The sequence below is a fragment of the Pseudopipra pipra genome, chromosome Z (genome assembly GCF_036250125.1).
Source record: "Pseudopipra pipra isolate bDixPip1 chromosome Z, bDixPip1.hap1, whole genome shotgun sequence".
In the NCBI taxonomy this organism is placed as follows: Eukaryota; Metazoa; Chordata; class Aves; order Passeriformes; family Pipridae; genus Pseudopipra; species Pseudopipra pipra.
This window is the reverse complement of record NC_087581.1, coordinates 58,707,748-58,851,926: the sequence shown is the minus strand read 5'-3', so window position 1 is coordinate 58,851,926 and position 144,179 is coordinate 58,707,748. Positions and strand designations below refer to the sequence as shown.

Genomic DNA, 144,179 nt, shown 5'->3' with positions numbered 1-144,179 from the left:
AGTAATATCATGGGAAGACATCCTTACAGTCTAAACAACGTGCAAAGCAGGGATAACTCCTTTTTCATAGCTTCATCTGCTGCTTTTCATTTTACAACAGGTGCAATTTTTACTCCAATGCTTTGATTTACCCATCTGCAAATATTTTGTAACAAACCTGGACTTTTAGTATTAAAAATTAACTACCAATCCTGGTAATCAGAGACAAGAAAAATATAGTCTGGAGCTTTGTACACAAATAAACATTTGCAGAGAGATTCACATCAGTTCTTATATATGTACAATCTGAGATCACTGTATTGAGGCTATTGCCTTGTTAGTCCTGGCAACATACTGCTGAAAGAAACACAGCAGCTGTAGGGAGGTTCATTCTTTTCCATCAAAAATGTAACCTAATTAAATGGAACCACTTGTGCTTTCATTTTACCTCAAGCCTCCATTTGGCAGGAAGAAATAAAAAATGGGATCTTGTACCATGACAGTCCTTTGTGCAACAAGATGAAAAAAAAAAAGCTTTCCATTTTAACCTAATCAACGATTCTGGTGTTTATAAGCACTACTCCCCAGGAGATCCATTTGACAACATGTAGTTCTTGGTCATAAAATGAGAGAATTTGATATTAATTGTTGCAGATTTTTTAGTCAACCCAAAGTCCTATTCTAAATGATGACTTTACAGGCAGTATGACATCTTTTAGTACAAAATATGCTCTTGCATTCTGGTGAGATCTCAAGTCTTTACATGTAATGTTTATTTCCTGCCGTGGCTTCAATTTACTTTTTCAGAGTGTTAGCAGAATTCCAACTGTGATTTCTTTGTCTGTTGCAAATGTTCAACAATTTACAGGAGAGATTTCAGGTCATGGGGTTTTTTAAACATTGAACATGTAAAGATTAAGAATGAATGTACAATCAGCATATAGAGAATCCAGCTTTTACAAGAATGAAATAGATGGTTCAGCTTCTTAAACCCCGATGGAATTCATAACATCTACATTCACTGTTACTGCTCTTTTGTGTCACCTTCAACTAAAAAGGTTCCTTAGAGAGATGGTTTGGTAAACTAGGAAATACAGTAATAAAACTTTATTTTTCTTTCTGGCATGACATGGAAAATGTCTAGGTACTTGCTTCTAATAAAAAATTTAACACTTTGTGTTATGGTTTAATTTTTCTCCTTACTGTTCCCAAAGGCAAAAACTCTTGCCTTTTTCAGTTTAAAGCAGGACGCACATCTAACCTCTGTTACAGAGAGTGGAGGTATTAGAAAAGAATCCCTTCTGAATGGTGTCTTCATGATGTGCTGTGCACAAGTGCGGACTTCTGGGATCCTGAGCAAAAGTCAAGAAATGGGTGTTTCCGAGCTTCTGAACTCCTCTGCATTTACATTTCATTACCCTGAAAAATCTTACTTGGCCAAGAAAACTCCTACCTGGGAGTGATTTAGAGAGGAATGCACACAGAAGTGCAGAGATTGGTTCTTGGTCTGCAAATTTGCCAAGCCCATTAGGGACCTCCCTCAGGACAGAGAAAAAAAGCTTTATTTTGTATTTTCATTTGTACTTTTGAGACTTGTCCATGACTATATTGGTTTATAGACTGTATTTGGCAATGGGGCAATTCCAAATCTCACTTCACTCTATTCTTCCATAAGCAATACCTTCTAGAATCTGAAAGTTACTTGGCCAGGACTTAGATCCTTATCCCAGCAGTTCCCTCTGAATCAAATGGTTGAAACTTTGCAAATCCAAAACCATTTTCCTTCCTGTACCCATATTCTGCAACAAGAAGGAGCCATTTTCACTGAGCATACCTGCAGGCAAAGTGCTGAATATATCCAATACACATAGCTAGTACAATAAAATTATTAAAAAATTATTTGCCTTTGCTATTTTAGGTGTATAACAATTTTTATGCATGTCTTGTAGTTATATACCAGCCTAGCTATTGTATTCTATATTAATTCTGCATAATCATAAAAGAACCACATGAACATCCCATGTGTAAGTTTTGATGCAGACATTCTAATATTATCTAATTCTAATATTATCTAATAATCTAGTATTATGAGGTGAAAGTGCTAAACTTCTTTTTTCCAAATCATGAGTTAAAAAATGTGTTAGAACAATGACAATTCGTGTATATGTGTGATTGTATGTAGTTCTGTTTATCAGCCTATTTATTTCCATTTTATTAATCATAAGATATTCAAATGTTTTATAATCCAATTAAAAACATGTTCATTGTTTATTTGACAGTAAGATTTATTCAGATTATATAAAATCTTAGTTAGAATTAGACATGAATTATGCACCTAAATCTACATGTTTGTTTCCCCTGCACTTTAAGAATTTTACTTAAAGTGATACACTCTCTGAAAAATTTTACAATATTAGGAAGTTCTATAGAGCTATTTTTGAAAATAAATATTCTGTGGTATCAGATATCATCCATTTAGAAGATATCGCCTGTTAGATTTTCTGAGATTTTATATATATAAAATCCATATATATAAAGTCCATGTATAAAGAAAATTAGGCAAAGAATCAGTTTCCTTATAAATGAATGCTATAAGCTTTATAAAAGGAGATATCTAAAAGAAACAAATACAACTTGTTAACTTCTGTAACTACTATGGTTATCGTAAAACAGCAGCAGTTACAGCAGGATGTAACCCACTGCCTCCTATTTTACAAAGGCAAGATATTCTTGCGATGATGAATATTACCATTCAATACTGCAGGAACCTGTAGACCATTTGATTTGAAAAGACAGGATAGCAGCAGACAAATATAAAAATATAAATAAGTTTGGAGTTGGTGACACTCTTCCTAATGAATTGCCTGGAGGTCAAGTAGTAAATGGTAGGTTTTTCTACTATGTTCTTGTGCTTGTGGCTATTAGAATTATAAAGCATATTCAAGAACAAGAAGAAAAATGAAGAGAGTAGGATCACCAAACACTTACAAAGCAAGCCCTCCTAACTAGAACACACACACATGCACTGCAATGCTATCTCATCAGGGAACCAATTGCATCCAGGAGCCTTTTGGAAGAAAGATGTAGGAACATATTTGCTCCTATTTGAGCAATGATACGTAGGGCTATTTTTGAATGATTAATTAAAGGGAATCAATCTTCATTGCATTGCCACTGACATGAAAAGCACCATAGCTGTGCAATAATCACATGCAATTATTCAACTACCCCTTTGGCAAAGACAACGTAATTAGTCCTGGTAGTGTCAAGAGATTTTCTTTATACCCAACAAATTGGCAGTTTTAATCAAATGTTGCTGAAAATTTATCATAACACAGGGAAAACAATAGGTAAAGGTATAAGGCCCCAAGCTGTGTGAATCCTATCTACAACAGTACAAATTTACAACACTAACAACATGATGAATGCTACCAATCTCTGAATAAGCTGATTATAATTGTGTATCAGTATCATGCAGCATAGTTCTTGACTGTTTGAAATTACGGACACAACCCTTTTCATGTGTTGTTACTTAGCCTGCTTCAGGTTTTTATACTTGTTATTGTGGTCACCTGTTATCACAGCTATCACAGGTGAATGTGAATACTGATTGAGATTCAAACTACAGGGAGGACTGCTCCCAGATCAGAGGAGCTGCCCTGAGAGGCCTAATCAGCTGACCAGGGCATGGAGCCGAGGTTGTTGCCAGCAGATTTAAACTGCTCCAGGAAGCGTGGTGTGGTGGTGAGTGTGTGGCAGTTCATGCAGGTAGGGTGAACAGGAAGGGCATAGCCACCCTCCCCGGTCTCTTGGGTGGGTTGTGATGTAGGTGGATATATATATTTCCCCCCCCCCCCAACTCAACCCCCTGCACTGGTTTCCAAACTAGCAAAAGCTGTTGCTGCTGCTGTCAGGAGGAATGTGCTAACCCAGACAGAACCCCCCAAGAAGGATGCAGCTGTTCAGGTCTCTGGCTGCACAGAGGGTCTGAGCCTGGAGCCTGTACCAGAGGACAGTGTGAGAGACATCCGAGTACAATTCGAGCAGGTGAATGATTTGCTGTGCCTGGTGGCAGAGCTCAAGGAAGAAGTGGAGAGGCTAAGAAGTATTAGGGAGAGTGAAAGGGAAACAGACTGATGGAGTCTTTCGACCCCAAAACAAGTCCAGCAGGAGATGGTGAAGCCCTGCCCCTCCTGCCATCAGGCAGATGGAGCAAACCAAGTGGATGGGTGGAAATGGAAACAGGTCTGTGACTGGAGAGGTAAAAGAACCCCCTCCTGACCCCCATCACCTCCCCGGGTGCCCTTAAAGAACAGGTATGAGACCCTGGACCCAGAGAGTCAGTCAGAGGGCAGTCAAGAAGAGTATCTGTCTGGAGGTTGCACCCTGTCTACCAGATGGATTACAGCCACAGCTATAAAGAAAAAAAGAAGGGTAGCTGTAGTCGGTGACTCCCTTCTGAGGGGAACTGAAGGCCCTATATGTCGACTGGACCCATCCCACAGGGAGGTCTACTGCCTTCCTGGGGCCTAGGTGGGGGATATTAGTAGGAGACTCCCTGAGCTAATTGGACCCTTTGATTTTCCACTGCTGGTGGTCCAGGCTGGCAGTGATGACATTAATGAAAGACGTACCAGGCTAATTAAAAAGGACTTCAAGGTGCTGGGTTGATTAGTTAATGGGACAGGAGCACAGGTGGTGTTCACCTCAGTTCCTGTAGTAGCAGGGATGAATGAGGAGAGGACTAGGAAAACCCATCTTATCAATAGGTGGCTAAAGGATTGGTGCCATTGGCAGAATTTTGGTTTTTTTGACCATGGGGCATATTCTATGGCACCTAGCCTGCTAGAGTCAGATGGGCTTCATCTATCTAGCAAGAGCAAAAGGACTCTAGACCATAAGTTGTCAGAGCTGATCAGGAGGGCTTTAAACTAGTTTTAAAAAGGGAAGGGGTTGAAACCAGACTCTCCAGAGATGAGCCTGAGGACGAGAAAGCCAGAGTTAAAAGTGAAATCAACAGCCCAGCCAAAGTGCATGTCCACCAGTGCACCCAGCATGGGCAACAAACAAGAGGAGCTGGAAGCCACTGTGCAGCAGGAAAGCTGTGATGTAGTCACCATCACAGAAACATGGTGGGATGACTCTCATGACTGGAATGCTGCCATGGGTGGCTACAAGCTCTTCAGAAGGGTTGGGCAAGGTAGGAGAGGTGGAGGGGTGGCTCTATGTGTCAGAGAGTCTCTTCAATCTGTAGAACTTAAAATCAGTAACAATAAGGTTGAGTGCATGTGGATCAGAATCAGGGAAAGGCCAACAAGGCTGACAGGCTCCCATGCATGGGAGTCTGTTACAGACCACCCATCCAGGATGATGAGGGTGATGACTTATTCTACAAGCATCTAGCAGATGTCTCAAAATTGCCAGCCCCTGTTCTTGTGGGCAACTTTAACCTGCCAGATGTCTGCTGGGAACTCAACGCAGCAGAGAAGAGGCAGTCTAGGAGATTCGTAGAGTGTATAGAGAATAATTTCCTTCTCTAGCTGGTAAATGAGCCTACCGGGGATGGGGGCCCGGTAGACCTTCTGTTCACAAACAGAGAGAGGCTGGTGGGTGATGTGGTGGTTGGAGGCCATGGGGCACAGTGACCATGAAATAATAGAGTTTTCAATACTCAAGCGTGCAAAGAGAAAACAAAACTTCTACCCTGGACTTCTGGATGGTAGATTTTGGCCTACTCAGAAGACTGATTCAGAGGGTACCTTGGGAAACAGCCCTTGAAAAAAAAGGGGTCCAGGAGGGATGGACATGCTTCAAGAAGGAAGTCTTGAACAGAAAGGAGCAGGCTGTCCCAGTCTGACGAAAGGTGAGCCAGCCAGTAAGACAGGAAATGTCACATAGGTCCAAGCCTTCAGACATTCAAAATCAACAGAGAGCTAGAAACTTTCGGAGTGTGTGGCAAAATGAAACTGGTTACACTAAGCTGTAACTTATGTTCTGTAGCCAGACTCTTGGCAGACTTTTAAAGACACTGATGTCTTAAATACTCTTGAGCTCCTATGCCATGGCACATTTTGTCAGATTGGTTTGTTCCTGCTGTTTGAATGCTTGTAGTCACATTCAGCTGCTAGGTCAGTCATGTTTCTGCTAGCTACAACAGATTTATGCCAGTACTGAATTTGGTAGCACCTCTTTCATTAGTATAGCTAGAGGAAGTGCCTTGCAAATTGCCATGTTACAGATGGTGGGTTCAGCATGTACGAAGTGTTGACATGAGAGAAATCAGATATGCAGAGGTAGCTGCTGGAAAAGACAACACATAGTAAAAATGATTGCACATCTGAGATAGTATTTGTCTCAAGTACAGACAGGTTCAGCTGTTTGTCACATACTCTTGAACGTGCATGCTGGTTTCTTTGCTAAATCTTAAACAGATATTGTATATTTATTTTTATATTACTTTCATTATAAATATTTCACTATTAGTTGTTACTATGCCAATAAGACAGACCATATAGATAGTCCTTGTCAATAAACCTGTGACAAGATTGTTTTTATTGTTACCTACCATTCTTACAGTGGCTGTTTACGAACTCTTTAATGGTATAAGTGAAAGAAAAGTGTGCGGTACAAATAGTTACAATCTAGAAAAACAGTCCCGTTCATCAAGTCATAATCTAGAAAGATAATATTTAGCCAACAGTTTTGTTCATCTTGGAAATTAAAATTTCTTTTAAGTGGGAAAATTTAACAAGGATCTGTGGTCCCTTCTCTACAGAGCAGATTTGGAGAGCTGTTAGTTCAGGTTATATAAATGTGTAGTACCTAGACCTAGACCAAGGGAAAGAAAAGCAGACTCTTCCCCCATAGCTGTGGTCTGTTTTTTCACCTGTTGTACACTGAAAAGAGGAAGAAAAAAGGTCTTTCCATTCCTCTATTTGTTTTCCTTTTCCTTTTTTTAACAGCTCTAAACACAGCTCTTACAAATGCTGCTGGCCTGTATAGTAACACAAAGAAATAAGTAAGATAATGGCAGAAGCATTGTTCTTTCTGCATTCAAGCACTGTGTTCAGCTTTATAAACTATTTCTGCTAGGTAGGTTGCCCAGTGCCTTCATACCTTCTATTTTTGCTTGTCTTTTTCTAAAGGAAGAAGTAGTATGTTGTCTTTTTAATATCCACTGTCTCTGAGATTAGTTTTGAGCTCAAAATGCAAAACTTTTCTTCAGACTGCATTTCCATTTTCAGTGTTTTATAACCTCATGAGTGGAACTGCACTTCACATTGCCAAAGGCATACATTACTTCTGGCAGTGTGCTGGTTTGTTGTGTTGTCTTGCATTGAGTTGAAGGAACATCTCCCTCCATGCCTCCACTCATCCCCCACTCCCTAGTCCCTTGGGAAAAAAAATGGAGGAAAAACAAGGAAAGAAGAGAGAGAGAGTAGAAAAGAAAAAAACATAGTTAACATACACAGGAGATTTTGCGTATAATCTGAATCACTTTTACCCCTGAAGAGGTCTCTTTTTTTAATGACTTTCCTAAAAATTGTCTTGTCAAATATATTTGAAAGCTTTTGACTCATATGAATGGAAGCGATTTGGTAACAGCATAGCACAAGATAAAGAAACTCCTGGTTTGGCAGAAGCATGCAAACATTGAACAAATATAGTTACTGATTGTCAAAGAATTTTGATTCTACAGCACTACATTTCTTCGAGCACACTCCATTCTAGAACTATGAGAACACTCATCAAAGCCTGATGAGTGCATGCAGTGTTCTCTTCTGAATTCCTATAAGACATCAATGCCACAACAGCAGTCAAAAAAAAAAATCAATTTCATTCTGCACAGATGTGCATAGAATATGTACGGACAAAATCCATCTTGCATTGCCTGATATATATGTGTACTTTAGCATGCTACTTGCATCAAACATGCTTTGTCATTCTTTTAGCGTCTTCTAAGTGAGTATTTCAAGAAGATGGGTAGTCACAAGAAACACAAAACAGAGATTAAAATTAAAGAATCATAATGTTGAAAGAAAGAGAAATGGGAGCAAGCAGAGTAGTAGGAGGGAAGATGTGATGAAATACGGAAGGAGGGAGACAGGGAGGGAGTAAGGATGTGAGGAACTGCTCTGAAGGAATAAGGAAGGAAAGAGGAGCCGACTGGAGTTTGCAGCTGTATTCTGTCCTACTGGGGCTGATGGCAGTAAATGATGGCTTAATGAACTTGTGAAGAACTGAACTGACAGTAGTGTAAGCAAAATATAATAAAAAGTAAAGGAAACATCAGCAAGCAAAGGAGAAGAAGCTGCAAGTAGAGATGTAGAATAGAAAGAGAAATGTATAAAGGGTCCAAAGGGTCCAAATCGCAAGATAAATATCTATATTATTTGCCCTTCTTTGTGGTTGGGTTTTTTTCCAGTTTTTTTTGATTGTTTGTTTTTTTAATACATGAGTGGAAGATCTGGGGCAGGAGTGCATGTGGATCAAAAGTCCAAGGGGTTATGGGTCCCCACAGGAATTTTGATGAGAGTAGGAAGCAGAGAAAAGTGCTTGCTTATTGATAGAAGGAGAAAAATGGATAAAGCTCAAACTACAACTCAGAAACCTGTAAAATCAAACTTGTATCTGGAATGTTTAGGTTGTCTTTTGGTCACTTTTTCCTATTTGTTTCTTAAAAAAACATCTTGAGGATGATGGTCATGCATGAGAACTTACGTAGAAATTTTTGATTAAGTACATCTGATATAAATACTCAAGAAAGAACATTTAGACATGAACTTCATCCTTATCAGGCAAGGAAGTGTACAGATGCTGAAAGCGCCTACCTGGGTATCCTATATTTAGGGTAGCCAATTACTCATTGGAAATATGACAAGGGAAAATTGAAAGTAAAGTCTTCTAAACAGACAATAAATCAATCATATATCTTCTTCTCTACTTTGGCCTGTAAGGACCTCAGGTATTTTAAATTTCAGGATTTCCAGATTCCAGGAAAACAAACAACAAACAAAAAATGTTCCAGGAAGAGATTTTCTTATCATGTTTTTTTTTTTCACATGTATTTTTTTAATGTTTCTCTCCTGTCAAATCCTCCTGATCCTCTATCTGGGAAATTGAAACCCAAGTGATTTCTGATGCAACTTGCTCCCATGTCTAAGGGTTTTAAAAACTGTATCACAGAAATTAGGTGACTAAACATAGATGTAGCAAGGCATACCACATATGAACAGTTCATAACACCCTCTCCAATACTATAGGTATTAAAGGCATGTGTTATCAGTAAACTATGAAAAATGAACAAATGAATAAAAACTAAGCTTGGCACTTAGGTGCTATTATGAAGTGAGAAATAAGATGGTGTAACAACATAGATCCTGTTTCAAAATACAACATAAGCACTTAGAGACTAGAATCATGAGGTCCTGAATTAGATTTGAAAATGCTTAGGTCACTTTTAGAGATTAGTCCCTGTCTTTTGAGTCACTGAAGGCTTCTAAAAAAATTCCTCAGAGCAAATTGCTTGTGATATGCTCAAATGTGACTGAAGGACTGAGTGCAACAAGACAGATTAAAGAGCATGGATGCGTTTCTGAATTGAGATCAGGAGAAATAGAGTACATGATTGTATAGGAATACAGGCTGGGATTGCAACTGTTTATATGCTCTCTCTAGCTTACCACCCCCCTCATGTCTATGTGTGGTTTGAAATTCTTGCTGTTAATTTGAGGGGTCTGCCATTAAAATGTTAAACTTCACATCACTAAAAATCCAGAGACCATCTTCGTATTCTCCTTTTCTCTCATCCCACACAAGACGATCCTGCATTGAATGAAAAGGTTCAGTTAATCACAAATTAAATCGTGCTTTACCCATTACTATATCATAGATTTTGTTTTATTGATGGAATTCAATTGTGCTTTGTCCTGTTTTGTTATTCTGGAGCCACACATGGGGCCCCAAGTATACAGTGTGAAGAGACAAACAGCAAAGCTTGATGTTGTGCAATTTAGCTAAGTGCATACAGTGAAATCCACTGGGGTCCTCTGAAGATTTTGTAGTCGGGTTAACATTAAAAGGGAAACACTCGGCTGTGGCCCCTTCCTGCTCACTTTCAAGGTAATCAAAGGATTGCAGTAACATCAGCTGGAGCAGGTTTAGATCCTTTTTAAAGATTAATCCTAGATGTTTTATGGCATGTGGTTTATCCATCATCTCAGTGCCAATTTTGTAAGAAAACATCCAGAAAGTCAGAATTTGTAAATGTAATTTTATCATTCACTGTGGGGTTTATTATTATGTGTCAGTGTTACAAATAAATGCCTCTAGGAAAAGTAAAATCTCATCTTCTCTCAGGATATTAATATTTACAAATATTTGCTTCAGTCCTTTGGAGATGATAATATCCTTCAGCTGTTATCTTTTGACAAGTTATAGATATAGGAAAAAAATTCATGAGATGAACTCTTCCTTCTTACTTTGCTATGGATTAGGACTAACTCCAGGAAGTCAAAGCATTTACATCAGAGTAAAACTGATCAACAAGAACAGAACTGAGCCCACAGTGAGACTCACACATAAGTGCAATCTGCAGCTAAGAATAAATGTGTTTAATGTAACCTTCATAAGTCGTCAGAACAGATTTCTTTAATTTTGTCGTCTATTTATTCATATTACAAAATGCCTTTGTTTAAATATTTCACTGACCTAGTTTAACAAAAAAGCACATCAATAATGTAAACTCCAACAACTGAGCTGATACATTATTTTTGTAAATAGTGGCATGTTTAATCAAATTGAACTGGATGACAAATTCAAGTGCTTTCTTTCTTTAGCAGGAAAAGTGAGCTCATGTTATATATTTGTTTTATTTATATTTAGCTATTTTAGTTTACCATCCTCTCTCTCCTCTCCTTCTCTTTTGTGCAGCCCACAGAATTCTGCACTTGCTGTTTGTATTTTCCCATAGAGTTTAAAGAAAAGTGGGGCCAAATAACAAAACAGGGAGATAACTTTTGAATGATCTTCATTATTTTTATTCTGGAAAAAAATTAATCAGGGTTTTGCATGAAGGTTTGACATGTCATCATCTGTCTTATTATCTGTTTATTTGTACTAATAGTTAAGGAACGTCAATGTAAATACCTATTCCTTACACTTACCATGATATAGGCCCAAAGCAAGGAACAGCATGTGACAGGAAGAGCTTTCCACCTAAACAGACAAGATGGATGGGAAGTCTTGAAAGGAATAAATAAGTTTGCCTTCACAACTTCTTATCGCTTCAAGATAGATGTGAGTAGCAGTGCTCCAGAGATGAGATGTTTTTTCTCAAATTTATTCAGAAAGTGTGGGGCACAGACAGGAGCTGCAGCTGCAGCCCACTCCATAAGCACCAAGCACAGAACTAGTCAGTGCTGTGCCTGCCCTTCCTAATCCCTTGTAACTGTCTTGCAAACATGGAAACACCAAAATTTGCAGCAGAAAATGAAACCAGGCCACGGAATGAGTTAAAGAAACAGATTCTCAATAGTATTAACATTAATATCTTGCCTGGTTAGGCAGCAGGTAATTCTAAAAAATACATCAGTTCTTACCAGAACTATGAATTTGGGGCTTAGTAGCAGGTAAACACTATAGTTAAGTTCTTACTGTTAGTTATAAAAAACATTTTTTTTTTTTACTTAGCTTTTAAACGCTATCTTGAGACAATATGTGTTTTAAGTGAGAAACCTAAGGTTCACAAATGTGAAAATTTTCAAATAATTTACTTTAGGCAAGAACAAGTAATTTTTTATTATTTCTCTGAACTAGAAACTCAAAAAAAAAAGTAATTTCTAACTTCAGTTAAAAGTGAATTTTGAAACATTTTATTTTTCTTGTCATCCCAAGATGGTTATTTGCTTACTTGGAAGATATTCATATTTGGGTTACTCAGAGGGTTATTGTATCCAAGTTTGTAGTTGAAACTTGGTTCTAGACCTAAACAAAACACACAGTTAAGGAACAGTGTCTCTTTTTAATGGTATTTTATTTAATCAATGCACATTTTTCAAAAAAGCCTTAATCAGTGTTCTCTAAAGAAATCAGCACTGATTTAGTAGTGACTTCCCTTCCACACACACATCCCAGTTTGACTAGATTACATAAGGCCAAGAAGCAGTTCTTTCACACCCTTTAATACAACCAGTCACAGATCCAAGGTTTGGACTGATATTTAGTCTGTAGTTATTACATTACACATCATTACTCATTAATTAAAATTAATGGAGCTATTTGCTTTAGTATGCTACAAATTAGGTTTAAAAATGGGCTTATCATAAGGAGATAGCTCCTTATTCTTACTGTCTGAAGAAGTTAAGGGATTTTCAAAGTATTTATCATTGCCTTAAATCAATGCTGAAGAAGACTAGAAAAATGAGCTTGCTATCTATAACCTGGATAACCACCACTGGCAGCTACAGTGAACATTTCCCATGGTTGAACTTGATGATACCAGCAACCTTACCCAAGTTCATTTTGCAAGTCATTAGTGGAGTCACATGAAGAGCTTGGGGTCTCACAAGCCACCTACAGCCTTCATCTTCCTCTAGCATCTAGGTAGATTAAAAGAGCACTAGCAAACTAATGAAATTAAATTTTTAGGGCCCTTCCAGTATGGATTTTTTTTTTTTTTAAAGCCAGCTTTAAGATCAGTTTTCTTTTACCAGCACAACCAAATACATTTTCTAGGGAGTCCATATAAATGGAAAATATTCCATGTATTCTGAAAATGAATCTCTTTTAATAAAAGTTAGCTGAGAGTTATGGGCTTATGTCGGGAGAAGATTTGATCCTTTTCTTCCATTCCCATAAAATGCAAGGAATCAAGACTTAACTGTCCAGTAAAATTGAATACAAAGTATGACTTAAGCAACCCCCTAAAGTTATACTTATTTTAATACTTTTTCTTTGTCCCCATGAAGAATAAAAAATAAAACTTGAGTTTTGATAAAGGATTCCCCTACTAAAAGCAGACTATAAACAAAAGCAATAGGAAGCTGTATATGTTCAGAATATTGTCTGCCAAATCTGCTGGAAAAGCAAGCCCAATCTATCTGGTCTTTGTGCAGCGCTCTGGTTGGAAGCTGGCATTGTTACTGAAGAGTATCAAGGGGTCTCTCACAGGCCATGGATTCCTGAATTCAGAACAGGTGCAGTCACACCCTCTCTACAAACAGAGCTACTTTGTTTAAATAAGCACAGCAGAGAAGAATGGGATGTATTAATAGCTAAATAGTGTCTTTATTAACAGCGGAACAGCTGGCAGTTCTGTATGACAGCACTCATTCCAATCTATTTTATCCAATTGCAAAACTATAAGCACACCACATCAGGGAACCGAGGGGACCACACACAAGTAATCAGCCATTCAACGGCACTATAATTGCTTCACAGTTGGAAGTTTGTTCTGCTCAGCTACTGTTATTCTTTTAGTTTGAATTGTTGATGCACTGCAACTATCTGGAATCTAGTGTTGTTAATGCAGATAAGCTTGCTCAGAAAAACTCCTTTTGTTTTACAAGCTAGCCTGCTGCAGGAACTACTGCTGGTCCTTTGAGGATCACAGATGACTAAAGTGCTGGGTACTAGGACGGACAGTCGGGCAGTCTCAAAATCATGGCTGTATCTCCCTCAAAATGGTTACCCTGACAAGAGGAAAAAAAAATCCCAATAAACTCATAAGGTGCTGTTAAACCCTACTTGAGAACCTCTACTGCAGACTTCCTACTGTGCAAAAGAACAGACTCTGTGAGTCACTCTGAGATGTATGAATGGCTGAAACTGTACTAGTAACGTTGATGCAGCAGGGAAGCTGTTCTAGAAGGAATAGGTTTCACGTACAAAAGGGTACAGAGGTAGTGAGTGTATATATGCACGTGGCTTAGTGTAGGTGTAAAAAAATACAGCAAGGATATTAGATTTACTAGGCCACAAAGAAAATTCAGCTTGATCCATTTATATTCATAAGCAACTAAGAGCTAGTAGAATTCCAGGTTGCAGTTTTCAAAACTACTGTTGATTACTATCTGATCTCCTACTTGTTTGCAATATGCAGTCAAGCTAATGCTAACATTGTTCATTGTAACTTGATTCTACAATTTCATCCATCTGCTTGCCCGCTAGTCACCCCACGCCCATATATGAACACTTTTTTCCCTTCTGCCATAGCATAATGCTTATTTGGTGAGCTTTCAAAGTATCCTTCAGGGAGAAGGTTAAAAACCTCTTGGCTGTAGCTAGGCTAGCAGAATCCATACAAAATTATAAAAACTTTCTAATTTACAGATTGTTTTGCTTTCTGTTTTCTATCATCTTTTAGGACTAATTTGTACTATTCTAAGTTTATTACTCAGTAGATCTGTCTCAAACTCTGTACACAACAGCACTTCGATATATTGTTGTGATTTCTTTGTTACCCCTTGATATATGGCTCTAGGTAATAAAAGCTTTGGATTGCCGCTGTTTCAGGATAACTTTCAGGCTGTCCTTTTTTTGATTCATCTCTACTGATGCACCTTGTGGATAAATGAATAGTTCTTTTAGGCACAATATTATATTTGTATGAACTGTAGATCACTGTTAAAACTAAAATTAGTCTCAGGAGAGCTTGGGAAATTCTGAGTAGTGAGGAAAATGTCATATAAAGAAATCACCAACCTTATGAATGGAATAAAATTTCAGTTGAAACTGAGTTGTGAACAAGAACGTGCAAATGAATGGTCAATAAATGTGAAAAAAACCACAACACGAAACGAGAATAAATAGGGAATCATCTTTTTGAGTCATCTTAAAAAAAATAAATTGCCAAATATAGGCATAACATGAAGGTGCAAGCTGTAATTGTACATACAAAATCAATTGGAAACAAAGTCACTAATAAACAACATAATTTTATTTGCTACTGGTGGAATTATCACATTAATAACCAAGACTGCAATTAACCACTAAATAGTCATTTTGCACATTTCTCGAGACTTTCTGCCATCTGCTCCAGGAGAGTCAGGTTTGTACTCCTCTAGCTTACAGTCTTTCAGGGCATCTTCCTTGAAGGTAAAGAACACTTTACACCCTATTTAAGAGGACCAAGTCCAGTTGGATCCCATGTACTTAATGTCCATTAGCATTGGAAGTGCATTAGATGCATTCAACATAATCCATATCATGTACTACAGTGCTGCTTCACCGCACTTCGCCTGGTAAATGAAAGAAAGCAGAAGATGTGCTTTCGAGCTGTGATTCAAATAAAATAAAATGGCAGTACAAAAGGTATTTACCATTATGATTAGCACCAACATTAAGGAGAATATTTGTAAAATTTTCTCTGCAAACCATACAGAATATTTATTTACTTAGGGGTATTTAATAATAAATGTTGCAGAAATTGAATTGTCCTATTGGCCTCAATAGAGATTTTAAGAGTCTTATCAGTTAAATCTGGACTGTCTCTGGTAATTATGGCTCAGTATTCCATTTCCTTAGAATGTCTCCAAATGGGCTATTAAGGAAATTACTGTTTGGTTTAGAATGCTTTACAGGTAATTCTGCAAGTGTAAAAAATTAAGCTAAACATATATTTGAAAATCAAAGGGCAGAGAAAGCCCTACAGTTATCAAAAGACAAAAAAAACAACAAAAAACAAACAAACAAACAAACAAAAAAAAAACCCAAACAAAACAAAACCGACTTGTTTCTTAATTGACCTGGGGGAAAGAGTCTTGGTGATGATAATCCCACAAATATCCCTCTGGCAATCTATCTAGTTAGAATAGTGAAAAAATTTCTCCACAGAACTCCAAGCGTTATGGTACATAAATGCTGTGTATCTGTGTGCCTGCTTAAGGAATATGTAAAATATACACAGATCCATTACATTCATGTGCAGTCACTGTTTAGAAAAAAATTGATACAAAACATGTATTTCATGTATGGCAAAATCATGCCGGGCACTCTTCTTTTTTTTTTTTTTCATATTTATCTCTGCTCTTGGTTTTCTAATGGTTCACACAGTGAAAGAAAATTCAAGGGGTGCACGGCTGTTGAAAAGGAGTTACTGCCACTGGCAGGCAGCAGCATATTGATGTGGATGTACTCCTCATGAAGAGTGTCGAATATAAATGTATGTTTGTGAGACACAGACTTATAACAGCTTCTATTTAGGTATCAACATAGATAAAAGATGCAGTATCTCCTCACAAGAGATTAAAAAAAATAAAAAAAACCCAAACCATCCCATTTTCTGACTGGACTGGGAAACTATGCTGCCTACTCATTAATGTAATTGATTTACGTAAAATCTAGGCTCAGAAGAGGTCTGTGCAGTCTAAGCTGTCAGAATATATTGAGAATGCAAAAAAAAAAGCAGAGTTTGCAATTTATATCTGCTTTTGAAGAGTCACTTAAGCACATTTTCGTGAGTTTTTGAATTCCCTCCATCTTTCAGATTTTAGTGGAAAGGTTTATCAGCTGTTTTTAACCATCTCCAGGTTTCCAAAACATCAATCAAACGGTTCTTTTCCTTCAGTTTTTTGGGGTAAGAGGCAACTTGCAGGTGTACAAATGTATTCAGGCAGCACAACTGAATTATCAATGCCTACTAGAACTCCTTGTGCTGCTGTCATTATCAGTATTATATTTGGTATTATAGCTAGTTGTCTAGGGCTGGTTACAACCAAAACTCTTATATAAGGTTTTGCTACAGAAGACAGATAAAGAATTCTCATTTGATTGCAAAATCAAAGGCATAGGTAGCATAGTAACACTCATCTGTCACTGAGGCCAGCATATTTTTCCAGTTTTGTTTTACTTTTCCTGGTCACTTTATCTGAGGTAGACCTTTAGAGACAACTTTTAGAAAACAGTAGCCTCTGACAGCAGAAAAATGGTCTGGAGCTACTGGCAGGAATAAGGTGGCTACTACTCATGCTACAAGAATATAGATAAGAAATTGAAAAGATGAGTGGCTTGTGCTTTCTAGAGCTGCACATTTTCTCCAGGTTATACTACATATTTTGCAACCCTCATCATACTGTTTCATGGAGAGGGGTGGATTCAGAAACCCATGTTGTGATCTCAGCTCTGAAAAAAAAGATACTCAGGGAATTTCAATAAAATATTCAGGGAATTTCTCATACCAGATAGGATGAACTACCAATTTAATAATCAAACATCTTGAAATTATTTACAGTGGGTAGTGGGACTGCTTCAAGGGTTTCTTCAGCCCCTCCCTCCCTTTTTTTTTCTTTCTTACCTGAACTTAAATCAGCAGACTGAGTGATATCTCTCTCACTTGTAGAAAAAACAGACCTACTCTGGATGTAGTCAGAAGGCCACTCTTTTACTGTTGCCACGAGAAAAGGAAAGAGAATTATTTCGGCTTTAGGGTTTCACAGATGCTATATGATAACCTAAGAGAAAAAAGCCAAGTTTTTCATGATCTTCAAAGACTATGGGCAAGCACTCTGTGTAACGACTAACCAGTATGACATGTGGAGGAGGATGAGGTGGAGCCCAGATATGAACGAGACACGTCCATCCTGAAGAGGAGAGGCCAAACAGAAAGCTTCAAACCCGTGCTTCCTCAGAAACCCAGGCATGGGGAGGTTAAAGAACTGATTTTTTTGAGCTTTCTGACTGATTATCTGTCTTTTCAAACCATCTTCTCCTGTAGATAGTGTAAAAAAATATCTCCTGAAATATCAGCAGTTCATTCTTCTACTCTATGCAGTTGACTTCAATTGTTATAGTACGGCAACAGAATTGTGCTGGTCAATGTTGTCTTGGCCTGAAGGAAGATCAAGTACCCACTCTGATTTTTTTTTTTAAGATTTCTCAGCTGCTTTCAGTACTGTTGACAGTATGGTTTTAAATTAATGGCATTAGACTAAGATGAACTTGGCCCACTTCCTTGAGCATAACAACATCCAGACTTAGCAGCACTTCTGGAGTAGTTATATGACTTGAAACTGTTCCTATCAGCAATTTGAATTGTGGTAAATTGTTTTTCTCTTCTTTGATTTAGATGCTTTGCAGGGCTGTAGGTTCATTCTCATGAGTGCTGCAAGAAAGTCTCAGGCATCTTTGTGGAGACCCTTGACTGAGAGGAGAAGCTTCTGGTGAAGCTCTGCAGCACCAATCAAAAGGTTCATTTATTGCACTGAATCTGGCTTTCACTAAATGTAATGTTCTGGGTAACATCTCTCCCTGAACTCTGAGAATGTATTTATGGAAAGATAAAGCCAAATTGATATTACAAATATGTTAGAGTTTAGGAAGCAACAAAGTAAAACGTATTGCTCAAAATCTTCTTTGCACAAAGGGGAGCTGATAGAAGCAGAAATGCAAATTATGTTGCAGCTATTTTGTAAGCTAAAAAGGGCTCTCCCCTCTAGGACATTCGGAGTTGATTCTTTTAAAAAGTAAGGCAAATAATAATGGTAAAAAATCTATAGCTGCCCCAAACACCAGCAGTTGAAAAAAGAGAGGTTATATGTGAATTTTAATATGCTGTCTAGCTATTACCCAGATGTATACATACAAAATTAGAATTGCATTTAGTTTAATACTGTATTTAGCATACGAATACAAAAAACAGAGACTCTTTCAATATAAATATAGATCACATGTGCAGGAGAAACAACTATGAAAAAGACATAGTCTTTTCAAACAATGCCAGAAATAGTGGGCTAACCCTGTGTTTTTAGGCATATGACCTTTGTCTCATTATGTGTACCTTTAACTGTGATAAACATCCATTTAAATGAACATAATTTCCTTACAATTACAGAAGGGTCATACATAATATACTAAGTTCCCCTAGCAGCATATGTGTTAGTCATGCATATTTCATGAGCAGTTTCATTCTCCCAGTCAGCTTCAAGCGATGATCAGGCTTATGGGTTTGGTGTGTAGGAAATTAAGGTCTTGTCCATAAAAAGATTCCAAGACAATGATTCTATTTCTGCACTTTATCCAGAAGAGCAGGAGAATGACCTCCTTGTAACTTCTGATTGGCATTGGTATCAAATTTCTTTGTGATACACATTAATTCCCCTTAATTGTCAGTTGCTATGGAAAAAGCATCATTTCCACAAGTGATTGAATGTAAAAACTGTGAGCGTAACTCAGCACAGAAGGGCAGTCAGAAATGTTGTAGTTGCACTGGAAATTGTGGAACAAAAGAAGAAGAGCGTGAGGAGGACTTAAATAAGTCAAATATGGTACATGCTAAACTTTTGTGGGGCAGTACACAAAAAATTTATTGTGATCCAACATACAGTCTGAGCAGGTAAAGCAACATCTGTTTGTACACTGTGATGGCTTTTCCGGATGCAAAAGGGGAAGAATATAAAGGGCTAGAGTGGTAAAGGGAATAAAAAAAGACTGTGGTATGAACACAAAGCTCTAGAAATTCTGAATACCACCCCCTTCTTTCTTTCCAAAAAAATCAATTTTATCAAGGCAGCTCTATCTAGTTGATATTTTTCACCCCGGTAAAGACACTGTTTGGAGCCGCATAAGTCACAGATGTCAGCTTAGACAGTGAACATATTCTGCTGTTGTAGCAGGACGGTTTGGTCTCAAGTCAAAAGGAAAGGTTATTCTCTGATAATCTTTAAAACAGTGCAGAGCTACACAAAATCAAATCCAGCAGAAGCCCCCCTCCCAAGTGTGGCTAATGCTCAGAGATCGTGATGCCATGCTTGATGCCCTGTGGTTTTGGGAGATATTTTTTGTTCCAGCAATTGCAGTGAAGAAAGCTGTTCTCCTTGATATGTTAAATTAATATTTATGTTGTTAAAATATCAGAGACACCACAGAAAAATATTAATATAAAAAGGTTATAATTATCTTTAAAAATAGGCAGCAATTGAAATGTAAATCCTAGTGAGCTGTGAGAGAGACTTGTTTGCATTGTGCCTGGGGCACCCTGCCTGCCTGCTGCAGCTGCCATTGATCATTTCAAATCAAAGGAAGCTGGAGATGTCTCTGGTGGCTCGACTGGGAAAAAAGCAAGCAGAGAAAGATGCTCTGTTCTGCAGGACTCTTATCAAAAAATGAGCTGGAATGTGTTTCAAATCTTGCTCCTGTTGAATATGGAGCCCTTCAAAGCTTTGCCACAATAAATAAAGTTTTCAAAACACATAGAATCTGAAGGATATGTTTAAAGTCCCTCTGAACTAAGAATTTTTCCCTTTCTTGTTGTTATTAGAAAACAACAGCATGAAACTAACGTGCATGTGTTGATTAAATCAGAAGACTAGGCAAGCAATCTGAAGCCATCATTTTAGAGTGGAAATTCGTGTTTTAAATTCCTGTGGATAGAAAAAAATATTTTCAGGGGAAGGAATGCAAAACATGAGAATGTAGAAATGCAAATTTATATCACTATTATTTCCAACCACAATGTCTCTACACTGTACTGGGCAACAATAAGCAATATGCCTTCAGCTGCCTACACTTTAATAATAGGAGATAAAACACATCTTCACTAAACCCTGAATATTACTATGTAGACATTTCTTGAGGTCCATTAAATTCTATTTGACGTACATTAAAAAGATTTAATCACAGATGCCAGTCAGCTAACCAACCCATTAATCTAGCTGTTTTTCCTATGAAAATTGTATTTAAAAAGGTCTTTTTTCCCCTCTCAATTTAATTTAGTCATCCATTTAAATTTCGTGTATTTATCATGTAAATGTGCCTTATTTGCAAAAGAAAAGCTCAGGACTCAGTGAAATAAATAGTTATTTCATTAAAATGGATACAAAAAACCCTGTGATTAGGGTAATTAATTTGCACACTAAAAGCTATCTTTCTAGTTCAGATCATTAATATTGATGGTGTTCGATTTGTTCTCAGTAATGTTCCTTGAAATACACTCAGAACTGGCAAGCAAGTATGAAGAAGCAGCCGCCTAAACTAGAAATGAGGATTCAATAAGCACTTGGCTACTTTCCCTCTTCCACCATTCAAAATTAATAACACACAGTCACGATGCCTGTGTCCCAAAGTGAACTGGATTATTTGGATTGTATGGGATTATGTGGTTCGTCACAACTGAACCTTATTCACATATGCAGTTCTCACTGCATTTCCCTGACTATATTTTTTTAAATTGTGAAATAACATTAGTAGAGATTATGTCTAGGTATTCATGCTGCTATACACATCCCTGCCAGATAACAAGGCAGGATTTGCCAATACACTCTTTTGTCATTAGCTTTTCATCTGCATAATATGCAAATTGTGTTGAACAGCTTCCCAGTTTGAGTCCTTTCTACCACAAGATTCAGTCAAGACTCATAGTTTGTTTTCCCACTGTACAGCAGATGTATTCCACAAAAGACCTTGCAGGATAGGTGTCACATCACTGTGGTGCATTATCAATTACAGCTGTAGGTGAAGTGCCATGAAAAACAAGTTCTGGAAAAATTTCAGACACGTTATGCTGTCTGTGCTACTCAGGTGTACTTTGTGGTGGAGAAGTCACACTTGTACTGCCATATGGGTGCTGTATGGTTTATCTGTGCATACAAATTATAAGGATACATGATATAGGTCAAGGCAATATCTATGTGAAATATTTACTTTCAGCCTGAGCGCACAGTCCACTCTCTTCTCATTTTCCTCCTTCGGCACCTATTCAAACCCCCCAAGGATCATCAGAAAGTTTCCATTGTTTGAAAACAGGTTATCAAAACCATTTTCCCCTCTTGTTTGCCAACAATGTTTTTTGTAGCCTCTCATCCATCTCCATAACTTTTGTCCTAGGTCAAAGACAGTTTAATGCTATCATCATGGCCAGGCTTTGCGAGCGAAGATTTGGGAAAGGTCATCACCCTTCCAGCCTGTGCAGTGGATTTTTTAGGTGAGACACAGTGTGCGCTGAACTGAGCCCACCCTTTAATCCTGAGGTTCATCTGCCGGGGCCGAGCGAGCTCGGACAGTGGCAGCGAGGTCCTCAGGACGTAGGTTTGTTTAGAGTGACCTTCTCTTAGATGGATGGCCTTACAGGGCTGACGAGCTCCATCTGCCCAGGGGAGTTCCCTGTCCGGGAATCGAACCCAGGCCACAGCGGTGAGAGCGCCACATCCTAACCACTAGACCACCAGGGGGCCCCCTTAATGCTATAGAAGCTTGTAGCACTAAGTCTGATGAGAAACTTGTTTGAACATGTCTTAGGATGGCTCTTTGTGGTCTCTTTGTAAACACGTGTTTCTTCTTCCCAACACCCCCCACAGCAACTGTTATCTCCCATGCAGGAATGTCCTGAGAAAGGTGTCCTGAGGTGTCCCATTGGTCCTTGTTAACCCCTTCCTGTGATTGGGTGTTCCTGTAAGCCCCTTGAGACTTCTAATTGGTTAACCTGTTATTCTCCCTAACCCTATAAATGTAACATCCCCAACAATAAATGCTCTCTTGCCTCCTCTCCACGCCCGGTGTGCTGTCTCTGTGCCTGCCATGGGGCCACGTGGGTGCTGGGGGGAGGGGGGAGCACCTCTCCCCTCCAGGCTCGGGGCCTGAAAAACCCTGTCGCTGGAGTCCCCTTTCCCCGTCCACCAAGACGTCGGAATGGTTCTTCAGATGGAGAAGGAACTAGAACTGGGCTCCCCCACGTCGAGGGTGGGGAAAGGGATCCAGAGAAGCTTATATATAAACACTTTTTATTCATGAAAGATTAAAAAAAGAATCTTATCTTATTAGGGAGAGTATTTGATTCACATCTGGTAAATTTAGTATATAGAAAAGAGTCTTCATAAATATTACATTTAAATAATTATTCAGTATAAATATGCGTATCCATATAGTTTTTACAGAAAAGATCACACAAGTTTTTAAGTACTTTGAAATATATTTTACATTTGCTAATTCATAATTATATAATTTGATGATTTCCTCATTCTCTGTCCTCTCTTAGGCACCATTTTTACACTCTTGACTTTCCAGGCAGTTGCATATCAAATCCCATGTAGTGATTTTAATGCCATAAATGGGTAATTTTTCTGCAATTTACATGTCATATGTATAACTAAGATGCTAAAATATAAAAGGATTTAGAACCATTTAATTATTCACAGTTTGTAAATTGTTTCACTACCAATGAGCAAGAATTAATTCTTAACTAATACAATAATGTCCTTTGTTTCTTCTGTATGTTTGAACATGGTATCCAAAACCAGTGTTTGATTTGGCAACCTGAATGTTGTGCTGCAAGTGACCACAATAGTACCATCTGAAAATCTAGCCCCATCAAAAAACAACTTCCAGAATTACTAGCTGCCTTTAAAACAAATCCATATATCTGCTACACGCAGGTTTGTGTAAATATGTAAATGCAAATATATATGTAATTTATATATATATAAAAGCCATCACATTTTTCGTTTATACTTTAAAACAGTTTATTTCATGTTAGGAGTTTGTCATTTTCCTAACTGCTCATCCTACTCACCTGATGCTTTTAAAATATGAATTCCCAATGTCTTTCATTAAAAAAAAAAAATAAAAAAAAATTCTAACTGTGAATAATGCAGCAAATACTTCCTGATTCTTCTGCTATGGAACTGGTTGAAGACCATAAGTAACTTCAAAAAATAGGAACTCCTGAGCTAAGCACTGTGAATTTCTCTAATATCTTTCTGTATTATTTATTGACAAAAGTATTTGCATTAACATTTAACCATCCATGATTTAGAGAGTACAGGTCATAAGACTGTCTCATTTCTATTCACTTTGGACAGTATCCAGCACACTCTAGATATTTGAACAATCATGATATTTTCATAGGAATTTGTTTTTAAAACCTGCTTTCTCTCTTATATACTTTGATGTCGATCATAACTCAGGAAGACACATTCTTTGTGCAGTAATGGAAATGGTTTGTGCATCTTTCTAGTGAGGATCCACTGCCAACTCTGCAGATATACAATCCCAGCACTGTCCCTTTTCCTAGATTTAGTGGAGCTTAGATGGACACATCTACATAGAACATGGTGGGTAGAATTCCTGGGACAAAGAACCTCAGAAGTGACAGATGACCCCTATGCCCATGTGAAAAAACATCAGGAGAAAAAATCTTTAATTGTGTGAGGACTTAATAAACTTAGTTAAAAGTCCCCAAATGGAATTTTTGCATGAATCTTCAACAACAGAAGAAATTTACTTTCGACTTAGCCATTCTATTTTACTCTTTGATATCTTTTAATGATTTGTTTATGTAATAAGTATGGTATGTATTATCTTGGAGAAGATATTTTCATGAATCTCTAGAAGTCTCCATTCGAAAGTGCAGCTGCAATCACAACATATAGGTTCCCTTTGTCAACCCTTTCTTTTCTTTATTGTTTCAATGCCTGAAGCTTCTGACAAAATTTCTTGTCAGTCTCCATTCTCCCTTTCATTCAACTATTGTTGTTATGTTTTTCTACTTTAATGTTACTACTGCTGAAATTCTGCTCTGTCTGGAATGGCTGTGAGAATTTTGAAAAACATTCACAATATTATGCCAGATAAAATTATAAAATATGTGGTTTTTAAAAAAAATACTTTCCATCCTATTCAACTATGAAACACTTAAATTTCATTACATTTAAGGCATAGTAACAAGCGAACTCACTAAAAATGCTTTTGTTTTTAAAACATTATATACACATTCCAGCTCTGTAAAATAAAGCTTTCCTAACTATGTTTATGAAAATCTATTTTAAAGTTACTTTTTTACAACAAAATACCTACCCCTGGATTTACTCACAGCTTTAACAGATAATTCTTTCCATTAAAAAAATAAGTGAAACATTGAAGTATTTTAAAACAATCCCAAGAATACTCCATGGTATTTTTTTTCCCCAGCCTGTTTCATGAATTGATTCAAGTGGTATCCTCAGATGTATTGTAATAAGACAGTTCTCATCCATACAGCAACAACAGCAGTCAAGTTATAGCAATGTGCTAATTAAAGAGAGGAACTCAACACAAATCTACTCGTTACTATTCATGGCAAGTGTACAGCAAATCACTTAGCTGTTTGTTTTTAAAATAAAAGCTTTTGTCTGTCTTGTTTGGAAAGATATGCATGGGCTAAAAAGACTTTTACTAAAGCATGACATTGAAAACACATTGCCCCAAGGTTTGATTGAGCAAAAGGCTGAAACATTTATACTTTAATGTTAGACTCTAGTTTTTTCCGTAGCTATTCTCCTTTCATAATGTTTCCTTTAATTCACTCCAAATCAACAGCTGGGGGAAAAAGTGCGAGGAATCTTCTAGGATATATTTTGTTCCAAGGAAAATGATAGGAAAAGCACCCTTGCTAATTAAAATAAAGAGATCTCTGATGCCTTGCAGTTAAATACTATTCATCTTTATTGAGGTACAAGAAGAACAGCACTGCTAATAGTCAAGAAAACCATTAGTCTCCTGGGTTGCACTGTAAATAACTGAGGCATTGAAAACAATACAGTGTGAAGAATGAATGAGCTTTACTCCTGGAAATGCACAACAAGTTTGAACTTTTTAAGTTCAGCAACATTAAGTTCAGTATGTTGTTTCAGCAACATACTATCTTATAAAGGTAGTTAACTGAAGTGAGGGAAGATTAGGAAAAATCCTGTCATATCCAAATGCTCCACTAATCTACATTTTGTGGTAGTAGTAGTAGTACTAGTAGTACTAGTAGTAGTAGTAGTAGTAGTTAATAATAATAATAATAATAATAATAATAATAATAATAATAATAATAATAATAATAATAATAATAATATGCTGGGAAGAATATAACTTCTTTTCCAATTCTCTTAGAATTTATTTTCAAATAGAACAAAATATAGTTCTCCTCCTAGAACACGAATGAAATGAAACACCTAACTATGACATAGGTAAGATTTCCACCATTCTCTGAATGAGACCAAATTCTTGGCAGTGTCTTAAGTTTTACTCCAGCCTTTGATGGCAGCAGATTTAGGATAATCCTGACCATGTCTGGTATATCTCATTCCACTTTGTGGAAATATGGTGTTTACTGACAAATAGTTAGAAAGGGCAAAGACTCGTGTCTTTTTGTGAGAGACTCCTATCACTTATGTATCTTCTTCTTAACAGAAGTTACAAATTTTTCTGTTGTCTTTGTGTAGCCTGGCATAGACTTATAGAAAAATACGTAATGAAAAAGGCTTTCATCTCTCCATTCGTTCTTCAGTCTCATTCACAAAGGCTATCTACAGTAGCTGGTATGATTTACGTTTAGCTGGAACCAGTGACATGGCCAAAGAGCAGAAGTCAAAGCTAGTGTCTTTTTTTCATAAGCAAGGCAAGTTTGGGGGAGCCACAGAGCCAAGATACCCCCAAGGTGCTCAAGGGAATGTCTGGTGCTGGCAAGGTGAACATGGGTCTCACTTCCATCCCATATCCAATACTGAGTGGGCTCAGGATACTGATTTCTCTTTAAGGTTGCTCCTGCTCATGCATGCATGTACCCTGTATCTATATCAGCTTTTAAATCTGTATTTATGCAATGCAAGATGTAAATATTGACTTTACTTAAAGACACATTCATTAAAAGCCACAAGAAAATCAGAACAGCACAGATATGATGTGGAAATAGCTGAGCGATGGATATTCCTTAGCCTATGGGAAATGCTTTTAGTGAATAAGTCACACTTAAAAGGATTGGGTGGGCTAGTCTGCAGTGACTAAGCAAAGCATTAAAAATTGCCATAAGCATCAATATGAATCATTTAACAATGGATAGAAAAATTCACTAAAAATTAATTAACTGATTTTTTTCTCTCCTTGCTTCTTGAGGAGAAAATGTGTAACTGATGGAACCAGAGAGCATGGTGAGCAAGAAATATTGTTAATTCTGTTGGCTCTCAGTTTAACAGCACCTGGTACTGTGGTTGGGAGGGTAAAGAGTGGTGGTTGTATCATCAACAATATAGGACAATGAGCCTTGGCACCAATGGCCGTATATTATTGTGAATGTGTCCTTTCTTTTTGTTTTAGCATCACTACAGGGAGTGAATAAAAGTTCTTTTAAGAAAGGACGAATCAGCACAAGGGGTGGAGTGGGTGGAGCAGACCCCAAAACACAGTTTACAGTAGGAAAGTTTTTGGAAGGTAACAAAGACAAGGCAGTGTCTTATGCAATTTACTGCAACATTTCTGTTAAAAGAGAAAAGGTTAAAGGACAGGAGACAGGGAATTCTGTCATCTTAACATTTAGTGTTTTCCACAGAAACTTTAAATAATAAAAGTCCTAAAAGAAATGTCCTCTCATTATATTAATGACTTGCTGTATTCAGAGCCCATGTTACACAAAATTCAAAGAGTTCTGGAAATCAGCTGCAGCTCTACAGTATGCAGTAATAAATATGAATAGAAATAAACAAGTTGGCTGGGTGCCTGATGTCTACATGTCACTGTAAATAAACCTATATCCTATAGCCTCCCATATCCCGGAATCTACATAAAGGTTTTGCTATCCACAACAATGAATAAGAGTGTTGTTGTAGCTACTTCACCTTGTAAAACACATATCTGTGTTGTGAGGCAAAGAAGGACTACCATAGCTGCTTGAATTTGAAAGGAAATTTAGGCAGAAGTTGTTGAGGACAGTGATGTTATCAGCTTATTTGATAAAAGTTTCAAAAATATCTAACTGAACCAAAGCAGTTGAACTTAATTTCAAGAAAAGTTTCTTGCTATTATTTTCATCCCAAGTCAGAAAGCTGTCCCTTGGATAAATCCATTTCAATATAAAAAGGCACAGAGAAAGATAGTAATTTGTGCATAACACTGCAAAATTTTTATAAAGAGTGAAGAAAAAAATATATTTGTTTGGTTCTCAACAAACAGAAAGATAGACAAGTGACTTTTAGATCAGAGTGAATAACAAATAAAGAATTAAAATAAAACTGGCTTTGGACACAAGATTAACACTTTGATAGTCTCCCAGACCGAGGGAACATGTGTTAAGAAAACTGCATTTTCCAGCAAATACAAGCTGTGAAATGATGCTGGCAGAAATTCATTTTACTGTTGTCCCTTAACAGATCTAGTACAAAGACACTATGCTAATTTTCCTTTACATACAAAACCTTTGCCATAAATTATGTATGGAATGAAACCTACTAGTAATATATTACATTTTTTTTTCCAGCTAGCTTTTATACTGGTCTCAGCCAGTGCACATTCAATGGAAGGATACACAAGCTGTATCTGCATATGAAGAAGTGCAAGAAAAAAAACCTCAAAGAGCTCTGACGGAAATTTTTCAATGTATCTAAGTCCCTGTATCTGTATAGAAGTTAACTGTGTAACTATATCTCTACAGTTATCTATGTGAGACATAATTTTCAAAAAATTATATTTTCAGTAATCTATAAATTATTAGAAAATGCTGAAAGGCTAGCAATTATGAAAAAAATGCCTAAGTAGAATACCAAGATATGGAGAAGGAATTCTAAATTGAAGCCCTTCTTTGAAAGTTGAAGATAGTTTTGCTATATGTTGGAAAATGAGTCTGGGTAACAGACTTCCTGTAAATTTTCATTTCTGTAATTACTTTATACTCTTATTCTATTCCAAACTGATCTACTAGCTTAATACGGATCATTGACTGCAACATTTGCACAGCCTGTCTAAATTTCACATAAAAAGCATTATACTGACTGCACAGCAAAACCAAAACTTTAAGTTAGGAAACAGACAATGTAAAGGCTACATGTCTTGTTATCACTCCCAACAGGACACATTGCACCAGCATTTTGCTTAAAGAGAGCACGTTTCAGGCAAAAGTACGTCTGTCATTTCAGAATACTGGATTGTAAAAACTGAGTAAAGCTATAGAAATGGGATTATTTTTGTGTTGTCATGCTTATTCAGAACACATGCTCCCTTGGCACTGAGAAGAGTAGAAGAGTTAATCTAGAGGGTGACAAAGGAGACTCTACCCTGTTGCGAAGTCACTTCCTACACTGCATTTAAGACTCAGTCCCAGAAAAAAGATGGGCTAGGTTGGGCTGCAGTGTCTTATCTGGTGGTAAGAAAACCAAAAGGAAAGACACAACAGGAGGAAGTGGAAAGGTCTCTTCTTTTTTTAATCCTGACACAGACCGTCTGGATGTGATGTGGAAAGAGGTGTTCTTTGGACTCTCTGGACTTCCAAAACACAACCACGATCAACGCTTAACCTCTTTCCAGTAGTAATATTCTGTTTAAAAAAAAAAATCATAATGCTGCATAGAGATGTTGTTACATCATACCTGTCTAATTTCAAAGTAATTGGGCACAGACATACCCTGCATTTCACCATATATACAGACAAATTGAAATAACATCTTCTATTTGAGAAGAAAAAAGTGCAGACAGATGGCAACATTCCAGATTCTTAACATGAAAGAAAATTTGAGTTTCAGAAATTGTCACCCACATGTTAAGAAGAAGTAAACAGGGGTTTAAAGCAACTTTGGAACTCTCCCAGGGCTCTGTGTCTGTCAGTAAGGGAAAGATCTCTTACATTAGTTAGACAGATTTACAGTTTGTGCAGAGGACGTGCACAGATTTATTTGATTTAAGAAGAATAAGATAAAGGGGAGAGCACCCATTAATTCGTAGAAGACAAAGTTCTCTACAAATTTCATCTTTTACTTATGAGCTTGAGTCATGTCCTTGACTAGTAGATTCTTCTTCAGAGCTCTTGACACACATGCTTAGCTTTGTGTAAGATAGGTTTGATTGTCATGATCTGAAAAAGTATGAAAGAGATATGAAATGACAAAGGTGATAGGTTGCAGAACCTGGGGAAGTGAATATGCCAAAACAATTAATAATAATGATTTAAAAACGTGACAGAGAAAACTAATGAAAAAATAATTGGATTTAAGTTGCATAATAAACAATAATCAGAAAACTGAAGAGGTGACACTTTTTTAGAAAAGTAAAAGAGGAGAGTCTGTACTGACTGTTCTGGACATTTTCTTTCAATTTGATGGCTGCAAGAGGGCTCCAGTTTCAGATATTTAAGGAATATCTACACAAGAGTATACTGTGTGGTGCAGCTTTACATCTCTTTTGGCCACATATAGTTAAAAAAGTCAAGTGTTTTTCAAGTGTCAGTCACCTTTAAGGAATAGTTTCAATAAGACCAGTATGCTTACAGTGAGCCTTCTCATGTGCAAATGGGTTGGTAGTTGAGTTTTTACAGTTCAGTGACACTTCCTGTACAGTGGCAACTCAATGCAGTGGAATGCAGTCACGATCACATTTAAACAGGGATGGTTTCATGGCCTAAGTACACCCTTCATTCTGCATTTCCCCTTTCATTCTCTTCCTGCATGCCCGATTGTCTCCACCGGTGTGTGTTATCAAAAGTGAGTGGAAGATAGTAGGATTCACCATAACCTGGTATAAACTGCTGTTGAAAGCAAAAAAAGAGAAGTTTAAGGAACTGTAGAAGGCAATAGTGAAATACAGTTCCAGATGGACTGGGATTTTTGAAACTGCATGTGACGGAGTTAGATTTCTGAAATATCAGGTGAAATCACATTTTTTCATGGCAGCGAGTGAAATAGTCTTTAAATTACAACTGTTCATGCAACGAGAGGAAGTTATTTGCTTTAATTAAGCAAGTCTCAAAACGCAAGGAAGTATCTGTCCTAGATAATTACTTTTCTGAAAGCTTGCTTATGAATGGCAGAAGCAAAAAAAAGGTTATTTAAAATCATGTGGTTAGAAAGAGCACAGGAAGATTATGTAAAACTGGATGACCAATCATATTGCACTGTGGACTAAACTGTGGACTCCGTAAGCAACTAAAACTGTAACCAACTACTTAAAATTACTTGTTTACAAACAAAAATTAAAATTATTACATCTATAAATTTCAGTGTTGGGTGCCTGTCTTTTTTCTTCTGAGCAGCTGTTGTATCACCCACTTCCACTTACTAACTTGAAACTTCTTACAAGTTCTTCACCTTGCTATTCTGTGAGCTATTTTCTAAAGTCAGAACAATGTCTATAAATTTATGATGTTTGAGAGAGATTTAATGTCTTTGGAGATGCATGTCGATGTTCTGCATTTCATCAAGTTCACTCTCACTTACCCATACTCCAAGATAACAAGTATCTGTAAGACAAGGGAGAACAAATGCTAAGATTTCTTAGGTCAGTTTTCCCACATTTTTTACAAATTACAGAAATCCTCAAACCACAATTCAGGAAAACACATCTTAGAAGAGAAGTAAGGAACACAGGAAAATCAGGTACTGTGTCTTGTCCAGCAAATCCAAGAGGGTATCTGTGTGTGTGTATGTGTGTATGTGGGGACAATGTGTGTGCACAAGCACTTGCTTTTGTGTATGTATGAGAGAGATAACTGGCCAAATACCAATAAGCCAGTCAAAAGTTTATTTATTCCAAAAATCATTTGCAATTTCCTATATATGTCCACACAGATATCTTAGGTAGATCTGTATTTATGAGGTGATCTGGTAATATTATTTTCATAAACAAGATCTATTTTCACAGTAAAGGAAGGAGTGTTAGTAATGTACGCATGCAATGTATTTGTAGTGTGTTTTTATTCTGTAGCTCTGCAGTCTCTGTCTGCTCTGTATCTCTCACTGGTTACTCTCTCTGACTGCTAAAGCTGAGGTGTTGTCAAAATTTTGGTTTCAGAGAGAAGGAAACTCTGGTAAATACATAGAGAACTTTTTTCAACTTGATAAGAACTCAAAAGAATAATCTTGCTTAAGACCATAGTACAACTAAATTAATATAGCTAACATTAATGAGACAATTATTTTTTACAAGATAGCAAGAACATAAGTTTGTTTGACTCACATTTCTCTTTTAGATGACTAATATATGGCTATCATTTCCATCACGGTTTGGTGTTCACATCCATAATCTGTTTGCAAGGAATTAATATTTGAGATATTCATCTAAATTCTAGGGTCAGAAGATATGCTTAAAACCGGTCCTAATGGGAAGGGCCCAGTGTAAATATTTTTGTAGAAATGCCTCTAAAAGTCATTTTAATAAAACAAAGTGAAGAAATAGGCATTCTGGAAGTCCTGATGGGCTACATCAAATGCAGCTGGAGGTGCTGTGGAGGCATGTGGCATTGCAGCCAGAGAGCTCAGATGTGCATGGCCCTCCTTCATCTTCCACACTGCAACTAGGGACTGGTGTACTTGGGGCTGCTTTGCCCACAGCTTCTTGGTCCTCTGAGTTACATCTTCTGAAAGGAGACAGGGGAGGCAGCAGATCAACCTGTAGGTTTCATGTGTGTTGTAAGTTCACTATGGGGCTACTACACTCTGCTTTTGCCTTGCTAAGGTGACCTTACCCCAGACACTCCCCTGCATAACGCTACTGTAAAAATCTAACGATGCTGACTTTCTGTGAGGGAGTGTGAGCTTCAGTGAACTGTAACATGGAGCTGAAAAATGGAAAGGATCCTGCAGGGAGATGAAAAAAAATGTGATGTCAGGCAAAGGCACTACTGGATCGACCTCTGCAAATTTACATTTACTGAAGACCACAAATCGAAGGAGAAACATCAGTTTCAACTGGACAGGATGCTCATAGTCTTGCCACTAAAAACTATGTCTCAGACTAAGTGGGGGATAAGTAGGAGACAAATCACAATGGGTTTCAAAGTTTTGGTCATTAGAGTTTGTTAAATATGTTGACATTCCTGCAAGGAAAATACTATCAAATCATTTAGTAGGGGAAAACAACAGTTAATGAAAGTGCAATTAATCTGGGCATGGTTTCATGAAATGCCATGCAGTTTAATAAAAGGACAGCAAATGTCACAAAGTGATGATGAATATCATGATGGCATTTTCTCACGCTAGAATTATTTGCGTTTCCTCCCCTCAATTCTGCATAACATATCCAGTGTTTAATGAATAACTGGAAGAGAAAAAAAAAAAGGAAAAAATTTGTCCAGACCTACAAGTTACATCTTGCATTTGATATGCTCCATGAACAAGAAAATGAAAGTCACAGAGTGTGCTGCATAAGAAGCTCATAAATTACTAACCAGCAGTCTCTATATCTCTAACTAGCAGTTACTTGTCAGTTGTGGACAATTCCATTACATTTTTGTATGAGTTGTGTTTTGTATGAGTTGCATTATTATTGTTGTTGGTGTTGCCATTATTATTGTTGTTATTATTATTAAAAATATTTTTCTCAAATAGGAGTAACTGCATCCAAGCAAACCTGTCAGCAAATTTTCTCAGCAGCTAAACAACTACGATCAAAATTATCCTTGCATTGTGCTCAATTCTCTGCCCCTTACAGTTAGAGAGACAAAAATGCTCAATTACTCTAGGCATAATATGCCCAGTGATTCTATCATTTTAGGCCTTTAGCAAGCAAGTTAAAAAGTCATGGAATGCAGTATGTTTATCAAAAATTGGCCTTGTGTTCAATAATCAAATATCTGGGAAAAACCCCAAATACAAGGGAGAGAAAAATGTAATTTTATGATCCTTTTCAACACATTCAAAACTGTGAAACTGACACCTCTTTGTCTTTAAAAAGACACAGGTTTCAAATATCTTATCAGGCTAGGCTAAGAATACATAATTCCAAATAAAAGCCTTTCAGTACTCTGAGAAATTCTTTTTGCTCAAAACTAGTAATTTATTTTTTTTTATGTTGTGTACAGAAGTAGAATAGTTTTTCGATTTCTCTGCAAAAATCCTTTTAGCTACCTCAAAAAGTATATTTGGTACAGACTTACTTGATTTTTTTGTATATGAGAAAAAATTTGATTTGTCAAATTTTATTCTTCAAAAAGATCTTTTAGTAGAGTTAAATGTCCATTTTGTGCAAAACAATGACCACACATCAGCTTGGAGTGATTGCACAGTAGTTGCCTTAGCCTGGCAAATGGCAGCAAAATGTCAGCTGAAATGAAAGACACACAGCCCTGGGCTTATCACAGAAAGTGCAGATGATTCATGTAACATCGTAAATAAATAACACGGGCTTTGTGTTTAGGTAGGTTTAACAGTAGAGGCTCTCTTTTCACCACCAGCTCATTTCAAAGCACCCGTAATAGAAGCTTTATTTGGTGACAGTGACATGCAGCAAGATAAGGTATCCTGTCTTTAATGCTCATATTTCAAGGTCACAGAGTGTTACATTCCAAGTGAACATGCAGAAAACTCAATCAGATAAGACCTGCATTAATGGACCGTCAAAATATTGATAGTAGGTTCTCTTCCCTGCCTGCAGGGAATGTTTAGCCTAGTTGGTAATTATGCAGGGGAGGGGGGAGAGAGAGAGAGAGAGAGAGAGGTATGAAGAGAGATGGCAATCATGATTTGTCTATATATGTCACAAAAATTAAGGGCAATTATTTGGAAATGGAGTTTGAACCCAGGATTTGTGGATAGTTGAGTTTCTTATTGACTGATCTCAGTGATCAAGTCTATGATTTTACAGTCTATAGCCAACAAATAAAAAAAATTCTGTTCCTACAAGGGGTATGAGACAGACATTCACTTCTGTTGCTAAGAGTCACAGCATTTGTTGCCTAACAGGTATAAACTTCAGATCCACTTGGTTTCTTTTTTCTAAATTTGCTACTAAGTCTGAGGTTTTATTCCTAAGCATATGTTGATTGCTCAGAAGGGCAATGATGAAATACTGAGAGAAACAAAAGCATATATTGGTGAAAACTCTGTGGGAAACATTAGAACAAAAAGTTTTCTTACCTGCTTATGGATACTACTATTTCTCTAGCCCAACATTATTCTGGAAGCAGGTTAAGCCATGAACTTTGGCTTTACTGAACCAGTTCTGAGTGATGATCTGACTGTTTGCTACAGGGCAGGTGCCAGTACTTATTATTTAGGGTGTGATATGCCCAGGTGAGAGAATGCAACAGATACAGTCAGAACATGGTAACAGAGAACAAATTTTCTATTGTATTTCAGTTATTTATGCATTTTATCTTTAAAATTAACAATGTGATACATATGAGACTATTTTAATAACATTTACTATACATTCAGATTTTGTGATCTCTGACAATTAAAATTACTAAATGAAAATAAGTATGAAATACATGCGGTAGCACTGGCACTTCTGTTCAGCAATTATTGATGAACATTTTTACGTTAACAATGATCACACTATGCTGGGGAAAAGAAATGATAAAGAATGTAGGTTTGGTAAAACTCTATTGCCTGTCAACTCATTTATTTCTGTTAATCCCAGCATATAGCAGTATCTCGATATGTCTTCAGGTACATTAGAAGCACTTGGTCATCAAATGTTAAATATTTTCCCCATTTTCCACAGTATGGTGAGAACCTTTACGTAATCTAGTCCTCCTGTAGATAGGTAGTTTGGAATGCTGGATTCTGTCCAGCTTCAAGGTTTCTAAACAAAAACAAATCTGTCTCCAGGTAGTAATTTCCTCTCAGGCTTCCAGAAATATCTCAGATATATAAGACCAAAAGACTTCGGAAACTTTCTGCTGAGATACGGAAGAATATTATAAGTCATCTTTTGTTCAGTGATCTAAAAGGCTTGAATACCTTTTAAATTTAAACCAGCAAAACAGGTTTAACTGTGTTAAACTTCTAACATAATAGATGAAATATCCAGATGATTTTCTGCAAAGCCATCTGTCTCAAGTGAAGTTTTCCTTCCCTAGTTCATAAAATCATAACTTCCATCAGCAATAAAACATCTGACAAAAACCAATTACTTTTTCACTTAGGATAATGTCACAAACTTACTCTTCTTTCAGTACTGTTTGTCCAAAAGTAATCTCTTTTCATTCTATCATGATAGTGGATAAGGCACCGGGATATTAAATTCCAAAGTTTATCATCAATATTCTATATTCTAGAACTAAGACTTTATGAAGACTTAATTATATATGACTCTGTCTTAAATTTATGAGTTGTCAACTGCCTTGCATCAGAAAGTAAAATTTTCCCTAAAACTTCTCATTAATAAAAATTGATACTGAACTGCTATCCTGAAACATCTATTTTAAAATCTTTAATTGTAGATTGTATTGATGGTTGTCTTGCAAATATCTTAAAAATTCAGTTTGACATTAAGTCAACCTGCAGATGATCATCAGGGCCTTGTCATCTGACATTAGAGCTGCTTGCCTGATGTGAGAAACAAATTCCAGAAGATAGAAGGCAGTCAAGAAAATCATGGACTTTTAGCAATACGACAACAGCTGAAACAAGAAAGTTCTGTTTTGAGTTTTAATCCCAGAATAAAGACAAGAATGAAATGGTCATGGCTTCTGAGACAGAATTATCTAAAGACAAATCTTGAGGTCTGTAACAATATCCTTACTTGGGGAAAAAAACCCTGAGTGAGTGAAAACAAGGGTAAATTGACAGCAGAGACAGCTGCAGAAAGGCAATCTAAGAACAGAACTGTAATCACAGCTGAAATGCAAGGAAAAACAGTCCTGAAAGAAATATCTTACAATAAATGTTGTAGAAAGATAAGGAAAGGATTTAGGGTAAGGGTGTTTTAAACAGGAGTTACTTGGATCATATGGCTGCAGTGTCAGGTTAAAGCTGTATTTGGTGAAAGACTCTGATGATGTAGAGGTTTGAAAGATCTTTGAAATTTCCCTTTGTCTCTCTTTTCTGTACAATATAAATCGTCTCAATGAGGTATAATCAGAACTGTAATCTATGTCATTATTTCTCTTTCAAAAGTGTATCTTTCTACTCTCATACCAAAATAAACACCACTTCATAGACTATCCAAAAGGCTTTTTTAGTGTCTTAAAAATCTCAGCCTTTTCCATAAGCAAGAACTGTGTAGAAAGTGAATCAAGTCATTAATTGACATAAATTCTTGTAGCTTCACTGACTTCAATGCAGATAGTTTATATGTTAAAAATGTTATAGTCCATATATTTCAGAAATGCTCTGCTAGAAACCAAATAATCTAAAAACTGATAAATAATTAGAGAAACCTGCAGAGAAAAGCTTAGTCAAATGGGTCATTGGTCATATAATATCACACAAGTAACAGCTAGGACTTAATCTTTGGGGTGTCGACAAAGATTCTTAAATTTATGGATTAATAAAAGCTCTGTCTTGGGAACTTATATGGGAAAAGCATTACAGCAAAATTCCAAATGGTGTCATGAATGCTTACAAACTGAGAGGTTACAGGTGAGAAACTTTCAGCTTCCTTACATTCCTTTCAAAACCTCCACCCTAATCATGCAGACTCAATACCTTGTTTTTGTCACAGACGAAAGAGCTAACACAGGGCATGTAAACCAATGCCCTTTTTTTGGTAGACAATTTACATACATCTTTCTCCTTGTTATACTCTTATAAGGTAGATGCTATTGTTCTCAACATGCACAGCTACAACAGGTTTATATGGCACTGCATACAACTATTATTAAATTCCTTTAAAAAATCTTTGAGTTTCTTAAGGCTAAGATCATCAAAGCTGACAAAACGTGTCCAACTTTTGCAATACACTGCAGTTCATTGTTTGCAGTTCTAAGTATGATATATGTTAAAGTTAAATCCTACCTCCACACCCAGACTTTTTTCAGATCCAGTGCTTTATGTCTGTGCTTCAATGCTTTGAACTTTACTCTCAGTCCTTTCATGAGAGATATAGTAATCAGCAAACAGCATCAGCTGCAAGAATAAGAGATAAAAATACATAACTAAATGAATGAAAAGCTAGTTATGTACAGTTTTATGCAAGCCATGATATAGCATTTTGGTCCTACTTATTCTCCTAAGGCAGGAAATAGGCATTTAGTGGTAGTGGTGTTTGAGTATATCAGATGGGGAAACAATAAAAATTAAAAAACTTTGAAGGGAAAAAACTTGCAAAAGGCCTGCAGCTAGGATTTAATCTGAATGGCCACTTTGCAAACAAGCTTAATGAATAAAATATTCTCAATCACAAGGTCAGGTAAATAAGTAGAGAGAAAAAACTTCTTGTAGCAAAGTGCTCCCCAAACTTCCAAATATTTAGCAATTGCAATTAGGAGTTCTGAAAACCTTGAATAATTTTTGTCTCCTTTTCATTAGAGAAACAAAAAAGAAGTATAGAGGTTTGTAAAAACAAAAGGATTTTAAAAATATTGATCTGAGAGATTATATGGGATTAGGAAAGTCATGCTCCAAGATGGAATGTGATTTTCTTTTTCTTGGTTAAGAATTCTTCTGGTTCACATTTCTGTTATAATCCTGCTTACCTTATGTTTTCTCTAGATGAAATATTACGTATACAGTAGGAAGGAAGAGACCTAGAGACTTGGACAATTTGCCTACATTTAATTCTAATAATATAATGAGACAGGGGAATCAGTGACACTACAGCTAAAAGCTAGAGATGAACTAACCATCGCTTTATCTTCTGTTGCCATGGACTACATGATGAACTCTGCAGTGACCTAAATTTATAACAGAATAGTGCTCGTTGCTGCTGTACTTAGCACTCTGTTGCAATTACAGCACATTAGCCAGAAGAGTGAATCTCAAGGGAAAATGTCTAGTCTTTTAATCAAGGAGTAGAAAAGTCAGAGTGAAAATTACTCTGCTCTATATATCTGCAGTCAATGTGTAAATGTACATCTAACAGCAGTCTTAATTTTGACCAGAAAAAATTTTTATTATATACAGGGGTCATGACTGTACAGTTCACTCACTTAATCTTTTCTGTACTTCAGTGCATTTGTTCCTGTATTATATTCTCAACCTTCCTGAACTTTGTTGGGAACACCAGAGAATTAAAATAACCAGTTTTAGGATTTCACCTTTAGCCTGACCTATTTCAAATTAGTATAATCCTTTTTCTTTATTTTCCTGGTGTATCTCACAAATCTGAAGAACTGGGGAAAGCATACTGTGAGCTGAGCACTTGAAGACAAGCACACTTTTCCTGCAAACAGCTTTTAACATTTAATGGGATCTGTAAAGCTCACTTTACCAGTATTCTGAAATCTGATAAGTTATTCATTTGTTTTAATGGATAAGAGGAAAGCTTTTGTAAACAGAGTGTTTCAAAACATTACTAATGAGTTTTCAAAAAAGAAACTGTCATTTCTGTAGCAATAGCTGAAAGTGCTGAAGTTTAAAAAGGGGCTGATTTGAATTGCAGAAAAAAATAGGTCATGAAATTCAAGGTATATTTTAAACTCTGCTTATGGGCTGGAGAGAGGAGAGAGCTCTTTTTACTTCTGTTCAAATGAACAAAAGGATTTCTAATGCTTTCAGGGAAGGCAGGAGCAGGCACAGAGGCAATTCACATGACCCAACCTTAAATACCTGTCTGAGACACCAAAGCCAGGAACTTCACTCACTCTGGGCTGCCTGTAATGTAACTGCAGAGGGCTGGTCACGTCAAAGGACTAATCAGCACTGTGCAGCTCTGAATCACCATCTGAATGTGCCTACTTATTTTCTTTGTCCTAAATAAGGTACTACTTAAGGGCAATTAGGGTCCTAACTTGGGTATGTAATGTTAGATGTCTGAGGGTGACTGGTGCAAACCTTCTCTGTGCTCAACGAACAAAATGGAAATCAAAATAATGAGTGCCTCTCATGACAACATAAGAGTATAATTTTGAAAATCCTGTTGTAAGTCAGCTTTTTTGGTCACTTATCCGGGTAAGGATTTGCAGAACCGCAAAATCAAAAGGATTTTTCTTGGTTTTCTCATTTTCCTCTTTTAGATGTTCATGATAATACACTACAAGCATACTAGTAAAACGATGTGTATGCAGAACAAAATAATTTACGTGGCAACATCTTTGCTATTTTTGTTTTCATGGTGATTTCAGAACTATGTCCATCACTCCAGGAAAAGCCAAGTTACATACGTTTGTGACTCCAGTAAATAAATGATTATGTTTTCTGAAAGAGCTCAGTTCCACTGGACTAGTGTAATTACAATATATATTTCTAACTACAGCACCTTTGATGAACCATCAGTACTGTTAATGAAATAAAAATTAAGGATGAGATGCTGTACATTTCACTGTTCGTTTACACTTCTCTCCATTCATCTATTTCTACAATGGCTGCTAAAAGTCTTATCATAGTATTTTACAGTAAGCACTATGTGGTATATTCTGTGAAGTATATGGGTCACCAAAACATCTCCTAAAAAGTGGAAACAGATATTCCACATACATTATGACAAATTGTAGACATTACAGGCTCTCTTTAGAAGCTATTTCTTCTGATTTGTGTTTTAAGCTCTAAACAGACAGAACTTAGAGGGTATGTCAGAAATATGCATGAAAAATACAGAAGGAATTGTACCTATATCTTCAGACAGACTAATGTGCAGGTACTAAGAGAGAACAGATAACACTTTGAGACTTACTGTACCTGAACTCTGTGTATTTTCAGAGCATTAATGCTATCTCTATCTCAGGTATTTTTGAAGTTTAGGTGGTGTATTTTATGACACTTCTCTTCCCAACGCATTCTTCCCATCTGTGTGGAATAAGAATTGTAGAGGACTTGTGGAAATCAACCAAAGGTAAGTCTGCAACACCACTGCAAGAAGGTCAAAGAAAGATTTGGAGAACTGGCATAGACTTAGATGCAGAATACTTCCTGAAGTGTGAGCAGAGTTTTAGAGAGAGAATAACAGAATCACAGAATATGCTGAGTTGGAAGGGACCCACAAAGGTCACTGAGTCCAGCCCTTAGCCCTACACAAGACCATGCCCAAAATCACACCATGTTCCTGAAAGCACTGTCCAAATGCTTCTTGAACTCTGTCATGCTTGGTGTTGTGACCACTTCCCTGGGGAGCCTGTTCCAGTGCCCAACCACCCTCTGTGTGAAGAACCTAGATTGTTTGGAGATAGAGCTTAAAAAAAAAGAACAAAATGAATGTAGCTAACAGAGGCTGATGAGCAGAGCCAAAGGTTAAAAAAAAGGGAAAAGTAAGTTTACTGGAAAAGAGAGTCACAAATTAGGTTTTCTTAAAGTGGAAATTAAGAAAATCAAATGAGTCTTCAGTAAGAGATTGACAAGTGCAGCTGTCTCTGCAAATAGCATTAGAAATCAGAGGCTAAAGACAAAAACCACACTAATTTAACAACAGCACTCACATAACACTTGGCACATTAAGATGATTTTCCTTCTTCAAAGGGAGGCAAAATTATGTTTTGAGTCTCCCTGAGTGTCTGGGAGATAGAATAATATAATTCTATTATATTATGAAACAAGGCATAAACCAGGATGTTAATTTGCTACTATAGTTCACTTAACTACAAATATCACCTGGAATTCTTAACATTCTCTACTAAATTTAACATTTCTACATGGAACTGCATTTGTAGGAGCAGTCAAATTTTAGGAGAAAGGCTAAAGCAGACATCCTCTTCTTGCTCCATTCCAGATTTTCATCTTGAATAATATCCAAAACCTTGAAGTAAAAATAATAAAAAAAAGAAAACCTCAAAACATTAAAGTCTTAAAAAAAATACCTGTTTTCGTGGTTGCAGAACTGAACATATATGTACACATATATATGTGCATTCAGCAACACAGATGATTTTTTTTTCTGTTACACTTTACTGATCCTTATTTATAGCTGGAGACTCCTTTATGCTTAGGAGAAAAGCTTCAGAGATTTCAGAGGAGCTGAGCTTGCTGGTTTAACTACATTCAGCATCTCAAAATGATTATAATGATGACTACACTCTAGTAGTTTGATGGGAACATTTGGCAGCACAGTAACTCCCCTGCTGTTATTATTTGATGTGCTTTCATGACTATTTGTATGAGGACAAAGCACTATAAAAGGGTTAGACATAAGCAGGCACCTACATCAGCCCACACGGAAAAAAATTCTTAAGATGCTAGTAAAAGAAAGAGAATATGTAAAGGCTTGTACAGCTTCTCAGTCTAATCTTTTTTTTTTTTTTTTCCGTTTTTATTGTGGCATGTAAAAGAGCAATCTGGGATGAAATGGAGGCCAATATATAGAAAACAATTGTGTATTTTGCATTCATTTTCAAGTACTGCTAAGTGTTTTGGAATTGCTCTGATCCTGCAATGATATTTCAGAGCTGTATTACAAAGACACTGCTACCACATATCAGTAATAGTAACAAGGACCAGATTTGTTTAGTGGGTTTCTCTTCTCCATCTTTCTATTTGGAGTTATTTTCCTTATTCTGGCTCAAGGAAATTATATCACCTCAATCACAGAATCAGAGAATCAGAGAATGGGTATGGTTGGACAGTGCAACTGAACATCACCTGGTCCAGCCTTGTTCAAGCAGAGTTCCCTGGAACACATTACTCAAAAACCTCTCCAGACAACTTTCGAATATTTCCAGGGAGGGAAGCTCCACAACCTCTCTAGGCGAGCTCTTCCAGTGCTCACTCATCCCTACATTAAAGTTTTTCCTCATGTTCAGGTGAACCTCCTGTGTTCCAATTACAGTCTCTTGTCCTGTTGTTCAGCATCAGCACAAAGAGCCGGGCTCCATCCTCCTGACACCCTTCCTTCAGGTACTTTGATAAAGTCCCGTCTCAGTCGTCTCCTCTCAAGGTTGAAGAGGCCCAACTCCCTCAGCATTTTCTCACGAGAGAGGGGCTCCAGTCACCCTTTTCAGCCTTCTGTTGGACCCACTGCAGGAACTCTTTGTCTCTTTTGAACTGAGGAGCCCAAAACTGGACACAGCACGCCAGCTGTGGCTTCACTAGGACTGACTAGAGAATCAGGATCACCTCCCTCCACCTGCTGGTAATGCTCTTTCCAATGCACCCCAAGGCACCATTTGCATTCTTGGCCACAAGGTCACACTGCTGGCCCTTGGATAAGTTGGATAACACCAGGATCCCCAGGTCCTCTACAGAGCTACTTTCCAGCAGGTCAGCCCCCAGCCAGTTCCGGTACCTGGAGTAATTTTTCCCAATTTGTAGGACCTGCACTTGCCTTCACTGAATTTCAGAAGATTCTGTTCTACCCATCTCTTCAACCTGTTGAAGTTCTTCTGAAGGGCTGCTGGAAGGGGTGTCGGCCACTCCTTCCAGCTTTGTATCATCAGTGAACTTGCTGAGGAGTCATCTGCCCCTTCATCCAGGTTATTGATGGATAAATTAAACAATATTGGACACCACAGAGACACTGGTAGCTACATAACAACTGACTGAGACCCACCATTGAACCAGTTCTTAATCTATCTCACTGTCCACCCATCATGCAGCCTATGATTCCTGAGCTTGGAGGATATTATGGGAGACAGTGTCAAAAGGATTGATGAAGTCTAGATAGACACCTCTGTTGTTTCCAGAGGAGGAAGACAAAGCAAACTGCTTCCTGGAGTAGTCCATGAGACAATCTAGCTATGTAAATGTGCTCAGGAGTCATTGGCCAGGCTGCTATTTGTCACAAGTTAGGAACATGGGAACAGTTTAATGGTCTCCGCAGTGCTGCATCAGGACATGCCAGCACTCCCAGACACCATTCAGAACAGTTGTGTACAATGTTCTCGGAGGCTGGTTGTAAGAGTGGACCTAAGATCAGTGTATGTGAGGGTGGCTGAAGGATAGGCAGTGTTGGCAGTGTTGTCACCATCATCGCTCAGCAACCTGACCACCCTGACCAACTACTGCATATTCTTACCTACTTACCAAAGACTTCTATCAGCACTGGCAGCTTAGTAGCTGATATATACCCTTTCCAGTGGCTAAAAGAACTTACACTTTGATGCTTCTGAGATGTAGGTAGGTTTTAACACAGAGGGAAAACCGAGGCATAAAATAATTAAATTACTTCTTCAAGGTTATGGTCTATAATAGGACTGGGAATTGCACCAGAGTTTCCAGCAAAACTGAATCCTTATCTTACATTTTATGTACTATTCCTCATTCTGTCATGATTTTCTTCTCTGTAGGAGTGATCAAGAGCTAAACTCTGGAAGATGCCTGGCTTCTGCACTGGAATTACTGCCAGAGGTACTCTTCTTGAAAGACTAGTTAACATGAGAAGACAATTGCCTAATTAATCCCACAATGACTCCTTCCCCTTTGCATTTTAAAATTTTGTGTGTGATTTCCTACTTAAAAGATCCCAGATCTTTCTGTGCCACAAAGCTTTGGATATTAACTGACCACTACTTCTCTTTTTCCCTACAACTATCACAGTCTCAAATCCTTAAGTAAAACATTTTCGTTTCTAACTAGCCTCATACCTTCTAGGCATGGGAAGACTCCATGTATTGCTTTCTGTTAATTTCTAGAGTCAAAAAGAGAACAATAATGTCAACATTATGAAAAGAATAACCACATCTGCTTTGTTTTTCACTATAACAATGGTCATTCTTGCAACTGGATTAAAACACATTGGAAAGGTAAAAGTTTGTCAGACACTATTCAGACATTTGCTGAAACATCCAAACCACCATCAGCTTAACTCAGACCAGATACTTTTCTAGAATTGATTGAGAATATTTTTTCCTAATTGTTTTATGGTGACACACTGAACCATAAAGTTTTGGATGACTGTACTTTTTTTTTTCTTTGTCACCGTTTATTGAAGGCCTGAGCCTTCAATAAAGCCTTGGACATTTTCAGTCCAAGATTTTTAAGGCCTCAGCATGGATATAATATGACAGATAGTGGCCTCAACAATAGCTTTTTACAGAACATTCCTTCAGAAGAGAAGAATTTAATTTCTTAAATAGGGAGAAAAAAGGTATGGTAAATTATCCTCGTCTTATGGTTCTATATTTCTAGTTTATAATCATTAGATTAGTATATAATTTAAAGGGTTATAAATGTTGAAAGAAAAGGCATCATATTATGTTAAAAATCAGAGACACTAGATTGATCAGCAATTAAGTCTGGTGATGGCATAAACACATTTACTCTTATACTGAGAAATATTCCTAGTATATGAATAGCCTTCCATGATTTGTTCAGTGTACCTTTTCCTCTCAAGGTTAATGCTGCAAGGAAAAAGTAAAAAGAGTATTCATTTCTCCTTTTAATGCTTCCTGTCTTTTGAGAGGCTAGTGTATTTTCTAACCACATTACAAGGAGTTTGCTTTCTAAATGAATCTCCAACAGAGAATTCATTCAGACTTTTCAAACTGTCATCTTTCAGAAGCAGACTCAGGATGCTGAGATTTTGAAAAGATTCAGTGGTAATGGAGTTGCTATTTTACTATTTGGCATCTCTGTGTTATGTGTGATTTTGAATTCTCTTCCCTTACCTACATATCCAAGCTTTTTCAAAAGCAGCATATGTGCCTGCTCCCTTCCAAACAAGATCCTGGGAGGTCACCTCTCCAGTAGTTCTTTCCTGCAACTCATGATCTTGGTTGTTTTCTTCTTTCTATGATAACACTGACTTAATAGTGATGAAATCAGTTGTCACTGTAGGGATTTTTTCCCATAGTTTACCCACAGATAAAAGTAAGCATGATCCTTCATTCTATATGCTATGTATTGATATGAATACTGAATTTTGAAGTCTACTGTTCTATTCTCTATTGTATAGGTCAACAACTTCCAAATATGTTAGTAAGAATTGGCAGTTAGAGTGAGGGCAAGGACAAAACTCCTTACTGCTTCCCTGACACGCCTTCAGATAGAGCGAGATTTAGTTGCTGCAAGTAGAAATTAAAGACTCAAGAACTTTCCCCAGACTCACTGTAGGTAAAAGGCTTGCAGGGCTATTGTGTTCATTTGCTCACCCTCAAAATAGAAATTCCCAGTACAGTCCTTCAAGTATGGCCCTAACTGAAGGAGGTATGATCACCTATAAAAGAGAAATGGCTTTATGACAATTTAGTTTTATGTTTTTCTGATGAAGGACACTGTCCCCTGTCACAGAGACCATCACACCATGCCAGTGATACTATTGTTTTGAAACACAAATACTTGTCTGATGCAACTTAATTGATACTACCTACACTAAGTTTGAGCAGAACTTTACTGTTTTCACAAAAGAAAATTTGATCCTTATACCTGTTGAATGAAGACAGCTTGTAAATGTATGAAGTACAGTTTCATTTTGAATTTATAAAAAATGTTTTCCAAAATTATATTGGAAAAATAATTTTGTTAGAATCCAGTGTAATTCTTCAGATGCAGTTATTACTGGTATACTGTTTCTTGATAAAATTATTCATACTCTGAAATAAACTATCATGAGCACACTTCTTCATGAAACAGCGTTCATTAAAAATGGTTATTCTCTTAGCTGGAAATTACACTTTACCATTTAGTCACTGTTCTAAAGTAATATATACTTCATAATATATTGCTAAAAAGGCAAACAGTAGCAAACCAGTCATCTTCTAAAGTGTGAATCAAACAGACCACCTCCAAAGAAAATATGTCGATTGAATGGATGCTGTCTGCAGTTACTACTTACTGCCATCCAGGTTCATAGTCTCTATTCTTAATAGTCACATGCTGAAGCTCCTTCTTCTTCAAGTGGTTTTCTAAAATATTTATTTATAAAAGAATACTTTAGAAGTAGCCAGCAGAATATGTGGTATAAATTCCTCCATCTTTGGATATGAAGACATGGAGATAGTTACTACTTGCTTGGGCTGAAACAGGAATTTAAATGTATGTACCAGATGCTCAGCTGATGCAAAAAGGATCATGTCTTCCTCACATGCAGCCCAGCTGCTCAGCATCAGACCTTCTGTCCCAGTGTTTGTGCTCCACAACACAGGACTAGCAAAGGCTGTTCAGTTTGTAAGAAGAATTATAATTAAAATAATAGGAGTAAAACTGATTACACTGTAGCACATTTGAGTGACCTGGGGGATGAATTAGGCATGGTTTACTGAAGGCTGCCACGAAACCCTATGTGTGTGCTCCCAAAACCACCAAGTTGTTAATAGGTGTGTAATTCTCCTCTCTTTCACATTTTGTCATTACTGAGTTCAGGCCTCTATACTAAGAAAGCAGAGAAAAGACAAAATGAACTAATTTACCTCGGGCATTGTTTTCAGAGGAAAGTTGAAACAGAACCAGGTACTCAGATTTGGAAGGACATGGCATGACAACAGAAAATGGGAAGCACTACAATTCACATAAGCTTCTTACTTTATATAGGCGATCACCTGCTTAAGCCAAACTGCTGTTTTGTCTGATGTTCCTTGCTTTGCAAAGCAGAGCTGTTTTTCATTTGTGAGTGACCAGTTTCCTAATCAGATATCCATCTGTGTTTTTCATGCTCAACCAATGTGTACTGAACAGAAGGTTCACAAAGCAACAACTGAGAATATTTGGACTATTACATTTAACTGATTTTTGTATGTTAAAGTACTGAATGAGTAATAGCTGTTTGCCTGGCAACCTGCCGTTCTAGATACTAGCACCATATTTTTTATTTTGTAGGTCATAGCATCCTTGAAAGCTCTAACCTTTCTGCTCCTGGACACTTTGTGACTCACTGACTGCATCTTTTGCTATTCAGGAGGATGCTCCAAATCCAAATTATCATCACTGCAAATACACATTGTTCGTTAGGATACATTGAGAATATATGGTTAGATTTTAACCAGATCTCAATGTAACAACTGTTTCAGCAGACTTTTCTTCTGACTCTTATATATTAGGGCTGTTTTTACTTGTAAACTATGTTTTAACACTGAAGGAAAATAACGTGGCTGGTTAACCACAATTTAAAAATATAGAGGTCCTTGAAAATAACACACATACAGAGGGAACTGTGGGAGCCTTGAGATGTCATTTAATTTTCTTCTTGCCTAAAGGTGGGATCAGTTATACTATTGTCAGCCTTGACAGATGTGAGACTGACTTGTTCTTAAAGACTTCAAGTGTGTGTGTGGGGGGAGCTCACAGGCTCTCTTTTCACGTGCCTCGCTGTCCTTATCATTTGAAATGTGACTTTTTCCACCAGTGGTTTAAGGCCACTGTTTCTTGTTCTTAGTGCCACAGGCAGAGAAATAGGGTGTAAGCTGGGTCTGACTTGCATCTCGAGTCTGTATCTTTGTACCCTATCCTTTCCTTAGCCAGTACACTTGTCCCCTGCTTAAGTGTTCCTGCCATCTATCTCCGAAACTCTAGTGCATGAAAAATGCAGGAAGTGTAAAATATATGCTGTCCAATTTGCCAGGAATTATTCACTATTATGATTGCTGAATAAATGCTAATGCTTCAATTAAATATCCCCTTTGAAACATCTCAGTATTGGAAGGGATTATAAAACTCCTGAGGGCACAGTAGTACAGAATAGAAATAAAGGTGTCAAATATTTCTACTTTTGTTCTACATAAAGATGTGTACATATGTATTGCTTTCCAATTTGCATACGAGCATGTGTATGTAACATATTATTACATGTGTTAAGTTGGGCCAATACCACCTACATTTTTTACCAGCAATGTGGTGTTTCAGGCTTCTCAAATATCAACTCTCCCCCCACCAAAAAAACCCCAACAGCTGAAAACATAAATCTTGGAGTCAGCAAAATAAAAAATAGGCGCTTTATTACACCACAGCATTTCCCTCAACTTTCTCTGTGGTATCATTTGAAGCCTGCTTTCTAAAACAGAAGTTGAACAAATGAATCCTTCTGTCCTCACTTTCAGTTGTCAGCAGTGCTTCAGTGTGAGATGAAATAAATTGCCGGTCTCTTTCATCTTCTATAATCAGCTCTGCACAGCTGAGTACACCCACATCCCTGTGAGCTGCCTCTGCCAGCACTAATTCTGTGTGGAACGGGAAGTCTTTGTTAGTGCCATGTTTCTAAAGTTCTACACAGGGATGAGTTTTATTATTTTTATTTCTCCCTTTTTCTCCTGTGGACTTCTCTGACTGATAAGCTATTGTACAATCCACTTTCTTCCAGAGATAAGCTTTTAGGTGAGCATGTTATTTTCAAAATATACTTGAAGTAGGGTGCTTCTATTCCGATGGGTCCCACTACCACTGATATAGCATCAATGCTTTTGCAACACAATACTTATAAACTGGAAATTGTTTGAAGAAGCCTTCAACCAGTCTAACAGCAGGTCAAAACATTTCGTTTTTCAGAACTGTGAAAGCTCTAAGTTTGTGGCTGCTGCATCAGTGCAGGGCATTGTGGAGATTTACTTATCATAGGGTTTTGTCTTTCCACCATATTTGCTCCACTCAAGAACAGTGCAAAGGACATCATCAGGCAAGGGAGGACCACTGTTTCCAGACTCACTGGCAACTTAAAATACCAGGCTGTTATCTTGTATCAAATTATTTCTTGGGGAAGTAAGAGGCAATCAACAGAAAATCTGGTACTATACGTACAAAGATGTGGAGATGGACTTTGTTAATGCACTTACTGGCCCAGGTGACAGGCGATACAGCTGTGGCACCCTAGCCTCCAGGTCATCAGCTCAAACCCAGAGCAGGTCAATAGAGGGAAACATGTTATGGGCAACTGTGAAAGTCCCTACAGACACATCGACACAATTATCCTACCCACCACACTCACTGGCAGCCCATGACAGTGTGGAAAATTGCTGTTTTTTACAGAAACCGTACTATGCTATTCTCATTCTTTTCCCAAGTTAGCCCTTGAAGGATAAAACTGTACAGACTTTGACATTTGAACGTTATCTTCTACAATAGGGCTAAGGACTGAAGTTTTCAATCACTGTCCCTATCCTGGTATGCATTGTATAGAGGTAAACAAAAGTACAGCATGCTATGTCTCAGTAACCAATGAGTTGAAGCAGTCCAGCAAAAGGAAAATAAGGCAGACCAGAAGATCAACTTTTTCCAACCTTTTTACTTCAAACAAATCCTTTTCTGCATGTTAAATGATGTCAGTAGTAGAAGTCTAAGATTTGGCTGCAGTATGGTTTCTTGTGGGCTGGTATGTTCTGTGAAAAGGAGAACGTTATTAAGCAGTGAGACTTAGCAGGAAGTGCAGTTTTATCATAAAATAATAACAATACTGGCCAACTCTGAGGCAGAAGCAAAACACGGCATGACCCTATAGAATCTGATTTTCCCAAGAAATGCACAACACGCATTTTTATTAAAAATTATTTTTAAAAGTCTTAGAATTTAGAGCATATAAAATTTTTTAGAGCTCTTAGAATTAAGTAGTTACTCTTCAGGAAATTCATATTTCAGCATTTGTTTGAAAGAAAGTGGGCTATTAACAAGGCAGATATCATGACGAGAGTCTGTTATAGACCCCCCAACCAGGATGAAAAGATGGAAGTATTCTATAAGCAGCTGCGAGAAGTCTCACCATAGGTAGCTCTCATTTTCTTCAATTTACCAGATGCTGCTGGAAATACAATATAGCAGAGACGAAACAGTCCAGGAGGTTCCTGGGGCATGTGGAAGATAGCTTCCCTACACAGCTGGTGAGTGAACCAACTAGGGAATGAACAGCACTGAACTTACTCTTTGTGATCAGAGAAGGACCTGTGAAAGATAGAATCATAGATTCATTTACATTGGAAAAGACCTTTAAAGGATGGTGACTCAATCACTTTCTTTTGCAGCCTGTTCCAGTGCTTGGTAACACCTTCAGAGAAGAAATTTTTCCTAATATCCAATCTAATTCTCCCTTTGTGCATCCTGAAGCATTTTCCTCTTGTCCTATCACTTATTACTTGGGAGGAGAGACCAACCCCCCACCTTTCTACAAAATCCTTTCAAGCAGTTGTAGCAAGTCTTAAAGTCTCCCCTGAATCTCCTTTTCTTCTGGCTAAACACCCCCAGTTCCCTTAGCTGCTCCTCATAAGACTTTCTTTTTAGATCCTTCACCAGCTTCATTGCCCTTCTTTGGACACTCTCCAGTGCCATCCTTGGAAGTATTTGCTGTAGATGTAGCCCTTAAAGACAGGGTTTAGCGCTAAACTTGGTAGTGCTGGCTTAACAGCTGGACTTGCTAATCTTAGAGGTCTTTTCCAACTTAAATGATTCTGTGATTATATGATTAAGGGTAGTGTGTAGCAGAACAAGGCTTATATATTATTCTGCCTTTAAAAAATGTTTTAACAGCCAATAAAATTGCTCCCTGTGACAAGTAGTTTCCAGTCTTCAAGTCACAGCTGAAAGTGCTGTTAATATTTTTTAAATTACTGCATATTCGCTGTTGACCTCTAAATCGCCTAGTTGATCTTTCGGCACAAGTTAAAAAATGTTATACATTTTTCCAAGATGTGTGTATCCTCAATGAACTGACTTTCACTCTTCTTAGAACTGAGGGATGCAGCAGGCAGCCACTGTGCTCTTGGAGCTACTGGAAGCAGGAAAAAGAGGTTTCTGTGAGGTCTTGTTCTCTGCTCACTGAAAAATTTGGAAATGAGGACTTTCTGGAGAATACATTTCACCTCCTAATTTTGTGGTATGCGCACTTCCACTAAGCCATGTTGAACAACACTATGGAAGATGTACCATTACAACCACACTTCTAGAGAATTTTCTTCTACATGAATGCTTCAAGCTTGGCATTCAGAAGCTGAATGGACACCCTGTGTAAAAATATTTTGAAGGGTAATCACATCTTCACATAAGCTGCCAAATATTTGTGTTGTATAAACACAAAATATAGATGTGATATGTCCCCTCCTTTGTAAAATCACTTACAGATCAGAATAATATCTAGTAAACACTTACAGTTGTAAGTATGCACAGCACTGGAAATGCAAGTTCTGTAGCTATATCGTAAGAGGAAATGACCTGAACCAAAAGGAATACCTAACTACCAAGTATGTTAGAACTTAAAGCCAGATCTAAGTTTTGTTATTCATAAGAAGCCAAAATAAAATTCCTAAAGTCGAACTTCCTTGAGCTTTGAGATATTGCAAATTTGAATTCAAAACAGGAATGCTGCGTCCATTGGTAATGTCACAAAAAGTTAAATACAGTTAACACAATGATATATGTAACAAAGTCTAAGGAAATTCAAAATGAAGTCTAGTTATGACTTCAGACCACTGAAGAGAGAATTATAAACTTTTCCCCACAGATTTATCTTGCATATTCTTCAATTAACTATAATGTACTTTACAGAAATCTCTATCATGGGTGTAAATATTATCAGGAAAAAGAGTAGGATAATTATATGTGAATTTACGTGTCTCAGCAAATTAATAATTGGCATTTATTTCTGAATCAATAAACCCTTCTGGTTTTCTGTGCTTCTAGAAGGCCCCTCACTGCTACCAATGTTAAAATCAAACAAAGGTCAGAAATTCCAATCACACACTCAAGACTATCCTGGAAAAAGGGCTGAAGTACTTGGACCTGGGTAAAGGAGCAGACTATCTTTTTCCAGCCACCTTAATGGGAATTGAGCATGTAGATGTGGAGGCTTCAGGGCTCAATTCCTGGTTGTGACTGCTTGTAGAGTATAATGGCCATCTCCTCAAGGGTCAGGAAGAACAAGTCAAACTGCAAGTACCCTGTTTATGGCTATGAAGGAGGCAATGCTGATGTCCACAATAGTTCTCATTTTCATACCTCTGTTTGATAAACAACAACCTGGTTTTGGTAAAGTGAACAAGGTCCATCATGTTAGTCAGGCAGGAGCTAAGTTGCAACCATATTATTTTTGTCAAAATTTTGTTTCATCAAAGCAGTCTTTCCAACCATTAGGGAAAAGAAGGTCAGGATAACAGTTGTTTTCAAGTCAATGAAATCAGCACATCCCTCTCAAAGCAGGAAATTTTTTTAAAAATATTTGGACTAGCAGAGTATTTTCTCTCTTGCTTAACAGCATCTGGGGTAAATGATAACCTTCTTTGCACAAAAATCTAGATGCTTCAGGCTATCTACTGTAACAAATATGAAATCAAACCCATATGCATAAAAATGACATACAGGCATGCATGTAGGAGCTATATTATTGCTACTGTTGAAATACTTAAGAAACATGTTGCAAACTTGTTCCTTTAAGCTTGATCACAGTTGTATTTGAAGAGTTTAAAGCAAAGTTAAGATGCAGTGTGGCTACTGCTGTTTATTGCTGCTAATATAAATCAGAACATTAAATATTAGCAGAGGATATAGCACAATGCCAGTATTTGTCCTTTGTATAAGACTAATTTCGTTACTAATTTCTAATGAATAATTTTATTAGTTAAAATAAGCACTTTAATATTCAGAAAATGGTTATGTTCTAGGTAATTTTTTCCACATACTAATCTGTCTCATTCCCACATGTCTGTTGTCTACAAAAAAGCTCTTTTTAAACTACATGAATTGAATTAAGCTTTTCTCAATGTGGTTTACTAAAGAGTAATACACTTGGTATAACAATAATATCCAGTTAAATGAATATTTAACAGCTGGAGCTGGGACCTAAGTAGATTAAATGAAAGCAACTCAGTGAACAGGTGCCTAGTTAGATCTCAGCACATAAAATGTCAGTAAACATGGCATTTGCTTTATAGTATTTTCTAGGTGTGTTTGTGTTTAGAGAAAAGGGTTTATTTTTTGCAAAACATGTTTCATAACCCTCTCAGCAGTAGACTGATTGGCAGAAGCTTCTTTCTTACCTTTCTTTTATATAACTATTAGATCTTATTGTTGTTTCCCGTATTTGACAGTGGTTTTCCTTTTGAAAGAAAGAAAAGAAATCTTCTCATTAGCTACAGCTGGCACAAGGCTAAAACCACTGACAGAGAAATTTGCTTTCAATTATATATTCCCATTACCAGTAATACACAGCATATGGGTGAAAGAGACACAAGAGGCAACCAATACATTTGGACAATGCTGAATATCACAGTCTTGCCCTATTGTACTTTAAATTTACATTACATCCAGCAGCCAAGGAGAACATTAAATATGTTGATATTACAAGTTTGTAATATCCTTTCTCCCAAAGTGTTGATATGATTTTATACTATGAGGATTGGTACAGTTCTAGACAGAACTGTGAATTTTTAATTGTCACTTATTAAATTTCTGAGATTCCGAGTACTCAGCAAGGCGGAGTTCAGAGACTGTGGCCAAATACTGCAGATTCTGTAGGGAGTCTACAGAATGAGGTGCACAGCATGTTATTGCAGGGCAGATCTTCTGCAAAGTACCTCTGTGATTTTTTTTTCTTTATTGTCCCTGTGTTTTCATCACTGTAGTGTTGAGGGATATTATATTCACAAGGCTGCTATTGGGGGAAGCACGTTGATAATGCTGTACACTGGAAAAACCACTTCTATAGGTGTAGATTTCCTTCTTAGAGAATGAAAATTTTGCAGACATGCGTCTGAATCCCAAGTTCAACTTCCTGATAGTTTAAGACTTTTTGGAATTAACATTTTGGCACCACTTATTACAGAAATGAGACCCAAGTGTAATTCTTGGATCCAGACCTATACATGGATCCAAGTTTTCCCTATTTGGTGCTTGATGTAACTTCTGTTGAAGCCAGTGGGAGATGTTCCACTGACTTCACAAAACATACATCAGGCCCTTGGCTGAAAAAATATTTACACAGAGGAATTCATCCCACCACTAATTTTAATAAACATGTTTTTAAACTTTGCTTACAACATTTTCCATTAAGAAGAAAAGCTAACAAACTGAAATGCTCTTTTGATTATGAATTCTGTCTTGACAATATATTGCAAAGACTTTCCTAATGACAAATTAAAATGCTCATATGAAACACACATGCCCATTTATTATGCACATGCTGCTAAGACTTACAGAAGAAAAAATGTGTGGCTCCAAAAAAAACACTAAGGAAAATTTAGACTCTATCTGAGTCTAAACAGTGATGGAAACCCACAATTTTTATATAGTTTAGAGAAAGACTCTTGACAAAAAATCAGGTTACATTTAGTATTAATTTTAGAGATTATAACTCTATACAGGTCTCCTGAGAGCATGAAAATTAATCAGTCTTTTATTTTGTTGTCTGTATAGCTAAGACTTTTTGCAAGTATCAATACCTTGTTTTACTAAGAAATCCTGGAAATTTCCTTAGCACGTTAAAAAAAAAGTCTTTCAAGAAAGAAAAAAACCACTACTATGAAAACAAACTATCCACAAGTGCCGTCTCGCTAAAGCTAACAATTCCAACAACTCTTAATTTTGTCTGGTTCCTTGGTGGAAGGTTTATATTGCAAACACATTCCCAGTTATGCTGTAATCCATCTCAAAGCTGGCATGATATCAACACTCCGGCAGCCAGGACCAAGTCTGTGGGTATGAGGGCAAGAGAAGGGCATCAAAAAAAGAAACAAATCTTGGTTCCTGCAGTTCAAAGGCTGGTCCCATCAGAGCAGAAGGAGCTTATTTTGATTTTATATTTTGGTAAGAAAAACTGACATGAGTTTGTTTGTGTCTATTAGGCTTCTGCCAGATGGAAAGGTTTGCTCATGAGAGGCAGCTGTTTTAGCAAATTACCTCACTGTGGTATAATGACTGAGTTATAACATGCTATTGAAGAAAATCCTTTCGTTTCCCAGTGAGATCATGATAACTAGAAACAATTTCAATAAGATTTTTGATTTACTTTGGAAAGAGTTCAGTTGGAAAGACTGGTGATACAATGATGTATTTCTCTTGTTCATATTTCTTTGTTATATGTATTAAGCATTTGGTTTTGCTCTGAACTAATGTACTGATAATTTTCTCTGGGGTGATGTATTTCATTATTTAAAAATATAACTGCAAATGCACTGGGTAAGAAGCTGCTCTATATACAATATGCTTTACCGAAAAAAACTATTGCAGAACTCACAAAGAATTAATTCTTTGCCATTTATACACCTACTTTGTGCTTACATGATTAAAATTATTTCAAGAGAGAATGTAAAACAACACAGATAGCACAAGCTATATACAGTCTGCATCCAGAAGGGTTATGAAGGGATAAACCTTTTTGGGGAGTTTAAGTGAAGTTGGCTTGGCTATTTTGAGGAGCTGAAGGAAAAAAAAAAACAAAAACCAAAAAAACCCCAAACACAAACACTTGCACCATTTTAATTTCATTGCTGTGACTTTTGCTAGAAACAGAATTAGCATACTGGAGAATAAAGCACCACAGAACCTTTGGCAGGATCTTGGTCCCCTGGTCACAGAGGTGCCTTAGGAGGTCTAGTAAAAATTGGCTGTGATGTGCTCTGGCATCAGCTGCACTTCCTGTGGCTGCTGCAACTACAGCTGCCCAGAACTTGCATTTGTAGAGGCAATGTCAGCCTTTTCAGCTTTTTTTCACCCCAGCTCCATTTTGAGATATTTTTACGGGCTGTACTTGTGAAATAAGACCTGAACTGGATACACAAAAGGTTTTCCTTCCTCCTAATAGGCCTAAGCCTCTGTCCAAGCAAAGGTGAGTGTAGGGAACCTTGTCCATGCACTCCTTGGCATCAGTACTCTTCCCAGAGCCTGCCTCCCCAACCAATGAGCTTAAAAAGCAAAATCCCTTTTCTGATCAAGCTGTTTCTTTCAGTCATCTTTCTTTGACTATTGGAGTGGAAAACGAACTTTCAGTCCTGCTCATGAATATTTTAGGACACAGCTACAGAGATTGACCAGATGCTAATCCTTTTTGAGCCCCTGGCCTCTTAAAGGGCAACTCTCCTGTGCCAAGCATTTGGTAAAAAAAAATTGCAATTAGCTTAGGAAAATCTGTTCCCCACATTTAGTTTACACAGGTTAAAATAATCAACAATAGCCCACCAATACCAGCACTAGCAACTGGATTGCAATACAGCTTGACATGGTTTATGACACCTGGCCACAAGAAGGGCACTCTGTACACACAGCATTACTTTAGGCCCTTCTGGAGAGGATATAATACTTCAGTTTGGTTAGCCAGTTCCATGGTTGCACAGTTCATTGATCTTGGACAGCCTCTGAGGTACAGCAGCCACAGCAGCAAATTTAGTCTAGACAGAGGTTTTGTTTACTTTTATGAATGCAAGTGTATACTTTGAATGAGTGACTTCACTGAGTTGCCTCACAATGAAGCCCACATTTTATTTTCATAAGCACTAAACAACACAAAAGCCACAAGCAATTTAAAACACTCTTTTCACCATACATGCTTGTCTTGCATTTTATTCGTTACTTGCTGCCCACTTTTTATATGGTATTGTAAAGCCCTTTGCAATTTTCTTCACCAGTGAATCATTTCAACACTTGTGCCACCTGCTCTGTGTATTGCCACCATATATTTCCCACCTCTACCAGCTTATTAATAAGAAACTTAAATTCCACCATCACCTTTTGCCAGCTGGGAATGAGTCATTTCTTCTTCTTCATTATTCAGAATGCACAACATTTACTCTACAGTTCGGTTATGCTGAATATGCAATATAGGGTACACTCAATTAGCACTATGTGGCAGTGAACAATATTTGTACCTCATGTTTGTATCTGGATATCCAGCTCTAAAGTCTATTATGTAAGCTCTTTGCTTACATAATACACATATTCTGAAATCTGAGGAGCTTTATAAAAATTTTTTGTGTTTGTTGATAGGAAAGATCATAATCATATATAACGGGGAGTTCTACTTCAGAAATATGTTATTTAATTTCCAAATCATAGAAAACCTTCAGGATTATCCTATCTTTAGTCCACTTGGGAAACCAGCTCAGTTTAATAGCTTGTTTTTCCCTAAGCATACATTAGGGATTTGTTAACCTGCAACGTTTCCTTCTTTATATCATCAGACATATCATTTGGGGAGTGATCTTTAGATAGCAACATCAGTTGGGAAATCTGCTGGAAACTTACACTCCTGATAAACCTTGCTTTTTGCTGGCCACTGGGAGGGGAGGGCAGGTATGTGAGCAGGCAGGATTGACAAGTTACAGGCAGAAAAGTGGGCTGCTGACAGGGAAGATGCTGGGATCCAGGAAAAAACCATACTGAGAAGAACTCCTAGGAATGAGCACTAGAGTGTAAGACTAGCAGTGACTAGTTGAGCTGCTGTGTCCAGCCCCTTGTCAAAAGGGTCCACAGAGCAGTCAAAAGGGTCCACAGAGCCACTGTCACACATTCCCCACATACTCCATAAAATATTTCCCAATACCCCACAGCAAAATTAAAACCTTTAGTACAAAACCAAAGCCACAGAATCTATAAAGTGTCACAGGAAATGAAGCAGATAACAAGGACATTTATAATGTACTATGGCCATGAAGTAGCCAGAAATGTGAAAATTAACAGATGACTTTAGAAGACAGATTATGCCACAAACAAAGACAAAATAACTGCAATAGGCCTGCCAGTATGACCTTGTGAAAATTTTTTCCTGAAGATATATTTGTCAAACTATAAGCATGTGTGCAAATGATACAAAGATGGAAACCTTGATCTTGGCCTTTGCATTCAAAGCTTGGTAGCTCTCTGCCCCATAACGCTTAGGATTAACAAATTTTTTGAGAATGGACGAAAGGAAGTCCTTGCTCTTATTTAAAAATTCATGTGTGCTTACCTTAAAAGTCCTGTTCAGTCATGGAATAACATCTGCCCAATGCTGAATAATTTCCAGGTAATCCATAAAAGCCTGCTGACTGTGAAATGAACTGAGGTTTTTATAAGGTCCTATGGTCCTTGGTCACTGTTCACAAGGGTGGCAAAATATACTGTTCTCATTAAAAAAACCCACATATTATTTCTTCTCGATGACATGTGAGGTGCTAATTTCTCAGAGAGAAGTTTAGTAGAATTTATTTAACACGGGCAAAGCAATGAGATTTTTTTCTTTTTCTTCCAAAAAGTGACTAAACTATATTCCATAGAATGGAAAAACACTATATCTGAGATAAATGAACTGTTTCAGACTAAACTGTTAAAATTAATTTCCAGTTGCTTATTAATGTTTATTATTGAGAAGGGATAAATGGATTTGGAAATAGGGAATGGTCTTATCATAGAGTTAATTTGTTAGATAGGGAATAAAGGAGTATTAAACTATGCAAACACAGTGTTTTGTGAAAAGACACTCACTGCCTTCCAAGGGATTTTAGACAATATTCCATGACACTGAATGGCAGACAAACTGGAACTATCTGGATGAGACAAAGGACTTTCAAATATGCAAGGTTTTCATTTTATTAAACAGAGCACATGTAACTAATCTTGGAGCCCAGATAACTATTCCTTTCAAAGCAATTAGCTTTGCTTCGTTAATATGCTGCTTAACATTTGCTTGGGAGTTTCTTTTGATTTTTTTTTTTTCCCTCATGAGTGAAGTATATTTTGAATTTTTTAAAAAGATAATTAGAATAGATTGCATGCATTAAATCTGGGAACATCTACAGTCAGGCACTCCAGAAGGCAAGAAGCTGACATTTGACCTTGAAGCATAAGAGAAGTCATAGATGCAAGAGTTGCAACTTCCCTTCTTGTATATCATCAAGAAGAGATGGATTTGGCACTGGTGAAGCAAGAAAAGCTTATACAGGATGCTCATTAAACTTCCACCTTTCTGTGGCTCTATAATTTTGCAGAAAAAATGTAAGAAGCTAGTAGCATAAATGAGAATCAGATGTGATTCTGCAGCATCATAATATATAACTTGGAGAATTCTTTATTTTTTTTTATGTTACCATACATTATATAGTTCCATCCGTATTAGAAATTAATTAAACAGGCATTCTTATGAGTCCTGTTTTGAGCTAAGAATGTGAAAAATTTATTTTTTCAGGTGAAATTCAGTAGTTATTATTCTGTCTTGATCCTCTTTGGAATCTGTTGACGGGTCTTGGTACAATAGAAAACATGAGGTGATGGCATCTCTTATCAGCCAGTTGAAAACCTCATAGTGAATATCAAGCTATGGTGCATAGGCATGGAATAATCTTCGCTTCACAACACCTGAAGCCAGAGGGCTTTTTAGATCTCATCTGCCATGGTAATTAACATTGAACAGGTCAAATAGCATCATTTAAATCAAAGCTTTTCAGTCCAAAGCAGACAAAATGTAAGAAATTGAGGTACCACTCCCAGATGAAAGTCCTTTGGCAATAAGGAGCATCGGGAGACAGCTACAGGAGAAAGTTGCAGCGTCCCTTCACCTACAAAAGATACATGTGTCCAAAGCCTTTTAGAAATAGATATTTTTCTTCTTGCCTAAGCTTCTAGTGACCTTTGATTTGGCACTGCACACATGACCTGAACACAGTGCATCCTAGAGAGAACACTCTCTCTGCCATCAGAGAGAAGTGGTATCGCTGTTTCATTTTTACCAAGGAGAGATTTTAGAGGAAGGAGGAAGTGAGAACAACAATTCTATTACCATTACTCCTGAAAATTTGGAGCAAATAGTTACTTAACAGCAGGCATGATTCAGAAGCAAATGCACAAAACTATGAGCTCTGTCTCTATTGGATTCAGCTGAGGCATTTTCTGCTGCTATGGCTTGTGCTACTATGTGAGTTTTAAATTGGGGCAGCTGAGGAATAAGTACATATTCACATCTGCCATGCCCACTCCAGGGCAGTAACCTTTGGCAGCAGCACAAAGGGACAGCTGAGAGCAATAACCTTGTAAATATCCCCATTACAACTTGCCAGAAACTGTGAGTCAGAGTCCCTGACATGAACATTTTATCTGTAAGATGATGGAAGATTTGTGATGCATTTTATTCATGTCTCAAAATAACGTCTTGTCCTTCTCTGGTCTCTGTGCCTCCTTACTCCCACAGGCACATCATTTCTCATCGTTTCTTTCCTTCACACTGCCACTGCAGCTAATTCACCTGGAGCAAAACCCTGCTCGTTTTTGTTGCCAATCCAGCTGATCAGCACAATGCAGTCTGAGGGTTACTTTCTTTTTTCTGAAGTATAGTTAACTGGATAAACCCTCTGCCAGCAGCATTGCAATTGACAGCCATTTCTCAGAGGGAGTCTCCCACCCTCAGCGTGCTGAACCATTACACAAGCTAAACTCATCATGTGTGAGGGCCAGGCCAAAAACGGAGCCCCAGGCTTCTTGAAACACAAGCCTGTGTGTTAAGCAGCTGAGCACTCAGCCTGCCCTCCCTGTGCTGTAGCTACAGCAATGCTGTTACTATCTTGTGGGGCTCACTGTAAGTGACCTGCTACCTCCTAATTGAAATGCCTTGGTACAGTATAATAATGAATCCGTAACAATAGCTCTGTACAGTATATTACTATTCTAATCAGGTATTTTAATGGTAGCAGTATCCTTCTTAAAGCTAGCATTCATTTGCCTCCTTTGCATTGCAGAAAGCATGCTGCTAAGGCAATGGATAGCTGTAAAGCTAATGGTCTTTCTCAAACTCCCCCTTCTGCAAGAGAGAGAGAAAGAGAGGGATAGAAATCATAGTAATCTCCAGCCTTTTCCGTTAAAACAGAATAAAAACAAGAATCATTCAAAAATTATGTGCCAGGCAGCCTGTATTAATATTTATATTGACATTAATATTGATAAGAATGCACCTTATGCATTGTTGTCTACTCCCAGCATCCTTAAGTTCCCTGTTATTCCAGCTAGTAGCCATTACCTTGCATCTTCCTCTGTACACAAAGCTTCAAACAGCCTTGGCAGGGCTCCAGCTCACTTATGCTTAAATGGACACTCAAGCTTCGATGGACACACAGCTAAATAGAGGCCAATAATTCAATACAGTATGACTGTACTGGGGTTTCTAGTAAATCTATCAGGCAGTAAATATCATCTGAAGCCAATGCAAGCTTTTATCTTTCCAATTTTGTGTATGTCTGTGTGAAGCCCAGGCATTCAGTGAATCATGTAATTTATTCTGCAGTGCAGAACCTGGGCTGCCTCAGACATCATATTGACTTTTTTTCCATCTGTCAGGGGCAGTCACTGCTACGCTTTTGTGCAAACGCATCACATTGCATTTATTTATTTATTTAATCCCACTCTCCAGTGCAATTGGGCAAGGAGACATTTTTGCAGATCAACAAATACTAAGAAAAGCATCTGAATATCATTACAACAGCATGTTAAACATTTGTCCTAACCAGTTTGTTAAATCAGCAAATGCACTTCCAGCAAATGCTTGTAATGGCTTAGAAAAGACTCCCTACTGCAATGTTTTATTAAGCCTCAAATATGCCCTGTTATTTTCTTTTGCTCTTTAGGTCAGCAGAGATGCCAATATAATGTAAATAATACCAAACAGCTGGGCTTATTGACTTGTGCTCTATGTTTGAGTGGATATTCAGACCCAGTCAATGATACAGATACAAAAATAGATAGCACAGATCAAGCTAGCATTCTCTTCTAGAATTGTAGGAGACAAAACTGCCTTTTCAGGGAGAGGAGATGTGCACACCGCATGAGAGAAGCTAGGCTGGCCAGAACCCCCCTCACAGGAGTGGGCACGTGGCATCACTACTCACTTCATCCTCAGGGCTTCCCTGGACAGTGGCAGAGGTGACAGGTGAAAAGCACCAAGTCAGTGCATTTGCCAGCACTGAAGGGTTGTTCTGCCTGGGAGATACAAAGCCAGAAGGTCTAGGCTAGGAGGTACAAGGTCAAATGGCACACTGTGGAAAGGTTGCGATTGCATCGCATATTTTAGTACCTGGACTGTATGTAACTGCCTCTGTCACACCAAGGAAATTAGTCAACTATCTCAATTCCTTGACTTAAAAGTAACTTTTATTTTGAAAAGAGAGAAGACTTCACTAGCTGCCTCCTTTTATGACGCAGCCCAGGGGAATAAGAGTTCTTCCACTGAAGAGATAGAGGGTGAAATGGACCTTTATTAAAGGGAGGAGCCATCTTATAAAGGGTAGAATGGAAGGTGCTGGAAAAGTGGGAGGAGTTAGGGAGGAGAATGCTGATGTAGACTGTATAAGGAGAAAAAGGGAGGTGCTAACAAATAAGGGATTACTAAACAATGAGCTACTGCAATGCGACACTTGTGAGCCAATGAGGTAAAAAGGCATAAACTGGGGTACAGAACACTAGGGAATTTTATAAAAACCAGGGAATAGGGTACAATAAAGGGTAAAAATACAATGAACATTGAATATGAACACAAATGCGGAGTCTCAACAGTCCCATTCATCATCTAAATGCAGAGAAGGTGTTGTCCTCGGGGGTCCTGCAAAGCTCTTCACATATATCTATTTCTCTTTTCCACTGCCCGTAATCAAACCTCTCCTGGTCTCCCACACTTTAATATATTTAAAGTCCTTTTTTTGAAAAACTTATGCATTCTATATATATTCACAAATTGCCTCTTCTCAACAATAATCCAGTCCACATCATATTAGTATACAGTTTGGTTCAGAAATACCTTTAGTGTTTGTGACTGATTTAAGTTTAGGCTCATGGCACTTAGGACAGACATACCCCCACTGTTCCCTTTTGACTGTAACCAGGGGTTATCAGATTGCAAGACCAAACTTGAACTGTGTATCACATGGGTCCTTTCAACAAGAGGTTGCATCCAACAGAGCAAGTGTGCTGGTTATTGCAATCCCATGTGACAAGCTCTTCTGGGCATGGAGTTAGGTCAGGGAAGAGAGTGCGACTCTGACCAGTGTGTATCATGTATGATGCAATAGCAAGCACTGCAGTGGGCATGTCCAGTAAGTTTCCCTCTTTTTCACTGTTTCTTTAGCCCAGGAAAGCTATTATGTTCCAGGCTGTGCCCCTCCTGAGCCCTGTCATTCAGCAAGCGATTAGAGATTCTGTTCTACACTTCTGTAGTGGCCATGGGCAATGTGTCCTGCCACACCAGGCGTTCTGGACAACAACAATTTTTTAGCGATGCAGGAGTCTGAGATTCATACTCCAATCTGCTACCCACCTGAGGGAATTGTCTATAATCAGATATGCAGGAGCTACTACTGGGTTATAAACCAGGACATTGTGGGCCACTAGGACTGATTTATTACCACTAACAGATGGGTGGTTTCTGGCTCTTCAGATATTTTGGTATGCTTTTTTCTTGGGCCAAACCAGTGTCCTTTCCTAAGCCCTAGGTAGGGAGACCAGGGGTTTAGGGAATTGAAAGCTCTAAAGACTCCTGAAAAACATATAGATAGAGCAACAAAAAATGACAAACAACCTAAAGCCATGAAATATATTTATCCCATCAGGGACTCTGAAAAATGAGTCCAGTCTAATCATACAACAACTACATAACAAGGAAACTGAAAAACATCAGGTAGATTATTTGCTAGCACAGAAAAAGGAAAACAGTAGGATAGACTGCAACTTGATCTTCCAAAAATCATTAAATATTTGCAAAGGTCATGAGCTGCTAAGTTCTTGCATAGAAAAGTGAATCAAAAATATAAACTGCAATAGCTGTAGTCAGTAGGCACTATCCCAAATGGGACAGCTTTCCTTGTGCTTGAACAGTTTAGATAAAAAAACCATCCAGACTGCCTGGTGGGACAGGGTTTGAATTCAAAGCCATCCCACACCTTCACTTGATTTTCACTGCCAGATAAACCGTTTGGCTTATGTCTCTCCAGACTCAGACAAAACACAAACCTCTCTGGACCACCAGGAAGTTTAGATAAAGTGAAAGCTCACCCCCAAGATAGTAAAAGAACAGAGATGTAGTTGTTTTAATAAAATAATGTCATATAATTCCACTCAGAAAGTGTACCTCCATAACATTTTGAACCTTACTGACATGTCAATTATAAAGTGTAGAAAATGTATTTACATATGAAAAGAGCACTTTAAGAAATAATAAATTAATGATAATAGTACTGTTATTCTGTAGACATGATACCCTAGAAGAGTTTTGCTTGAATTTTTGGTAATATGAGTTTTTTTGGGGTTTATTTGTTGGCTTATTGTTTGGTTTTTTTCTCCTGTAACAAAGGAGATAAATCACATAATGGAATTGTACCTGCCTCTTAGAAAAATCAAAACTATGTTATCTGTGATCCAAGTCCTTACAGATGTTAAGTAGTCAAATAATTCCAGCTATAATGAAAGCAACAGCAGTTGAGTACTCTCTGCTTTCCTGGATCAGAGACTTAATGTGCAGCCCTAAAGGGGGGAACATAAATTATACTTTAAAACATCATCACAGAGGCATCTGAGTCTCTTCACTGCCTGCAGTCCTCCACCTCATCCTTCTCTCTTTCCACAAACACACGGGTGCACACATGCAGAGTGGCACTAGCACCCAAAAATGCATTCAGTGCACCCTTATTAACCCGCAGTTAGAAAGTACTGCATGGAACACATTACTTACAGTACCCTCAAAAGCAGCATGCTGGTTTTCTAAAAAACCAAATTAAAAGGCAACTCGCTGAGCAATTCTTCAACACCTGAGAGCAATTAATGTAAGCAGAAACAGGAAACATCATCAATTATTTAAAACAAAATGAATATGTAACATTGACCTTCTCTAGCACTCATCAGTTTTATACCTCCACCTGAACAAACTCAGGGGAGACAAAACCACAAGACAGACATACACCGCAGGCTATAAAGTGCTGCAAACACTGAAAGAGAGCTCTCTGTCTCCACTACTGTCCTCAGCATTTTCAGTTCTGCAAATGAGGCTCATGCTGTCAGTCTCTCAGTTTTGATACGTGCACCCTTGCCTCCTATATTTTGAAATCTCATATTCCTTTCAGTGCATTCTCTTGTCAAAAGAAGCAAACCAGGCTATTCAGGCTGCATGAGAGTGATCAAAGAACAGTAGACATCTTCTGTGAGTTGTCAGTCCCTGAATTTAATGAACAAAAAAAAGAAGTATCCATAGGTCATGCTGATTTGGTCAATACAGAAAAGGCTCCAGAGCAGCTGGTTTTCAGAGCTCTATGTGTTTTTTAAATGCAGAACTGCCGGTCCTGAGGAAAATATTATGGTCCAAATTATCACAGACTTGGGTCTGGACAGACGGGATTTCAAGGGAACATGGAGTTTATTAGCTAATGCAATTGCTGAACATAACATACGGCAGAAGGAGAAGGATATTTGGCACACTAATGGCTAAAGATTTTCAGAGCAAAGCCTATTAGACACAAAGTACAATAAGTCCTTTGTGACTCTTCAGGCTAAACAAGGCTTGAAGTGCTGGTGTCTGTTGTTCCCTCAACTCCTATTAGCAGTTTCAAGGAAATTCATGAATGCTTCATGCAGAATAACACAAGCTTGCACAAGGTCATGTGCTTAAAATCCTCCTACAGACATCCAGAATCTTGACTAATTGTTTCGGATGAAGTGCACTATGTCATTACCATGGAAGCTAAGTACATTACTAGTCCTCAGGATCAGATTCATGTTTTTATTGCTGTTGGGGTGCTATTAAGGACATTTCAGGCTTTCCATCATTAATTTTTTTACCCCTCTGTTTTGGAAGAGTAGACCTGCAAAAAGTGGCAGGGAGCCAAAGGCTGGCATATAGAATGTCAGCATGGAAGCTATTAAAAGAATAAGTGGTATATTAACAGCTGAGTTTTAAAAGAGAAATAAATAAATTATGCCAAGTCCTGTCAGGGATTTTACTTATATATTTATTTACTATAGCTCTCTAAGTCCTAATGACATCATTAGAAAGAAGTTTGGAATATGATATTTCTTCAGCATCATCTAATTATATTTTGGAGAAATCTGAATGATTTCTCTGAAGACACCTGGTATTGCTTGCAGGTGCTACATTCAGCACCAGCACAGCAAAACACTTTTCTGTTCACTGGAAGGTCTTGCCAAATTGCTGCAACCAGTGCCTAGGAGTAGCCACACAGAGGCAGCCCAGGCACTATGGGGTAGAAAGGAAGCCCCAGCAGGATGGGAGGAAGCTGTCAAGAAGAGCTCTCCAGGAGATAAAGTGGTGTTGTAGGCAGAGCTTGTTTAGCCTTTCCTTGGTGAGCCATCCTCCTCCAGCAACAGTGGACTTGTGGTTTCCCATACCTGGCTCTATGATGCAGTGCACTTTGGAGACATATTTGGGCCTGTTTGTCCAGCACAGTAGCTGTCAGGAACAGTCCTCTTGCCAGGACTAAACTCCTATGCTGTCTGCTCTGCATAGGAGGATGAGCTACAGAAACTGTGAGCTGTAATCTGTTTGGTGGGCTAGGCACAGCTGGAATCACAGAAAGGTAAAGAGAGCTTTACAGGGGAGATATTTAGGAGTCTAGAAATAGAGTCATATCCAAAAAAATTAGGCCCCTTAGTCATGGTGACAGTCAGGTCTGTCTAACAAAATTCTTAATTGTACTAAATATCTTGTTATAAATAACTTGTAAAGAATTGATCCAATTCATACAGCCTTTGGTAAAGAAAGAGATCAAAGCCAGACTTTTTTGCAGGTCCTAATGTGGCCCTCTAATCACCAAAGCTCCTTCCCTACTTTACAGCCTGTCCCTGGGACTCACTGCAACAACATATCACTAGAGCAAAGACTTCAGCAGGATCCAACAACCAGATTAGATGTTTACACAGATATTAAAATGTGCTAAGTACAGGACATAGGAGATCCCACAGCCATATACCAGGTCACTGCCACAAAGGCTGGCTGCCAGTCTACTGCTGAGTTCAGCATCAGTCAGGATTTTCCAACCTAAAGGTGACCTTCAATTTCAAGATCAGGAAATGAAAATAATGTTTTCAAAAAGCCTTTAGACAGTGTTGTTTACAATAAGATAAGGTTAGGTTTGGGCTGTACTTATCTCAAACTGTGCAGATTGACTGAATGTAAAATTTTTTCTGGAAGAAAATGCACAGTAATATCTTCAGCCAGGCTGTTCTTAATATAAGTTGATCATCATGGCTGGGCTTCACAAATGAAGATTTGGGAAGGCTCTATCCACATTTGTTACAGGCACGCTGGTGGCTTATGAGGCCAATATGTGACAGACATGTCCGATTGCAAAAGGCACAGCAGAGGATAATGGCATGTTAAAAGCCAGCATACTCATTTAGCTACTGAAAAAGTGACAGCAGCATTCTTAACAGTGGACAATCATTCTGTACCAAATATTTATTATCCCATCATCACAAAGAGTTGAAAGTTGACTACATACAGAGCTTTTTTTATGGTACACGATATCTATGTATTGCACTAGTGTGTGCTTACTTGTGCAATTTTTGTTCTCCATGTACCTACCTCTAGAAATTAGCCTAAGTTATCAGTAGAGTGGACATACTGTTTTCATGGACAAATGGAAGACAATTCATGGCATTATCCTTCAGACAACTGTTAGCTATATTTTAATTTTAGGCTCTTATGTATTAGATGTGATCTGGCTGTAGTTTAAAAGGCTTACTTAAGCCATGTGTTTTCTGGAGAGGTACCATTAAGTTTGGCCAAACTATCCCCATGAGAAAAGTAAACATGTATTGCTTGTTGAAATATGGTTTTAAGTCCCTTTACCTCTTTACTTTATTTGCCTCCTACATAATTCTGTAAGTTTACAGTATGAAGGTAATTTTTGCTGAAACAGAGGTTGTTTTTTGATATATCTATATTTTGCATTTCTGTTTTGTTTATTTATATTCAAAGTACATTTTATTTTACTTTAATTGTCTCATAACCCAATATTATTTCTAATGAGTAACGGTGTGTTCCTGGGAAATCTTTTTAATGTCATAAGGGTGGATAGAAGTAGATACTGCCTAGCAAGATAATGAACAAACCTTCTGTTCTTCAACCCATCAAATTATGGCAAAAACCCCTCAGTGCTATGTAGCAGCTTAATTATTATGTGCCTTATCACATTACTGTAGTGTATAGCTCTTGAAAATGTAGAAGCTTCTCTGCAACTAAAAATTAACTTTTCTCAAAAATTTTAAACAATGCTGACATGTGAAACCATTCTGTCTTTGTGGTTAGCCTAAAAATAAAAAGGGTGTTTACATATTTTTATTTTTGAAAATTCAGTTTAGGTCAGATTAAATAATTCAAGTAAGTATAATATAGTCTAAGCTTGGATTCCTCTTTATGGAAATTTCTAACCTAAAAAGTCTTTATTACACAAAACAGAGCATTTCACCTGACTTCAGGGACTGTGTTGTGCTCCTATGGCAATAAATGTCTAAGACTCTTAGGCATGGGAGAAAATTAATCAATTCTGCCAAGCAAAAATTCAGAGAGCAATTTTCCAGACTTGTTGTTAGGAGTGTCTTCTCTTGATCAGGATGATAGCTGTTCTCCAAGCTGCTCCAATTAAGAGGAATCTACTGCATTCAGAATCTGTGCTAAATCTCAAAGGCAATAGGTTAAGAAATTATTATATGTCAAAGTTGCAGAATACAACACTAATATGAGAATTAAATTCTTTTACCCAAAAACTCCTTCATGGAGCTTAAATGCCTGCCTGTCTTATATGTCAATTTTTTTCTGGCCTAATAATTTCCAACATGCCCTTTGCCCTAGATCCTTGAAATAAAACAAGGATGGCATTTGTCAGCAAGTTTCTCAAGTCTGCTACCTCTCATTCCATGAGCTGTCATTTGAAAAGGTACATTTAACTTGTGAAAAGGTCATTGTTCTACTAAGAAGAGAAGTTGATGTTTTAGGTGATTCGTGTCTTGATCCAAATTCCATTTGGCTCTACAGAAATAGTTTGCACATGCATATGTATATATACATCTGTCTGTGTGTGTGCATACACAAATGAAAAACACAACAAGGCATTCTCCCATATTAAATAATTTCCTCTCCTTGGCAATTGAAAATATACATACATACACTATGCCTTTCCAACAGGAACCTGTTTCATTACTCTTGCCATAAACAGGGCAACTTACCATGCCTTTGTGTGTCTACTATATCTTCAAATTTGATGTCCTATTACAAAACAGACAGAGAAATAGTTTATAAAAAATAAGTGGATTTTATAAGTGGATTTTAAAAAGCAAGGAAAACATCCTTAGTTCAGTTTCTCAGTGTGTTTTTCTCTCTTGCAAAACACTCCAGAAGAGACTGCGAGAACATGGTCTTTAGTGTCAGGCAAGCAGACAACCTGTCAGCACAGCAGAAGGAAGTAGTCCCACAGCTCACCTGGAAGCACCTGGAAGCACTCGGTCACCACTGGAGAATCACTATCACAGGCCATAGTTACAGAGTTTTACAGCACGAGTCCATCACACACCTGTATCAATGGCACAAGTGATGTCAAAAATCACAAACAAACAGAATAACCCAACATCAAAGAGGTTCAGTTGCCTCATGGTTCCTTGAGACTTAGATGTGAAGTGGTTTATGTATACAGTTATTGTTCCTATTTATTGCTGATATTTTAAAATCTGATGGTCACTTCATTATCTGAATTAGAGCACCATATCTTCAAAATCATCCAGAACTCACTCAGGGCCTTAGGTCTGTGATGATGTGTTGCAGTTACACTCAAAGGTAAAATCTGTAAAATCCTATTAATGCTGGCCCCAAGGGAGCATTATGTCACCATTGCCATCCCACAGTGGTCCCTCCATCCCACAGTAGCACCAACTGCACAGTTTGTTGGTAGCTGCATGTGGCATCTCCGTCAGGCAGCATACAACATGATCTGTATGTTCTGTAAGATAAGGCTTTACAGCAGCAAATTATCCCTGCACCTCTGACTGGTATTTAAAAGAGTTTGCAAGATTGGGCCAACAGGTGTCAGGTGTCCACTGTCACTGGGACAAGCCCTGTGAATAGGTCTCTACAGCACACAACGATTTTCCTTTCTAGCAGCTGTCAAATGTTTTTCTGGAACAAGACTATATAAGTAATAGCAGCTTGAATGTAGCTCTTTAAAAGTGTTTGTGTTTCATGAGGTGAAGAAAACTCTTTCTGGTCCAATGGAGACTTTTAACTGAGTATATAATAAAGAATTTTTTCTTTCTCTCTCTTTTATATCGTGTAGAAATGTAAAAGTAATGCTAATAGGTTTTCCTCTTTGCTGATAATATAGGGTGTTTCTGACAAGAAGGAAATTCAAGATGACACATTCCTGGCTCAGTTCGACTACTCTGACTGATGTGGTCTGGTTACCTTTTCCCCCCTATTTTCTTTTTAGAAGTGTATTATCACTGGGAAATCTGCACCTCAGAATGAGCCATGTATTTCTGTTACAAAGGTCAACCCATTATATAATTTTGCACGTGTTCAATACAAATCAATTCTGTTTGGCTCAAGTGCACCTAAAGAGGCCCAGAGCACATTCAATCCAAATTGTATCACTTTCTTCTGACTCAAATTCCCAAGAATTCAATTTTTTTTCAGTCCACTGAAGTTAAAGAGTATTAAAATCCAGCAAAACACAAAATTAAAACACGTCTAGCATGTTGACTGAAATACTTAAAGATGAGACAAATGCAGAGGCACCAAAATGAGCCCTGGATTTGATGACCTAAAAAAAGGCATTTGGTTACTTCATGTGATCAACCATGACATGGTAATTAACATTTCATCATACAAGTTTTCTGTAGAATTTTCACTCTTTTTATAGAAATTGAGATCAAAATATTTTGCTCTGTGCTATGTGGATAGCTTTGATGAACCTCAGTAATGTGAGATAGATTTGTTTAATTTAGAGTGCAGAGTTAAACATTTTGTAATATAAAGTGAATCGTAAAGCCATTGAAGTTGGAAAAGACCTCTAGCATCATCAAGTCCGACTGTTAACCTAGCACGGCCAGATCCACTACTGAACTATAGAATTATAGATTTGTTAAGGTTGGAAAAGACTCTTAAGATCATGAAGTCCAACCATCAACTTAGCACCACCACCATGTTCACCACTAAACCATGTCTCTAAGCACCACATGCACACAGTTTTTGAACATTTCCAGGGGCAGCGACTCAGCCGCTTCCCCAGGCAGTCTGTTCCAATCCTTGAACATCTTTTCAGGGAAGAAAAAGGAATCACTAACTTCTTTAATGATGTACCTATTGGTTTCAGTCTAGAAAAGTTACACTTTGGTTTAAAAATTAGGCAGCTTTTTTTCTCTTTGATAGGTATCCAAAGTAATCTAGCCAATGTTTCTGTTAGCTAAAGAGATTTCTGTATTTTCCACTCCAAGTGGGTATGCTACTTGGTAGAAGAAAACAAGTATATCTGCTGACACTGAGTACAGGGCATTTTTACAGCTGCGCTGGGCAGAGTCTAGCTTTGTGAAGCCCTGGATTTAGCAGTCAGAGCACACCTGCAGCCTATGGGAAGGCAACTGACCTTGGCCTGCCGTGGTACAACTCCGACAGTCACAGCTGTGCCTTTACAACCCTGAAGGAGATGCAGTTCTACTGATTAGGTGTGGGTTTTTTTAATTAAGCACATTTCATTCAGCGCACGGCCTAATTGTGCTTTCCCAAGGAGCATCTTTGCTACTGGTTACGCTCACTCTCAGAGGACCATGTCTTCCTGTCTCAGACCAATGCTGCCTCATGGATTGCATGTTTCCAAGAATGAAAAAGACAATTGTGAAGAAGCAGACTATCACTAACAGGTATAAATTATTCAAGAATAAAGCATTTGAGTAATATGAACCAATGGATGAAATCATCTAGCCAGTATTCATGCATTGCTATCTAAATAATAGTGATTGATGTGAACCAAGCAGACTCTCAGAAAATTTCATCAAGATGCCCAAATTCTGTTCCTTCTAGCTTCTAGTTCCTTTCTGTTCCTTATGTGATTCTAGCTTAATCAATCACATGTCTGTTAAGTTGTGCAGCATTTTGCTACAAAAGTCTTAGCAGAGAAATTGGGCTGTGGCAAAATGAATAAAACATTTCCTACAGTGCTAGAGTAATGACCCTTAAGTGCCCTAGAAAAATCAGCTGCACAAACTCCTTTTTTTACAGAGAGACTTGAGGGTAATAGGTAAAATAAGGTAAAAATGGTGATGTTTAAGGGTGGGGATAAAACAGAGTATGTACCACTTACTTGAGGTGTCAGCCCAGTCCCTTCACAAACACAAATCCATGGGACACAGAGGTATGTGTTTGTTTTTATCCCCTCACCTCTTTCCTGTTGCAGACAGTTTTTGCATCAGCATTAATCGCCTTCATCTTTTCTTGTTCTTTTTTCATGAAGCTTATTGTGTCGCCATAAAGACATTGATCAAGTGATGGCTGACAGGATAGAGCTATTTACTTTGAAACAGTGGGAGCATTGCAGGGCAGGAAAGCACAGTGAAAATCTGCAGTGGCTGCAACTTACAATACCTGAACAATTCATACATCTCCTGGAACAGGTCTCCAAAGGCAAAGAATAATGGCTGAGATTTCCTTATAGAAATGTCATTTTTATCTGAGGCATAAAGTAGTAAAGAAAGAAAAAAAACCTACATATGAAGCGTGCTTAAAAAGAAGTTTGTATATTGATAATTACAGAGAAATGTAAAATCAGCCTCTGAATGGTGGAGGATTATTTACTGTCATTTCAAATTAACTTACTTCAAATATATCTAAAGCAAACTTGAAGTTAAGATGAGACCTTTCTTCTGATTTCTATTTTAAAAGCAGAAGGGGAGAAACAAGGGAGACCTCTGGTTTCGGGTGTGTATTTCATTAGATAATATAATTGGTAGACAGCTGCTGACAACAAAATGCTCCTTTAAGAAAGCAGTGATTTAAAAACTAGTGTGAGGTCATGTAACCTCATTATTCTCTTTACATCTTCCATTAGGTCAAAATACCAATACCTTTTGCAGTAACTTTCATCTCAGACAGCATATGCCAGTGCTTCACTTTCAACTCTGGTTTTTTTATTCTTCAGAAGGATCACAATCTGCAACACCACTGCTTCATTTTCATTACAGTGCTGTTCTATCTTTAAGGGGAAATCAGTTTCACATTGTGTTATTCTTATACTCCTTAACAAGGTTTAGAAAGAAAAAGAAAAGAGGAATCCTTTTAAATTAAGAGGTCCCAGTTTGATAGCACTTCCCAAATCCAAGAAAAAAAAAAAAAGAAAAAGTAAAAGGAAAAAAGAAAATAAAAGAAAGCTTTATTATCTGAATAGTTTGCTTGAAAAGGATATGCAGCAGTGGAACATTCAAATCCCAGCTGTCTAAGCTGAAGTCATTGATGTGTATTATCTGCAGGCTGCTATCATTAACAAGGCAGCTTTAAAAGAACAATTCTTAAAGCCTGGACAATTTCTTTGGGCTAAAACTCTGAGGACGCCCTCTCTATCCTTTAGCTGAAAAATGGGAATCCTCTAGTGTATGAACACACATTAAAAAGTTGTCTTCTTTTACTGGACTTTCACAAAGTCTTTTTCAGAATTTCTTTGCTTGACTCATCTCCCTTTCTGTGCAAGGCTAAGACAAGACCACTTCTGAACATTAACACAGAATAATTAATAAAGTCCTCTGATTGATTAGGAGCATGCAAAGTCTTTCTTACAAGGCTTCCATAGATATCTGCTACTGCTTTCCTCCACCTCCTTAGAAGGAAGATTTTAAGGGAGAGTTTAATGTATTCTATCTGATGATTTCATAGGAGTTGATATAGATGTAATGACCTACAATTATGTCAGTTTTTTAGTTTTATTTTGAGTAAGATTGTTTTTTCTGACTCCTTGTTTAATTTTTTTATAATTTGCACTTTTTTTTCTTTTTTTTGAGGGGCGAATTTAAGACTTTTCACTCTGACCCACAGAATGGAATCTGATTCTGATAAACTGATTACAATAAAAGAGCAGTATTTTCCTTTTCCTATTGTTTGAATATATTTCTGGTTATTGGGAAAGCAAACTTCCGTCTTGCTGTATTGCACATTTGATACAATAATTTTCAAATTATAGAATATGAAGGAAAAGAGGGCTTAAACAAAACAATGATGACAAAAAGACTCTTAGTTTATACTTTTTTTTTTCCCCAGGTAAATGTTAGACAAAAACATGCAGTTGTTTTTATAGATTTAATGAGATCTTGTAATTGTCATTGTCAGATGTTTATTTGATTATGACTCAACTGGTGTCTGACAGGGAAAGGGATATGGCATATGGGAAAAGAGGTATATTTATTTATAAGGGGAAACTCACCAACAGACTTCTGATAAAACTCTTGTATTAAATACCTAACTTCCACAAATTACAGAATCACCTGGCTTGCTCAATCTATAAAATAACCTGAAATGCCAAAGGTCTTGCAAAAAACATAAAGCAACTTCATTCATTAAAAATTGAACCAATCAAGGGAACAAGGAATCAATATTTCTGCCCTGAAATGGAACATGATAGGTTTTAAGATATCCATCTCATATTATTGTAGATTTAAAATTACCATAGTACTCTATTTTTTAACATCTTTAAAAATAAATTATTCCCAGAACAATGATTCTCTGTGTTAGTTTCAATGCACAGTGAATATTAATCTTCGTAAATTAGTGAAAAAAAAAAAATCATGTTGATCATATAGTAGTAATTATTGTGTAGTGAGACCATTCATTAGGCAGACAAATTTCCAAGTGGGAAGCACTGAGCATAGCTAAGTGCCAGGAAAGTGGAAGATGAAATTCAGCTCCTGGGAGTGGTCTAAATTGACCTCTCCCTGCCTTCAAACTCTGAAAGTAGGCATTAGGAGATTGTGGCACAGACTGAAGCAGCACTTTTTTGTTGCCTAGAGCTCAGCAACATCAGGAAAAGGAACTCACAACAGTTAAGGCAAATAGAGTAACAGCCTCAAGATCCAACTCCCAAAATAGATTAAAGTTTCCTTAAGTTTATTTGCTTCTATTCTTTGCATATTCTCAGCTCATATTATGCAGAGGTGGAATACTGAAGCAGTGATCAAAATGACCAGTTTTGCAAGAATCTCACCTAAAAAAGGTATCCTATTAGTCCTTGACTGTGATTGCATTAATGAGATTTTTCACCCTGGTAAAACACTACCATGAGATTTGATTGTTTCAGATATGTTTTGGATTAAGATGTGAGATGAACTTCCACATTTTATCAGTCAGGGACATGTCTCTGGACTTCAGAAAGCCTACTATTTTAAAATAACAAATGAAGCCACTCTCTGAATTTTGCTAGCAGCAAATGGACTGTGAGCACTCAGCATGGAGGATTTACCTGCATAAATCAAAGGTAAATACACTCGAGCTTGAGAAAATACACCTATATAAAAAACTACCAGGACTTAGATAAGAATGAATAAATGAGCACATCAGGGAGTGATTGTACATACTTGTGATCTGCCTCATGCATTCACACACTGAAAAACACGTGGGTTGCAAAAAATAAAAAATAATTCTGCCTTTCCTTACACACAGAGTACTCCACTTTGTGCTTCAGTCCTTAGAAATGAATTAACTGATTTTCAACAATACCTCAAACACTAACATTACTGAAATTATAGTTTATGAAAGGAATAGCTAAGGAGTTTGTTTCAATACATTTTTGTGGACCACTTCAGTTAACAAAATCATGTCCTTACTAGCCATGTCAAAAAACATATATGGTAGCTCTTGATACAGCTGATACACTCTTATATCATCATCATCATGGCTAGGCTTCGCGAACGAAGATTTGGGAAGGCTCTATCCACATTTGTTACAGGCACGCTGGTGACTTATGAGGCCAATACGTGACAGACATATCCAATTGCAAAAGGCACAGCAGAAAGACTCCTTAGGTGGTATATTCTGCAAGGCACAAGTCTTTCTGCATTGTCTTTTCTCCTCGAGAGTGATCCTGCCTGTGTTCTCAAAGGAGACAGCTGCGTTATAGATGGTGTGTCTCCAGGCCTCCCAATTTGAGGCCAGAGTAGACCAGTTATGTTGATCAATATGGCCAAGGCTGAGATGTTGTTTCAGGGAGTCCTTGTATCTTTTCTTCGGGGCTCCTCTCTTGCGGCAGCGGGTGGCAAGTTCACCATAAAGCAAGATCTTAGGGAGGCGGTGGTCCTTCATCCTGGAGACGTGCCCTGCCCAACGCAGCTGTGTTCTCAGTAACATGGCCTCAATACTTGTGACTGCTGCTTGTTCTAGAACGGATGTGTTGGTCACAAAATCTGACCAGTGGATGTTTAGAATTGTACGGAGGCAGCGTTGATGGAAGCGTTCTAGGAGACGCAGGTGGTGGTGGTAGATGACCCATGATTCGGAACCATATAAAAGAGTAGACAGCACTATGGCTCTGTAAACACTGATCTTGGTACTTTTCTTCAAGAGTTTATTACGCCATACTCTTTTGTGGAGTTTTCCAAAAGCACTGTATGCCTTTGCTAATCTGTTGTCTATCTCTCCGTCAATCTTACCATCTGAGGAGATGAGGCTGCCTAGGTAATTAAACTGTTGGACTGATTTGAGTTCTGATTGGCCAATGGTGATGTGGGGATGATGGGGGACTTATAAGGAATGGTTAAAAAAGTTATTCTGTGAAAATTAGGTCCTTAATAGATGGTACTCACAACAGCTACAATGAGAGAAAAAAGGAAGAATTTTGACAATATATTTTATTCTAATTTGTTACACTGCCTTTGATAAGCACTTTCCAAAGGTAAAGCAAGGCATTTGATAGACCTGCACATGCCAAGGATGCCCCACATTTTCTCTGTGATTATCTGGCAAAGGCTTAGAGGCATCCTATTTGTCTAGTCTATACCCACCTTCACAGTAAAGTTGTTCAACATTTTTCTCCAAGGATTAATAGAATATGATTTAGATGCTTGTTAGATGACCAGTAGCATTCACAAAAAAAATAAATTACTTGAAAATTGCTTGAGTGTAGGGGGAAAGAAAGGCCGTTAAGTTTTTTAAAATTAATTTCTATTGCATGCTAGTTTCCTATTACCTGCTCAATGATGAATCAGTATATCTGCAGATGATATATTATCAGAAAAAACCTCTGGATGCACAGAAAGAGCAATATAGCAGTTTCATTTTCCTGCAGGACTTAACCTTATGAAATATTCAAGAAATGTAAAACAATTAAAAATGTGCCTGTGTGGGAATGGTTTTTGAGAAAGTTCACTTCTTAGACTTGAACATAAACTGTTATATATAGCATGTATCCCTAGAATTAAAAGAAAACCTCTTTGAAAATGAGAATTTAGAACTATTAGTCTATCCTCCAAAGACATATTTGTGTCCAAAATAATAAGGCTCCCAAATTTTGAGATTAACTATGTTTACATAATATAATAAACAATGAGAGTTACTGCTTGTCTCATTTAGCATGCTCAGTTTCTGCTTGTAGAGGGAACATTGACCAGAACTGTCATAAGCTGCCTACATATTGGATTTGCACTACAGTGCAGACAGAGTGAGACCTGTAGAAGGCATTTTTCCATCAAAATTCATCATAAACTTATTCTCTTTTCTGCATATTTTCACTGACTTGTACAGTTCCTTCTCAGTCACGCTGACTTGAGAGGAGAATGAGATCCACTGTTTTGTGATGCTCTCATGGGGTTTTAAGCACATTCGTGCCCAGACATATTTTAGCACTGAGTCCAGAAACCATACTTCTGTCTACAGCTCTTCAATGCCAGGCAGGTTGTCTCCTTCAAAGCAAGACTAAAAAGCTATTCAGACTTCTTTTTCTTCCTCCTAAAAATGCTGAAAGTAGAATTTATACACTAAAGTAATCCTATTTTTTTTTAATACCTTTCCCTGTTAACTACCAGAGTTTCAGGAAAAATTATCTTTCCCACTGTATTCACATCATGAACATTTTATGCCATGCCATTCCTGCAGCAACTCCCATCCTTCTGATAAACATTGGGGAGGAAAAAAAAATAGGGTAAGTGCCACACTTCTTTTCAACCTCTGTTGATTAGAGATAAGACTATGCATTTGGAAATACTTAAAACATTGACTTTATTGACATTACAAACAGAAGAAGAGAGGAAAGGTTTTGTCACTGTCAGCCCAAGCCTATACAAGCATATCCCTCACAGCAGCTGGTAGTTTAGGGCCCACATGACTAGTATACATACTTTGGAGCAGCCTGTATCTAGCTGTAGCGAAAAGAGCTCAGCCTAAGTGATCAATCCAGCCAAGGCCTTTAGCAAAACCTTAACCTTCACAGAGAAGGCATTGTGGAGTTTAAATAACAAATGGCTCAGGGTCCTTATCCTAAGCAGTAGAATTATGTTTCTGCACGCTAAATATAGCCCTGGTCCACAATTTTTCTTTTGTTGTTTCTGTCTTCTTCCTAGGGACAAGTTTATAATTTTTATAATTTCACCCATTATACTTACATTTTCCCGTTCCCTTCTATGAAGCTGCTTAAAATCGCTATGTGGGTTACACATGGTCAGAAGAAGAAACTCAAGCTCTGTTCTCATTTGTGCATCCAAAGACTTTTTTTCATTTCATTCATTGCTCCATGGCTTTTCCTCTTTGGTAAAGTCTAGTTCTCAGTTCTTCTACCCACCTTTCCCTCAATTACTTATATATCAACATGCAAACATGAACAAAAACTCATCTATGTTATGAGGTCTGGTTTCTGCAAACCACCAAGAGCTGACTCAGGATTCCCCTCTTCTGTTTGCAGGGCTAGATGACTTGGCTTTGTGGAGGAGTGTAACAGACCACAAGTAAAGTAGATAAGCTTTTAAGGTTTCATTTAGAATTCAGAGCACTCAGGGACTATAACATATCCATGCATTCAGAATGAGACAAAGTAGTAAGCATGAAGAATGTAAAATGTATTAGTCTTTTATTTAAAAGCAGGAAAGTCAGTATTCCTCTTTCATATACCTGACCAGTGATTTTGTGTGTATTAGTTTCAGAAAGTAATGTTTTGTATGAGTAGATTTTGGCAATAAAACGTCACACTGACTAAAATGAGGACAGTAAAATATCTCCAGATTCTGTTTTCACATAAAAACCCAATAGATTCAATATTATGTAATTACAGAGACTAAGAGAGTGTAAAGAATGTGAATATGTGCTTTGTACCATTATACTAAAAAGTATTAAACTCTTTGTTTATTTCATTTCACTGCAAATACTCCTATGCAGGGCAACACTTCCAAGGCCTTAAGCAGTAGGAATGTATAAAATGTAGGAACACACAAGGATCAGATGGGACCACAAAATTTAACATATTTTCACGTAAACTATTATGAATGAGGGCACTTAGAAGAAACAGCAAATATTCAAATAGTTTTCTGTGTGCAGTTGGTTGATTTGCTACCAGTAACATTAAGTTGTATGGATAAATTAGGAGTAATACTGACTGCTGGGTTTTAGTCTGTGATCATTACCGTCACTGCCAAGCAGTCTCTTGCCAGAATGTGATAGATACACCTTTTTGTACTGTCAGTTAAAATACTATGTTGCTGTCATCTATAAAATGTATTTTCTCAACGAAATTACCTAGTCATGGAAAACTTTTAAAATCCTGAAAAAGGAGCAGCGGTCAAGGTTCATCCCTCAGGCACAGAGTGTGATAATGGCACTCCGCCACTCCAGTTCATATCGTCTAAGGGACAAAATAAAATAACTTTTGGATGAAGTTACATGTGACCTTGGTATCTCCCTGGGCACAGTGAAAAAATTCCATAATTTTTCTTTGATAATGAGTGTGTCTTTTCACAGTCACTGGTAAGAAAGCACATTTCCACAGTCACTGGTAAGAAAGCACATTTCTCTTTGTTTGTAATTGAGAAGAACTTTGCAGAACACTTCAGTCTGCAGAAGCAACCCAAAAGCTGAAACATGTTCACAGATCTGTTCACATATAATTACGCTGTATCTATGCCTAGGTGCACAACTCTTTGGTCAAAGCTTACAGTGTTTTGAGGTCCTTCAGGTAGAGAGGCAATAAACACCATGATAATAAGCTCTGTTTTGTAGCTGTCCTACAGGCATAGTTAATATTAAAGTGACCATCATAGAAAAGTCTGCTATGTAAAATATACTGTAGATGCTTTGGAAGGAAGTAAAACCTCCATATATTTACTTAAAAAAATAAATTGTTAATCAGATTCATTTGCAGAGTCACACAATCAAAGACTTTACAAAAAATGAAACCAGTTTAAGGCTGAAGCTGAAAGACTACAAAGAAGCAGTGGTAATTTGCATAAATGATTCCCACTGTCAGGCCATAGAAGTGAACTGAAATTCATTTATCGGAAGGTGTTGGGAATTCACCTAAGAGCAGAAAACAGTATGTCCAAAGGTTCTGACATACAACTAGTCCTTCAAAAACTCAAGATCCTTCAGTTTAGCTCCTGTGCTTTTCAGCACTTTCTATTTGATCTTAGGCCACTGACTTTGGACAGCAGCTTCAATCACAGTTCACAGGCAAGTGACTTGATGCCAAGAACAACTTTGTTTGGCAGCAGGAGCTGACACATGTGCTTTAGTTCTCCTGCAGTACCACATGTGTCTTCCAAAAACTGTGGTTAGAGACTGTAATAAAGATCTAACTGTTACAGCATATTAGTGAGGAAATATACAGTCCCTAACTAAAGGTTTGGAAAAAGATCCAAGCTTGGAGTTTGGCTTTTACTCAGATGCCGGCTTTTTAAATAGCAAGTTTCACTCAACTTTTGACAGACTTTATTTGAAAACTTTTGGTATCGATGTTTATTAGAGCTGGATGACTGCTTTTAGATAAGACATTTTTTAGTAATTTCTGGGTAAAACAAATAAAGGAGAGGAGGCAGGACAGAGAGTCCCAGTTACCCTGTGGCAGCCCACTCCCTGGTGGTTAGGGAACTCATGAAGGACATACTGCAACCTTCCAGTTGTAAACTGTTCTGGGACTCCTGAATAAATTTTCAAGAATATTTTAGGAAGATTTTACTTTGCTTTTATTGCATGCTTAAGGGAATCATACTTCAATGTACCCAAATATTCTCTCAGAATTCTTTTTCATCAAGTATAATATTTTCTTCCATCTTCTGCAAAAGCATTTGTACATACTACGTACATTGTAGATATCACCATTTAGTAATATGTTAATTTAGAAATTAAAACAATTAACACAAAGAATTATTTGAACTTTATATCACTTATTGCTTATAAAATGAAAGATGACCCAGAACAACTATCTGTGTACCTGTTTAGCTATCTAGGACCTTATGGTAGAGCCCTGCTATTTAATTCGTAGAATGGTTACTTCTTTAACAGTTTAAAAAGAATTTCTTAGTTATTTTATTGTATTTGTATTTTTCAGAAGTATTGTTGTGAATTTACACCTCTTCTGTTGGAACTGAATAGTTACTATTGCCATTACTTAGACAATGAGAGAACCAAATACAGTTTTTCATTATATCTTAAAATTTTCATAGACTATTGATTTTTCAGTGGTCTTATCAGATAATAGTGTAATTTAGAAGGTTGCTGGAATCCATTCTGCTTCGTCATACAAACTGGCTTGACCAGTAGAACTTTAGTCTTTGTGGCAAAATAAAATGAAAGTGAAAGAAAATCTGAGCAAGGTGCCTAAAAAGATTCAATTTGGCCTACCTGATGGGGATTTTATCATTATTATGAAATCAATATTTGAACTGAAAATTTGAAGCTTTAATTTTTGAGTAAAAACATCTGCACAAATTGTACATAATAAGAAAAGTCAGAAAGTATTATTTCCTAATACCTTAATCAAAAGCATCTTAAGGACATTATATATCAGTAATTCAAATGTACATCTCATGTAAATCAGTATTTAGATAAACATTAAATAGATGAAGAGAAAAACATTCTGACAGCCTCCAAGCTTGGGGACTGTAAGTGTTCTCAACCACAGTGTAAAAACAATATTTTTTTTCACACCTTTGTGAATGTCTGGCAGTGCAGAGTTACCTTGACCTCCAACTAAGGAGAAACCAGATTCTAGTTTATGAAATGTATCTCTATACACACGCTCACATACGCAGATAGTTACAATGCCGATGTGCACTCATATCATGTATCTCCTATTTTATCTTTGTTTTAATCATCTGGATACCAATGGCAAGGAGAAATTTACTGTGGACTTAAAAAAAGAAAATAAGCAGGACGGATGTCACAGCATGAGCAGATACTTTAAGGAGAGAAAACAATGACTCCTCTCCCTGAAGACTGCCATAGGAAGGATGGCATAGGTCAACTCCAGTCCAAGGACAGATAAGAGACATGGGATTGCCAGATGTGTCTGTGGTGTATGATGATTCTTTGGTGTCTAAGCTTGCAAGCAGCTGCTATGCTGTCTGGCTACACTCTACCCACAACAGCAGCTCTGACAGTCCTAATGGCCACCTTGTTTTTGTTCTCCTTTTTCCAATTATTGTAAGATGTTTCCTCTCCAAGGCAAAGTTTAATAAGAAAAGTTGTTTAAAAATGACATTGTAATTAAAAAAATCATAGAATTGTGGAATCATAGAATGGCTTCAGTTAGAAGGGACCTTAAAAATCATCTCATTAGAACCTTCCTGCTGTGCCCAGAGACACATTCCACTAGACCAAATTGCTCAGACCCTGATCCAGCCTGACCTTGAACACTTTCATAGATGATGAATCCACAGCTCTTTTGGGCAACCTGTTCCATGCCTCATGCCCTTGCAGTAAAGAATTTCTTCCTAATATGAAATTTAAACCTACCTTCCCTCAGCTTAAAGCCATTCTGTCTTGTCCTATAATTACATCATACCCTTATAAAAAGTCCCTCTCCAGCTTTCTTGTAAGCCCCCTTCAGGTACTGGAAGGTATTCTGCAATCTCCCGAGAGCCTTCTCTTCTCCAGGCTGAACAGCCCCAACTCTCAGACTGTCTTCATAGGAGAGATGCTCCAGGTGGGGTCTCACGAGAGCGGAGGGGGAGAATCACCTCTCTCTGCTGGACCTTCCCTGGCCACAATATTTCTGATGCAGCTGAGGAGAGGGTTGATTTTCTGGCCTGCAAAAGTTGCCTTGACGCATCAAGGCAAGGGAGATTTTCATCCTCAAAAACCCCCAAGTCATTCTCCCCAGAGCTGTTCTCAATCCATTCTCTGCCCAACCTGTATCCGTGTTTGGAATTGCCCCAACTCATGTGTATGACCTTGCACTTGGCCTCGCTGAACTTCATGAGGTTCACACAGGCCCATCTCTCAAGCCTGTCCAGGTCCCTCTTCATGGCTATGTGCAAATTCCCATAACAAGCTAATAATTAAACTCTACCTTACTCTTCTAAATGTAGGTTAGGATGTAAATCATCCAGCTTTTCCTGTGGGCACTTCAACACCATTTTGTACCAGTAACTGAAGATTAAAAGGAGCAAAAATTGTCTGTCTAAACTCCTACCTCAGATTAAATCACTTACATTCCCAACCATTACAATATAACTCACTATCAGAGAATATCCTGTACTTGCAATGTTCAAAAAATAGGTTACTTGAGAGGTCATTAAAATTTGCTTTGAGACTACTATTTCAGAGTAGTGAAAATCACACCAAAATGCTTTCTGCACTTGGGCTACCCAGGCAATCCTGCCACTCTCAAGATCTGCTCTCACTGCCAGCTTTCCTAGCAGAATGGGGAGATTTTGAAAAATGGCAATAGATGGCTCTTAACCACCATCATGTCTCAGTACATCTCAGACTCTTTCCTTTACTACAGCACTGCATGTATCCAAATAAATCTATTGCATATATATTGTTTATGTTGCACAGAAACCAGTAAATCACCGACGATAAAGTGTAGCTTTTCCTGAAAATTCTGATTTTACTGAGGATAAACAGAAAGGTTGTGCAGAACTGCATAGCAGGTCCAGTGCTTCTTGGCACATGCATCTTTGATTATGTGTGTTGGTGAGCAAATCTGTCACCTCTGTGAAATGCCAGCATAGAGGTAGGTCTGTGGCATGAAGCCTTCCCTCCATAATGGAAACACTCAATCTCATTAAAAAAAGGTTCGAGGCTACTGAGGCTACAAGAGGTTATAGGGTCCTTCTGAAAAAAAAATTAATCCATATTTGTTTTAGAAACTTGTATTTCCTGGGCTAGTAACAATAAAATTTTTTGCTTGATCTGGTCTGGAGGGTTTTGGCATGTGCAACAAGCCTTAAAGGTCCTTCCATGCTGCTGTTCATTTAAAGCCAGTATCAAATGTCTCAAAATTTTCTCACAGACTTCTCAATCCTTACATGAAGCTCTGTATGGTCTCAAACATATTTGCATCAACACCTGAATGAGCACCTGAATGACCATCTTGTGGTCTTTAAATAAATCTCATCAAATATATAGTGTTTCCTCATAAGCATGTAAAAACAGGCTGTCCAAACCACTATGGTCTAACATACTTCCTTGCCTTCGTGGACTCGTATCCTTAGCAATAGTTCTGGCAATACGTTAGTTTCCTTTTGCTTGGAAGCAGATAAAGTATCTCCTTTCTTCCAAGCTGACAAATCTGGATTTGAGCAATTTAAAACACTATGATCAAGTAAATCTGAGGATTTGCACATAATCATCAAATCCCTCCTGAGTTTGTTTTAAGTCTTCAAACCATAGGTTTGTAGCTGAAATAATAATGTCTTTATTCATGTGTGTTTCATAGCTCCCTTTTGGTCATTTTAATAACCAGTTTATGGTTAGCTTCAGCTATCAGTAAAATAGCCATGGATTAGTAATTGACCAAAAAATAAGAAATGAAGGAAACTTCTTACAGAAGTGAACTAAAGACAAAATGTCCTCCTTTCAATTAATTTATTGGTATTGATTTTTTGTTAGCACCAAGGCTAGGTACTCTTGTTTAGTTCTGATAAATAAGCAAAAGTACATGTAGTAGGAGTAATTCACTATGTTGGCTCTACTTATTGAATTTCTAGTTACACAAGCAGGGTTGTTTGTAAAAGCAAAACCTTCTCTCTTTTCCTATTTTTAATTCCTCATCCTAATATTTCCAATCCTCAGGCTTCCATTTTCCCATCCTTATTTTGATTCACTCCTTTTTCCTGAAAATTGCATCTGTTGGGTCTTTTAAATGTGAGATTGAGGCTTTCTGGCAAAATATGCCATCACTGTTAATAAGCTGAGCTAAAACTCATGTTAAAGTCCACAAGTTTAGGGAGGTGGGGAGGGCCATTCTCATCATGTTGCCTGTGTGAGGAGTGAGATCAGGTTTCCATGAATCACCCCGTCTGAGCAACAGAGTGAAATCTGAGAAGTTCGATGTGAAGAGTTCAAAATACCAGATTCTTTGGCATTTAAAATTTCGTTGGAGACTGATTTTCCCAGCTTCACTTCAATGATACAGGTATATCCAGAGGCACACAGGAAACACCTAGGTGCAACTCTGAAGAACAGCAACCACAAACTCAGAATTTATTAGGCCAAGCCTGGATGATGTTCAGCTATTACTTTAAAAAGTAGTATATCTCCTGTCATTTGGGTTGGGAGGGATATAAAGCACTAGAAAGCTGTTATGCTGCACCTGTGAAACTGTTGGTAGAAGTACCCAACAAAGAGAGGATAAGAGAGAAAAATCAATTATTTTAAATCGTCTGCACATTTTGTAACATTTATCTTGATTTCTCAGTCATTAGCTAGAAAGATCCTACTTTACTGCACCTTCTTCTACCTGCAACACATTTATATTTATAAACCATTCCATTCCCAGCTTCATTGGTGCAGCTTAGGACAAGCCTCTCCCTGCTTTGTCAGCATGGTTGGTCCTGGCAATGATGAGCTGATTGCCAAGCTATAAGTGGCACATTTTGCAGAAGGGCTGCAGAGCTTCGCCACTCACTCTTCCTCAGGGATCAAAGATCACACCACAGACTGTTCCTATTTCAGGAGACTTAGCAGTCTGGGACTTCCAGCAGCCTCAGATGTGTTGAGCATGGTAGGATTCCTAAACGGGAAAGAAAACTTTGCTGTGGCTTGACTAGAACTGCAAAATCTGCAGGCAGCTACAAGGGGTAAAGCCTTCATCTACCACAGCTGGAGCAAAAAAACCACCTAAACCTGTTCCTTCTTTTGGCTAAACAGCTGAATTTAGCAACTGTGTTTGTAACGCATTAATCACAGAGAGAATGCCAATTAAAACTATTTACTTTTTTGTCATCTTATTTGTAAGATGTGCTGATGAATGCTACGTGATCATCTGTAACGATGTCAACATAAATGCTTGTGGTAAATACTGAAGATTTCAAAATAGTCTTAGTTGCTGATAGAGCAATATACATTTTTTTCCTGAGGGCTGTATACCAATTCCCATAGAAAAATAAATGCTAATATCTATTTTCTTATGAGAAATGTATTGGAAATATAGTATTTAATATAACCATAATCTACATGCTTGCTATGCGATTTATACTTAAAACTGTGAAATAACGTTTATGAACATGGACTAGTCTTTCCAAGAACACATCCATTAAACTATGCACTTATTTTCTGTATGAAGAGATAAGTCTTCAGTAATATTTTAAGGAATCAATTTTTTATTAGTTTCACATATGTACGGTTTGATCTCCTCTTTCATTTTAGGACACCAAAGTTCCCAAAAGAAAACCTACAGTTAAAAGGTTTTGGGAATTTTTTGTCATATATGTTTTTCTTGTTTGGTGTATTTGAAGATATTTTCAGACACCATTTCTCCATCACAGGTCAAATGCTTTACAGGTTGCTGATATATTACTGTACTTAAAAGCCTTTTGTTCTTAAAAAAGTACTTGAAGAACCTACACAGGCATGAAGGTTAGAAAGGAGGGTTTTTTTAAATGAAAAGTTGGCAAAAAATTGAATACTTTTGGAAAAGTATAGCAAAAAAGAAGTTACTAGACTTGTGAAAAAGATTCATGTCATAAAGAAAGAACCTATCTTCTTAGTGGGAACTATGAAAGTCAAAAAACTTAAGAGCCCATAGGAAAATACTGAGATCAAACACACTGGAACAGTTTTTCATCATAATGCTAACGACAGAAATTATCTGTACTCTTTCTGCTAGTGGTGATGAAATCTGTGTATTCTTCTAGCTCTGAGAAGAAGTGTTGTTGAGCATAAACAGAGAAGTGTTGAATCACACTTAGATTTCTTTAATTGAATCAACTCTATACTCAAAGGGTTAGTAGTAAATCTGTAAATCTTTCTGGACGTTCTTTGCATCTGGGGGATGACTGGAAGTCTAGCTCCTAGTAAATCAGTGGTAACTTTCTCATTCGCTCCAAAGGATCTATGAGCAAAATCAGTACTGGTAGCCAAATAAGTAGATACTCCCATTCTCCAATAAATTTTCTGTTTGTTTGTTTTAAATTAGTCATATTTTACAGCAAGTAAAGAAAGAAGAGATCATCAAAGCGAAGCAAATAATGGTTAAATGATATCCTGGACCTTTCCAATGGTACAAAAGAAATGCTACAAGATAGTAAAAACCCTCATACATTTGTCCAATTATTGGTCATTACAATTTTAGGCACTTTTCTCTTTGCATGATTTAACTTTTGGCTGCAAAAAGGGGCTAGCAGTAGTGAAGGGGGTTGTCCCACTAGGTAAGCATAAACAAAAGGACTGTGTGTACATTAATCTAAATCCTGGTATATAAAGTTCTGTCCCAACTGGAAATGGTCCTATAAGTGTTGAAAAGCAATAGCATTGCACATCTAATTTGATTAATACTGCTTTCAATGGCAAAGCTTGTCATTCATGGAAAATGCTGTGGAGTGACACTGCAGACCAGACCAGAGAATTGATCTAGGTCACTTTTTGCAAAGTTGTTTAAATTCATGCCAGGTCTTCAATCCAAGTCTCCAAGTGACTCTGACACACCAACATGGGGATATGAAGCTCTCTTAGGACAACTGACTGGCACCAAAAGAAATGCTTACCAAAGCACATAGCAAAGCTATTTTTTTAATATGTATCTGCCAGTGAAATCCCTAATGAGGAGAGAGGAAGAGTTTTTAAGAAGGCAAGGTAGGTAATTTGGGACATGGCAAGTCTTCTTTTTGGGTGACAGTGATTCTGGGGGCTTGTACAAAATCTTTTATGACACTCCATCCCCAAGAACCACAAATGGCCAAACCACCACTTCTATCTTAACTTGAACACAACAGCAACAAGAGGGGTGTTTGTAAAGAGATTTCACAGAGTTCACAGCTATGGATAGAACAAAAGAAAAAGAAATAAATAAAAACCTACCTAATTTATTCAATAAGGTCAGAAAGGAGCTTTTCAATAATCCCAGCAGCAGGAGAGCACAGCAACAAAAAGTGAGCCAACTAGAAACTGTACTCCTTTGGCTTGGCACAACTGTCCTAAAAATGATGTATGTACTAAGCTAAGGGGTAAGACATTGACCTCTTTAATCAGAGTTATGGATCCTGTTGCTTCTGGCATATATTTCGCCTGCCATTTTCTGAAAGTTCAGTTCAAGATCAACACTCCCTTATTTCAACAGTCACCCAGAAAGACTAAATTATTATAAATACAATGAACACAACAGGAGGGGTTTTCAAAAGAAAATGGTACTGCTCCTCTTGCTGCCCCCCGGCATGTGGTTTGCAGCAGCACCGCTGGCTAAAAAGAATTTATTAAGAGAGAAGAAATAGCAGAACACTACAAACTGCTTCATGACAAAAGCAAATGTTAACAATGAATCCTATGCCTGAGCATATCACCCTGCCTTGAGGTGTATTCATCACCTATCTTGTGGCAAGCCACACTGCAAAAGTCGGCAGATAGACCCGGTATTATTGCTGACTCAGGATTATTGGAAGCACTATGGTCACACATTTTTAGAGTCAGGTTTTTTTCCAGCTTGAAGAATACTTTTTAGTGTTTTTTATACTGCAGTGGAGCTCTACCAACACACTGAACCACCCCAAAACTAAGCAAATGAGAAGCTGGTCGAATTTTCTACTATTAACAAGTGACTAGAATCCATAAAAATGATAGAAATTGCTACTTTAGTAAGAAGAATGTAAGAGATTTTTATGTCCAATAGCAGGAAATGCATGATATTTTGAAAAATGATATCTACATTTGCACTAAGGTCGTAGAAGAGGGAGAAGAAATTTACCAGAAATGTTATATCCAGCATTACTCTGGAGATTCTCATCTCTATGCTCTTCTTTCTTCTTTGTTTTCAAATGGTCTTTTGACTCATTGTAGGCACATCTCTTTCTTGCCTCCCACAAGACACAGTCTAGTGATGGAAATCTGAAACTCATCTATCACTGAAAGAGGACAAGATATTATACTTCTTAGAGAAAAAGAGAACCAAATTTTTTTCCTGTTTTTGTGGGTTTCTTCAAAGGCAATGGTTACAAAATAGAATTCTGAGCTACAAAACTCTCTTATTTCTTTTGTTAAACAATTTAAAACAACTGAGCATGAGAGTATATGTAACACGAGTTTAGAAGTATGATTTATCAGACTACAATCTGAGTCAAGGTTGCCTTCTACCGTGGCTAAAATAGACATAAACTGAATCTCTCAATAACTAGGGGGTAATAAAATACTGAGAAACAAGTTGTGAGATTGGGCAAGCATTATGCTTTTACCAAGAATCTGAATCCAAGAAAAATTGTAAAATGGGAAGGGGGAAGAGAGGCAGAGAGTCCTACAGCGATTCACACCTTGATTTCATGGCTCATTCACTTCTGTATCAATAGTGTCCACAAAGAAGATGCACTATTATTTCACATAATGGAGGGGGCAGCTAAACAATTGGCTTCATTGCACACTGCAGCTACACTAACACTTGTAAAAACATCCAAATCCAAAGGATAAATAATTCACAGTTTTGCTGAAAGATAGCACTGAAGGGTTTTGATAGGTTGATAAAGAAGAATGCAGCTGTAAAAATCTGGCACATCCAAGATGCAGGGAATTTGGACAAGCCTAATGTGTCCTCACATTTCAAGAGAACTGTTAAACTAAATCCCCATAAATGTTCTTTTTCAAGTGCAAATGATCCCTATGATAAAGCACAGGAAGATTAAAGAAAAAAAATTAACAAAAAAACCCTGAGCAAAATGGATCTGTAAAGGAAGCTTCAGGAAGGCATTGAGAGAGTGTGGCAGCTTGTAGTTTTCTAATTGCTTCTTTAAACACATTCTTAAATTGGAAAGAGAATTATAACTTCGCATTACTTTCTCTGTAGTTCGACAAATCAACAATTTTCCATTGCAAAAATAATGATATATTTCATTTATTTTCACCGATTCTTTTAATAGAATATTTTAGTCTTAAAATTTCAAGGACAGCTGAAAAGCTTCTTTGAGATTGCAGAAATCTGTGTATTACAGAAACATCTGTGATGCCTAATTCTGCTAACAATGAATGTAATGACTTAATTTGTTTCTCATGGTGTCCTCTGCATTCCAAACACTTGAGGATACTCACTGAAATAGACATTTATCTGATTTTAATCCTGGAGGCCCCTTCTCGTGTCCATATTACCTCCAGTCAGAGACAGGATGCATTTCAGAACCAATCTTTATCAAATAGATGGACAAGAGTTGTAGAATTAAAAAAACTGTGGTAATTTCTATAAAAAAATACAATTTTTCCCTTTTATTACCTGAGCTGATCATAGGACTAAACAATAACTCTGTCTCCCACATCTCAATATGGCATATAGAGCCTGAAAAGACCTGGTTTAAGAATCATCAAGCCCTATCCCCCATACTGCAGTTACAAGCACTCGCTTTCTTAATATGTCCTTCTTCTCACTCTTGAGAAAATGTTTAAACATGCTTTTCACTTTTGTAGATTTTCAGGACCTGAAAGCTTATTTTTATCTATATACTGAGACAACAATAAGAAATCTTATGGTGTGGGTTATTTAAAAATGTGTCTGATTTGTTTATTTTACATTTTTTTCCAACTTTTTCCCCTGCACAGAGAAGCCTTAACAAGCTGTGGACATGGCCTTTGGCTTGAGTTCTCCCTCCATTCCTTCAGTTTTGGAATTTCAAGGGTTCTTCTAATCCCCTATCCTAATTTCACCTTGGGGTTCCCCAAAGCTCTACTCTCGTATGTCTCTGATTCCTATACCCACCTCATTCTTTGAACGTTCATCTCTGAGCTGCAGAGTCACAAATCTCCCCTGTTATTCCAGACCTAACTCTTTTACAAACTCAACTCTCAGCATGTCTCTCTGACCTCCTGTGGATAGATGCCAAATTAAGGTCAAAATGGTTACATCTTCTTCCTGAGGTACTTTTGCTTTTTTGTTATTCATTTACTGTGGATTATGGTATTTATATCACAAAAGCATCATCTCTAACTTGGCTTGCTCCAGTTTTCAAATATGAAGGATACAGAATATGCCTAAGTTCTACTGCACAACACGTGCCCTTCACAGAACTAAAATTTTTATCTGGGGGATCATCTAATGTCTTCATATTTGCAACTTTCTTTTTTTTTTTTTGAATTGAATAAAGGAACCTCAGTGCTTCAGTGTGTGTGAAATACTGCTGCTTGCAAAGAATATTTCCCTGTCTTGCTGATTGAGACAAACAGTGCTTCACCTTGCAGCATAGCCTTTCCCTCCTCTATCATGATGCAAGTGACTTCTTGAAGTTGTTCACAGACTTTTTTTTCCCTGTTTAACTATTATCTGTCATCCAGTTTCAAGAGTTTGAAGCCCATATTCCAGTTAATGATTATTTCCTTGATCATTTATCAGGTGAATTTTCAAACAAGAATCTTCCGGCTCACACCCCAGGATCCTCTTTATGCTTGGCAGAAATTTCTAGTAAAACTCACAGAACTACTTTATAATCTCTCAAACAATATCTACAATGGCTCTTTCTCTAACAGAAGCTGGATAGCATCAATCCCATTGGTGTATCCAAGCCACTAGCTGCTGTTTTTAACTGTGTCATTTCCTTGTTGCTTTTTGCTCCCAATCTCCTATGTAGACCAGATGGCAAGCTGGCCAGCGACCAGATTTGTTCATTGCATCTTTATGGAGGCTCAGCAGAGGGAATCTCATCTCATATGTAGGACCCCAGAAGCTGTGGTAAAACAAACATATGAAATGTTAGTTCTAACATATAGTATGACAATAATAACCATAAACTCTTCTGAGTTCTGGAAAACACCATGTTTTTAATATTTATGTGATCTTTTTTACAGCACTGAACCTCCTTACTGGAAACTCTATCACATTTGGCCTACACAGAACAGGGTGATACTCAGATCACCTGTCATTAGACATCTCCAATGTAGGTATCTCGTTCTGTAGTAATTCTCTAGACTTCCTCTAGTGAAGGTGGTAGAGGAATAAACACTCTTGGGCACAACTCATTTCATCCTAAATAGACATCTATGGCAGATGTAAGTCTTGGCCTCACTGTGCTTATTTTTTCTTCTTGTTTATGAAGATGGACAGAGCTGCAGTTCAGAAGCCCATATATGCAGTGCAGATATCTAAAGGTAGGTGATGTGAATCCCCCTCCTGTTACAATGCCTGGGGGCACAAGGCAGCAGCATACTTTTCTCATGGGATTTCAAGTTCCATCTTTCTTTATTTAAGGTGTTCATAGCACAAAACTCATACCAAGGACATATATGCAGGGTAAGTTTTTCTCGCCAAACACAGCCAAAAGAATATGATAGTTATTTTCTGTTCCACAAAAGAAATAACAGCTGCTCATTTCTGATATAGAAAATACACTGATCTATAGTTTCAGCTGGCACAAGAACAATGAGAGCTTAAGTCTTACATTTTCCTTAATCTTTATATAGTTTTAATTCGATTTAAAGTTTAATCACCACCATCCCCTCTGCCAGGTTTTTTGTACGTGACCTGAAACTAACCCTTAGACAAATGTAAAAGCAAAGAGAGCTCTGAAACACTATCTGTATGTTCTTTTGTCTTGGGAAATGTAAATTAGGGCACTGGTGAATAACACTGCTTGGCTTTGTGTCATGAAATGTAATTGTGGGGCTATGGCAGGGTCAAGATTTATGAAGCTATCAGGACTGAAGTGGGCAGGGTGCCAGCTTACACCTGCAGCACTGCTTCTGTTGCTTTCCAGACAAGTAACTGTGGAGTAAGGAACGCTGGTTTCTAAGCCTATATTATTTAACTCATCCGCAGGCACCCCTTCGAGATGGACAGGAACCGTACAAACTGGCAAAAAACCAACAAAAATAAAAGACAGATAAATTGGTAGTTTGAATTTATATAGTGTAAATGGAAAGTATCTTAGAATAAGGACAAAGATAGTAATAAAAATAATAAATTATTTGAGCAACTCAAAAAAAACACCTAGATATTTAAACATGAATAAGAGGGAAAGAGGAGTTATGGTAAGGAAATTAAAGAAAGGAAGTAAAGGATTTTTACACAGTTATATGTCTCAACAGTAATTTATTTTTAAAGATCTAACCTAAAAGAGCCCTTTTTACTGCTAACCAATGTGGTCTGTTATAACAGGCATACAAAAACCCCTATAAACAAACAAAAAACCCCCACAAAAATCGAAAAAGAAACAAACAAAAAATCAACCCCAAATCTCACACACACGCACAAAAAGAAAAACAAAAAACAACAAACAACAATGACAACAACAAAAACAAACAAGCAAACAAAAAAACCCACAAAACAAGCAAAAAATAAATAAAAGCACCAGCATATATAAGTATCTCTGCCCCAATGACCAGGTTTCTATAGGTCTCCATCATACTATTCTCTCTCTTACTTATTCACAGCTCAGTGACCAGATTATACAATCACCAGCTTCTGAGGCTGATGAGGAAAGCAAAGTAACCTTCCTGTGAGTCAAATGCACTAAACAAAGGATTATAGAGAAAAAAATCAGCATTTCTTCTGTATGCTCTGCATTACCTTTCTGGTTATTAAATAGAGCTAACATTAATGCAGCAGAAATCTGACAAGCCATTTGCAATGAAAAAACAGGTATGGAAAGTAGTTCTTTTGTATCGAGGCAGTATCTGAGTAGTCCTAATTTCCTAGAACATATTCAGTGCATAAGTTTGTATTTCTTCATACTACTTCTCTGTTGATTGCATGCAAATAGACATAATTTCCATTGGACAAAAGTGTCAGATCAAGTAGAATTCTTTCTACTTTTCACTTTCATACATTTGTATTTCACATATTAATTTAAATTGTAGTCTTTTAATTACTAGAATCTTTGCTTCTGCTAAATATTTTTCTTCAATCACAGAGCACAAAAGCAGGTGCGCACATGGTGAAGAAAACCATTAAAACATCCACTAAAAAAGTGCAGCTTTTTTCTACATATGTAATTATTTAAAGAACAGTAATTTTTTTATATTAGAAGGGTTAGTTAAAGAAGAAAAATTGTCATTGTATTGTGTAAGCCTGTAACAGGAAGGAACAAGGTGAAACCCAAAGTGAACAAGAAGATAAAATGAGTTACTACAATCACAGCGGTGCCTCTGCTTGTGTGCTCACACTGGGCAGATATGCTGGATCCTCCTCTGTTTCAGGCGCCGGGAATCCAAGTCTGTCTTTCTACCTTTTCAAATACACTCCTGTTTGTAACAGACAGCTGTCAAACACACAAAGGGCTGAGTACTCAGCTAGAACAAACTGATACGACTAATTTCAAAGTCTGTAGTTTTCATATGCCAATATTTTGGTAATGCCCCATTTCTACTTCAAATTTTGAACTTGGTCCAAAGCCTTTTGTATTTACAGATTCCTGAACTCCACTCATAAAACTTCTTAAGGAATCAATATATGCTTAATTCTCTCCACTTGGGCTTGTATTCTTTTCTATTGTATTTATCTTAGTTTCCAAATGGTAATGTTAGCGTTCGTTAGCAAGATCTTCTAGACTCTCGGCCATTTTTATTAAAATCTAAATAGAAGGCAGATAGCACAGAAAAGATCCTTAAAATGTTTCCATGTGAAACAAAATTATCTATTTAATGCATTAGTTCCATATGGCAAGAATGAGATTTCTATTGGCGTGCAGAAAATTCAACATGCCAATCTGGCATTGCATTTCTCATTGGAAGCCTCCACTGCAGTAAAGTGTATTATAAGAGGCTAAAAAATTGGATGAAAATCATCTCATTATTTATGTTTTATAAAAGCCAGAGTCTTAGCACTGTACAATACTCAGAAAGTCAATTTAGGAAGGAAGTGTATGTATTAAGCCTCGACTTGAAGTTAAATAGAGGAGAGAGTACCTAGACTCTGGGCACTAGAACACTGCTATACATTTTCATTGCTGTTGGCACTAACTAGACAATAAGTGTTGAAATAACAACTAAGTTGAAAAGCCTCAGTACTTACCACATCACTGTATGAACTTCTGTCTTTTCCTGCTGTTTATATCTAAATTTAAAACTAATACAAGAACATTTTACATTTAATGTTTGATAGATCCTATTACAATTCCTTCCTCCTCTTAGTGTACTTCTTAACAGTGTGTACAGCAGAAAAGGGCAAGGAATTAATCAGAATGCCAAAAGAGTTGTGTTACACAGTGTGTAGAAAGCACTTCAGCTACATTATTTGCTCAATTTCTGCAGGGAGTTGTGAAATAGAGGTCTTAAATTTAACGTGTCTGGCTTACTTCCACCTGGATTCACTTCAAACCCGTTGCCTGCAGCTTGCTGCATACAGAGTGGGAAATCAGTCATTACATTAAGAACTGATGGCAAATAATTCCAATTCACATTTTTCAGCTGGTATGTTTTTTAACCTGGAGCAACACCAAATTGAAAAATTCTGCAAGCTGGGCATAAAAGCTGTGTTGTAGACTAAATATATTTCCAGTTCTGTGAGGTCCACAAGGGGATTTTTATCCAGCATTTCTCCAGTTGCTATGCTACCCACTTAAGTTACAAGGTGCACTTTATCATCAACTCATCCTGTTCTTTTTCTCTCTGCTACCTGTCAGTGTCAAAGCTGTTCAGCTGCTGTGATCTACAGTTTAACACTGACCCAATTTCAATACATTTATAAATGCCTGATATAGACTTAAAGGCTATTTTCTGCAAGATAAAAATACAGGTTTGAAATTAGTCTGCTGCAGTTTCTGATTCGAAGCGTGGTTATATGGTATTGCCAGGAATTGTGTATCTTTCTGTTCTCTATCAAAAAATCAGTTGTCACTCAAATGCATTTCACTAACTCATAGAGACATGACCCTGTTCTATAAAGCACTGATACACACTCCTCACTTAAATTTTTGAGAAAACTCCGACAACTTCTAGAACTTATGGATGTGAAAGAAAATTTTACTGCCTGGAGTCTCATATAATATAGAAAAGAAATCTGTCAAACCTGAACTCTGCTACTGATGTCATTTTAACCAGGGGGCCCTAGTGGCTGTGTAACACTAGATGTGTTTAAATGTGTATTGATTTTGTGATGTTGACAAATGTTAATTTAAAAGTTACAGGAGAATGTTTTAATCATGTCAAAAGACAGCAGCTCCAAAATTGTTTTCCAATGTATCACAACATGAACTTGATACAGAAAAATAGTGATACAAAAGAAACCCCAAACTCAACCTTTTCCTTTTTTTTAAAAGTTTTAATGAAGGTAGTTTAAACAAGGTACAACTTTCATTCCTGTAACAATTTAATGCATACCTTCTATTATCCTCATAAAAGTATTTCTATATTTGGTGACAATGCAAAGGGAAAAGGGTTTAATTTGAGCTTATCTTTCACAGGAGTTGTAAATGGGACAATTACATTTCTGGGACAGTGCCACTCAAATAAAATTAGCTTTGCCTGGACAGTTTTATGAGATTCTTTAAATTCTATGGCTAACAAGCCAAATTAGTGATTTGTTTCAGTATATTTTCTTACTTGTATTTCTGTAGAAGATTTGTATGTCCAGAGAAATTTGGTTATAAGTAAGTATAAAGACATCAGTCAGCGTAAAATTTTCTGACAGTGGATCTCAGTATGTGAAAAGATATCCTAGTATCCATGTAGAAAGTTGGAAGAGTGAAAGAGGGAAGAGGAGATCTCCTAGATATCATAGAGTGGGCGAGTGGAAAATTTAAGAGAAAAAAATGGATTGAAAAGTGAAAAAAAAGAACTGTGGGTACACAGTTTTATCATAGCTTTTCAGTGAATGGGAAGTTTCTTCCCATTTATTCCATGATGAAAAGCCTACCAAAGGAACTTGACCATGGAGAGAAAGGAGTCAGGATTCTTGTCATACCTCGTTCAATGGCCATTGTTAGGGACAAACTTTCATCAATCACAGGAACAGTGAGGATAGAGTGTGTGTTTGTGTACTGAGGTACCTTTCCAGTAAGGAAAAGGCAGATTTGAATGTTGTATTTTAACAGAAGGAAAAAGAAAGATAAGGGAAACATATATCAGATTTCCCCTTCATTGGAAATGCCTCAAAAGCTACATGGATTTCACACTTGCTTCTACACATGACTTCTTGAATCTAATGTGGATGTGGAAAACTGAAAGGGTAAAAGTGCTTTTTAAACCATTTTTTTACTTAGAGTAATGACTATGTCAGTGACACAGTGTGGTGGTTTGAAACTCCCAAGAATCTAATTTTTAAGTTTCAAACGACCACACACAGCACGAAGTGTTCTTACATTTATGTTGGAGAAGTGCTGAAAACTCAAATCCAACTGCAATTAACATGTCAAGATAAACTTTCTGTCAGAAAGTTAAGATTTTGTTCAGGACCAAAACCAGAATATTCTATTCCTAGACTTGATCTTGATGCAGCCCAAAAGGATGGAAGTCTTGAGATAAAGGCTGTAATTGTGAGAAAGTCACATCTGAGATGCTTTGTTAACCCAAATCCTAACCCAAACCACACAGCACAACCCAAACTTGTTCTAGTGGGGCCAGCAGAGAAATAGAAGCATCTGTCCAAATCCCACAAGGAAAGGGACCATATCTTCGTAATTAAGCTAATAAATATCATAAGATCTGGCTGCAGTTTTAACACCTTGCTCAGCCAAGCTGAACCCAGTCTGCTTGCACTACATCCTAGCTTTAAAGTAATTTTAAAACTATGTCTTAAAACTGCCACTAGAGCTGTCACAAGAAGAAGGAGAATCCATCACCACAGGTGCCCGAAAATATTCTTACTTTCACAGGCAGAAGATAAACATAAACATAAAGATAAGCGAGATAAAACATATCAATACAGTCACACATTTTGCTGTAATTGCAGATTGTGAAGTTATGTACATCATGTGTTCACTTTGCAAAGTGTTCTCTGTTTATGCAGCACATCCAGAATCCAAGCTTAGACACAGCTCTAATTTGCTGTCCACTGACTCTTAATTAAAATTATACCAGATAAGGCTCTCATTCAATATAAAACATTAAAAAGAATAGATAATACTAAATGTTTCTCTGAATAAGCAAATCTGGTATCTCTAACTCTGTATCTGGAAGTGAAACATTTTTGTAATGACAACTTCTATGTGTGTGTTTTAAATGGAAATTTAAAAAATCTACTAAAGAACTGCATAAAAACTTATTATTGGGGTGCACAAAAAGACATTATCTTCCTCAAAATGTATTTTAGCTCCCATATTGCTACCTGTTATTGGTCAAAAATAAGAATTTGATCAAACAACGTACATTTATGTATATATTTGATCCAGAAAGTTTGCTCTTTAAGTCTCTGTTCCAAATTATGCAGGTATTAATTTTCATGAATTTTTGCTAGCAAACTCAGCTGGCAAGTGGAAGCTTCCACATGTGTATGTTTTTCCAGGACAGTGTCTAAAAGAACGTGAGATGCTCTTGAGAATCTAAATTAATCCAATTTCTTAATTTTGTTATTCTCACTTCTTTCAAGTGTTTCAGACTGAGTATCTTTCTACTGATGTCTCTGGAAAAGCAAATTCCTCCATAAGTTAAAGAGTCTGCTATATTCTAGTTAAGACTTTTTGATCATACAATAATACACCTAGAAATTAAACCCAGATAGAATGTTTTATTTTCACTTATAGACACGGGGTTCTTTTCAACAACTATTAAACATTATCAATTTCATTAACTGATCCATCTCTGTCTTTGTACATTATTACACAGACTAGTTAATCAATCTGTCCCAGATACAAATGAAAATGAAGTTTTTTAATTTTCAGGGATGTCTGCTTCTGCTGTGTGCAAATCATACATGTCTCATTCTTAATAACTACCCTGGAAAGATTATGCTTCTAACATTTAACCCATATTGCTCCACTCCGGTAGCCTAAAGAACCACATTTTATTGGAAAATTTGGCCCATTATTTTTTAGGATTTTTTCTACCAGATAAATTAAATTTTCAGCAGAGCTGATGAAATTCCAGTGTTTACAAAACTCTCCCTCAAGGTGTTTGCAGAAGTTCAGTGTTCGGGTTTTGGGAAGCAATTCTGCACCTCTAATTTCTGTCTCATTTTATGCTTCAGTAAACAATCTGGAAGAACAAGAGACTAAATCGATTCTTGAAATAACTCCATAGACTTATGATATTGCAAGGCATCTAGGAAACAACTCATAAACAAAGTCGTGGACTGACAAGTTCAGCTCACTTGACCATATATATATAAAAAAGTTATTGCCTTTTGTCTGTACATGGAGGTATGAATAGATGTTTTAATTCATTTTTCACATTGCAGGACATCAGCAGTACCCTGATGACTAAAAAATATGTCATCTCTATCTACTTACTTTGCTTATTACCATAACTGATAAAAGTTTTGGTCTATCAATGTGTCTGCTTGAGGTTTTTAGAGATGGCTCTCTGTCTGGTAGAAACATATACATACATCATACAATGCAAATTTTTCTTTTGTTTTTGGCTTTAGCATAATTTTAACACCCTATAATTTGCATAAGACTCCATAAACAACCAAGGACAAACAATTCATCTTATAGAAATTAGCAATGGTCTCTGGCTCTTGTGATCCAATATTGTAAATAGAATCAGTCAGCACTGTGCTAAATTTAAAATTTTCAGATAAGTATTTCATAGTTCATAACAATATTTCAACTATGGAACTAATAGCAACTGGTAAACATGGAACAGAAAACTTGCTAGATGACATATCAAAAGCATATATCTTGGCACTGCAGTTTTGAATGAAATTTTGACTGCCCGAAGCTGTGAAAACTTTGAAAATCTACCCTGGCAGGTCATTCAGTATTTTCTCTTGCTTACGTATAAAATAATACTTTATTTTCTCTTTGCTTTCTGTATAAACTGATTTATACCTTCATGAAGTGTATTATTTTTTCTTCTAATACACATGGTGTTAACCCAGAATTTGTATTCTCTTGTTCTTTTCTTCTGTTTAGTCTGGATGATATAAAACATTTTTAAACTGTCCCATGTCCTTATTGATGAAAGCCACATTAGTCCTTAAACTGATTATTACAGTCAAAGATCACCAAGGTGTAAGAATTAACTGCTTAACCTCAGGTACAAAAAAATAAAAAATGACGGACTGAGCTTCTAACAATGCAGCAGTCAAAAAGCTGAATAACTTAGATAATTTTGTTTATTCTCCTAAATATCATATTGTAATAAAGTATGGTTACCTGTCATAAAATCTGTCAGCTGTTGCTGATCTCCACTTAAACTGTAACAATTTTAAAGCAATGACCATCTTTATGTTTTGCTCTTTCAGAATATGTAGCTTCAGGATAGATGACTGATAATTGAGGTTTGTACATGTTTCCACAAGGCAACAATCAAGCGAGTTAAGGGAAAGTAAAACCACTATTTTTTTTTTTTTTTTTGCAAGATAATGTACGAGCAATTATCATATAATTATTGTTGGTACTTAAAAGTTTGTTGAGTTTTTATTTGTTTTTTAAATGTTGTAGGTTTACATAGTCCTAGTAGAACATAAAGAAAGTGGGTAATTAGGTAATGCAATGTAAGTTTGCCAGGGGGAACAATCAACTCGTGTGTTTGTACTTTCACCTGAATTTCTGGCAGTGGTTGTCACTGAGCTCACCTCAGTAGCATCTATAGAAACCAGGGAGGTGCCTTTACTGCCTGGAGGCATTTCATCAGGAATCATCACACCTCATTATCTCCATGAAAAGTAATCCCAAACCTACACTGTGGTAGTGCTTACTCTCTCTTTTCCCCTCCCTCATTTTCAACATCTGTATGTCTGCAACTACAGTATATAGCTAGCTTGTGGAAGAACTCAGATAACTAAATACAAGTTCATTTGTCCCAAGGTTTCTGGCTTGAAGAGAGTAATTTAGAGAGGAAGGAAGAAATAAAAAGAACTGAAGACAAGAAAGACACATATAAAATGATTTTACTTGTAAAAACTTCGTTTGTAGCTCATCTGGCCAAGTCAAGCTATAGCAGCCTTACTAACAAAATTCAGCAATTTACCCAATCCTCTCTCGAACAGTTTTGGGGTTTAAAAAAGAATAATTTGAGAAAACAGAGCAGAAAAATATTACTATGATTTTCCATAAGAAATGCTAAATACTGAAAAGTCCATTTTCATGGAAATTATTTCAATTTAGAAGTAATTAATGCTTTTGAATATTAAAAAAAAGAAAAACAACAAATATTTTTCTGCAATACAGAAGGCTTTTCTGCAAATATATTTATATTGAAAATAAATCACTCACAAAATATATATCTCTGACTAGAGAAATCGTTGCTATGTTTGGGCAAAAAGAAACAGAATTCTGAGGATTTAAAACCTGTGTTCATGTCTGTAACAAGAATGTGGTTTACGTTTATAACCTTCGTAGTTAACAAGGTAAAGGAAATGACTTATGTTACGTCTGTAATTCACAGGGTTTTGTATTTCACCTAATTTCACTCATCTCAACAGAGATGAGATATTTTACCTGTTTAAACTCATATACTAAGCAAAAATTGCTTATATAACACAAAAGTAGGTAGAGACAAACCTTTTTTTTTTTTTTAATCCTGCACACCTATTCCAAATTAACTCACATAAACCAGACGAGAATCTTGCCTGAGCACATCCACTGGCCAGGCCAATATGCCTTCCTGAGTTATACACTGCATGCTTAAGCTGATGATGTTTGCTGGAAATTTTTTCCTTTAAACACAGGGCTGTGCTCCAGGATATCCACAGACCCTGTTTAACAAACTTGCCTTCTATGTCTGCCCAAGATAATTGATTTAAATTTAACTCCAAGTATGTTTCCCTAGCCTTAGTAACACCCTTGAATTGCAGGAAGGCAAATCCGTGGTTCTCCAAAGATACTCCTAAGAGCATTAGATGTAGCAATGAGATCAGGTACCCAAGTTACTTAAAAAATTGCATCAAGTCATAATTGTTGTTTGACAACTGTGATCAAAGCAGTGTTGAGTGAAAGGAGGGAATGTAAAGCTGTTTTACAGACAAGGTCAGAAGCACCACAGCAAACTTTGACAGAAATTGAGTCACATAGAAAAGTCCAGCATGTACCAATTTAGCATTTGGTATTGTTTCCACAGGAACAAAGTTGAAAAAGTTACATTAAAGTTGAAATATACAGACATCAGCATCTCATAATACATAGTAGTAGAATCAAAATAATGAAATAATAGAAAATACTTCAAACTCACTGGAATGTTTTCCATAAACATGTTGACAAAAATCAGACCCAACCAACATTATGGATGGACTTTTTTCCACTAGAAACCTTTCTGGTAAGTCTGGTTATTACAGTTGCTCTAGGTTTATATTAATGTAAGAATTAGAAACATGTCTACAAAAATATGTGTTTTGTTGCTTTGTCTTTAAAAAGAATGTGGGAGTACAAAGTACTTGGCAGTGCACAGTGTACTGAACAAGAAGTTCTGAATTCTTCCCACCCTCTACAAAAAGGGATAAAATGACCTGTTACATTTATCACTAGTTCCTGTTGAGAAAGTTAATAAAAATAAGAAAACAATTTACTATTAGCAAAACTCTCTTAGCACAACATCAAAGAGAACAAAAAGTAAAAGTTACAATTCAGTTTTTGCAGCCTCCTATAAACCAGAATTTTTAGACAGGATTTTGATGCTAAAACAATATTCAGACCTCAATTCAGACCTCAAGCAGGTGTTTGACACACACAATGGCACCTTCACAGGCTTTAGAAAAACAGGTAAAACACTTTGCTCTTCACCTCTTTTGTGAAGTGCTACAATCTCAGTCCAGGCCTTCAGCTCTCCTTTACCTGCATAATCCTAAACAATGAGATCTTTAATAAAAAGGATGAAATTTCAGCTTCTTTTATTCACCATTCAAACAACAGAGTTTGAAAACCATACATTCAAAGGACTAATGTAGATTATGGGGAGGTAATTTCTCAGAATACAATCCTAAACATCCACTGGTCAGATTATGTGACCAATACATCTGTTCTAGAACAGGCAGCTATCACAAGTATAGAGGCCATGTTGATGAGAACACAGCTGTGCTGGGCAGGACACGTCTCCAGGATGAAGGACCACCACCTCCCTAAGATCGTGCTTTATGGTGAACTTGCCACTGGCTGCCGCAAGAGAGGAGCCCCAAAGAGAAGATTCAAGGACTCCCTGAAACAACATCTCAACCTTGGCCATATTGATCTACAAAGCTGGTCTACTCTGGCCTCAAATCGGGAGGCCTGGAGACACACCATCTATAACGCTGCTGTTTCCTTGGAGAAAGCACTCAGGATCACTCTCGAGGAGAAAAGACAATGCAGAATCGTGTCTTGCAGAATACACCATCTAAGGAGTCTTTCTGCTGTGCCTTTTGCAATCAGATATGTCTGTCACGTATTGGCCTCATAAGCCACCGACGTGCCTGTAACAAACGTGGATAGAGCCTTCCCAAATCTTCGTTTGCAAAGCCTAGCCATGATGAAATTCTCAGAATGATGAGCCATAATGAGAATTTTGTGACTTGGACAAAATTACAGTGTGAGTGCTAGTAATATCAGATAACATCATTTATATTAATGCCTTTTGCCTAGAATGTAACTTTGCTGAGATCAGTAGTTGTGCTCTGAAGTTGCAAAATGACCGACATTTTGCATAAAGGTATTCAAATCCTCCATCAGCTTAAGTGCTACAATAACACAATAATGGCAGATACCATACTCCTTCAATAGTCTGTATGTATGCATAGAACTCAAATGCATTTTTTCTGGGATACAGTATTCCACAAACAAATGGGGTGCAACCTACAGTATCAGTGGTAACATTACTCATATTTTAGGAGATTCAACAGTACATATTAAGAAACTCAATGATCCCCAGGTTGGCACAAGAATATTTATAAGAAATTAGAAACATTGAAGTATGCCTTCCTGTTATGCATTTTCTAATAACCCGAGTCCCTTAAACTGTGCACGCAGGTCTGAGCTGGTCAAAGACAATGCACATCTAAGAAACAAATACCAGAAAAAGAGTCTGAGACAGCACAGGCTTCTCTCTCAAGTTTTGGCCACAAAAGACATTTTGGTTTTATCAGTATATAAAGAGAGCCCAAACACAGAGAGAAAACATATAATTATATACAAAATGTTGCAATAGAAATCAAATATAAAACTAGTAAAATCCTTAGTAAATCCTTAGATTTATAGCAAATTGCTCACATCAGTGAGCAATCTCTGCGGAACCATAGAAGAAAATCTTACTTGATTTTCTCTGTAAGTTTTCCAAGTCAATTCTTTTTGGAAACACTTACTAGAAATATTATCCCGTGAATGTGAACAAAAAAGGGCTGCAAATTCCCCAGATTTGCTTTACTGTAAAATCATTAGTTGAATATCACTAAATGTTAATTCTTTTCAAAGAGATAACAATGGGTTTCCAATGAACAGTCTTTACAAGGTTTTATTTGCTTTTGGAGAACCATCACCCCTTACAAATTTGTGGATGATGACTGACTCTGCTCCTTTTCTTTCAGTAATACAATAAAAGCAGTATTTTCATAAAAACAAGCACGTTTTCTCATTTTTGTCTTGTATGTACTGTTTTTCCTTTAGTACTGACCACCTCTGACCACAAATTAAGTACTGACCACCTTTGATCAGTAAATAAAGTTCCCCTTATTACTTACAGTTGAAAGGCTATACAAATCTTTATTTTGAACATTTCAACACACAATCATTTCAATTTTCATCTAACAATAGCCTAAAGTTACACAGTTTTGAAACAGAGAAAACAAGGTGGAATCCCCATTGAAATTCTTTTCTATTTTATATCAAGGCTCTGGCTAAAGGATAACTCTAAATGTATGAAAACTCCTTTCAGAACTGGAAAACAGAAAAAACAGAATGCCTATACCAAAAGTAGGAAAGTCATAAACACAAAATACTTCTTTTCTTAGTGAAAAAAAACCCCTTAGAACAACAAGCTGGATGCTTTTTTCTGTGGTTTTTTTTTTTCCTCTTTTCCATTGGCATCAGAAAAGATTAGGCTTTGAGAAAACATAAAATTGATATTGTAAGTGAGAGTACTTCTTTTTATATGGTTTGGTTTTTTGCACAGTGGGTGGAAGTGGGGAACAATATGTTTTGAGATCAAGGGAATTACCATAAAGAAATAAACACAATTTTTTATGACTCTTCTTACCAAAGTTAACTGAAGTGTATAAAGTACAAAAGTAATTTTGCAAATAATTCCACACAGCGGAAAATACTATTAAAAGTTTATACTACAAAACAGGTCAAAAGATCCTGCCATGGTAAAAAATTATATGTAGCATCCAGCCTGCTAGCAAAAAATTTGAAATTACCTTTTTGTCCAGGAATTGCACTGGTATTAGAAAAGGATATGCAGTGTTATCTTACAAACAAAAAGGAATTAAATTTGGTTTATGAAAAAACAATGTCTTTATATCCTTCTATAAGGATGTTGAGAGGTATTGTAAGGTACAAAATGTAACTGTGTAGTAAAAGGAAACAGTATTATATCTTTCCACATAGGGAGGCAGAACTAACAAGGTTGATATTGAAGCACTGAGAGGAGAACAGTGTTTACTCTGCATACATGCATGCTGTGCACAGAAGCCTCCATGGCTTCCTGAATGACATGGTCTAGTTCTTGCACTGGAAGAAAAACTGTTAATTTGTGGGAATATAAAATCGTTAGCCTATGGACACTCTGGTTCAGGGTAAGGACTTGAAATTGTCTTTTAATTTGAACTGTGTGACCTAGCCAACAGGTCACCAAGAGGATGTCTTTTTTCTAAGGGAAACACACATATATAAATGTGTATGTATGTGTGTGTATATATGTATGTATGTATGTATGTATATATACACACTATATGTATGCTCATACATATGTATGTCTGTGCACATATGAGTTTCATCCTGAAGGGAAGTTTTTAGATTTGTGTCTTTAAAAGACTCCACTGAAGGTAACAAAATTTCTCACCTTACTCCAGGATAAGTTAGCCACCTTCATGGAGACTACTTATGGGGAGCCTCAAGCTAGTTAAAACCCCTGGTCAGACCCGTGTAGCAGCATCTTTATTTCATGGAGTGGCTGTGGAGTCTCTACTTTCCTACTGCAGTACCTACTCTAATTCCTGGCTTGATAGAGTTACTGTGATCCTTAATCACATGATTCAGAAACAATACGAATTTGGAAAACACTATGGTGTTTAATTTTAAATCCCAAAAGAATTCACTGGTACTGACTGGCATCAATTAGTCTCTAATAGTTTCAAGTCCAGGGCAGACTCATGTGCAGACAACTGAAGGGTTTGTTTCCAGTGTACCCCACCAGACTGATCAGAGCAAAACCACAGAAGCTGTGTCTCTGAATAAAAGTGTATCATGAACCCTACCTTGGCACATTCAAACTGCTAATTGAGAATGGTGCTTAGTCACAGTAATTCCCAAACCATGCTTAGGATTTGTGGGGTTTATTGCTGACATGGACAAAAGCCACATCAGGGGTTGCAGGACCACACCTGCCCAGGGAGGGGACCTGTCAAACCTTCCCATCACCCACCCCGGGTTTGTAGGATAGGCTTCCTCCTGGCTCTCTAGCTTACCTTAACAAAGTGGATAAAGAGATAAAGTTCAACACTGCACAGAAGAATGAGGTGTCAGCATGCAGAATGCCAAGTGGGCAGCACCAAAACCCACAGATTACAGCACAAATAGCTTTCTCCATATTCAGACCAGTTCCACTTGTCATTTTAGAGGGAAAGACTAACTCAAATGAACTTTGATTATCCATAATGGATTCTTTCTGACTGGTTGTCAGCCTGAAAATTAAAATGGCTGGTTGAGAAAGCACAACAGTCTGCTGTGGCAAGGGGAGATTTGTCATTTGTTCTGACTAATGAAGGCATCATCATCAGTGTAAATCAACTAGGCTGGATATCATTAGCCACCGATATCTTCCTTAAAAATCAAAATGTCTGTGCCCACAAAAGCAAAAGCCAGCATATCAATTTCGGTGTATTTATTTTACTAATGGCAAAACTAATATTATTTTCTTTTCTTTTCAGCTACAGGCCTGGACATAGATGAAATCAACAGACTTTGTACAATTTATGGTAAGATAAACAAAGATGTAAAATGAGAAGATAAAACAGACATGCATTCATGAATGCTGTTATTCCAATATTTAAATTAATTATATGCTTAAAGAGTGATTGCCTTTTTTTATCTTCTGCTAACTCACAAACTGAAGAAGAGATCAAGAAATACAGCTGGGTATTTATTAATTCTATTCTTTCTCTACAATTAAACTTTAATCTGTTTCAAAGGATATTTGCGTTCTGTCCAATGCAGTTGCCATGTTTAAAGCAGTGATTAAAGATAAAAGATATGAACATTACCTGTAGCAGCATTTTGGGGGAAATTTGGTTTCTGGAAGAAAAGTACTTTGCAGCAAAAGAAGCAAAGGATTTGACGCAGTGGGTAATACACAAAATTAGTTATAATTTATGTTTCTACAAACAGACAACTGGCTCTCCTTTTGTTAAGCAACATCTATAAAGTTTTATTTAAATATTTTACCTCATCTGAGTAGTCTTTAGAAAAATCAAGCACCAGAATTCTTTAATGTCATTAGCCCTCAGCTGGGATTCATCACAAATAACCCTCAATAACTTAAGAGCTGACGTAAAAATTGTATAATCAAAACCAAGACTTCAATCACAAGTAGCAGGTTTTTAAATCTAAATGTTTATTAAAAGATCCAAAGTCTTTATTCTCAAAATGAGAAAGAGTAACATCAATGAAAAGCAGCAGTTTCCCTTCCTGCAGACAAAATGCCTGCTGTCAGTGGTTGCACAGATCAGCCTTTGCCTTGGGCTGGGCAGCAGTATCTGCTTGCCTTCCCCTGGAGCTGAAATGCAACCCAGGAAGGAGAGATCTGTAATCATGCTACTGTGAAACATTAATATCTGCCAGGCCACGAAAAACTATGGCTGCCTCGGACATCAAATTAGATCAATTGGCCATCTGGGGTGAACACATGGAAGAACATACAGAGAGCAGTGAGTAGCAATTAGTCTTCTGAGAGTTTCAGGAAGGAGACTAAGTAACACAGAGATCTCATGTCTAACAGTACTGTAATTTGAAGAACTTTTACCTTTAATGAGATTTAAAAGCCCTAAACAAATAGGAATGCCCACCTAATGAGAGAGCTATCTGTCTGGGCCAGCAGATATGGGGAATAGAGCCTCAAACCTTGACCAGCTGCACTTGACCGAGGGTGCTGGGAGCCTGTGTTGCAGGCACTCCACAACAAGGGAAGGTCAAGCACCCTTTTAGCCGGTGCTACGGAGAAGCCTTAATAAGAGTCAGGCTCACAGCACAGCTCCCAAGTTCAAAAGTTTGGGCAGAATAGTGCAAAGAAGGGATCCTTCTCTGAGTTCAAACAAGCCTAAATGTTCTTGGGCACAGTGTTGATGTGCCACAGAACATACTGCCCAGCAGATGTTGGAGCAGCTGCCCCTGCCAGGGTAGAGGATGTAACATGGATGCATTGCCCTCAAGGCTGCGGAAACTGGTCGTGCTTTCAAATGAAGTATCTGGGCCAACAGACCTTGAACTACACAAGACCACCACAAGGAAGCAATGACAGTAGTAGGTGACTCCCTACTGCAAGGAACAGAGGCACTATGCCACCAACTTAACCTATTGTCTGCAGAAGTTTGCTGCTTGCTGGGAACCTGGATCTAGGATGTTGGGAGGGGATTACCAAAGCTTGTCTGACTATCTGACTAGTACCCCCTGATAGTCTTACACGTGAACACTGCTGGGCAACCTGTATCAAAGGTGATGACAGAGCTCTGGGGATGACAGTCAGGGGCATGGGGTTTGTGAAGGTGTTGTTCTCGTCACCCCTGCCAGCATGGAGAGAGGAGGTCACTGGTAATGCACGTCAGCAGTTAGTTGTGGAGCTGGAGCTGGCAAGATGATGCTTGTTTCTGTGGCCATTGGACCCTGTCTGAGGATCAACATGTGCTTTAGCAGGGGTTAGGCCATACAATTTCCAGAATTCCCTTCTGGCCGTAGCCTGTCTGTGATTCTGTGAACCACTGGCAAAAAATGAGACCTAGAGTATGATCCTGATACAACATGTTGGCAGAGATGTTTTGTATTTAAATTATGATAGAAACAAAAGAAAATATTTAAAACTCACACTTGACAACAAGTAATTATCACCAAGACTGGACAGTTGGTCAGACTCCAGTTCCTGGAGTGATATATATCTCTGCAAGGCTTAGTCTATAGGAGATGAAAGCTCAAAGGCTGCTTCTCCCTCCCTTGGAGCATTTTACCCAAGTGCCTTCTGCCCTAGTTCCTCTGTCCTCAGCTGGAGGAGTTTTCTGCCATTCACAGGGGACCAGATGAGCAGAAGCTGGCAAAAGTCTGCTGCCTGCCACCACTGCCCTCCTACTGATGAGCAATACATGCCTCCTACCTTACTGGCTTGGGAATGTGTCAGAGTTGTTGGGTTACAGACATAAATGACAGCTGTGCACTTATACTGAGAGCAGGGAAGTTTATCTGGGATAAATGATCCTTGCTTGCTCCCAGTTTGTTACTGAAAGCAAAAAGGAAGTAAAATGAAACATGCCTGTTAATTGTCTTCTCTGACCGGCACAACTCCTCAGAAGCAGGTAAAACTACATCAATATAAACTGAGGTAGCTAAGTAAAGTCTTCTCCCAGTAGAAAGAATTTGATGGAAAATATTTTTTACCAAAGTAAATGCCAAAAGAGACCTCACCTCTTTGAATTCAGGGCTATCTATTTATTTTGATTCCAGTAAAAACTTGAGACTAGTTTTATCTTATTTTAGAAGAGTCAGTTTGACATTGTTTCTGAATGAGCTGGTAGATAACAGTGAAACACATCGAGACACCAATTTATACTCAGACTCTAGCAAAATATAAATATTAAACTTCATGTCTAATTGCCAGTTACTGATTGCCACATAAATAAAACTGTTACTCAGTAGCAAACCATTTGCTTTACATGGTGCTGCGCGTTTTCTATCAAACGGTTGTGAGCTTCTTTTCTTCCCCTACTTTGTTTACAATATATGGCTCCCCTTGGAATTGTTAGATTAACTTGGTTTATAGTTTGGATGTGAATGGCTTGCAGTCCATAGGGTCCAGCTTTCCCTTCTATAAATAATTCCCTTCTTATGGTGCAATTAGGGTTCTGTGTGTATTTTGCAATGCACTTCAGAGGTAAGCTTGACAAATGTGAAGTATTAAAAGTTCTGTTACTTTTCCTCCCTGACACAAGCAAAACCCCAAGAACCCAGAATAAGGACAATAATGATGCTTCTGAATATATTCAATTCACATTTCCTACTGTGAAACCACACCATAATTTTTATGCTGGTGCTTTACTCTGCTGCTGCATTTCCACTTGATGTTTACTTCTGTCAAGGGCTTCTCAGTATTGATCTATTTATCTATGCAAGCACAGATCAACACGTGCTTGTAACTTATAACAACTGCATAAAAGATGATGAGATGTTTTGGGAGTTTCTTAAGTGGGCAATTACAGCTATGCCCACTCTAACGGATATTTTTGTTCTTCTGCCTGTATGGAAGATGTATAACTGAGATACTGTCATGGTTTGAGATAGCCCCAAAATCCAATCCCCTAGTCCTAGCCCCCCTCCCACATCTCAACCTAATGTGGGATGATGTTTTCCAGACAAAACACACCAGACTCAAAATGGGGAGAGGGAATATATTACAATGACTGTACAAATAAATATTATAACACATTATACACACGATCACAACTATCTCTACCATGACATATAGTATTTACAATGGATCAGATCTCTTCTCCCCTCCAAATAAAAGTCCAGGAGGGAAAGAAGGACAGATCCCTTCCACATTTAGGGCAGCAGCTCCTCTTCTGTCTTCCATGCAGCAGTAACTGGATTGTTGTAGCTGGATCTCTTTTCAATACACACAAGGGGGTCTCCAAGCCCCTCGGCTCTCCTTTGGTCCAAGCGAAGGCCTCACCTGTGGACTGCCAGCAGGGACAAGACTCTCATCACCACAGGCATATCACGAAATGCAGGGGCATCTTCGTGAAAGTCCCTTCCTCAGGGGATTCACCCCTGAGTCAGAACATCTTAGGCAACATTCAGTTGCAAGCCTTTGCCTCAAGAGTTCTACCAGAGCTCCTGTGCTCTGTCTCAGGCTGCCAGGCTTGTCAGCAGCAGGGAGGGGGCCAAGGTCAACTCCCCCCGCATTCCATCTGGCCATCCCGGTCCAGCTCCAGGATGTCTTTTGAGCTTCTCAGCTCCTCTCTCTCCCCAGTGCTGCATGTCCAAAACTCTTCTCCAAAATAGGAGTCCATCTCCCTCTTTTTCTCAGAGGGATCTCAAAGGAGTTTGGGGGAGGTCTGGTATTAGTTCTTACCCCCAGAACTCTGTCTCTCAGCTTCTGGCTCTCTTTTTCCCAGCTCTCCTTCCAGGAGTCTTCTCTGCGGTGCATGTCGTTTGCTGTTTGGTTCAGTTCTTATCTGTCCTGGCTCTCTGCCACAGTCTCTGGACGCTGCATCTCTGCTTTCTGCTCTGTCTCCGCTGCCCAGGGTGGAGAGAAACATCTCCCAGCTTAACCACAAACACTTAGCCCAGTCTAACACTGTTCCAAGTCTTTGCAGTCCCCCCCAACCAGGGGCTGGGAGGCCCAAAGGGCCCAAGGGGCTCAGAGCCCCTTCCTCGTGGCTCTACAACATGGCCACCTCTCCTATCAACAACAACCAAAAAACAACTCATCTCTTCTGGTGCTTGTGATATGTTTACATTTTTGCAGGAGCGCCCATTGGACAGAACTTCAAAACTTCCAGGGGTTTCCACCCCTTGGGGTCTACCACTTTTCTTAGCCTCTGGGGGAAAACAAGATTCAAACCACTACAATACCCTCGAGATACATGTAAACTATTTCACCAAACAATTTATTTTTTACATCAAGTCAGAAAAATATTTCCAGCTCTTTTATGTAAAGGAATATATGTTTACACAAACAAACTCCGTTATGGAACAGATCCATGTGAAAAAGTTTGCACCAGGTTTTAATAAAAAAGTCTGTAGAAAAATAAAATTCTAGAGAAAAAAAAGATTATTTGTTTCAGTGCCTATAGGAATCGGAAACTCAGCTATCAGCAGGATAGGATTAAATAGCAGGCTATGGACAGCAGGAGCTGGGAGAAACTCCTTACTCTGAGGAGCTTCATCACAAGACTCGTTAATATTCAACTAGGTTTGATTGTACTATCTCCTTCAGCAAGATATGAAAGAGTTTGTGGTTGTCAGATGATGCAGAAACCCTCTTGTTTTCTCCCCCCATGTGGTCTTAGCTAAGGGAAAATATTAACCACTTGTGTAACTGTAGCAGAGAATTGTGTAATCCTCTAGTCGGAATAATCCATCCCCTAGTTAGCATAACCCGTCCTCTTCATTTACATGTCCTGCCTCCAAGACCCTTATATTGCGAGTCATGTGTTCAATAAATATTCCAGTTTCTACCCCCAACCTGGGATCAATCAGTTTTTGACCTCCACAAGTGCCCAGTTATCACTCATGCTTTGAAAAAATCTGCAAACCATTTCCTTCATTGCTATGTCATAGTGCGTGTGCTAATGTGAGGTCTTGTATTAAAAAATATTTCTATGGCCATGCTGAAATTTCTGACTTCTCTCCCCTCACTTAGAAAAGTTACAATCACAAAACCGTGAAAGAGAAACAGTATCTCATGACAAAGGTAACAATTGCAACTCATACATATAAAATACGTGCAGTTTTCTTTTTCATTATTCTGAAATTGCTGAACAATTTTAAACAGTGAAGACAAAATGCATTTTTTAATCCCTCTGCACATTGTCAAAAGCATGCAAACAGAAATATGAACTACAATCAATGAATACATCATTTGGAGTACTGTGTTTGGCTCATGCATTTTTAGAAATGCATCAGCTGTTGAAACAAGGAAATCACAAGTCAGACATTGAGAAATAAAGTCATCATTAATATTCAATTTGCTAAGGAAAGTAATCCATGTCAATATTATTTGCTACATAAAATGAATCTGTACTCATCTCATGAAAAATCAGAAAAGCACAACTGTTGGCGCTTGTCTGCTCCCAATAGAATTTGTTTCCAGCCCACACTCCAGGTGAGCATAAAGGAGTGAATGTGTAAAAGAATTGGAAATGTCTTGGGATTAGATTCATTTTGGTACATGAGGTGCGGAGCAAATAGCAGTGATCTATTTCCAGCTCTCACCCTACTAGGGGGCCCTCACCTAATCCAGGGAAGTTTTCTAAGTTCCTAAGACATATGCAACTTTTATTAGACATTCTTGTTAGGTTAAATAGCCCAATCTGTGAATTAGGCTTTCTGAACCTGTAGGCTTTTAAGGTGAACTCTACTCCACCCTAGGCCGACACACAAAAAAAGGCTGAAGTATTTATCAGTCATTAGTGCCTGCAAGATTCCGTGGCTATCCAAACCCATCCGTACCAGATGCAGAGAATCCAAGCTCAGGGAAACAGCTATTCCATTGGTTTTCTCTATTGGTCTTGAGTCAACTTTATTCATCTGTAAAATCACACTTTTTAACTGTGGAACTGGAAGCCCTTGAGTTCTCATCTGCACTCTTTGATATCAGACAGCAAGTAGGTCCAGCCACATTTGGCAAATGTCTTGAAATCTTAGCTCAGCAAGGAATTCAAAGCCTTTGGAGAGTCCACTGCTAACCTTGAAATAGAATATTTCATCACCTGGGCTCGGCTGGCTCCTCATCATGGGAAGTCTGATTCTACCCTTTGAGCATCCCCAGAAGCTCAATAACAAGAAATGCCCCTACATTTTTACTGTCCTCGTGTGCCTTGAGACACATATCCTCATGTTCTATTTTCTTATTTTATTCATCTCACTGGCTGTTCTATCACATACATATAATGCTGAGCAGCCATGCTCTTTGCTGTATTACCAGAGGCTTAGGGTTTCCATGAACAGCTTCCAATTTCTTTTATTATCTACTTTATGTTTTTCTTGCATAAATACAGAAAGAGAGCTCATGGAGAAAATAATGCCTTGAGGACTCATACAAGAGCTTTACAATGCAGGGAGGATCTGGAAATGCAGGGCTGTCTAACAGAGGACGCACGCTTTGCTAATACACACATTTCAATAGTAAGGCTGAAAACACACTACCTGGAACTGAGCAAGTAAATTCTTGCTAGCTTTTGGGGGGGAGGGATCATTTGTTTGTTTTTATTATTATTATTTTGGCAAGTTTTTCCCATGTTGTTGCAGTATGGACACCAGCAGTAGAAACACAGGCTTTTTGTGAGCTTCTTAGTTAAATGAGAAAGACAAATATAAATATAATCCTCTTTCCCTCGCAAACAAAAATACTTCTTATGGCCATTTCCATATTATCAGTAGGGAAATGGTCTCCCCTTACCTGTTTTTGGAGGACAGTACACAAAAGTCTTGTTCCCGGGAAGCAATGGCAACACCACTGCAGCAATGCTGCATCATTAGACAAGCTTATGTTCCAGAGACACAAAGCCAGAGGAGATTCGAACTGCATCTTTATTGATCCTGAAGGCATCAGTCAGCCTCTACACACACCAGGCTTCCTAATGAAAACTGTTCAGAAACATCAGTGAAGTGAAACAAATTTTGTTTAACTGTGATCTTTCAGAAAAGGAAGACAGACTGCAACACAGTAGAAAAAATACATTTGGAGAAGAAAATTGGAACCAGAAATTTTTTTCATGTTTTTGCCTTAATCAGACTTAAGCTCTGCCATTCAATTTGGCGATTGTGCTCAAATGAAACCAGAATATTTCTTTTTAACATTCATACATTAATTTGATCAGAGTGTCAAAACCCAGACAAAACTCAAGAGGTCATGCTGGGACTTAGGGTGTTGTATTACTTTATTATGATACTATAATAAATCCAGGAAGTATGATCATAATCAGCAATCAGTACTGTGAAATCAAAGATCATATCACAATCTCTCAGCTATGTTCTCCTCTGCATCTGCACCAACATGCTTTGCAATGCAGGCTTTTACGACTGTAGGGTGGGGAGAAAGCTCAACAACGGTAAAAAATTATGGAATGGCTTTTGTAGTACTTCAAGAGGCAGGAGTCTCTGAAATTTACTCTGGCAGTTGACACTGCCTCAAATCCTCTTATTCTCCAGTCCTCAGAACTGAAGCTATAACAAAGTGGTCAATGTAGAAACAGCAGTAGACATGTGGACGGCTAAACAGATGTATAAAGAGGAAGTTCTGCTGTTATGTTTTGTTGCAGTAGTTTTTCTGGTTTGTTCCTGGCCCAGAAAGCAGGGTGGGCTGTGCTTGAGAAGAGTAATTTAGGATGTTAAAGTTTCACAGTCCATTTGAACACAGGCATGATGAATTTCATGAGATTTTTATAGTTGGTATGATGTGCAACTCTCAGCTAGGACTAAATCTCTCCAGCTTCTTAGTGTTTTTTGCAGACAGCATGCCTCTTCCTTGGCTCATTCAACAGACAGCCTCAGTGCTTATAAACTCTCTACAATAACCATAGGTTATTTTTCATATTCCCTTCAAGCTCAATACAGTATTCTAGCCATGCCTGCACATCAGATTTGCTGTGTTCAGCAAGAACTGAAATGGAAATTTCTGGGGAATATGATGGTTATGTCAGTATTTGAGAAAGAGTTTGTAGGCAGGTGTGAGATAGGCATTTTTCATGCCAATTAGTCTTGTTTCATATTTGAAGAGTAAATATTCCTTTTGCTTTTATTATCAGAGGTTTTGAAGCATATCATACAGATACAATGTCCTGAGAGTGTCCAGTTGTTTCATTACAAATTGGATGATAAACATCTATTTTGAATGTAAGAAACCTCATGAGAAACCTGCAAAATATCTCTCTGTTTTTTCAGAAAAAGAAGAAAACCAGCAATAAACAAACATGTTCTTATGGGACATGGAAAATCTGGTCTGCCTTGTGAAGGTCCAGGCATGATGCTCTTCTTTCTAGCTCTTTTTTTCTCCCCAGATAGGAACACAAGGCTGAGATTTGTTGCTCAGTGTTAGTGGATTCTGTTTTCAGCTCTGAGTGTTTTTCTATCAGTGTCTCTTCGTGATGACTGCAGATGTTATGCGCTTTTATTTTAGCTCTCCGTGCATTTAGCTGCAAGCATGAGAATCTTGACCCAGACACATCTCTCTTCCTGAAGACCATTAACAATAGTGACAGCTTTTACCTTTCTTTTCATTAGGGAGAGTGGAAAGGGGGGTGACACAAGTGAAGAGTGAGAAAGTGGAAAAAAGCAGGAAATAAATCTTACCAATCTTGCTCATAATCTGAGAGTGATGCCAAAACAAGTACCTGGTGAGTGATAGGGACAAGAGCTTTTGCTGTCTCACTCAATCTCTACTAGTACCCTACTCTGCCTCCACACTATGAGAGTGGGTCCACACTCCCCATGGCCCTACACATGCAGCAATACCTGTCTGTAAGCATCAGTTGTCCTGTGAACAGCATACATTTGCTCTGTGTTGCAGCGAGTGTGCATCAGCATCTGAAAAGAATAAAATCCATCTCTTTGGCACATAACATCTTGTGTTTCTTCCCATCAGATATTATTGGATGTGTTTTCCTTTCGCCCATCCATCTAATTCTGCTTCCTTTTTTTACACTATTATTTTCATCCTTATGATGATCAGCACTATGAAATCTGGCAACAAGGCTTTCTTACCAGTGACTGCCAAACAGGAATAGCCTTGTGAACCCTGGAAAAATTCGGGAACACAGAAGTTTCTTTGTTTTGTGAGACTCAAATTACAGCTAATCTGGTGACCAGGAGAGATGCTTCAGAGAGATGACAGAGAAAAACAATGTCTTATGTCAGTTTATGTCCTGAAGCCTGAAGTTAAATAAACAGAGAGATCTTGGTCAGAAAAGATGAAGTAGGAGACTTTGACTGCAGAGGACTGGAGATGAAATAGTAAAAACTCTGGCGCATCCTACCTGTTTTACCTTGTGTGTCACCCTCCCTTTTCATAGCGTTTAATATTGATAGGTTACTTTCACTAAAACTGTGTTAGAAGCACATTTAGAGTGTTGATATCTGCAAATGAAATTCATGTCTCATTTTTGTGCCACATTCAGAGGATCTAATGATAGCAGTCATGAGGTCATTGTTATTTCATCTATTTCTCATTAAAAATAATCATGTCCTCCTACCAGATTCATTACAACTTCATGTTACAGAAGATGAACTCTGAGGGAAAACACCACCCAGAACATGAGCAAAACAAGAATAACAGAATCATCACCTATTTCTTGAATTCATCTCTCATATTACCCTGATTTTAACTGTTTCTACTCTGATGGTTATTGATTCATGACACTGGTTTCTGAATTTCTAAGTTTATCTTCTACAAAATATTTTGCATTATTGCATCAAGTAGTTTTAACAGGAAATACTGAATATTTGAAGCTATATTACCATGGTTCTGTTTGTTTTGGTAAAATTTTTATTTCTTTTGTGAAGATATTCATTCCATTTGGGTTCTAATGGCAGATTTTTAAAAATTCCTTCAAAAAACAGGATCGTATTAAGGATATATATAAAATGAGTTATCTTGTGCATTTTTTCCTCTGATGGAAGGCACTTCTGATACTCAAAAGACATTTGATGCCCTTGCCTGACCTGGATACTGGAAACTATGCTTTGCCTCCGGATTTCACTTTCTCCAGTTTGTCATTTTCTTCAGACTCTTACTATCTGTGATATGAAATCCTGTGCACTGATAGATATTGACAGGTCCTTATTAAAATTCATTTCACATTGCCTACTATTACTTCAAAGGAATAAAGGTCTTTTCTTGAAAGAAAACCTAAGTTTTCTTTGAGGTGTAGAGCATGAAAACTCTGTTTGATAAGCAACATCTGATGATTCCTCTCTTTTCAACTCAACAACTGGTCGCTATTGAAAATCCACAAAAGCTGGATTTTGGTTTTGTCACCTCCAGGTGCTGCTGACAGGTAACAAACTGCTGTTTGGAAAGTGGTGCTTCTCCTTACCAATTTCCTAAGGCAAAAGAAATAGAAAGGTACCACAGCTTGAGGCACAGAATTTGCTTTCATGTCTCAAGGGAAGCTGCTTCATTTCAATGTAATTTTCTTCTGTTTGTGGTGATTTACAACCTGGTAGTTAAATCCTGTTCCACTTTCACTGTGCTTGCCAGTTGCATGTAAACTTCCAGTAAGTTTTGCCTCCTTTTCCTGATTCTGAGCAAGTCCAAGTCATTTTTATATTGCAGGCATATGGCACCTAAATGGAAATGGAAGATAGTAAAAAAACTTATCCTCTGAAACTGAACTGAACCAAGTAAATCAAAACAAAACACTTCTCTTCCAGTTGTTTCATGATCTCAAACATTTTTGATTATTTCCAAGCACCAAATTGCAACCACAAATTTCAACAATGAATCCTGGATTTAGTCCCCAGGGTCATGTGGAAAATAAAAGTATAGATCCTTTGGTCTTATCTCTTCCTTTGACTAGGTCTCTTATTTCTCCGCAGTCTACTACTGACTGCCAACATCCAGTACACAGTGCAACCGACAGCCAAGAAAATAAATCCCTCTTTAAAAGTGATAGTGTGTTAAGGAGAGATGTGAGTCCTTTATTTCCCAGATTTGCCAGGGAAAAGTAACATATTATAAAACATTACATTACTCATTGGTTGTTTTACTAAATGCATTTCTTTGGCCAGACTCCAAGCACTTTGCAAATTCTTTGAAAATCTGAGCAATAGAAGATAACCTTATAGTTCAGACCTGCTTTCAGCAAAAAGTCCGTAGCACTGCCAACATTCCCTGGCACATGGCAGATAAAGGTGACTGATTTTGGCATAATATCTCACATGGTACAAACAGACCTTCTGCTATGATCCTTCAGTCACTATTATGATAGTCTGTCAAGTTTGCTCGTTGCAGGTTCTCACCAGTAAAAATGGTGCCTCCTCACAGGATGCAATGAAGTTACAGGTCCCAGAAAGTAGCATTTCCAGTTTAAGAGCAATTAGCCTCAGTCTGCATCAATCCTTAGCCTATGCCAGTTCCTAAATGCTTATTGCCAGATGGCACATGGTTACTTGACAATATTGTAAGTAGGTAAAGAAAGTCAGTCCTAATCAACCTCAGCAACAAGGAATATTAGGAAAGCAGATGTTTGAGCTACCGGTAAGGTATGAATAGGACTACAACTAATAGGAAATCAAGGCCAAGAAGAACAAGTAACCTTGGCATAGGTGAACAAGCTTAGGAAAAATAAACATCCAAGTTGTCTGGCTCAGAGGTAACTAATGCCCAGAGAAGACTAACAGCAGATCTGATGTAGTCAATGAAGATAAACCTGTGTTTTGAACTGCATCTGTTATACTTGAACGTCTGTGTAACTTTCAGTGACACTACAAGATAGCATAAGACAATTTCGCTTTTGAGCAATTTGATTTAAGAACATGTTCTCCATCAGTGAGACTAAGCAGCATGGTAAAACAACTGGGCAAAATCCAGGACTTTGACACAGGGATATCCCAAAGGATACATAACACTAGCAAAAAGAGGAAGAACAGAAAGATGAGGGCACTTGTATGCCAGATACACACCTTCTATTGCAGCGTGTGTGAGTGGGTTGTATGGTATGCTGCAATGGAGACTGGGTAGCAGTCACTTAACAGCTCCAACATATTGAACAGACTTGTACACAATCTCCCATTGGGACCAATTGCTTTTATTTTCTATGCACGTGATGTCTTCCTTCTTTCTCAAGAGATGCAGAAGACACTGTGTCCTTGTTCCAATGACCCAATTTTATTTCCTCAGTACTTTACTAGTTTTGATATCTGTCAATGTACCTTCCTCCTCTCTTTTTAGCTATAGCTTTCTTGAGTGGAGTGGAAGTGCTGAGTTCAATGTGGGTATTACTCAGCTCACTTATTCTTCCCAAACCTACCTAAGCGTAGTAGACAAACAAGGGAAAATAACACAGAGGAAATACATTCTATTCTTTAGGTTTTGAAGGAATCTAAAGGACTGAAATATGAAATCATAAACTTGTACCTGATGTGTTACATGGTGTCATAAGCTATGCCACAGGACCAAGCAGGTACTGCAGTCCTGTATTATGATCACCTTGAACTTGCTTGGTTAATGGACACACATCTTCCGGGGGTGCTCAGGCACCCCTGATGCAGCACAAGTCTTGAATCTGCTCAATACTCTTTGACTGGGTTATTTAAAACATAATGCCTTGCAATACCATCCATCTTAACCACACCATCATCCACTCTACAACTTCCTGACTCTACACAGGCAGCAAATTCAAAAGCCCAGCTTTGACAGACAGTCAGCATTCACTTTCTGTTCTAAAAAGATTGTAATTGATATTCCTATAGTCTGGTTTTGAGAATAACATAGATTAACTAGGAGAGATGTAGCCAGAGAGTATCATAATCACCCCATCATAATTACCAAGAAAATGCTGTAATCCTGCTGGTTCACTTACTAACAGCCCATTTCTCCAGCACAGGCATACTTCCCATAACTGGCAATGACCCAAAAGCCATGCCAGCTTTATTCAACACAAAATAACATGGCAGAAAGAAATAGAATTATAGTAATGGCTGCGTCTTAACTGCATATCTCGGTGCAATTACTACAAAAGGTGGAAAAATGTGCTCATTTTGAAATATTTGGTAAGAGAAGTCTTTAACAAACCAAGGTTGTACTTCCTCAAATGTATTTGCCATTCTCACACATTTGTCTGCACTTGAATCACAGGTTTCATATTACAGTTTATTAGTTGTCACCTAGTGTTACGACTATGGGTGATGGGTTCAATTCATATGGATACCAAACCTGGCAACTACCCCTACTGCCTTTTCCATCACTTCACTTCATTTTATTTTGTCACTATTCTATACAAGGCCTTTAGACCGCCTTGTAGACAAAAGGCTCATTAACCTCTTGCAAGAGGAGATAAATACCTTTCCTGCCACCTCTGCTTCCTCTTGACCCCAGTAGCTCTACTTGTCAGGATCAGGTTCCCTACCAGAAACATCAAAGTAGTAATAAAGAGGCATATTGAGAGAACAGCAATAGGAATGGCGAAGCATGTAAAAAAGGCACCGAGAGGGAAAAGACAGAGCGGTGAAGGTTTAAGATCTGGCAACTGACCAGATCCTGCTGCTGACTGACAGATATTCTACTAATCAGCAGCTGGGATAAGTCATTCAAGATAGCTTTGTTTCCTGCATTTTATTTGCCAGAGTAACCACATTAACATGGGTCAATAGTTACAACACCTATAATGTCTAGCACATAAACCATGATCTAACTGCCTGACTTGCTTATTACCATCTGTCACTCGAAAAGCTCTTATTTGAACTTGGCTGCTGTAAGTTCGTCATAAAGCCTTATTTTTTATAATTATATTTTTAAATAGCATGGAAAAATAAGATTCCTGCATCATTTTTTAACCAGTGATGATTCAAAAGAGGATAGTACTGTTGCTAGCTATTTTAGTATATTAAATACAATCCCCCAAAATGAGCAAAACCAAAGTTAAGACCAGAAAATCATCTATGATGATAGCTTTTAACAAAATGCTGATCACTCTTGTCATATTTGCATCTCAGTGCATCACAGTCTATGTAATACTTGAAACAAAAAAGCCAAACAAAATAAATAACAGCATGTACTTAAACATGCTTATAGAATTACAGGGCTCTGAAAAATGACAGAGTATTCTGCTACTGGGTATAAAAAATCCCAGATGTTTGATACTGTGAGGGAAATATATTAGGTTTACATTTTATAATTTCAAACCCTGTTGTCAACAGGTAACTTATGCTACTTTATATTCCACTCATCACAGCCCACTATAATTCCTTCTGGCACAACCAAGTAAAATATATCCCTCTGTGCTGACACTACTTATTGTTTTTTTGTCTCCTATAAATGATTTGTGGCTATGTTTTGAATTTTTGTAAGAGTACTTCCAGAAGCTTTAAAAAGAAACAGTACATTCAGCAGAGCAGACATACTAATATTTTAAGAAACGGGAGAAAACATTTGGTTCATTGTCTGACCCTGCTTAATTTTCTTCCTGCTGCTTCTTGCCAGAGTCCCCCTGGCCCGTCTTTTCTGTTCAGGTTCATCAAGTAGTCATGGAATCTATTAAACTACTTGCTTTAGGCTATTTGAGCACACGAGTGCTGCTCACTCCAGCCCATATGTCATATATTGAAATGAATCAAGAATCAGTTTTTCTGTTTCAGTATAATGAAATGTTGGTTAGACACATCTATGTCCCATCAGTGGAGGAAGGAAATACCACACATGGTGAAAACAGCCGTGAGCATGAAAGGAACTCTCTTTCATCTTGGTACCTTAAGCTAATTAAAAGAGTTCATTAGCAGTTTCTAGTCTTGGCAAGGCTGGCAGATAGAGTAAATGTCTCTTTACTTACCAAGAAGGTCCACATGATCTGAAGCCCAGAAATCTGGTTCGTTGGGGATTTTTGCTGTGACTTTTGACACTAGAGTACATTTTAAAAGCATTTTGGTCAAATAATGTAATTCACAGAATCACAGAATCACAATCATAGAATCACAGTGTGGTTGAGGTTGGTAGGGTCCTCTTGAGGTAATCTGGTCCAAACCTCTTACTCAACATAGAGCTGGTTGCACTGGAACATGTCTAAGCGGCTTTTAAGTATCTCAAAGGATGAAGATTCCATAACCTCCCTGGGAATCTGTGTCAATGCTGACAAGACAAAAAGTGTTTTGTGATGTTCAGAGGAAGTATCCCGTGCTTCAATTTGTACACATCGCCTTGTCCTGTCACTGAGCACTGCTGAAAAGAGCCTGGCTCCATCCTCTTTACACCTCCTTTCATACCCTCGTGCTTATTGACGGGGTCCCCATGTGCCTTCTTTTCTCCGGGTCCGACACTTTCAGCCTTTCTTCATAGGTGAGAGATACTTTAGCCTCTTGTCATCTTAGTGGGCCTTCCCCTTGGTGAAGCGATGCTGACTACTCCTGATGATATTCTTGTCCTTCATGGGCCTGGAAATGGTTTCCAGGATTAACAGCTCCACTGCCTTCCCAGAGATCAAGGTGAGGCTGACCTGCCTGTAATTCTCTGGATCATGCTTCTTACCCTCCTCGAAGATGGATATCACATTATGACATTTGCTTTCCTCCAGACTTTGGATATTTCTCCCAGTTGCTGGGATCGAACAAAGATTATTGGGAGCTCCCTCAGCACTCATGAGTGAATCACAACAGGATCCAAGGATTTAAATAAGCCTGGTTTGTTGAAGTATTCTCTGACCTGATCCTCTTCCACCAAGGGTACTTCTTCCTTGCTGCAGGGGACCTGGGACTCCTAAAGGCCAGTCTTTCTAGTAGAGGCTGAGACAAGGATGGCATTCAGTGCCTCAGTCTCTTACATGTCCTGTGTAACCTGCCTCATTGAACAGTAGGCCCACATATTCCCTAGTCTTCCTTTTGCCATCTATGTACTTACAAAAGTGCTTCTTGTTGTCTTTGATGTCCTTGGCCAGGTTCAATTCTTTTTGAGCTTTAACTTTCCTATCTCCATCCCAGGATGCACAGACAGTGTTTCAATATACCTCCCAGGTTACTCATCCTTGCTTACACTCTTTTTACGGTTCATTCTTTTGTTTGTTTGAGTTTGGCTAGAAGCTCCTTGTTCATCCACACAGACCTCCCTTTTTTTACAACTCCTGTGATGGAAATGAAGCATAGCAATCATTGTGCACTGCCTGCAATAAAAAACATTTCCTGAACTTTTTCATGCCAAAATTTTAGGTCATAAAGAAAACTTCTTCAGTTAAATCACTAGTCTTAGTTTGCTTAATTTTAATACATGACATAAAGGAGACTGGAGAGTTGGTTGATTTAAACACCATTACTACCTATTTAATTAGACTAATATTTATGGAACTAATTTTTCAGGGTTCACAGCAGGTTTCACTACCTAATTGAAAAAATAGAGAAAAAGCATTACCCGTACAACTGAGAAATTCAAGCAACTATTTTGCCAACAACATTAGAGACATTATCAGTGTCATGACCTTTGGCCTTTCATACTTTCAAGAGTTATCCCTAGGGAAATCATCTGCTGGAATGTTAATCTGTTGCTTCTCTGACCTTCTACACATGTACCACATTATTATTACAACCGCATGCTTCCCTTTTCATGCTGTCGTTCTGACAATGGGGCCAACAGGCAATTCATCTCCAGACCAGATAGCTGGAACAAAGTGGATACCAGTAAATGAAATTAGATTGAAAATGGATATTTCTAAAATCACAGTAAGACTTCTTTTCTGCAAAAGACTCAGCTTTCTAATTATACACTCTGCTAGGTAACAAGTGTGCAGCACCTATATAACAAAGGTTCAGAGATAATGGATGGAATTATCACAGTCCTGGCATTTGTTTCAAGCTTTTCACAGCTTTTTCTTAAAACAAAAATTTCCTTCTGTACAGATTTATTATTTGAGTTTTCGCAGCCCACATCATAGCTCTTCCTTTTACCTGACATTTGCTTTATCTCCCAAACTTAGCATGACTGTCACTATCTCAGTGTGTCTTAAAAAGCATGATAAGAATAGTAGTAATAATAACAATAATAACAATAAGATTTAGACAGTGATTGTTAGAAAATAAAGACTTGCTGACAATCAGATGCTGTGTTTTTTATTCGTGCTTAGAGTGAACAGTATTTCCGTCAGAGTCTCCTCATGATGACTACATATCAAGAAGCACATATTTCCCCTTTCAAAGGCAGAAGCACATGGAAAGGTATAGCTCCATGCAAGTCCCACCCAAAATTAGTTCACTCCTTGAATTTTCTCTATGCCTCTGAATTGCATCAACCAGCAAGTCTGCTGTAGTAAAGCATGACAATTGTTGCGAAAGAACTCAATATTTTAATTTGGCTTGATTTTTTTAACCTCATCTTATTTGAGACATTAAATATTTTGTTGCTTCATTGTCCAACAGAGGCCTCTTTCAGAAATCTTCCAGATACTTGCAGCTCTGGCACAACAGTCTGAAAATATATTTACTAGCATGACTAAATTATATAGTTTGTTTTAACTATATGCACTCTAGTTTTGAGTTGGTCCTCAAAGTTGTTCAAACATCTCTGGCAACTAACATAACAATGATACTTAATATGAATTCTATATTTAAACTACACAGAAAAAGCTTGTTTTGAAACTGTCATTACAGAGGAAAATTATCAAAATGAAGTTCATGTTTTGATTTTCTAAGTGACACAAATATTAAAAGTAACTTTTAAGCATTTCCCCCCCCTAAATAGAAGCTAATATATTTTCTAAGTCAAAACTAAAATCATCTTTTGAGGCCTTTCATTCTGAGATCACAGTAATGAGGAAAAAAGACTACTTAAGAAAAAGAATGGAGGATTAAAGGGCAGCAGATCACAGAGTTCAAATTATATATATCCTGGGCAAGAAAAAGGTGTTGCAGAAGAATGTCAAGAATGCTGGGCTTTTGTCTTACTTTCAAAGAAACATTTCAAATTAATCTACCTCTACCATAGCTGTAATAAAGCTGAATGACATATTAAGTTATTTAGGATGCAATCTTAAGTTTTGAGACCTTAACATACAAACTGACATTTCATCACCTTAGAAAATTTCTCTAATCTTCCTTTTAGGCAAACTGATAAGAAACATTGGTAAAGAGTCAATAATATATATGAAATACAAAACGTGTGAAAAATCTACAAGCCAGACTGGATAATGTTTAGGCAACAATTTGTAGGTCGGGGGAAGTCTTTCTCCTGAATGACTTGAAATTAGTAAATAAGTAAGATAAGTTAAATGCAAGTAAGATAATTTAAAACATGCCCATATGAAAAAGATTGTTTAGATGCTGTTCTGTGACCTTGACCCAAACTCCAATAATCATTTATTCTTTTATTTTTCACTAATGATAATATTAGAATTAAAAAATGAGCATGGAAACGTGGATGTGGAAATTATGATAAAGTAATGAAAAAGTGGAAATTAAGTAGAAAGGGGTTAATATCAAAGTAAAATGTATTTGAAAAAAAATAAGGGTTTAATAGTGTTAACAATGACAGATAAAAATATTCATATAGCAGAAATTAAGATTAAAATTAAAAATAAATTTGTTACGGCCTGTAACCCAATTTTTACCTTGAAATATAAGGAATTCCCTAACCACAAAGCACAGAACAAAAGAGAAAATCTTGTCCTAAAAACATTCAAATTATGGGGAGGAAAATTACTGACAAATTTGGGAATCTGATCATTTGGCATTTCAGAAAAGAACAGCATTAAACAGTGGCAACTCTGGCAAGGATAAAGTATGTGCTGCATCCATAGAAACAGCAAGTATTCACAGAAATTGAAAAATTATTAATCAGGGACTTCCTTTTGAAATTGGAACAAAGGGTGTCATAGAAACCATATATTCATAAGCTAAATCTCTATGTTCTGAAGAAAATGGGCTGAGAGCCTATTTAAGGATGAAATAGTACAAGACCAGGGTAAGACTAATTCTTCAAGGTCAAATGAGCAGACTTTAAAAGAGAAATCATGTCAGAGTCCTTTTGAGATCAGTTGTTTGTGCTTTAAAAGAGTTGCTAGCAGTAACTTAGCTTTTCTTAAGGCATTTGAAAAGTGCCTTGAAAACAGACCATTAAGTAGTGTAACAGCAGATGAAGAGACAATATAACATTGTGAACAGGGACTAATGAAGGAAGAAAGATATAACAAATGAGCCACATCAAACTTAGGCCCTTTACTGTGGTTGAAGTACATAAGACACTACAGTGTCAGACAATGAATACAAATAAGCAAGGATGGGGTTGCCTGAAAAGAGCAATACTGCAAAATATTAAAGATTCAGAAATTAAGATATGAGAAGTGTCATGTGTTTTTACAAATCTTGATGTCTTTAAAAATTACAAATTTCTGGCAGTGTGCCCAAGTGGCCAAGAAGTCCAGAAGTGTCCTGGTTTGTGTCCTGCCAGCAGGACTAGGTAGGTGACCATACCCCTGTACTGATGAGTTTGCACCTTGGATACTGTGTTCAGTTTTGGGCCCCTCATTACAAGAAAGACAATGAGATGCTGGAGCGTGTTCAGAGAAGGGCAACAGAACTGGTGAAGGGTCTGGAGCACAAGTCTGATGTAGAGTATAGTTGATGTTGAGCTGGGAAGTTGGGATTGTTTAGTCTGGAGAAAAGGAGGCTCAGGCGAGGCCCTATCACACTCTACAACTACCTGAAAGGAGGTTATATGAAGTAGGAGTGAGTCTCTTCTCCCGGGTAACATGTGACAAGACGAGAAGATGTGGACTGAAGTTTCTCCAGGCTAGATTTAGGTTAGATATTACAAAAAAATTTCTTCCCCTAAAGGCTGATCAGGAGTTGGAACAGGCTGCTCAGGGAAGCTGTTGAGGCATCATAACTGGAGGTATTTAAAAGACACATAGATGTGGCATTTAGGTGCTTAGTAGTGGAAGTGTTAGGTTAATGGCAGCGCTTGATGGTCTCCTTCAAGCTAAAAAATTCTATAAACTTATGGTATTGGATCCTTTAAAATTCATCTTCCCAAGCTTTTATTTGCAAGTTAGAAACACATTTCTAAGAGAACTGAAAGATGACATTGAGAGCCAAGTCACATGAACCCAAGGTCTGAAGTTGTCAGAGGTTCTGACCACAGGAACAGATTTTCCTGGTGACTGGACTGTAGGGTGAATGGTACATGCCCAGTTTTGATGCAGCTACACCTGTGCAGCCTGCAAGGTGCTGCAAGGGGACAGCTGTTGCCCCCACTGAGCCCTTCCTATCTCTCCACCTCCCCGATGACCTTCCCACCCTATACCCGGGGAGATTTATGATGGGAAACAGAAACATCTAACCTGAAGCCAGAAAGGACCAGAAAGGAGATACCATGCCACATGAGAGGTGTTAGTTTGGAAAAGAGAACATAGAAGGGAAAGGAAATATTAATAACAGCTGCTATGACAGACATCAGAAAGAGAAGATCCCTGGAGACTGGCACAAGACTCTTGCCAGAGTTCAGTCCCTGACAGAGCATAAGCTTGCCCTCAGCTCTGCTCAGTTCTTGCTCTCTTTGCTGGCACTACAGCAACGTTATTCCAGGGCACTGGAAGAGTGATGTGTGATGAAGAGCTCATTTTTCCACCCAACTCTCCAACAATGCCTTGAGGATGGGAGGAATGTGTTTAGACTTGCTTCACTACAATCAGGTCAGAGGAAAGAAAGCAATGTCCTAAACACCCTTACATCACTGCTGTCTTTTCAGATTGTTTGGAGGCAATAGTACCTAGAATGCTCCAGGACCAGACCTGTACCCCCCTCATAGGACAGGTGCCCTCTCAATCAGGCAGTATCCTTCCAGTTTCAGTATTAGAAACATGTAGCTAGAATAACCCATTTCACCTAAACGAAAAACTGATGAAGGGATTGAAATGAATTTACCACACATAATGTCCTGATTTGTCTGCACAGAAAGAAAATAACACATTTCATTGCGGCAACCAAACCTATCCGGACTCCCTTGATTTGACCCATTGTGAGCCCTGGGCAGTTCTTCCACTGCCTATAGCTCTGCCTCCTAAATAACATACATTTAACATGGAGACTCTGCTTTGCCTCTGCACTTTGTCCTGCCATGATGAAGCTGCTCTTAAAAAAGGGTGCCAGATATTTCTCGTTACATTACCCCCAAAAAACATACACCACTGTTCTTGTGACTCTTTAGTTTTCCTGGGATGTCTCAGAGAATTCATCATCATCATCATGGCTGGGCTTCGCGAACGAAGATTTGGGAAGGCTCTATCCACATTTGTTACAGGCACGTTGGTGGCTTATGAGGCCAATACGTGACAGACATGTCCGATTGCAAAAGGCACAGCAGAAAGACTCCTTAGATGGTATCTTCTGCAAGACACGGTTCTTTCTGCGTTGCCTTTTTTCCTCGAGAGTGATCCTGCGTGTGTTCTCAAAGGAGACAGCTGCGTTATAGATGGTGTGTCTCCAGGCCTCCTGATTGGAGGCCAGAGTAGACCAGCTTTGTAGATCAATATGGCCAAGGCTGAGATGTTGTTTCAGGGAGTCCTTGTATCTTTTCTTTGGGGCTCCTCTCTTGCGGCAGCCGGTGGCAAGTTCACCATAAAGCAAGATCTTAGGCAGGCGGTGGTCCTTCATCCTGGAGACGTGCCCTGCCCATCACAGCTGTGTTCTCAGCAACATAGCCTCAATACTTGTGACTGCTGCTTGTTCTAGAACGGATGTGTTGGTCACAAAATCTGACCAGTGGATGTTTAGGAGTGTACGGAGGCAGCGTTGATGGAAGCGTTCTAGGAGACGCAGGTGTAGATGACCCATGATTCAGATCCATATAAGACAGTAGACAGCACTATGGCTCTGTAAACACTGATCTTGGTGCTTTTCTTCAAGTGTTTATTACGCCATACTCTTTTATGGAGTTTTCCAAAAGCACTATATGCCTTTGCTAACCTGTTGTCTATCTCTCCGTCAATCTTACCATCCGAGGAGATGAGGCTGCCTAGGTAATTAAACTGCTGGACTGATTTGAGCTCTGATTGGCCAATGGTGATGTGGGGATAATGGGAGACTTCCTGAGGTGCAGGTTGATGGAGGACCTCTGTCTTCTTTAAGCTGACTTCCAGCCCAAAGAGCTCCACAGCATCTGCAAAGCAGGATGTTAAACGCTGCAGAGCTGCTTCTGTGTGGGCCACAAGGGCAGCGTCATCAGCATAAAGCAGCTCCCGGACAAGATGGTTTAAGGTCTTGGTGTGGGCCTTCAGTCACCTTAGATTGAATAGACTTCCATCAGTACGGTATCGAATGTAGATACCGTCCTGATCATCGAGGTCTGCTGTGGCCCTTTGGAGCATCATGCTAAAAAAGAGCGAGAACGCAGCCTTGTTTCACACCATTCTTAATTAAAAAGGGCTCAGAAAGTGCGTTGCCATATCTGACTTGGCTGTGCTGATCCTCATGGAGTGAGATGATCATTTTAAGGAACTTGGGGGGACAACCTAATCATTCCAAAATCTGCCACAGACCTTTTCTGCTCACAGTATCAAAAGCCTTGGTGAGATCAACAAAGGTTACATAAAGACCTTTGTTCTGTTCCCTACACTTCTCTTGCAGCTGTCTGAGAACAAATACCATGTCTGTGGTACTTCTGTTGGCTCTGAAACCACACTGACTTTCAGGTAGGATTCCTTCTGCTATAGCGGGTATTAGTCTGTTCAAGAGTATTCTTGCCAGGATTTTGCCAGCAATGGAGAGCAGAGTAATACCACAGTAATTTGAACAGTCTGATTTATCTCCTTTCTTCTTATACAAGGTGATGATGACTGCATCACAAAGGTCTGATGGTAGTTCGCCGAGTTCCCAACAGCTCACCACAAACTCGTGAAATTTAGCATGGAGTGCAAGGCTTTGTTTCCAGACTTCAGGTGGAATTCCATCAACCCCAGCTGCCTTGCCAATTTTCACCTGCTGTATGGCCTTGAGGGTTTCTCCTAAAGTGGGGGCAGTATCCAGTTCATACTTCACTGGTTGTTGTGTGATGGACTGAATTGCTGAGTCTTGGACTACACGGTTGGTACTGAAAAGAGTCTGGAAGTGTTCAGACCATCGACTCAGAATAGAGGTTTTAACTGTAAGAAGCGCTTGACCATCAGCGCTGAGTAGAGGGCTTTGGACCTGGTATGTAGGCCCGTATGCTGTTTTCAAGGCCTCATAGAAACCTTTGTGATCACCTGTATCTGCGCATAATTGAGTTTTTTCAGCTAGATCGATCCACCACTTGTTCTGGATGTCACGGAGTTTCTGTTGGAGCTTGCTGCATGCAAGACAAAAGGCTGTTTTTCTTGCGTGACAGGATGGCAGTGCAAGGTGTGCTTGGTGCGTGGTTCTTTTCTTCCTCAACAAGTCCTGGATTTCTTGATTGTTTTCGTCAAACCAGTCCTTGTTCTTCTTGAGGGATAGCCCTTAGGATTCTTCAGAGGATTGCAGGATACTGTTTTTAATATGGCGCCAAATTGTTTCAGGAGAGGAATCTGCAGAGTCTGTGGAATGGTTTTCAAGCCTAGTTTGAAGATTTGCCTGGAATCTGTCTCTTACTGTGGCTGACTGGAGATTGTTAACTTGGAGTCTTCTCCTTGGGATATTGCCCCTTTTAGGTTTGAATTTGAGATTGAAGTTGAGTTTACAGCGCACAAGCCAATGGTCTGTTTGGCATTCTGCGCTGGGCATCACGCGGGTATGGTGGACATCGCGAACATCTCTCCATCGCATCAGGACATAATCGATGAGGTGCCAATGCTTAGATCTGGGGTGCATCCAGGTTGTCTTCAGACTATCTTTCTGCTGAAAGATAGTATTAGCGATGGTGAGCTGTTGCTCCGTGCAGAATTCTAGCAGAAGTCGACCATTATCGTTGCAGTTTCCAACACCATGCTTGCCTAATATTCCTTTCCAGGCTTCAAAATTCTTACCTACTCTGGCATTGAAATCACCAAGGATAATGATCTTATCATCTGCAGGAACCTTTTGGGTAAGGCGGCGCAGGTCGGTGTAAAATTTATCTTTTTCGGCAGGGTCAACTTGGAGAGTTGGGGCGTATATACTAAAGATGACAACATGTTGTTTGTTGTGGAATGGAAGGCGTAGGGAGATAATGCAGTCAGAGTGACCTGTCGGCAGATTTTCGAGTTTTGGAACAATAGAGTTTTTGATCATGAAGCCGACTCCTGAGAGATGTTTTTCTATTCTGGGCTTACATGACCAAAAGAGGGTGTAACCAGCACCATGTTCTCTGAGGCTGCCTTCCTTGTGAAGGCAAACTTAACTGAGAGCAGCTATATCTATGTTAAGACAAGCCAGTTCATGGGCAATTAGAGCAGAACGACGCTCAGGACGTCCACTATCCGCAGAATTGAGCATGGTTCTGATGTTCCAACATGCTAGAGTTAATTTAGGTACACCTTTGGAGGTAGGTGCATGCCTTTGTCTTTTGATCTTTGTGCGACCACATTGGAAGAAGATGCCCCTTGGCCTGCGGTTAACCAACCGGGTGAAGGTGGAGATGAGCTTTGTTTAGGCCACCTTTCCTAGGCCCCTCTCCGAGTGGAGCAAGCAGTGCTGTCCTTGAAAAGGCTGCTTGGTCGTTCAGGGTGCTGTCCCAAGAGACTATCATCTCCGGTCAGTCTCAAATGACCAATATCCTGAACTGCCTGCATGCAGGGTTGGGTCTGCGGCTTCTAGTGCACCTTTCACTTGCTGTTTTGACCCTCGCCCGTCGCTACAGGACTTTTTGCATGTGGGTAAAGCCTTCAAGCCTGCGCAATGGATTTTTTAGGCAAGATGCAGTCTACGCAGAACTGAACCCACCCTTTAATCCTAAGGTTCATCTGCCAGGGCCGAGCTTGGACGGTGGCAGCGAGTAGAGTAACCTTCTCTTAGATGGATGGCCTTACAGGCCTAAGTGAGCTCCATCTGCCTGGGTTTGGGATTAGAGTTGTCCTTCTCCTAGGATGAGTGCCAGAAGGCTAAGGAGCTCATCCTACCCAAGGATGTATTGTATCTGGCCCTACGGTTTTGACCTGTCTGGTACATGACCCTACCGAAGGCATGTACCATCGCCAGCATAGCTCGCAACCGCATAGGATTACACAGGCTACATGTAATAGGATTACACAGGAATGTGTACAAACGTTCCTGTTAGAACGGTTTGGGCAAGTTTTACATTTTCTACTTATTATTATCACCTAATTATATACAATCATAAGGAGATACCCAGGAACAACCCTTTGTCCTGCCCACCCCGCTGAACCTGGGCAGTAGCTGCAGGTGAGCCAAAACCAAACAGACAAACAAATCGACCAACCATTCTGGCCCCTGTACACATCCAAGGCTGGGGTGCCTTTCAAGGTCCCAGCTTGGCAGGGACCCCCATGACTCTAAAGGAACCCCACTATCCACCTTGACCATATCCTTCCTCCACTGTGTTAGCACGTATCTTCAGGCGCACTGCTCACCTGTGACACTTGATAGAGGAGTGCCCCGCTCTCCCTCCTGCCAATCAGAGGACCCCCATGGCCCACTCGATACCCCTCTCCTCTCTTCCCCCACCCCCACTCCCCTGTACCCCCCCTCCCATCCCCTGTACCCCCCTCCCCCTACCCCCCCAAACCTGGAACAGCAAACCTCAGTGTGCTCCGAAGCTACTCTCTCCTCCTCCACAGGTGTGCAGCAACTGCCGGTGAGGATCCCCCACTCTCTCTCTCCCCTCTCCTGTTGCAGCTGCACCTGGGGCCTGATCCATGCGCGCAGAGCGCGCGGGGCTGGGGGGGGACTCCCGGGGGACTCCCAGCCAGCCCGGGACCCAAGCACACACACGCAGCCAGCCCAGAACTCCCTCAGAGAATTACTTTGATGTTATTTCCACCTAAACTGTTCATAGTATTCCTGCTTAATTACTGGGCTGTTTACCCACTACATATATAACTAACTAAACCACTCCAACTGTCATATTGAATGCAGTATATTTGCTTCCTGATGCTTCTGCTGATCTACTTATTTAAGGATGTTGGTTGCTTTAATACCACTGTGCAGGTTCTGTATTCCCACTGCACATATTTTGTTCTCAGAAGAAGTGGTATTTATTTTTGTCCCTGAGAAAGGTCATAACTCATTAGTCACAGGAATAATTAAGAAAAATTAAAGTATTTTTCCCACAGAACAGATGGTAAGGTCCCCAAACTGAATTAAAGTATATTATATATAAAAATGGCATTTCATAAAACATGATGCACAAGGACTACGCATAAAGCCTAATTTTTTGCAATAATTTTTATTTACAAAAGAAGTATTTGTTAATATTTATAAAAATATCATTCTTGTTCTGCAAATATTTTTATTCATTTAGGATTTGAGAAGTTTTATTTTCCGAGTTGCTTTTTTCTAATACTAGAAGACAAAAACAAAACATCAGTTACTAATGGTTTAAGATACAGATATGCTGGAATCAAAGTATATTTATGCCACATTTCAGAGTAAAACTTCCAGACAGATATTGACATCAGTTCAAACAAAATACCAAGAGTGATTGTGTGGCACTCAGTCTTAAAACATACTTGTCAGAAGATAAGCAGCAAAAAAACTAAGACTGTATATAATGGAGGTGAAAGGAAAGCAGAAGTATAGCACCAACATTGCAGAAAGAAAAAATCAGCAGAGTAAGGAAAAACTAGTTCATCATTTTCAGCATGTGTAATTTTGGGAATTATGCTGTAATATCTGTTGCATATATAATGAATTCAACATGATAAGTTTTCAGCCCTGGTCCATAAAAGTGAATGCAATTATTAACTGATTTGAAGTGAAACAAATGTTTAATAGCTTTGCTAGGACAAACATCTTAAGATAAATTTCAGTTTCAATGATACTAGCAAAATCTTTGCATTTCACTTCAAAAGTAAGGAAGTTTGTTCTTCCCGCTAGTAGCCATCTTTTGAAGCAGGTAAATTTTTTTCAGGTGGTGATGTATTTTATTACTCTCTGTCTCATATCATGTAATCTACAAATCATTGAAGATACATTCCTGAATTTAAGCTCTCAAAAATACACAGAACACTAAGTACCAGAAAAATCATAAGTTCAAAGGATCTAGTGGGTAAAATTATCTTATATTTCCACACAGATCTTGCACTTCTCCTAAATAGCAGGCTGATGGTTTGGATTTCTTTGGTTTTTTAGGTTTCTTTGGGGGCTTTTTGTTTGCTTGGGTTTCCAGATTTGAGGTGAAATTCTTATTTTCTGTTTGTTTTTTTGTTTTTACATAATTTCCACTTCACACTAAATGCATAAAAATACAGTCTTATTTCAAGACATACTTGAAATAAGTATACATACATACTTGAAATAAGTATATATACACTGCTTCATGTGGACTAAAAGCAGATGTGAGTTACACTGTGAGCATTAAGTAGGCCACAGATTCCAACAAAGAGAAAAGCATGTGCTCACTGAAGTTTGGTTCAAGGAGAGTCAAAAGCATGATCAATCTCAAAAGTGAGGGGAAGTTTTCTTTCATAAAATGGTACAGGTTGGAAGACAACTCTACAGAAGACCTTGTCCAACTTTCCAAGCAAAGCACGGCCAACAAACAAAAAGTTACTCGGGACTGTGACCAGTAAAGCTTTGAATAAATCCAAGAGTGGAACAACCCTTGGACAAACTCTGAACAGCCTTCAAAGCTTTAATACCTTCTTGGCAATTTTTCCCTAGTATCTCACTGGAACTTTTCTTGCTGTAGAATAAGGCTGTTGCGAGTCATCCTACCACTGTATATTCTCTGAAAACAGTCTGGCTCTCTCTTATCTGCAGATTAAAGTGAGATTGTTGAAGACATCAATAAAAGTCTCCCATTATACTTGCTTTTATATTTTATTCTGTGTGGGAGGAGTATGAATCAAAATGCGCAATCCATTTTAAAAATAAATTGGCAGAAGTAAAATGGAAGAAAAAAAGGCACAGCAAGGTGAGATGGAGCAAAAGATAGGAAGCAAAAAGCAGGGAAATATCTTTATATCCAGAAATTAGGCAGCTGAGAAAGGGTCTTCACAGAGGTGTATCTGTTGGTGGATAATCAGCAGAGGGCTGTCAAACAAGATCAAATGGGAAAGGACAGACAAGATATGTTGTCTGCATAGTAGATGAACCAGTTGCTGGTGGCTTCACAGGACCTGGAGGGTTTGAGCCTTCTAGTGATGAGTATGTGTCAGTAATCCCTGGAAGAATTTAGTTTCCACACACGGATTTAAGACCTTCTTTCCCCAGTGCATATGAAAGTATGCCATGCATGTTGTGATAAGTTCATTTTCCTAAGAGAAATATCTTTCATTCGAGGAGCGTCCTATGACTACTCCAGACATGGTCTCTAACTCTGGGAAGTAAGAGCTTAGTCATGTCAAGGACTATAGCCTTACAATTATAGCCTTATTATTGTAAACCAAATATCTATTTTAAAAATGTACTCTTCTGTAAATGATGTTGTTCAAACTGTTATATGATAATTGCTTCTAAGCAGACCAGATTCTTCTGTCCTCTGTATCAGTATAAAAGCTCCTCTTACAGCATTTCAAAAGCACCTACTCTTTCATTTGTGGGTTTAGATTTTCTTCAAAGGGAACCATCTTATTACCTTCCATAGAGTAAGAACCTTCTAAAAGTGTCTCATAAAAGTATTTGATAAAGATCTAAAGACAGAGGAAAGCCTTTGATATATAATGAAATAACTTTGAATCATTCTTCCACATGCAAGAACAAGACAATGTATCTTTTTAAAGAAGCATAATCTACTTGGCACACAGCATCAATATAGAGACTCTTTTTCTCATTTGCCGCTGAGCTAAAGTCATGGCAGTAATCTAGCATTAGTTCGCAAAATCAATCACTGATTATTAAAATAAATACATTAAAAAATGTGTTTATTTATTTATTTTTTGGGGAAAAAATAAAAGGAATTATATAAGTATTGAATTTAAGTAAGGGACACTAATATGGCCAACACCAAAAATTCAGTGTCTGACAATAGAAATAGGATATCAATATACCACCTGTGATCTGGGACAGACTAAGAAAAAGTTTAGTTTACCTGAAGCTTCATATCAAAGAGACTTTTTTTATGCTAGTTTTCACTGACTAGCAGATGGCTGACAGAAGACTCGAAGTAAAAATTTGAAGAACTCAGCTGCAGACCAGAGAGAAAGCATGTTTTGTGGCCTGGTGAGATGGGTAGGACTGTATATTTAACAACATACCATGGGATCTCTTAACAGTCCACGCAGAATGAACATTTAGGCACTCATATTCTTCCAGTCTTATAAAGGGTACCTGAAGTATTGCTTTTTTACATAAATCTAAGACTAAGGTTTGTCATAATATTTTCTACTTTCTAATTCCTCATTTATATGTGACTTTTTCTTGTGCTTCTTCTCACTTGCCCTCTCCTTCAATGTAGTCCCCTATAATTAGCTCAGTTTCTGAGCTACATTTTTCTGATAAAATTTTACTTGATAAAACACAGCACTTCCAAGCTAATTTTATTATTTGAAACTTGTGATTATTTTCTCTGTTAGGATAGTCTAAATATTGCATGGTGGTCACAAATCAATCTCCAATGCAAAAGACATCACCGGATACCTGCTGGGAGCTCAATACTGCAGAGAAGAGGCAGTCTAGGAATTTCCTGGAGTGTATAGAGGACAATTTCCTTCATCAACTGGTAAATGAGCCTACCAGGGGTAAGGCCCTGCTAGACCTGCTGTTTACAAACAGAGATGGGCTGTTGGGAGATGTAGTGGTTGAAGGCCGCCTGGGAAATAGTGACCATGAAATAATAGAATTTTCAATACTCAGAGATTCAAGGAGAAACAACAATAAAACCTCTGTGCTGGACTTCCGGAGGGCAGATTTTGACCTATTCAGAAGTCTAGTCCAGAGCATACGCTGGGAAACAACCCTTGAAAACAAGGGCGTCCAGGAGGGATGGATGTGCTTCAAGCAGGAAGTTTTGAGTGCACAGGAACAGGCCGTACCGGTGTGCCAAAAGGCAAGCCGGCGGGGAAGACAACCAGCTTGGTTAAACAGGGAGATTCTGAAGGAAATCAGGGGTAAAAAGAGAGTTTACCGACTGTGGAAGAAAGGGCTGGCTACTTACAAAGAATTCAGGAAGACAGCTAGATCATGCAGAAAGAAAATCAGGGATACAAAACACAATTTGAAGTTAAATTAGCCACTTCTGTTAGGGATAATAAAAAGTCCTTCTATAACAAAAGGAGGGGCAAAGAAAACCTCCATTCTTTGAGGGACTTGGAGGGAAACATAGTTAATAGAGATGAGGAGAAGGCTGAGGTACTTAACACCTACTTTGCCTCAGTTTTTACCAGTAGGACAGGTGGCCCTCAAGGCAACTGGCCTCTGGAGCTGGTAGACAGAGATAGGAAACCAAATAGTCCCCTTGTATTCCAGGAGGAAATAGTTAGTGACTTACTGAGTCATCTGGATCCTCACAAGTCTATGGGACCAGACGGGATCCATCCTAGGGTAATGAGGGAGCTGGCAGAAGAGCTTGCCAAGCCGCTCTCCATCATCCTCCAACAATCCTGGCTCACTGGGGAGGTCCCATATGACTGGAAGTTGGCAAATATCACCCCAATCCATAAAAAAGGCTACAAGGCTGACCCGGGTAACTACAGGCCTGTCAGCCTGACCTCGGTGCCTGGCAGAGTTATGGAGCAGATTATCCTGTGTGAAATCACACAGCAGCTACAGGATGGACAAGGGATCAGACCCAGCCAACATGGGTTTAGGAGGGGCAGATCCTGCTTGACCAACCTGATCTCCTTTTACAATCAAGTGACCCACCTGGTGGATAAGGGAAAGGCTGTGGATGTGGTCTATCTGGACTTCAGCAAAGCCTTTGACACTGTCTCCCATAGCATACTCCTGGAAAAGCTGGCAGCCCACGGCTTGGACAGGGGCACTCTGTGCTGGCTCAGGAACTGGCTCGAGGGCCGGGCCCAGAGAGTGCTGGTGAATGGAGCTGCATCCAGTTGGCAGCCGGTCATCAGTGGTGTTTCCCAGGGGTCAGTGCTGGGCCCAGTCCTTTTTAACATCTTTATCGATGATTTAGATGAGGGCATTGAGTCCATCATCAGCAAATTTGCAGATGACACCAAGTTGGGAGGGAGTGTCGACCTGCCGGAAGGCAGGAGGGCTCTGCAGAGGGATCTGGATAGACTGGAGAGATGGGCTGACTCCAATGGAATGAAGTTCAACAAGGCCAAGTGCCGGGTCCTCCACTTTGGCTACAACAACCCCCTGCAGCGCTACAGGCTGGAGACAGAGTGGCTGGAGAGCAGCCAGGCAGAAAGGGACCTGGGGGTGCTGATTGACAGGAGGCTGAACATGAGCCAGCAGTGTGCCCAGGTGGCCAAGAAGGCCAATGGCATCCTGGCCTGGATCAGGAACAGTGTGGCCAGCAGGAGCAGGGAAGTGATCCTTCCCCTGTACTCTGCATTGGTGAGGCCACACCTTGAGTATTGTGTTCAGCTCTGGGCCCCTCAGTTCAGGAAGGATATTGAGGTGCTGGAGCGGGTCCAGAGAAGAGAAACGAGGCTGGTGAAGGGACTTGAGCACAAGTCCTATGAGGAGAGGCTGAGGGAGCTGGGGCTGTTCAGCCTGGAGAAGAGAAGGCTTAGAGGCGACCTCATCACTCTCTTCAACTACCTGAAGGGAGGTTATAGCCAGGAGGGGATTGGTCTCTTCTCCCAGGCAACCAACAATAGGACAAGGGGACATGGGCTCAAGCTCTGCCAGGGGAGGTTTAAGTTAGACGTTAGGAAGAAATTCTTTACACAGAGGGTTATCAGGCATCGGAACGGCCTACCCAGAGAGGTGGTGGATTCACCATCCCTGGAGGTTTTTAAAAAGAGATTGGACGTGGCCCTTAGTGCCATGGTATAGTAATTGGAGTTGGATCAGGGGTTGGACTTGATGATCTTGGAGGTCTTTTCCAACCCAACCTATTCTATTATTCTATGAAATTTCAAGTGGTTTTCTCTAAGAGGCTGACTTTGTTCACTACCCTCTGCATCACCAGTTGTCTTCAGACCATACTTCCAGTGAATAGGTGAGCACATGAATTTCAGACACGTGGTGCTGCAGACCCTGATGCCAACAAAACAAGGATGATGAAATGCTCACCAAGACAGAAGTCATGAAGTTAGGTGCATAGTCTGACCATATTCCCGTTGAATTGCAACAAACACATGAAGATTGCTTTTTTCTGCTTTTTCAAGCTCGACACTTTAATTTGTTTCTAGCCTTCTCACTGCCTCTCTCTCCCTCCCTTCCTCATTTTCCTCCCATCTCTATGTTGTGCTGACTGGGCATTCTGCTCTGTTCCACACATGATACCATTAGAGCAACACTGATTAAAAACATTGATAATGGTGGATGTCAGTGAGAATCCTCAGGAGCATCACTCCTGATCCCCACTAAAGGGAGGAGAAAGACAGTCAAGATGGAAGAATACCAACTAAAATTCAATGACTGATGGTAACTTCACAAGCTTGAGTCAATACGCTTACACCTAAAAACCTCACTGTTTTGAAATTAGGATACCTTCATGTTAAAATCTGTGCTATCTCAGATCAGTTTAGACAGAATGAATGATAAAGAATGACAAAAAAATCTGATAATTTTGAGAGCCCTCATCAACTTGCTGCTAGACACTAGTGGGCTGTGCTCCTCTTTTTTTAGGAAAGCTCTAAGGATAGCTATATAGACCTGGGGTTGTGTAGGCTGAAGAGCTCTTCAGACAGCAAACAATGCACTTTGCAAGTGAAGCTACAGCAGAGTTTGTCTCTGCTAATGCAATCTATTTTATTTCCCTGTTACGGCAACTACTTTACTTCTATACCTGCGGAGAATAATTGTTAATGAAGATGCCCTTTCTACCACAAACTCCCTTCAGGTTTTAGGTGTTTTTACCAGGATCCCCTGGATAATGCTTACATCAAATCCCACTATGAGCTGTCTAATCAGTGTAAGACATTATGGGAGGGATCAGTTACATGATCAAGATGCAAGAGTATGATGAATTCCCTATTAGCTGTGTTAGTGTAATAAGATGTGTGTTGACTCTTAGCTTACTGTAAGTGTGAGGTAATTTAAATCTTTTTACTTAAGAAAAGGTCTTTTACCTTACTTTGCCAAAAGCTAGAAGCAAGAACACAGTTCAGCTGATTTGCAGCAAGTTTTATTGTGTTTGAGATCATGAGAGAAGACAGTTACCATGCACAGGAAGTACAAATTTGCTTATCCTTCTGTAGTCAAGAGGAGAGCTTCATACTGGTCCAGAATATAGTGGATCCTTCCCAGACTCTTCACTGCACTGAAGAAGGAATGACTCGTACTGCCCACATCCGCTTAGTTGCAGGGATAGAACGACAAGACCCTTAATTCTTCACCTTTTTTCAGCTAACTCCAAAGAATAAAGAAAGGATGCATTCCACCAAGCAGTAGTGATGGAAAGTGAATAAAAACAAGACATAGTTTGAGAGTTTTTTGGCTATTGCCCTGGAGGTGAGATGTAGCTAAAACAGAAAATTCCCTTTATTAAAAAAATTGCTGATTCTACAAAGCAGTACCATATACAGGCCATAATTTACATATTATGATAGAAAATTAGTATTGAGTATGAGTATTGAGTTAAGTATTGAGACCAATGTTTCAATATCAGAGAGCTCTAGTTCATTTTTTTATGTTTTTACTGCTTCTGGCTTCTTTCTCTTTTACTTTGTGTTCCACTTCCATAGAGAAGAAAAACTCAGTTTACTGGTGATTCAACAGAGGACCAATTTTATCACTAGTAGAAGTTTCAAAGTCAGTTATGATGACATTTCCTAGCAGTTACTATGCATGCCATGCCTCTGCAGACTCCCTGTTTTAACCTTCTAAAATATTTCTCATCCTCCATTTTTAAGGGTGAGGAAAAACCAAAGAAACCAGAAACTAACTGAAAAAAAACAAAACCACAAACAAACAAACAAAAAAAATGTAATCAAAATCAATAATAGGGAGACATAAAATTCCAACCAAATTACACATTTTAAAAAATATCTTGGCTGTTTCTTTCCCTCCAGCTCCTTGACTTTTCCATTAACATCATCAATGCCCTCACTACCTGGCTTCACAGACAATAGAGAAGATGAGGCACAGGAATTAAATGGGACCACAGAACAAAAATCAGCATTTGGACAAAGGAGATTCATGATTCAGAAGTGGTCCAAGGCCATGCGGAACTTCAGCTTACAGTACCCAAACCCCGTTGTGAAACATCGTTCGACTGTTTCAGATGTCCATTTCACAAAGAACTTCATGAATTGCAAATAAACTTGTACTTAGAGATTAAACCTCCTCTTCACCAGAAGTCAGAGTTCTGGCAAACAAAGAACTTCTAGACAGCAAGGGGAAATCTAGATTCCTGCTGGTTTTCACCTCATTATACTCTCTGTGGGTTTGTACAGTTAGTTTAAATGTGTGTAAGGGGTGGGTACAGGACTGTTCACGTCAGCAGACTTTTGCAATTCTTTCATTTTTTTGTGAAGAAAATTTCATCTCAAAGAAGAGAAAATGGAGGGATGAGAGGTAAAGAATAGTAGGAGGAAACAGGAGAAGAGAAAACTAGGAAAGCAAAGTGAAGACAGAAAATGCTACCACTAGAGAATAAAAAATAATCACCTCCTGGAGAAAACTGACAATGGGCTGAGATTCAGTGTGCGCAGAATAAGGATAGAAATAGAAGGTTGGAAAAAAGCTTCTGAGTGAATAGAGCAAGGAGAGTAATAGAGTATGCCCTTTAACTGTACCTCTCCAATTCCCTCACATAAAGACATAACTATCATTACTAACTAGACATAGAAAACAAAGGCTCAAAGGGTGGGATATGTGGATGAAAAAAAAAAGAGAGTAGATCAAATAAGACATTTGGATATGTAAGATAAAGGAAGGACATAGGAAACACTGCAGCAAAGGAGAAGGCATAGGAAAGAGAATGTCAGCAGTAGAAGAAGAACAGATGAAAAAGAAAAGTGACTGAGCAGAAATGAATAGGAAAGGGTGGAGAGAGAGATAAGCAGCAGAGCAAACAGGAAGGAACAAAATCAAATTTAAAGTGAGATGAAAGGGATAGCCTCTTGGTAACTTTATTGTAAATCATTTATTCCAGTCATTTTTTCATCAAGCTCTATGTCCTCACACCACACTACCTTGAAGAAA

At 38.2% G+C, this 144,179-nt stretch overlaps 1 long non-coding RNA gene across 1 annotated transcript; it reads right to left on the bottom strand.

Moving 5' to 3' along the window:
• Nucleotides 1-49,785: 49,785 nt before the first annotated feature.
• Nucleotides 49,786-134,892, bottom strand: LOC135407592 (uncharacterized). The gene is made up of 3 exons (XR_010426943.1): nt 134,538-134,892; nt 53,537-53,595; nt 49,786-49,897 (listed from the first exon to the last, which is right to left on the bottom strand). It is a non-coding gene; the product is annotated as an uncharacterized LOC135407592 (long non-coding RNA).
• Between the last annotated feature and the right edge of the window lie 9,287 nt (nt 134,893-144,179).